Raw genomic sequence first — 144,179 nt, 5'->3', positions numbered from 1 at the left:
CCAGTTCTATTTGTTTATGCATGCCTGGAGTGCTGTGTTGAGAAAGTGTCTGAGGCCACGTGTTAGCCCAGGGGCAAGGTGTACTCTGACGGACAAGGTGACATCTGGCCTGGCCTCAAGAGAGGCAACTACAGGGAATATGATAAATATTTTGTAATATTTGATGTATTGAATGGGTGCCAAGTGTCTTAAAATGTAGGCTTAGACCTTGAATTTAGAGCTTATAATCATTGCCACTGAAAATTAAGTATCATAAAAATGGGCTCAGTAAAATGTGGTGTTATCTCATCAGCTCTCTGTGATGTGGGGGATGATGAAACATTACAATTGATTGGATTAGAATGGATGCAAGTATGCTTCATTCTAAGGAAACTTACACTCATAAAAATACAAATTATGAGATTCTCTACCTTACAAAAGGATTACTGGGCTGTCAGCGCTACCCCAAACACATCCAATGCATGCAGAGTCTTTCATGATCCCTTTCAAGAAGGAAGAAGGAGTCAGAAAAAGAAACTAAACTTCTTATTGTTGGCATATTGTTAAAATGTTAATAGTACCCAATGTGATCTACAGATGCACTGCAATCCTTATGACAATTCCAATGACATTTTTCAAAGAAATAGAAAAACAATTCCAAAGTTTGTACAAAACCACAAAAGACCCCAAATGGCCAAAGCAATAACGAGTAAAAAGAACAAAGCTGCAGACATCACGCTACCTGATTTCCAACTATACTACAAAGCTAAGTAATCAAAACAGTATTGTACTTGAATCTTAAATTCAGCTGATTTTTAAAAAGAGAGAGAGAGAAAAAAGAGAGTATGATACTGGCATAAAAACAGACACACAGACCAGTGTAACGGAACAGAGAGCCCAGAAATAAATCTTTGCATTTGTGGTCAATTGATTTTCAACAAAAGTGCCAAGAACACACAATGAAGGAAGGACAGTCTTTTCAGTAAATAGTACTGAGACAACTGGATATCCACTTGCAGAAGAATGAAATCAGACTCTTATCTCACACCATCTGCAAAAATATAACTCAAAATGGATTAAAGACTTAAATGTAAGACCTGGAATTGTAAAATTACTAGAAGAAAACAAAGAGGAAAAGCTCCATGACACTGGCCTGGGCAATTTTTTTTATATATGACACCAAAAGCACAAGCAACAAAAGGAAAATTAGACAAATGGAATTGATCAAACTAAAAAGGTTCTGCACAGCAAAGAAAACAGAGTAAGGAGACAACCTGTGAAATGGAAGAAAATATTTGCAGACCATACATCCAATAAGGGGTTAATATTCAACACATATAAGGAAAGCAAAGAACTCAACAGTAAGAAAACAAATAACCAGATTAAAAATGGGCAATGGATATGAATAGATATTCCTCAAAAGAAGATATACAGATGGCCAACAGGTATATGAAAAATGCTCACATCATTAATCATTAGAGAAATGCAAATTAAAACCATAATCAGATATCACCTCACACCTGTCGAAATGGCTATTCTCAAAAAGATGAAAGACAGCAAGCATTGGCAGGGATGTGGAGAAAGGAAACCCTTGTACGCTGCTGATAGGAATGCTGTTAATGGGGATGCAAATTAGTACAGTCATTATGGCAAACAATATGGAGGTTCCTCAAAAAATTAAAATAGAGCTACATATGACCCAGCAATCCCACTACTGGGTTCAAAGGAGGTGAAATCAGTATGGTAAAGAGATATCTGCATGCCCCTGTTTATTGCAGCACTAATCACGATAGCCAAGATATGGAATCAACCTAAGTGTCCATTGTTGGATGAATGGATAAAGAAAATGTGGTATCTATACACAATGGAATACTATTCACCATCAAAAGAAGGAAAGCGTGTCATTTGTGACAGCATAGATGAACTTGGAGGATGTTGTGTTAAGTGAAAGAAGTCAAGCACAGAAACAAATATCACATGATCTCACTTATATGTGAAATATGAAAAAGTCGGCCTCTGAAGTAGAGAGGAGAATGGTGGTTACCAAGTGCTGGGGAGTGAGGTTGCTGGGAAGATGTTGGTCAAAGAATACAAAATCTCAGTTAGGCAGGAGGAGTAAGTTCAAGAGATCTATTGTACAACACGCTGACTATAGTTAATAACAGTATGTTGTATTCTTGAAAATTGCTAAGAAAATGGACTGTAAGTGTTCTCACCACACAAAAAATGTAAAGTATATGAGGTAATGCATATGCTAATTCACTCAATTTAGCTGTTCCACACATGTATGCATATTTCAAAACAACATGTTGCACATGATAAACACACAAAATTTTTGTCAATTTAAAAATAAATAAAAGAAGCTAAGATGTTGGGAGACTGCTTATTGGAAAGCAATCAGGTATGAGCATCTATAAAACTGATGCTGGACTATTAGGCAAGAGGAACTATGACTCAATGTATAGAGCCCACCTACTTGGGATGCTGAGGCAGGAGAGTTGCTTCAGCCCAGGAGTTCGAGGCTACAGTGAGCTATGATTGTCCCTGTGAGCAGCTACTGCACTCCAACCTGGGCAATACAGCGAGATCCTGTCTCTAAAAACCAAAAGCAACATTTGTGTACATGACTTTTTAAGAATACATCTACTAAGGAAAGGCTTTGCTATTGATATTCTTGAGGTGAAAGAAAAGGTCAGTAGATGAGAAAGATATTTTTACCAAAGGTCTTCACAATCCATTCAGTTGAGCTGATTTTCACAACATGCCCTTGGACTTGGATGAGGTTGCATCCTCTGTGGGGTCTGACATCTCCAGCAAGGTTTGGCACACTGTGGATAGAGCAAACCTGCCTCTGGAATCAAATCATTATGCTAAGGCATCCAGGCTGAGGACAACCCAGGGTGAAATGTTTCCCAAGGTCACTGGGACCTCCCTGCCCAGATGAGGCCATCACCAGAGACTGGCTGTCTCCAGACCAGACTTGGAGGTTGATACTATCTATACAAGAGTGTGGAAATCAACAAGAGTTTTGTGTAACTTCGCTAAGGATACTTTGAAAAATTGTTTAATTTTCTATCAATTTCTGGTTATGCATATTTTGAACTATTAAAACCATGCAAGAATCACTGTTCACTAATTAAAGCAATAATTTCATATTGAGAACATCTTGTAAATTCAAAATAATTGGGGAGGTACTCTTTATATTTGATGTGCTTTCAAAGTACATCTGCAATGTACTTTACTACCAGAAGAAGAGGTGACCATATGGCACACAATCCGCGTTTTAAAGCATGCAAAGTTAATTTGACATTTCACTCATCATTGACAGTGACTTTACAGAGGCAGTTTTCTTTTGTGGAGCATGGTACTTCACAACATCCTGGATGTACCCAGTGGTCACTGAAGCAATCCTTTGAACCAGCCCCATTCATGGCCAGTAAACTCTCACAGAGGGAGTGGATGGGCCAGGATGAGTATAGAAAGCTGAGAACATCTATAGCTGTACAGCACAGTGTCCCCTACTCATTTGGAAGAATAACCTTACAGGAGGCAATATGTACTTACAGAAATTAACTTTCTCACTACTTCATACTGGTAGAGGAAGAAAAGAAGAAATTAATTTGTATTCTATGCAGTCTTGCACAAAATATTAGGTTTAGGCCAGACATGGTGGCTCAGGCCTGTAATCCCAGCACTTTGGGAGGCAGAGGCAGGCAGATCACCTGAGGTCAGGAGTTCAAGACCATCCTGCCTAACAAGGTGAAACTCCATCTCTACTAAAATACAAAAAAATTAGCTGGGTGTGGAGGCGGGCACCTGTAATCACAGCTACTTGGGAGGCTGAGGCAGAAGAATCACTTTTGGGTAACATGATACTTCACGTGTTACCCAATGTTACTCACAGGGTACTTCACATGAACCCGGGAGGTGGAGGTTGCAGTGAACCAAGGTTGCACCATTGCACTGCAGCCTGGGCAACAAGAGCAAAAATCCGTCTAAAAAAAAAAAAAAAAAACATTAGTTTTAAAAACATTAGGCTAAAACAAATCTTATTTGATCTATAAAAGACTTCCACTTCCCTCATAGTCTCCCATTCCCTGTTCTGCTGCTCTTCACGTCTCCAGCCAAAGATAACAAGAGCCCATCCCTGTAATCGCCGCTTACTATGCCACGTGGTAAAAAGCACGGGTTGACTACAACCGGGTGCATGCTTCCACACGTATGTTACTGAAACAAAGGACTCGTGAAACAACAGTTATCCTTATTCCTTATAATGCACTCTGGTATTTTCTATTTGATTTTGTTTTTTGAAGCTGCTGCAAGTCAGTTTGGCACATCGCTGTTTAAGAGAACATTCCGTGATGATGGAAACGTTCTATAGCTGCACTGTCCGTTACAGAATCCACCAGCCACGTGTGTCTACTGAGCACTTGAAATGTAACTGAAGAAATGAATTTTAATTTTACTTTAAATAAAGTTACATTTAAAGTTAAATAGCCATATTTAAATTTAAATAGTCATGAGGATAGGCCAGTGGCTACTGTACTGAACAAATCAGCTTTGAAAAGCTCTCTGGTAGTATTTAATAAAGCTAAACATGCCCCTACCCTAGAACCCAGCCATTCTACTCCTGGGGGAAAAAAGCACTCGGGTCACATAACACTGTTCTAGAAATGGAATTCTCTGCAAGTCTGGCTACTGATACTCTCTGTCGTAACCTGAAACGGGTTTTATCTGTAACTGCTGAAATAACGTATTCAACTCTAGGACCAATTTTGCCTGCTGCTGTTGCCCACAGATAAGAGCTTCCCAGCTCCCCAAAACCATCCTAGTGTCAACGAACTTTCTCAGAGAGCAATATGTAACATTTCTCTTTCTTATAAAACCTCCAACCTTCATTTGTTCTTCAGACCTACCAAAGACCACCCAGTCTTTGTGTATTCCCCGAATTGCAATTCTTTCTTCCCAAAGAAAGCATTACACAAAGAGATTCATCTCTACCTTTTGATTCTCACTGACAATCCCCAAGGAAAATAAGTGAATATGTCCATGAAAGAATATGCAATATAATAGCACAAAACTGGAAATAACTCATTGTTAGTCAGCAGTAGAATTAATTTTTTAAAAGTATAGTGTTTGTCATACAATAAAATACTGTACAGCTATTTTAAACAAGAATAAATTTGTACCGTAAGAACATAATGTTTGGGTAAAAGAAGCCAGACAGAAGAGTTTATACTTGGTGACTTCACTTATACGATGATTAAGAATAGGCAAGATAACCTATGGCGATAGAAGTCGCCTCTAGGGGTGAGTGAATATTGATTGGACAGTCACTTTCAGGAACCTTCTGGGGTTCTATCTCGTGATTTGGGTGTTGATTACATGGATATATACACATGTTTAAAAAATCAGAGTATACATTTGAGATTTATGTGCATTACTGTAAACTGTGTAACAGGGAAAAAAACTGCTTTTTCCTATTATATTCTTAACAGAACACTTCTGACACCAGATGTGTGGGTTTTTTTTTTTTTCCTTTGCACATAAAGCAATTCTCCAATGTCTCAAAATTTAATTCAATTTGGACACTACCTGGAGATAGTGTTAGATCTCCACTGGTTAAGAGCTCAGTTGCACAAAACTGTCCCCACTTCAGACACCAACCACAGGCCCCACGTTGTGACCTGTGCCTCTGACCAACCAGCTATAAATCAGAGTTCCCACGCCCTTCTCATTGAGTTCAATAATTTGCCAGAGGCCAGGTGCCACTATTGGCTCACACCTGTAATCCCAGCACTTTGGGAGGCTGAGTTGAGTGAATCACCTGAGATCAGGAGTTTAAGACCATCCTGGCTAACATGGTGAAACCTCATCCCTATTGAAAATACAAAAAATTAGCCAGACCTGGTGGCACATGCCTGTAGTTCTAGCTACTCAGGAGGCTAAGGCAGAAGAATCGCTTGAACCCAGGAGGTGGAGGTTGCAGCAAGCCAAGACTGCGCCATTGCACTCCAGCCTGGGTGACAGAGCGAGACCCCATCTCAAAATAATAACAATAATAATAATAATGATACTTTGCCAGGAGCGCTAACAGAACTCAGGGAAATACTTGTGTTGACCCATTTATTATAAAGAATATTATGAAGGCTACAGATGACAGCCAGATGGACCAGATGCATGGAGCAAGGTATGTGGGAAGGAGCTAGAAGCCATGATCTCTTGAGGTGCATCACCCTCCAGACACCTCCACAGGTTCAGCAACCCTGAACCCTGTCCTTTTGGGTTTTAATGAAGGTTTCATTATGTAGGCATGATTGATACGTCATTGGCCATTGGTGATCAATTTAACCTTCAGTTCTCCTCCCCAGAGGTCAGCGAATGGGGCTGAAAGTTCTAACCCTCAAATCACAAGGTTGGTTCCCCCAGCAGCCAGCTCTCATCCTGAGGCTATCCAGGAGCCCCCAGCCATCAGTCATTTATTAACATTCCAAAAGGCACTTATTACTCAGAGATTCCAGGGATTTTAGCAGCTCTGGGTCAGGAAACAGGACAAAAAACAGATCTCTATTTTGTATCATACATCATGATATCACAATTATACTTCAGTAAAAAATATTTTAAGCAGGGCATAGTGGCATGTGCCTATAGTCCCATCTAGGGAAGCCAAGGCAGGAAGATTGGTCAGGCCCAGGAGTTGGAAGCCACCCTGGGCAATAAAGCAAGACCCCACCTCTAAAAACTGTATGTCTTGTCTTGTCTTTTTGAGAGAGGGTCTTGCTCTGTGACCCAGGCTGGAGTGTAGTGGCATGATCAGGGCTCACTGCAGCCTTGACCTCCCAGGCTCAAGTGATTCGCCCACCTCAGCACCACCACCCCTCATGCCCCCCAACTCATACTGAGTAGCTGGGACTACAGGCATGCACCCCACTCACCACTAATTTTTTTACGTTTTAGTAGAGACAGGGTCTCTTCATGTTGCCCAGGCTGGTCTCAAACTCCTAGATTCAAGCAATCTGCCCACCTCGGCTTCCCAAAGTGCTGAGATTACAGGCGTGAGCCACCGCACTCAGCCTTGTATATATATATGTATTTTAAAGTAGTTGGTTCTTAGCCCCTAAATTGATTGCAAATCTGCTAATGGGTAGGGACCCAGTTTGAAGAACAGTGCTAAAACAGGATATACCCAGCATTCTACCCAAGGGCATGACTCCCTCATGAAAAGAAAGGGCAGAGTAGTAAAAGGTATTTTCTTATTCTAGCCTGGATTTCTCTGCATTTGCTCCCTGCCTCACATTGCTCCTGCATTCTCATGTTTTTCTGCCTTTGCCTAGAAAAGCTGCTGTGACTATATATGAAATAAAATCAATTGACCCATTGCCCCCAGACCTTTTCCTCTTTATTGCATACGGTTCTCTCTGTTATGCTTCTCCTGCCTCTACCCACTTTGCATGGTCCCAGTATGGTCTCACATGGTGAGAACTGAGGAGGTAAATGCAGGAATAAGCAAGGCACTCTGCAGTCATGAGCTTGAACTTTATTTCACCTTCTTCCCCTCTGCTGCCTCCTTACATGCAGAAAGTGGCTGGGCTGGCATGCTCCCTGCAGGCAGAGACCAAGCTAGTGGCAGGAAGTGCTGTCTTCCTCACCCAACCAAGAGGGCAATGGGTCTGTACCACACTTGCCTAACAGCTGACGTTATGCCTGGTGCTGCCCGCTTGCCCACTGAGGACCAACAAGGCCAGGTGTCCCAGCACTACAAGCAGCACACAGGCGGCCTGAAGGAAGCCAGGGCCAACAGTTGCCCATGACAACACTGGGATAGGAAGTGCCAGGCAAGAGAAAGCAACCAGCAGAGGAGCACCTTCAGGGACAAGGGAGAAAGAAGCAGGAATGTGGACACTAAGTGGGAAAGGCAAGATGCAGAGGCATGGGGTCCAGGGAGAATGCAAGTGACCAGTGAATGGGTGGGGGTGTGGCCATGTGCTCACAGGCAGAGAACACCTGGTTAGGGGGACAGCAAGGAGAACTGAGTAGTATTCCAGTCGCTTAAATTGAAACAAGTTGTGTTTTAATAAATTTTTCAACAGAGAATCAGGTAACATATATATATATATATATGTATATGTATATGTATACACACACACATACACACATATATATACTTGATCCCTGAGAAAGCTTTGAAAAATAATGAAACTCAAATTATTAAAGTATTAACTGAACTTCAGTGTTTTCATCTCAAGTTTTTTCTAGAGCATCCGGCAACCAGATGACAAAATTTTCCAGTTTTGTTCAAGTATGTATGGGGTAGATGATTAACCAATTAACAAATTTAATCTGCCTCAGCAACACTGTTATCTAGGTCACGTGGGGAAGCTTGACCATTCCTGAAGCATGTTGAGAGATGGTGAATGCCTCTTTTGTAAACTCTCACTGACTCTAACAGGCCCCGAGTTATCATATCCAGCTTATTGAGGATTGTGAGGCCAAACAGTTAACAAAATTTGAAGTAAATGCAAACATGATTCCCTCCTAACCAACAAAGAATTGTTCCATAAGGCTCAATGATTTCATTTAATTTATAACTCATTTAATTTATAACTAAATATATTAATCTATAAATAGATGTATTTAATATTGATTTAATATAAGTGTTTTAATATATAAATGCTTTTTATTATATATTACAAATATATCTGTTTTATATATAATCTATAATGTTTATATTATATCTAATTTTTATATATTATAGATATAAATGTGTTATATTTATGTTTTTATATCTTTAATATGTCATATATAATAGTGTCATGTTTTTATATAACATATAATATACATATGATATACGTATATAATATATAACATAATATACATATTATATACGTATATAATATATAACATATATCTTATGTATATACACATTATATATGATATGTATAAAATGCCAGCCCCTTAATGTGCACAGTGCATTATCATGGGAATTTCCAATAAGTTCGTGAAGACAAAAATAGTGGTCTATATACGGTAATGGCAGTTAATCTATGCAGAAGAAAGAAAACATATACTAATTTGAAATAGACCTAAAAGAGCGTTGTCTTTTAAAAATTCAATCAATAAAGACCTAACATAGAAAAGATTGGCAGTAGATAACTGTGGCGTTTGCCACCTAAATAGTAAGACTGATGTGGCTAAAAGCTTTTTTTTTTTTTTTCTTTTTTTTGAGATGGAGTTTCGCTCTTGTTACCCAGGCTGTAGTGCAATGGCGCGATCTCGGCTCACCGCAACCTCCGCCTCCTGGGTTCAGGCAATTCTTCCTGCCTCAGAGCCCCAAGTAGCTGGGACTACAGGTGTGTGCCACCACGCCCAGCTAATTTTTTTGTATTTTTAGTAGAGACGGGGTTTCACGATGTTGACCAGTATGGTCTCGATCTCTTGACCTCGTGATCCACCCGCCTCAGCCTCCCAAAGTGCTGGGATTATAGGCGTGAGCCACCACGCCTGACCCTAAAAGCTTTTTTAAAATGTAATCCAAAAAAGCTGTCACCTGATAGGGTAAAAGTTGTTGGTGTTCATCACTGGCACACTCCGGTGTTCAATTGCATTGTTGTTGCTGCCAGTTCAGAGTGATATTTGTGGCAGACCTGGGGAGTGAGAATGGGTGAAGACAACGGATAATGAGTTTAAACGAATTTGGCATCAGTGATAACTGCAGACCTTAGGAAAATGTTTTCCTTGCCAAGAGAAAGGAAGCTATTAAACTGTGAATAGAGCTCATATAGAGTGTTGAAAATCAACAGAGTGGGGCAGTACTGCTACAGTCACCTGGGAAACCGTGGCAGCTGCTAGGGCCTCCCATTGCTGCTAATGAGAATAGTGCAGTTCAGAGTCAGCGTGAGCAGCGTGCCATCACCCAGGGCCGAGGCCACGGTCACAGGCAGCATTTGGCTCTTTAGGCAAACAATGCACAATGGTGCCTATCTAGGCCTTGCATAACCCACATTCACCAGAGGGTCAGCATTGATTTCGAGCAATTGCTTCCATACTCCCCGGGCTTAGCAAAATCTGGAGCATCCTGTTCTGATCCAAACTCCCTTTTCTTCTGAATGAAGGGATACCTCTGCCTCATGATTTCCAATATTAATAAAGCAATGCTGGGAAGAGGCAAGCTGCAATTAATATTGCATCCCTTTTCATTGGTGTTCTGAAAGGTTCCGTGAAGCCTTTGTCTTTCAAGGATGGAAAACGAGCTTCTCAAAAATTAAAGATTTTTAAAAATTCATGTGAAAGGGAAGGGTGAACTGAAACAAGGAAGTTCTTATCATCCTGGCAAATGACACAGACTATGCCTATACTGGTTCAACCATGTGGGAGAAAAGAAGAAATTATCTTCCAGATGTTTTATCTGCATAACATGAAAAACTTCTTTGATTTAATTTTTCACCTTTCATTCAGATGTTTGATGTTATAGACAAAGTCACAGATATGAGAATATGAGAAGAAAATGAAAGGTGTGCAAAATACATCATCAAAAATGCTTTTTGATGATAATAAAGTTCCCCTTTAATATTTTAGAGTTTTCTCCCAAGCAAGATTTGATGGGTTTCATATTTATATAGGACATATATTAGCATGTTTTTGACCTTTAGAAGCTGCTGATCTCGACGTTTAAAAATCAAAGAGGAAAGAGCTGCAGACTGGAGTTTGGAATGTCCTCATCATGAAAAGCTTGTTCCTGGTGGTGGTTTTAGAAAATAAGTTGTTAAACAAAAGTAGAAGCTAATGCAAAAAAAAAACTAAGAATGGGGCAGGCAGGGGGAAATAATGAAGTCGAAGGAAAGGCACATACGAAAGACAGCACCAGTAGGAAACAGAGAAACAAATATGATAGCCTTGAAAGGCCTGTGGGTTTGAGACCTTCTTAGGGAGAAATTTGGGTACCAGGCTGGGGAAACATGCATTTATTTCACTAGGCACTGAGGAGCCATTCTGTGTTTATTTTTTTAATTTTTTGTTTATTAGCTGCCAACAACAGAATCTACTCTGCCTAGTCCCAAGCTGATAGAGAAGTTATCAAACAATATTAGGTAGCTTATGGAATCTTCAGGTGAGCTAAACAATCAGGATCTGAAGCTAGGTAAAAAGAGCTGCTATAGTGAAAACACATCTCACTAACACTCCTGAGGTTCCAGAAACCGCCCCCCACTGCAGTTGACAGAAGAATGGATCCCTATACACAGCACCCCCCTCATATTACTCACTGTTGGTCCCACATCTCTTGCAGGAGCCCAAGGTAACTGTGATTCATAGAACTGAAATGATGTATCTGAGCCTTAGCTGCAAGGGAGTCTGGGAATAGAGGCTTATACTTTAGGCAGGCATGACCCAGAATATTGAAGGATGTTCAAAGATCATCTGCAGATATGCAGAAATGAAAAATGTCCACTACAAGAATGATGCCACTGTAGCTGTGCTTTAGGAAAAGTAATTTTCAATGATTTGTATACAAAGGATTGGTGTAGGCCAGGTACTGTGGTTTATGCCTGTAATCCCAGCACTTTGGGAGTCCAAGTCAGGAAGCTCACTTGAGCCCCAGAATTCAAGACCAGCTTGGGCAACATGGCAAAATTCTGTCTCTGCAAAAAAAACACAAAAATTAACCTGGTGTGGTGGGGTGTGCCTTTAGTGCCAGCTACTCCAGAGGCTGAGGTGGGAGGATCAATTGCACATGGGGAAGTCAAGGCTGCAGTGAGCTGTGATCACATTACTGCACTCCAATGTAGGTGACAAAGTGAGACTCTGTCTCAAAAGAATAATAATAATAAAAATAAAGAACTACAGTAGAAAAAGGCTGGATGTGAAAAGACAAGTTAGAAGCCTATTGGAATTGTCAAGGGAAACAGTAATAAGGTCTCACCTTGTGTAGCGGAAACACAGGGAAAGAGAGGATTCTGGAATCACTAAAGAGACAAAACTGGAAACATTTAGCAATGATTCCATTCACAGGAATAGGGAAGTCAGGAGGAGGTGCCATTCTGAAGTGGAGGGCTGAGCCCAGTCTGGGCCACGTTCAATTTGGAGAGCAGGATACACAGCTGGACAAACCCAGCACAAATTGGGATGGCAGAGCTGGAGCTCTGGAGAGAAGCATCCAGAGATACAGATATTAGAGTCGCCCACAGAGAAACGGAACTTGAAAGGACAGGACTGGGAGGGTGTAGTTCAAAGTTTGTGTCTTCATTTCTCTTGAAAATTGGTTTCTTTGCATGTCAGTTCTTGTTGTCTGCTATCATGATTTGAGGACAGTTTAGCCCAGAGCCTTCTTTCCCTGCACCCCCAGCAAAAATAAACCAATGGAAATTTCATTCTTATCCAAGTAACACATTATTTGCTGTCTTGAGGAACCTGTCACCTGTCTTCAAATGATTCCCTATTCTGGTTTATTATTATCATTATTATTATTATTATTATTTTGAGACAGGATCTTACTCTGTTGCCCGGGCTGGATTGCAATGGCATAATCATAGCTCACTGAAGCCTCAAGCAATCCTCTTGCCTTAGCCTCCCAAATAGCTGGGAATATAGGCGTGTGCTACCATGCCCAGCCGTTTTTTATTTTTATTTTTGTAGAGACAGGGTCTCACTATGTTGCCCAGGCTAGTCTCAAACTCCTGGGCTCAAGTGATCCTCCCACCTCGGTCTCCCAAAGTGCTGAGATTGTAGGTGTGAGCTTCTGCCCCTGGCTTGACTCCCTATTCTTTATGCAACTCTGTCTTAGGGTTTTGAAGACTTAATTGCTTGTGTCCAGGTGTAAGGGAATACCATAAACAAAGGAAGCCAAGCCTTGTTTTTATTGCAGCATTTTTCACCGGGTGTGAGAAAACACTAATGACACAGTCTATAGTCAAGAGTCTACATCACAAAAGAAAAAAAAAGCCTCTGAATCTCAAACCTGAGCAAGTCTCTACTGGGGGAGGGAGAGGGGCTTGTTTCCAACTATTCAAGTGCCATGAGCGCTTGCAGCATGGGGCCTCACTGTCCCACATTGCCATTTTCTAGTCTTCTAACAATGAGGCCTTCTCTGAGGTCCCAGAGAAAAAGACCCTCTGGACAGTGAATGGGAGGCTTGTTACCCACAAAGAGTAAACTAAGGAGTTGGGACCAGCATTTTCTTTTAAATCAAGGGACACTTTTGTTTTGAGGGACAAAACTGTCTCAGAGCAGCCTGAGCTGCTCCACGGGGCTGGAACCTGAGCCTCCCCTCCTCGCTGATCAGAACGGCAGGGCTGCCCACCAGACTGACCAGGGCCAGGGTCACCAGCAACACGGGAAGGATCCCAAAGCCAGCCCCACCCTGGAAAATGCGGGCCAGTCAGCTAGCTGCTCCACGTCATCAATTTGGGCACGAAGTCAGAAGGGCCCTCCTTCCTTCTGATAACTCACCCCTAACATGGAATCGCTTAGAAGATGCTAGAGAGACCAGCCTACACATGCAGATGGATGGCCTGCTACAGAACCAACTCTTCCAACATGCTGTGCAGTCCTTGCTTTCTGAAAAGGTAGAGGATCTGCAGCTGCCCCGCAGGGAGGAAGTTACTGGCACCTGGTCGTTGAGACCAGAGGGGTGCTACTTCTATACGCCAAGCAATCTAATCCTCTCCACATGAAATAGTAAATAGTTGAGTCAGTTTCAGAATTCTGTCTTCCCAGAGAGCATCAGGGCATTATTATTTAATATCTTGGAGCACCACAAATGTGCATTATCCCCAACAGTAAGTAATATTGTTCCTGAGGCAGAGTCCTTCACCAAACTCGAAAAATAATAGAACAGGGCAGGACAAGGGTTTAGAGTCTCCTTCAGGAGACAGATGACTGTGACTAGGGATGGGGGTCAGGGCTGGCATCTCTGCTCTGGCTAAAACTCAAATTTTACGTGTATCTCTATGAGGTGGGCATTTTGCTGTCAAAGGTTTTATGAATGGTTCTAGATGTGGCAACAAATTATTAAAGGGAAAGCAAAGCCTTGCTTGGCAGAGCTTACACTTCTCAAGTGTTAACCTGAGTCTTAAATTTTGCAACTGTAATTTTAGAGGATGTGGGACACGCATCCTGTTTTGGAGGGTGTTTTGGAGGAGTGAGAAGACAAAACAAGGGATGCTGTGGACTCAGTGGTGGCAGAGCACCAGGAAGAAATGTTAGTGGGGTGAGAATCCACATGGGTCACTTTCCTTCCAGACGGAGGCATATTCTTAGGCAGATTTTCTCAGGGGCCTCTCGGGGCCTCCAGTAGTGGCTGCATTACGTGTTGGCCCTGCCAGGGCACTTAGGGCTGACTCAGAGTGCTTCTGTCCAGCACAACTGTGATAGACAAAAAGGTGATGTTTGCTGCAGAAACCTTCCAAGTCTTCCCCGCAGCAGCAGCAGCAGCAGTAAATCTAGGGTCAGTTTTTCTGCCCCTCAGGCACTAAACAAGCCACAGGGAGTGAGTGTCTCATGGCCCCGCAAATAATGAAATGTATCCCAGATATACTTGGTGGCACCCTCAGAGGAAAGTCAAGATTACAAAGGGACTGGATATGTCAGAAGAAGAGAGGAGTGAGACAAAAGAGCAAAAGAGAAGTCTTGGGGGGCTCTGATGCAAGTTGCGGGATAGCAAACCCTTGCTGCCCCTTGCTTCACACTGGTGGAATCCTGTAAAGTTGTTGTTTACCCAGCAACCACTAAGCAAATGTCCCTTCCTGGGAGGTCTAGTCCAGTCCCTAGGTGGAAGTGGAGAGAGTAAGACAAAGGACAGGGTGACATGAGCCCATTGACCTTTCACCTCACCACGTATTTGTGGGTGGTCTGATTTTCACTGAGCTTCAGAAAAACCTCAGTGGCCCAAGCACGGGTCAGGGCTTCCTCCCACCATCGGGAGATTTGCTTTCTTGCCAGGACTGGCTGCACGAGTCACCTTCACACCTGTCCTTCTTCCTCTGACAGGCTGCTGCTAACAGCATCATCATCTCTGTAGAAGTTTTACAGACCACACAGCACACATCTGTTAACCCTCCCCACAGGCCAGGGACTAGTTATCATCGTTCTTATGTTCTCAGTGCAGAAACTGAGGTCCAGAGAGGTTGAGAGTCTAGTCCAACGTCATACCATCTAAAGAAAAAATCACTAGCATCTAGCATTTATTGAGCACTTGCTACTTTAAAGATAAGTGCTTTATTTGGATTCATTATTTTATTCTCATAGCAACTCAGTGTTATAGGCATATTATTGTCTGCAGGGTACAGACGAGGAAGCTGAGAGCGTGCACACGTCTTGACCATAGGCTTGCATGTGTGGGGCACCAGAAGTATGTCAAGTGGGCAGCCTGACCTCACAGCCTTCCCTCTTCTGTGTCTCTGCCACAGCTAGAAACTAGAAACTGGCTAAGACAGAACTTGAATAAAGGTCCTAGACCGCCTTTCCCACCAGGCTGCTGCTTCTCAAACTTGAATGTGCACATTGTCATGAATCACCTGGGGACGTTGTTGAAATGTGGATTCTGACCCCACAGGTCTGAGACGTGGCCCAGGGTTCTGCATTTTTTAATAAGCTCCCAGGTAACACTGATACCAAGTGACCCCGCTGTGAATAGTGATGTTCTATACTATTGTCACAGGGCAAACCCCCGAATTAGGGCTCAGTCAGGGAGGCCACGTGGGTGTTTGGCTTCACATAGGAAAGAATTCAAGAGTGAGCCAACATCATAAAGTGAAAGTGAGTTTCTTAAAAAGTAAAGGAATAGGCCGGGTGAGGTGGCTCACGCCTGTAATCCCAGCACTTTGAGAGAACGAGGTGGATGGATCACGAGGTCAGGAGATCGAGACCATCCTAGCTAACATGGTGAAACCCTGTCTCAACTAAAAATACAAAAAATTATCATGGCTTGATGGTACGCGTCTGTAGTCCCAGCTACTCAGGAGGCTGAGGCAGGAGAATCGCTTGAACCCAGGAGGCAGAGGTTTCAGTGAGCCAAGATCGCGCCACTGCACTCCAGGCTGGGCAACAGAGAGAGACTCTGTCTCAAAAATAATAATAATAATAAAGTAAAGGAATAACAGGGTGGTTACCCCATAGGCAGAGTAGCATTGGGGGCTGCTTGATGACTCTACTTATGGTTATTTCTTGATTAGATGCTAAACAGGGAGTGGATTATTCATGTTTTCTGGGGAAAAGGTGGGGAGGTCCTGGAACTGAGGATCTGGGGAGATCCTCTTAGATCATGTAGGGTGACTTCCAGAAGTTGCCATGGCATTTGAAACTATCCTGGTGCCGGTGGGAGGTTCCTTTAGTATGCTAATGGATTATAATTAGTGTACAATGAGCAACGAGGATGACTCGCGGTTGCTTTCCTTGCCCTCTTGGTTTTGGTGGGTTTAGCTGGCTTCTTTACTGCATCCTGTTTTATCAGTGGGGCGTTGTCACCTGTGTCTGGGGAAACTAGTCCTACTGAACTCCTATCTCACTATAGCTACTTTTTTTTTGACAGAGTTTTGGTCTGTTGCCCAGGCTGGAGTGCAGTGGCAGGATCACCACTGGGCCTCCCCAGCTCAAATGATTCTCCTACCTCAGTCTCCCAAGTTGCTGGGACTATAGGGGCTCACCACCGTGCCCAGCTAGTTATTTTTTCTTTTTTTTTTATTTTTTTTATTTTTTAGAGATGGGGGTTTTAATATGTTGCCCAAGCTGCTGTTGAAATTCTGGCCTCAAGCGTTCCTTCCTTCTGGGCTTCCCAAAGTGTTGGGATTCCAGGCATGAGCCACTGCCCCTGCCGCTACTTTTTGTGATCTCTGACTGCCAAATCCCTTACCTCCCACCCCTATACACACTGTTGTCCTGCCTTCTCTTACACATACTTTTGAAGACCTATTTGAATCTGACTTATTCCATGGTTGCATCCAGTACGGCAATGGCCCTTTCCTGGGAAGTAGTATAATAATCCTTTGGGGAGCTCTTTCAGTGCAAAACAGCCTTGCCTCAATTACAGAGATTCTGATTCAATATACAGTATCGGGAGCAGGGCTGGGGATTAGCACAGAGTGAGTCTCTGCCCTTTGCAGTATATATAAATCAATCCATTCTTTCTCATGTGCTTTCAATTCATCCATTACCCAAGTGGTCTACATAGTAAGACCCAGAAAATAGGCCAGCAAAATCAGAGTTCTCCTCAATGGTAAATACTTACTCAATGGTTTTTCTCCACCGCTGCTGGATAGGCCGACTTCTCTGCCAATCACATTGTGCATGTACAGTATTGGCTCTCTTGCCTCCACTCCATCTCCAATGACATGATCGCTTATAATCAATCTTAGGCTTTCTTCTCTTGCCACGTGTGGACGTGGCCAATATGCATAAATATCAGCCTTTTGGGAAGGATAAAAACCACTTCTGATCTGACAAGTATAAGGCTGAAGTAGCATCAGTGTTTTTGTTTGTTTGTTTTTGCTTTTTTTTTTTTTTTTTTGAGACCGAGTCTCACTTTGTCGCCCAGGCTGGAGTGCAGTGACGTGATCTCGGCTCACTGCAACTTCCACCTCCCGGGTTCAAGTGATTTTCCTGCCTCAGCCTCCCGAGCAGCTGGGACTACAGGTGCGTGCCACCATGCCCAGCTAATGTTTTGTATTTTTAGTAGAAGCGAGATTTCACCACGTTGGTCAGGATGGTCTGCTGACCTCGTGATCCGCCTGCCTCCGCCCCACAAAGTGCTGGGATTACAGGCGTGAGCCACCGCGCCCAGCCTCGATGTTTTTTCGCTTCCCCAAGTCCTGATCCCCAGTAATGTAGCCGCTCTGAGCTTTGGCTGAGAAATAAGAATTCTTATAGAGGACGCCTTTCACTTTAAGGATTTTCAAAGACCAGCTCCCTATGTGGTTACATTTTCCCCTGATTTTTTTTTTTCTTTTCTACAATTCTAAAGAAAGCCTCACATTGAGAAAAACTAGAAAGGCATGATTCAGTGATGTCAAATGCTCTCAGGATTCCTCCTTCCAAAGTCTTTGTTAATTGTACCCAGTATCTATAGTGATAAATTTAAAGACACAGGAAACAGCGGGATCCCAAAGACACTAGACTATTGTATTGTCCCATTAAGTTGAAACAATGGAGCAGAGTCTTGAGCCTGTCTCCACGGCAACAGAAAATGCCAGTCACAGTCAGGTGGACTTTCTGATGATTTTTTTGAAAAATAGAGCTGCATATACTTTGTTATTTTAAAGATGGGAAAGTTAACTCATAAATATTTAGGTACAATTACAAATACTTTGAACCAAAATGTCTTTAATTCCAAGTTTTCTTTTTTGGTATTTTTTTTATTCCCATAGCCAAATAAAACTCTCATACCAGGGGAGAAAAGACCCCATAGAAAGACCAAAAATTGGCATATTAGCAAAAAGCTGAATTTTATTAAAATATGTGTGTTGGTATTTAAATATCAGCAGATGAATTAGCAATGTAATATAATCTGCTGGGCATTCTGACATGTGGCCTTATTATCTCTTTCTATTCCAGTCTAATTCACTTTGCTCTGGACTTAGGGCTAGATCTTTTAAAAAGCCTGAGGCAATCAAATATAAGTCAGGAGCGATGAAAAATCCACAGTGGTCCTGTGTGTCCCACTGGGGACTCTGCCCTCAGCTTCTCAGTTTGGCCTTGTCTCTCTCTGGTCCTAGCCAGCTCTCTGCGCTAAGCAAATTCCTTGCCATCACCTCTCATGTGTGACCACTCATGTTGGCAGCATTTTTCCTCGCTGACCTCAGCATTCTCCTTTGGATATGATTTTAAGCACTCACTCTCCAGAAGTGTTAATGATAGCTAGGAATAAAATAATTCTAGAGCTGTGCTATCCAATATGGTACTTATTAGTCATATGCAGCTCCTTATGTTATCTAAAATTAAATAGGCCAGGTGCAGTGGCTCATGCCTGTAATCTCAGCACTTTGGGAGGCTGAGGCGGGCAGATCACCTGAGGTCAGAAGTTTGAGACCAGGCTGGCCAACGTGGTGAAACTCCATCTCTACTAAAAATATGAAAATTAGCTGGGTGAGGTGGTGGGCGTCTGTGATTCCAGCTACTCGGGAGGCTGAGGCAGGAGAATTGCTTGAGCCCAGGATGCAAAGGTTGCAGTGAGCTGACATAGCACCATTGCACTCCTGCCTGGGTGACACAAGTGAGACTCCATCTCAAAACAAATAAATAAATAAAAATTAAATTAAGTTAAATTTAAAAAATTCAGTTCCTCAATTGCACTAGCCACATTTCAAGTACTCAGTAGCCATTTGCAATGGACAGCACAGATATAGAACATTCCCTTCATTGTAGAAAGTTCTGTTGAACAGTACTGACTTAGAGACACTCTTAGTCTCATCTCAACCCGGATGGACTGACCAATTTGATGTTAGCACGTTTCCCCAGTTCCCTCAATCCAAGTCAGTCATATGAAACTGAAATCCCTAAAGTCTGAAACAGTCTTGCTAGCATTCTCTTGAGATAGAACCAGAAGTGGTTCAGAGTTCCTTCTCTGACTCCTGAATGTCTATTAGGCCCACTCTGGCTATCTCCAGCTGCAAAGACACTAGGTAGTTGGATCATTAGTGAAGAAGATTTGGGTTTAGGAACTCACAGCAGCGTAGAAAAGACATTCTAGGAACAGTACAATACCAACTTTATTACTATCCATTTAGGCAGAGCCAGACTACATTAGTTTGCTACTTATGTGCCTTTTATTGATCAACATGCCTAACATTTCACCATTAGAGATTTATTCCTTTGAGCCTTACAGATATCTTCTTTATTCTCCATAGTGGGAGAGAGTACATGGACTATACTGGTTAGGGCAGCTTGAGAGAGAGAGATCCGTAAAGTATAGAGATGCACATTGTCAATGCTGGTGCATAGTTTACTCCCCACGTCCCCCACAACACGACCCCTTGAGTGTGGGAGCAGAAGTAAGGCTCTGCACCCTTTTGCCATATGTCAGATATCATAAAGGAGAAACTACTTTTAAATGTTACCCACTATATACTCAATATAGTGCTGGGCCCATAAGTGCTCACTACCATATCTGATGGGTTAAATTATAGGTAGTTTTAAGAATATATTAATACATTAGAATTAGGATCTAATATATTTGAATCACTCTGCAGTATGTTCATTCATCATGAATTCAAAATGAATTTTTAAATGCCCAAAGTGAGTTTTCTCATGCATTTTTGGCTTAATGAGCAAAAATCATTCCTTCCACACCTGCCACCCCAAACAAAACTTCTTCATTTTATTTACTCATTTGCTTATTTATTCACTCAACAGCAACTTTTGTGTACCTACTCAAGATTGTCCAGTCTCAACAAAGTTGAATAATACCCCTTGGTCTAGAAGCTTGGCAGATGACCATTGTTGAAGGGAAAACTTTAGACAAATTAAATTTAACACAGTTTAATTGAGCAAGAGACAACTCAAGAATCAGGCAACTCTTACAACCAGGAGAAGTTTAGTGACACTCTAGAACTGCCGAGTGGCTGGAAACCATTTATAGACAGGAAAAAGGAAATGATGTACAGAAAATAGAAGTGAGGTATAGAGAGAGCTGGGCTGGTTTCAGCTTGTCATTGGCCTTATTGGAACCCAGTTTCAACAGTTGGCCACAAGGAATTGACTGAAGCTTGGTTTCTGTGATTGGCTGAGACTTAGCTCTTTGTTATGAGAATATACTCCTAAGTTAGATTTTTAGTTTGTGTGTATGAGCTAAGCTAAGTTGCAGTTCTTTACACAGGACTCCCACAGAGGCCTCTAAAGCCCAAATTTAGTTTGATTTAACACTGTGTAATTCTCACGTGGACCTGCAGCTTCTAGAATAGAAGATGTCTGGCCCCTTGCTATGATTTGCATCCTCCATCCCAAGTTCCTGAATCCCACTCAATCAGTTAGAATTCATCCTGAAGGCCTAATTGAGGGAAGCCTAGATAATAGCCTCCACAAGATAGACAATTTCTCTCTCAGATGAAAGCCAGAGTTGGCCTTCAGGACTAATACAGACAGCTCCTGGTCTTCTAGAATCCAGGCTACTTCCACTTTGCTGTTTCACCAACCTTAGTGCCTTACTTCCTGACCTAAGATCTGCATTCCAGGTGACAGGAAGAAAGAAAAGGAAAGAAGAGCATTCCCTCCCTCATTTAGGAGGCTTCCTCTTAATCTCACTGGGCAGCATTTAGTCCTTGGCTGTACCTAGCTACAAAAGAGGCTGAGAAATTTCATCCTTTCCCCATCAGGCTTCTGATACAAAAGTAAGAGTCTAGAATGGACAATTGGGTAGATGCCTAGCAAACTCTGCAGCCTACCAATGCTGTGCCCAAGGCACTGTCCTACTAGAAATATACTACCTACAGCTGCAAAAGTAATAATCCATATCCTCTGATAATGGAAACAAAAGCCATTAAATGCAAATGGTGTTATTCACACCACCAACATTCTTTCAATCATGTATATTGTGAAGTGCTAATCTTATCTCTTGAATGCTTGCTTGTTACTGTAAAACAGGAGTAAAATTGATGTTGGTAGGCATGACTATTATAAACTCTCATATATATTAAGGCAAAATCCTTGCAAAGGCAATAACAAAGCTATAAAGAACTAAAAGCTACAGAATTAGGACATCTAAGTTTTTACATATTAAAAAATCCATTAAATTGGTCATATTGACCATGGTATTTTAAATTTCCAATTATCCTGCTAATTGCAAAATCTTAGAATAGGACATAGAAAATGGGGAAATAAATTATTGTTACCATGAGAACGCTAATTTTTTAGATCATAACTTTGAAATAACTCCATGTCTTTAGTTTTTATGCATGAAAAGAAGAAAGAGAGCATAGTGGAAAAGCCAGCATGTGGACCATAGTAACAAAGTCCAAGGAGGCTTTGATGTTAATACCTGGCAGAGTTAAAAGAGGACCAGTTCAAACCTCACCTGCTGCTAATATTCAATTGGGGATAATTAAAGCACCATCAAGTTTCCCAAGCAGAGAACAGACACGTTTTCTCATGAGATGGAAAGTGCTTCTCTACATCCTGCCCAAATAATACCTAAACACATGTAAAGAACTTCTCTTTAAATTGAGACTTGTTGAAGTTAGCTGTCTGGAACCAGCGTTTCACTTGTTTTTACCCTGAGGTCTGAGGTAGATCCTGATCTGTAGCAAAGTCCCCTTCCCGGTCCCAAGTTTCTGGGTTCCCAGGGTATCCCTGTCTAGGCAAACTCCAGGAGGTTCTGCAGTGTTGCTTCTTTTCTCAGTCTCCTAGAGATCCTGGCCCTCTCCCCACCACTGACTGCCACGTCCCTGTGTGTCCTGGCTCCCCTTGGCACCCTGCCACCTCTGCTAGTCACTAATAGGCTCCCTAGTTTTGCTCCCCAGTGACACAAATCCTAGACTTCTGGCCAACACTGGCTAACATCAGTAGAAATGATGAAGCATGGCAGTCCCCAACAGTGGGACCAGCTTAGATGGGAGCTGTAATTCCATGGCAGAGACTCATGGCTCCCAGTAGCCTTTCTCCCCCTTTCCATAGTAATGGAACCCATAAATTTAGCTGTGCACATGGCCATCCAAAATAAAGACCACATTTTCCAGTTTCTCCTGCAGCTAAATTTAAGACCACATGTGGAAGTTCTGGCCAGTAAGAACGTAAGTGGAAATGGAAGCGAGAAGTTGTGTTTCTGCTTCTTCTCTTCTGTTGGTGAGAATGTAAAGGCAATGCCCAGAGCTCCAGCAGCTATCTGGAGCCATGAAATAGCCTGGAGAATGAAAATTATGCATGAGTCAGAAAAATAAAGGTGACAAAGTTTGGCTTCTCCTGACACTATGGAGTACAAAACTAACTGCCTCTGAACTTACAGAACATAAGAGAGGAATAAAATTCTTTCCTGCTTATGGAAGAACTGTTACGTGTTGCTTCAGCCAAATTTAATCCTAACTATATGCTAAAAACATAGAGCTGGCCATAGTCAAAATAGTGACTGGATGAATTGGGTTTTGATCTTCCGGGCCCTCTTCTTTGATCCTTCTCCCAAGCCCCCCGACCCTCTGATGCCCTCTGTCCCCTCAACACCGGTACCCTTCCTTGCAGCTCGCTGCTTTACAATTTTCTAATCACTTGTCTTCTCTCTAGATTTACATATCTCGTATCCTGTTCTTTCGGGATCTGGCAGTGACTGGCTAGGTAATGTGATAATAAAATGTATACTAAGCTATTAATGGGAAATAATGGGTGTTCTTATTCCAACATAGCATTCTAACAGGGGCAATCATGGTAGGTATTTTTAAATAGGCAGTCTTATTGACATTTGATACAAGAAATACAGTTCTGCAGACAGGCAGCTCTAAGTTTACACACATAGCATGTCAGATTCAATTAGGATTTCCAGATACTTAGCTTTCTCCTTATATTGCTTACTAGTGCAAAACCATTCCTGTGATGTTCAAAATAAAATACATGGAGAGTGGTGAGAGGAGAAGTATGGAAATTGACAGTTTGAAACTTTCCAAATTTTCAGAAGTGATATACTTTTAAATTTTGCTTTTGATAGAAATTACTAGTTTTGCACCAAACTGTAGAAACAGGTGTTTTAAAAAGTCCCCCATATCTAACATAACAATGTGTGTTAAAATCGGGTTCCTCCTATAATCTGCATCAGCTAGCCCACAATCAGGCCAAGTAAGCATACAAGCTAAGTAAGAACGATGTGCTCCATATGAAAACACCACTTGTGGACATCCCCTGACTCATGGTCCTTCCAAGAAAATAGTGACCCTCCAGCCCCCAATGCCCTTCCATATGGAAATTACGGGGCTACCATTGACTGACACGATATCATGTTTCTTACTAATCCAAATCTACTAATTACTGGTGAAAAGGTAATGGTTTGTTGTTACTTCCACAGCACATTCTAGTGGGCTTTTCTTTAACATCTTATAACTTATATCCAGCTAACAGGTGGGAAATATACAATAAGGAAGTTCAGGAGACAGCCTGGGTCATCAAATACTGCCTGAATAAATATGCACTTTTGCCTAGCTTCCCATTGGTCTCACTTCCAGTTAGAAATACAGTAATTTGAGCCTACGTCCTGGACCCCAAAACAACAGCTTATGAAAGACATGTAATTGTAAACCAACTTCCTTCAAGATAGCAGTGCCTTGAAATGCAGGACTGGCCTTGGAAATCAGGGAAGCGAGTAACCTCATGCTGAACCCTTTATCTTTCCTTTCAGCGCCCCTTATCTTATCATCCTCTTCCTTCTCCCTCTCTCTCTCATGCCACTGCTATTCACAACAATAGACTCCTGGCAGGAAATGTGTTTACAAAAAAATTAAAATAAGTTAGCTGAGCACGGTGGCTCACTCCTGTAATCCCTGCACCTTGGGAGGCCAAGGTGGAGAGTTTGAAACCAGCCTGACCAACATGGAGAAACCTCATCTCTACTAAAAATACAAAATTAGCCGGGCATGGTGGTGCACGCCTGTTATCCCAGCTACTCAGGAGACTGAGGCAGGAGAATCTCTTGAACCCAGGTGGCGCAGGTTGTGGTGAGCCGAGATCAAGCCATTGCACTCCAGCCTGGGCAACAAGAGCAAAACTCCATCTCAAAAAAAAAAGTTAGGCCTGGCGTGGTGGCTCATGCCTGTAATCCCAGCACTTTGGGAGGCCGAGGCGGGCAGATCACGAGGTCAAGAGATTGAGACCATGGTGAAAACCTGTCTCTACTAAAAAAAAAAAAAAAAAAAAAAAAAATTAGCTGGGCATGGTGGTGCATGCCTGTGGTCCCAGCTACTCAAGAGGCTGAGGTAGGAGAGTTGCTTGAACCCAGGAGGTGGAGGTTGCCGTGAGGCGAGATCGGGCCACTGCACTCCAGCCTGGTGCCTGGTGACAGAGCAAGACTCTGTTTCGAAAAAAAAAAAAAAAAGTTAAGTTACCCACAATAAAAAACATATCTATCTATTGTTGTACCCAAGCGAGTCAAGGAATGCGCCACACTCTGAGGATGAATTATGAGTCCTTTATTAAGTCGGTGACCGAGAGTGGCTAACGCCCCAAATTCTCTCGGCCCCGAAGAAAAAGTTAGGTGGTCTTTTATCCACTGGTTTTAAGAGGAAGGGGGGAACCTAGCTGAAACAAAGTTTTCACAAAGGCAGAGTAAGCAAAAAGTTAAAAAGAAAAACTGATACATAAGAAATAAAACAGTGCCAGTGTGAGTACAGCTGTCATGAAAGACGTACAACTTACAGATAAGGCGGGCTCTGGGCGCTCACTGCAGCTGCATTTTCAGGCTCTGCTGATACCACTTTACTCGGCCTCTTATCAACAAAGGCATTTCTGGGTGCCCAGAGTCAGTCTGACCTTGCTTTATACTAAAGTTACATACTTAATGGGGAGAAGGTTACTTAAATGCAGAAGCCAAGATGGAGTCTGTTCAGCTCAAAAAGGCTAACATAAAGCCTGCACAGCTTTTAGTCAGGAAAAGGAGAGTTAGTTTTAGCTGGCAAAAAGCAGGGTATCACACTATCTCTCTATATATGTCTTAAGCTACTTTCCTCTCTTCTTATTTTCACTTTAATTATGGTTGTTGTTCTAAGCCCTTACCTAGTAAGCTCACCAAATTAGAATGAACCTTGAGCTGAGTCCCTGGACACACACACAGTTGAGAAATAGAACACTGGTTGGCTATCAGCCCTCTCCTAGGTGTTGTCAGGGAGGACAAGGCATCTCATGCCGTGACTGCCACAATTAACTGGTAGTCTTGTGGGAGACAAGGCAGAATGGATGAAACAATCACACACAATGCCAACGGAAGATAATTAACAGTGATGTCACGCTATAAATCAGTCCTTGAAATAATGACCTACATGTCTAAAAATAGAGCTCAGGTGAATAAGAAATTAGGTGGGTAAAGAGGTATAAAAGCAGGACAGGTTCAGTGGGGGATGCATGAGCCATGCCAACTTCAGAGTGTGCAGAACTGCTGAAGGCAGTTATTTAGGTCAGAACTTAATCCTGCTGTAGTTCTTTTGTGAATTCTTAGTTTCGAGGCATTCAGCACTGGTTAAAAGGAAAAGGACTCTGATGTGTGCCCCTTCTTGCTTCCCTACAAGTGGGAAAGCCACTCAGGTTACAGCATAGGGATGACCTGCAAATGTCTTCTTCTCCAGCCAAATCCAGGACGCACGGACGGGAAGGAAAGAGAGTTACGTCCACTAAAAAGCTATTAGAGGGAAATAAGTGAACATGAAATGAGGTTTTAATCTTACTTCCAAGCCATATTATGCATCTATAATGTCTAATTCTAATCTTTTCGTAAAATGAGCAATAATTTAGATGCACGAAAGTCAATATTTAATGATGCATGAGTTCAAAATAATTTATCCCTTTGCAAATGTAAAATTCTTGCCAGTAGGAAGAAAAATCCAGTCTAAAAGAAGTATGATTTTACTTCTAATTCTATATTTAAATAAGGGTTATCTTTAAACCTTGGTTTAAATTGTGCAGATCCATTAATTTATGATTTGAGTTCAATCAAATAGGGAGAAAATGCCCAGTACCCTGGGCATGCGGTAATAAAAAATGTTGATTCATTATTTTTAACAAAACTGTGTAATTAAGTTGTAATCTGCAGTGATACAGGTTTACTGAGTATCCTCAATTTTTCGTTAACTCACTCATCCTGTGTTTTCTCATTTAAATGAGTTTAAATGCACATTGGGGACTATTTGAAAACATTCAATTTTTAGATTCTACTGGACCCTCCCTATAACGCTTACCTATCTCAAGATTCTGCATTAGAATACCTTCTTATTTATATACTTTAGTAACCACATTATTTCGACCAAAATCTCATGTTTGCAATTTATAATTACCTTCCCATGTCAAACAGGTCTTCATTGACTGATAAACCATTCTGCGTCTCCAAAGTTGAGATGTTTGAGTGCATATGTAGTAGATGTCTGCTTTTCAATAATTCTCAAAGAAGCTGCTGCTCAGCCGATTGATCTCTGTAAAAGTTGCAACAGTATCTTTCAGGCTTTCTTTAGTAAGTGGTTAGAATCTTCTGCCATTTGCAGGGCATTGCTGGCTTTACAGTAGAAGGGCTCTTGGTATAAATTAAATGTAGGTAAGACAAGTTATTTTAAATGCAATAGAGCTTTCAAACAAATCCTCTAGTTGCTCCATTGCAAAGTAAAGGATTCTCTTACAAAGCCAATAATTACTTCCTAATGCATGGGTTTTGCAAATCTGGAATTTAATCCATCAGGTTTGTTCAAAGCAGATAGATCTTTATTTGCTAATCTGAAGGTTGGTCTTTTGGCTTAGTGTTAATTTTAAGAAAAAAAGAATCAAGAAAGATTGCTCTAATTGGACTCTTATTTTGGCAGCATTGATGATTAATGTGTAAAGAGTAATTTGGTGTCGGTGGAGGGGAATGTAAGGTATGGAGATGGACTGAACAGAACGTGCCTCAAAGCAATATGGTCGAGATTGGAGCATGGCCACAGTTTCAATACTCCTTTACACTTGATTTTCTCTTTAAATTTACCAGGATGTTTGGGAGTACACCCTAAGAAAACTAACAAACAGAAATCCAATATTCCACATTGCTGAAACAAGAAGAGCAAACCTGCCACTGCCTCTGTTCACAGAATGGTAGCAACAAGGGTGGATGAATCGAGCACAGAGATACATAGGCAGAGCAAGCAAGTATCCATGTTGATGTTGTAAATCAAAACCACCAGGATGGAAAAGGACAAAATCAGTAGGAGAAGCATGTTTTGCTAACCTGGAGAATATAAAACTAAAAATAAGACCTCCTTCCTCTTGAGAAAGGCTAAACTGTGTCCTTTAAATTTATCTTTTGTGCCCCTCACTCACATGCTTCTATCTTGTATTGCTGCCATCTGATCCTCCAGGGAGAAAAAGAATCCTGCTTTGTCCCTGCCAGACCTTCAAAGCAAGTGTAGCCCTTTGTTTCAGAGCTTTTTCTCCTTCACAAAACGCTGATACAGTTTCTACAAATCGAGGAAATCTGATGGTGGGAGTCGGGGCAGGTTTTGTAGGAAAAGTATTTTCCTTCCTGAAACCAAGACGGGATAAATTTAAAGTCAACTCCCCGGGGATGGGAACTGCGCTAATTTGGCGGCCTTAACCCTACGTGCTTTAAGAGTTCTTTCCTGGGACTCTATGCCAAGCTGTGTAAAAATTAGGGGGGGGAATCTATCCCACCTAAATGCTCTGGCCCTCTGGCTATCTCAATTTTTTTTCAAGATTTAGCTGAATGTTCTTCAAGGTGATGCATTTTCAAAAGGAAACCTCCAATTCTAACTGCTCAGCTCAATCAACCTCTTTGAACTTTCCTTTGGGTTCTCTAAATCCTTAGTGTGCTTTACTGCTTGAAATTGAGCGAGAGGGCATTTCAGGGGATCAATCAAAGATAACAGGAGGGTTCTGAGCTTTTAGAGTTTAAAAGAATGCTGTTTTCAGAAATTGTGAACAAGAGCACTATTATGAACATTCAATTATTTCTATGAATACATTACAAACTCCTCCATCACTAGAATGTAATAACTAAAAACTGCTTTATAATGACATTTAAATGGATTTCATGCCATGAAAATAGAGACTTTCAAATAAGACAGGCAAACAATGACATTTTCCCCTATTGGTTCCTCAAAACTGTTGCTCCATCAAAACAGAAGAGGAATGTTGTCCCTGACATGTAAAACATAATATAAACATCACTTTAACAAGAGTTTCAGGACCCTAGTTTGTAATATTCCAGGGTGCCTCCCGCTGCCTCAAAAATATTGTGAAATTCCTTCAACAAACAACCCTAAATCAAATTTAATACACTTCAACTGAAAAAAAAGATACATGGCATGAAGGATTTTTACAGGTAGAAGCATAAATCACCAATTATATAAATGTATTTGTTCTATTGTATATATATTCAAAATATACATTTGTGTCAATTGCCAAGAGCCCAAAGGCCTGGGGTCTAAATGATATTAGATTGAGCTGGAATTCTTAAAAGTATTTACTTTCTTAGTAAATACATTCAACTGTATTTAAGAATTATTTACATAATTTATGGGCTTTTTCTTTTTCTTCCTGAATATACCTGGACTTTGGACAATTGCTTTTATCAGTTTCCCAAGAAGCTGAGTTTGGTAAGAAAGGGGATTTGAAGGTCATATTCAAGTACCTATTCCAACTTGGGTAAAAATGTTAAATGGGTGGAGTGTTTTTTAAAAACATCTACATGTTGTGACATAGCCTTATAGTGGAAAAATACGCAGCCATTCACTATGATATTTACAAAGAATTGTGATGTTGGTGAAGTGTTTATGCTAGTGAAAAAAAAGTCAAGATTCCAAATTTTAAATATAGTATGAATTCTAGTATCTAAAACAAACGTAGAAAACAATACTGACAGGAGTGGGGATTGGTGGCAGGGGTTAGGGTTAGGGTTAGAGGTGGGATTTGTTTTTCTGGCTTTATGTCCTTTGACATTTTTCTAGTGAGGATGCATTACTTTTATATTTGTGATTTCTCACCCAGTCTTTTAAAAAATTCATTTCTATGCCTTCTCTAGGCCCAGTAATTTTATTAATCCTTTTGTTATTTTTGCAAAGGTTGGAGTTAAGCCCTCTAGGTGTTGTCAAAATAAACAGAGATCCCCAAGAATTACGGTGGTCGCAATTCAGTTGCACAGAAAGTATGGATCAAATGGCTTACTTAGGCAGGTTTTCATCTAGACACAGTACATGGTATATTATGTATGTCTATTAAATGACTGTCACTGATTATTAAGGGTTACATTTTAATGAGTAAACAAAAGATACTCTTTGTATTCCTTCAGTAAAAACCAGATGGCTTAGAATCTATTGAACAACAGCTTAAAAGGGAATACAAGCAGAGAACAGAGGACAGTTCCAAAAGGGAGACTTAATTTTTATTTCCGTGAAAGCTGAGCATCAGAAGAGACCTATTTTTTGGGTCAGAGACGTTTAACTGGGAGCTCTGCCAGAGCTGGGACTAGAATCAAGAGCCCAACAGAAACACTGCTCTGGTATTCAGGAAGAGTAGCTTGGCTTCAAATGGGAAGAAGAACAGTGGGACTCAAGAATATAGACTTTGCAGTTGTCCAGCAGAAATCAGTGGGTAAAAACAGACCTGAGTTGTGAGGCTGGACAGAATCCTCCACGCCTTGGGATCTGAGTCACTGGAACCAAACTAGACTCTCTTTTATTTCCTATAACCACCTGTCTGGACAGATTGCACCCTTGTCAGTTACCATTGGGGGAGAGTTGTTGTTACCGCAGTCACAAAGACTGGCCTGCATGTGTGTGCTATCATGGTGATGACTTACCAGGGAGGAAAGTACAGGGAGGATGAGAGACTTCTTTGGTGAAGGGAAACAGGAAGAATTTCAAGCTCTCCAGGAGATAAAAGCAAAAGCACAGGGCTCTTTGCTGCTGTAGCTTGCTTCTGGATATACCTGCCACAAGCGCAAAGCTAATTAAATTGGCATTCCTTATCACCACCGCAGTAGCTCCTCGGGAACGTTTATATTTTGACATACAAGTTTGTCTCTATAATATCATCACTGTGTTTTCTGTAATCCTTTCTCTTATGTGACCACCTGCAGTGGCTGCTGCAGGGGGGAGATTTGGCTGGTCCTGCCAACTCCATCTTGAAAGAACCCAGCATCCAACCTCTTGTCCTCCTCTGCTGCCTCCCACCCAAATAGTCCAGGTCGTCATCATTTCCTTTTATTAAAAATGTATTAAATTGGTGCAAAAGTAATTGCGGTTTTGGACCATGAATTTTAAATCATTATAACTAGGTTTAAACACATCTTTATGAATCAAAATAGGAACCATTACAATCAACACATTTTTGCCAATGAGAAATAAGTTTGTTTATTTCCTGTAGCATAAAAATCTGTGCTTTGGGATTTGACAAACTCTTGGAAAGCATGTTCTGCATCTTGCTGGTTGTGGAAGCGTTTTCCCTGCAAAAAGTTGTTGAGATGCTTGAGGAAGTGGTAGTCAGTTGACGAGAGGTCAGGTGAATACGCAGATGAGGCAAACCTTCGTAGGCCAATTTGTTCAACTTTTGAAATGCTGGTTGTGCAACATACGGTCGTGCGTTGTCATGGAGAATAACTGGGCAGTTTCTGCTGACCAGTGCCACAGGTGTTGCAATTTCAGCACATCGCATCGATTTGCTGAGCATATTTCTCAGATGTAATAGTTCCACCAGGATTCAGAAAGCTGCAGCGGATCAGAGCAGCAGCAGACCACCAGACAGTGACCATGACCTTTTTTCTGGTGCAAGTTTAGCTTGAAATGCTTTGGGGCTTCTACTTAGTCCAGCCACTGAGCTGGTTGTCACCTGTTGTCATATAAAATCTACATTTTGCCTCACGTCACAATTCAATCAAGAAATGGTTCGGTATTGGGTAGAATAAGACAACATTTCAAAACGACGATTTTTAAAATTTTCACTTAGCTCACGAGGAACCCACTTATAAGCTTTTTCACCTTTCCGATTTGCTTCAAATGCTGAATGACTGTAGAGTGGTCAACACGTAGGAGGCTCAGCTTCGACGACTGCTCTCTGTTGGTCATTGTCAACTTCCGCACTGGCCACTACACTCCTCATCTTCAAGGGTCTCATCTCCTTTGCAAAACTTCTTGAACCACCACTGCACGGTAAGTTTGTGAGCAGTTCCTGGGCCAAATGCGTTGTCAGTGTTGAGAGTTGTCTCCGCTGCTTTAAGACCCATTCTGAACTCGAATAAGAAAAATCTCTCAAATTTGCATTTTCTCTAACATTATTTTCATAGTCTAAAATAAACAGCAAATAAGTCATTAGCAAAAAGGCGAGAAATGCACATTAAAATCATATATAACATAACCACATTTATTTAAGAATGTATTTTAGTATCAAATGCCAAATTTTGACAATGCAAAAACTGCTATTACATTTGCACCAACCTAATACAAATAAAGATCAAATACATTTAAGGTGTACAACGTGATGATTTCATATGCATTTTCATTGTGTAATGATGACCATAATAGAATGAATGAACACATCCATCACTGCCCATGTTGCACCTTAAATCTTCAGAACTTGTTCATCTTAAAACTGAAAGTTTATACCCTTTGACCAACACCTCCAGCTCCCCCAGCCTTTGGCAACCACTGTTCTACTCTCTGCTTCTGTAAGTTCAAAAGTCATCACCATTTCTTACCTAAATGATGGTAAAAGTCTCCAGACGATCTCCCTGCCTCTCCTCACGTCCTTCTATAATCCATTCTCCATATAGCAGCGCGAGTGATTGATATAAAGTGTAAATCAGATGTTGATCCTGCCCTGCTTCAACCCTGCACATTTTCCCCATGCATTCCAGCAACATAAACTCTTTGCCAGATCTCCAGGGACCTGTATGAACGACATTAACTTTGACCTCTCTAAGGTCATGCCATGCCATTTTCTCCCTCACATAGCAAGCTCAAACCACACCAATCTTCTCCTGTTTCTTGAACCTATCAGGCCTGTTCCCATCTTGGGGTCTTAGCACTTGAGAGTCCCTTTGCTGGAAAAATTCTTTTTGGTTTTAATTTGATTTTTGTCATTTTTTTTAACTATAGGTTTTCAAATACGGTTATCATATATCATTACTTTGTCAAATCATAACATTTTGCTAAGCAAAGTGACCACGGTGTTTTGCAGCCACATTGAGATCTGGCATAGAAAGGCGGGGGCAGGAGGTCTTGCCAGGGAGGGACACAGCTGCCTGGCTCCCCTGCAGGCCTCTGGGGTGACATCTCCTGGGAAGTTTTACCGAAATCCAGTTTCTGGACCTCAATTCCCCTCCTGCTCCTGATGTGGCTTTTCTTCTTCCCTTCAGGACTCAGCACAAGCATCCCTCCTCAGAGATGCCTTTCTAATCACCCAATCTAAGTTAACCTGTCCCCTCATTCTTGTCTTCCTGGGTCATTTTCTTCACAGCACTTAGCACAATCTCAAGTGACAGTACCAATTTCAGCTATTCGTTTCCTTGTTTGCTTACCTGTTTATTTATTTATTTTTTTTGTCTTGCCATATCAGATTGCAGCTTCACAAGAGCAGGGGATTTGTGTCTTCTGTTTCCTGCTGTGGCCTGGATGTCCAACACTGTGGCTTTCCAAAGGCAGTGCTAAGGGTTTATACTAAAGCAATTAACAGGAGATTGTTATTACCTTTCTGCAATGTACCCCATTTTTCCAAAAGATTTCTATTTTTTGAACTACATTTATTCGGTTTTTACTAACAGATTTTCCCATGAGATATCAATGCTGTAGTATTCCAGCCCAAATCTAAGAAATCCTATATTTAAGTCTCCTAGGAAAGCTTCTCAGTCATAAATAACAATTTCTTTTACCTTTTAAAAAGTATTGGATTCCTCCCTACACTCTTTTCTTTCCTGTTTGGTTTGTTTGTTTGTTTGTTTTTGTTTGTTTGTGTCAGGGTTTTGCTCTGTCGCTCAAGCTGGAGTGCAGTGGCATGGTCACGGCTCACTGCAGCCTCAACCTCCCTGGCTCAAGCAATCTTCCCACCTCAGCCTCCTGAGTAGCTGGGACTACAGGCGTGCTTCACAATACCCAGCTAATTTTTAAATTTTCTGTGGAGATGGGGTCTTACTATGTTTCCCAGACTGGCCTACTCTCTTTCCCATCACCATCTCTTCAAATCCCTGGCATCAAGAAACCCAAGCTGGAAACTGAGTGGATTAACTCTCAAGGGCTTTGCCACTCTACAGTCCTGTGATTCTATGGGGCACTAGAATATGTCAGCTAATCAAAACCTGAAAATGTCACCCTGCCTCCAGGAACATGCTTTACCCTCAGTTGTCTGTGCAGATAAAGCGAATTCAAGATTCACAGCTAGTTGGGTTAGCTGAGCTAAAAACAAAGGCTAAAACCAACTAACAAACAATTTAAAAAAAAAAACTAAAACAAAGAAAGAGCTAAAAACAAAAGAGCCCGTCCACTTTAACTGAAGAGTCCATGGTGAATTGTCCCATAAAGAAGGATCTGTTCAAAAAATCAGAGGTCTCTGTCCTTGACAGGAAAGCACTGTCATATCTTGCAGTCAGAGAAAAAAGAAAAGTTTTTATAAGAATGAGAATAAACACGCTCATGGTGCTATAAATAAAAGGTGAATAGGAAACAAACCGAAAGGCACGCCAATGCCACCGAAGCATAGAGGATCATTACGCAGCTGTTCAGAGAATCCCAGCACGCCCCTGACAATGGAGATGCTGGTGGTTTATAATCAAGAATTTTAATTTCATCTTCAACCTCGTAAGAATCATCACTAATACAATTTGTTTGTAAACTTGAGCTTTCACACATTCTACTACCACAAGACCTGGATGGGACAAACTAGCACATGCCTGTGTGAAGAGCAGCCACATATTCAAATATCATTGGAGTTTACATTCGTGAAAAGATGAACAGCCCCAACAATAACAACAAAACACTCCCCAGAGTATCTTCATGGCCAGTATTTGGCATATTCCAAAGAAATAGCCTGATTTAGGGTAAACTATGTTAATTTAATTACCATGCAATGTAAAGTCCAGAAGAATCACCAGGTGGTGGGTGAAACCGACTCAGGCTTCCAACAAAATCATCCTTCATTTTCCTCAATAAGTAGCCTGAAAGAAAATTTGAATTTAAAATCTGACCAGCACATCTTTAATCTTTAGAACACTGTTTTTGTTGTTGTTGTAATTGTTGTTGTTTTGAGATGGGGTCTCACTCTAACACCCAGACTGGAGTGCGGTGGTGCAATCTTGGCTCACTGCAACTTCTGCCTCCTGGGCTTAAGCGATCTTCTTGCCTCAGCATCCCAAGTAGCTGGGTCTACAGGTGCACGCCACCACGTCTGACTAAGGTTTGTATTTTTTGTAGAGACAGGGTCTTGCCATGCATCCCAGGCTGGTCCCGGACTCCTGGACTCAAGCCATCCACCTGCCTCAGCCTCCCAAAGTGCTGGGATTGCAGACATGAGCCACCGTGCCCAGTCCTAAACACTTTTAAAAAGCAAAAGAGCTTTGGGCCACTTGCTTGTGTCCAAACGGGACACAGCTGGCAAGAAAAAGAAGGATAAAAAGTCAGTAGATCTGTTCCGGCCTCTAAGCATTTTACAGTGTCGGGAGGTATGTTTAAGCTTGCCATTGTTATATACTAATAAATGTTAAGGGTGTGGTTAGTTTTTAAATAAATGGTAACATTTGATTTCGCATTTTTTTTTACTGCTTCCCAATGCAAATCTGCCTGTAATCACATTTGTGCAGAAGTTAGGAAAACCCTTCCAGGAATAAGACAAACCAATAGTGGATTTGATGGATAAATTGTGTCTTTAAAAGAAAGCAAACCCAAAGGCCAGCATTTTATTAAACCAATCATTTACTTCTGGGCCCCTGAAGCTGCTGACTTTTTTTTTTTTCTGTTTATGGAAGAAAAGTGAATATGCATGAGCTAAGGAGAGTGAAGCTCACGTTCTTCTGAGGTCTTAACTCTGTATTAGTGCGTTAGTGCAAATTGCCACATGGTTCCTTTTCTAATCATCCCCTGCCCTTCTCTTTAATCCTTAGAGTGAAACAGGCATGAGTATGAATCCCAGTGACCACAAGAAAGTTATTTAGCTTCTGAGTCTCTTTTTTTCACATGTAAAAATGGGCATTGCGACGGGTTGTTGTAGTGATTAGGTGGACCAAAGTATTTATAGACCCAGATGCTGCCTGACACAAGGAGGTCACCTGGGGACCATCAGGGCCATCTAATTTCCCTTCTGCATCTGCTCCTTTTTCTTTCTATCCCCCTCTTGGTTTTTGTTTTGTTTTGTCTTGTCCTGTCCTCGCCTTCTACATCCTCAATACAGCAGATGTGTGGCAGAGCCCATGAAGGCTTGTGGGGACTATTCCATGTTCTTTCCCCTTCTGCCACCTGATGAAAACCCCGTGCAGTATGCAAAATTGCAAGGGAAAGAGCTCCACCAATCCATTCATTTCCATGCCCTAGTAATTGGTACAATTCCCCTTGAACAAGGTAACTAAATAGCTCGGGCATAATAAACAAATGTAAGAGTTGAGAGCTGTGAGGGTGGGGAAGTTCAACAACACCTGCCCTGGGCTCCTCCAAGGAGAAGCAGAACAGCCAGAGCTCGTGGGCACCCTCCCCTGCCTCTTGCCCAGGGCGTGGCCTCTGTGCCTGTTGCTGTTGCTTTGCAGTTAGCTCACCCTTTTGCAAACTTTATCTATGAGTATACTGCTTCCCTCTCTCCCACTTCCCTTCTGTTAATGTTCAACTTGTATTCTATGGAGCACCCAGATGTTTTTGGATTCAGGTGCTCTGAGCTCCCTAGGATTGAGAGAAACAACAACTTTCATGATCAATAATGGAGATTCCAACTGATCATGGAAATTACTGGAGTTAACAAATCTTCAGACCAGCATTGTCTACAACATGAGCATCACCCAGTACATCTTTGTTCAAATTGCTGAAATGTTTTCAAGTAGTTACAAAATGAAGTCTTTTAGGGAAAGCTCTCATATTGGATTTTTTATGAGTAGGAAGTAACTTTTTTCTCAACTGAAGCTGGCTTAGGACCTATGCATGTTTTAATTTTCAAAGTAAATCAGGTAGTTTATTGTTTCAGTTCTGTTTAAATATGTTAGGACACACATTCAACTAAATACAATTGAGAAATGTGTTCCTGGGGCTTTAAGGAAAATGAGAGGTCCTGAGCCTCACATGGACAACGACAGAGCTGGGCGAGGTGGTTGAAGCAGGGTGGCAGCACAGGTGCATCGCTTCCTGGAGCTACTCTGGGATAAATGTGTGGAGAGGCCAAGGAACTGCCTAGACTCTCACACTGAAAATTGCCTCTCTAGCTGTGCGGACTGCTTCATTGACACCATTTTACTGTCCCAGTCGGCTTGCCCAGGTTGTACAGAAAGAAGGGCAGTAGGCGATCCCCCGGGAAGATGAGAAGCAGCAAAGGACTTGTGATTTAGTAGATTGAACGGCCAGTGGGGGAAGGTCGTCAGCCCATTGTCAGGTCAGCAGCAGGCTGCTGTCAAGTCTGTTGGTGCTAAAAAGTAACAGAAAAAATGTTTAAAAAGTGAAATTTATTTATTTGGAATTCAGAAATTCCGTGTTGTAGCACATCAGTAATTCAATAAATGTGAATTCTCAAAAAAAATTATTAAAACTGCTGTGTCACTGTCTTTTCCATGAAATCCTAGACTCACTGAAGTATTTGTAGTCCCACTGTAATGTCACTTGGGTATAAGGTCAGGGATGGAATTGTGACAGTAGAGAAAATAACAACAGGAGATATACAGAGGAACATTTTGTGAAAAACCTACCCACAAAGACAAGATGATAAATTTCTCTCCAAATCGCTAGATAACTTTCAAAATGTCAGAACTGGGCATACTCAGGGGCCAGAGGCAGGCTGTGTTTGTAATTCAGAACATAGCAATTCCCGCCTGACTCTGTTTTCTTTGCTTACCCAAGACAAGCCAATGAATCTTGTAAAGTGGTAATATTTCCCCAACAGGGGGATGTTAGGAGAGTCCTAAGAGATAAAAAGCACAGCTACAGAGCTTTCCTAGTTTCTTTGGCTGAACAATCCAATTCACAGCATTTATTGGGCAACTATTATGAGTTGAACCCTGATGATGCGCCAGGTAAGGTTAGGATCTTAGATGTTTATGCATGACATTTCCTTTAAGTGAAGAATATCTGGAAACTTCTGCCCCTAGCACTGCACTTGGCTAGCTGCTTCTTTTCATTCAGATCTCTGCTAAAGTGCTGTCTTTTCCAAGGTCTTCTCTGACCATCCACCCTTGGGTTGATCACCCTCCTTGTCACTCTTCACCTAATTACCCCATTTTACTTTATTTATAGACCTATGGCTACCTAAAATTATCTTGTATACTCATATGTTTACTTGTTGGGTTTATTAGCCATCTACTTATAAAAACAGAGGCTGCCTAAGAGCGAGGCCTCACCTGTCCTGCTCCGTGCCCTCGCCTGGTGCCTGACACAGGTCTGTGAATGGATGCCAAAGCAGGACACACTTGCCAAAGTGCTATCAGTCAAGGGCTGCCACAGGCCACACTGGACTCCAGTGATATCCCTAATAATACTCTTGGTTCTTTAGAGGCTGAAACAGATTGGCTGAGGTGTAGGGGAGGTTGTAGACTACTTCCTGGAGGTCACTGAGTTTCAGAGAGTGAGTAGGAGTTAGCCACGTGATGGACCAGGGAAAAGGTATGCCAGGCAGAGGAAACAGCTAATGCCTGGGGTGCAGTGGCACATGCCTGTAGTCCAGCTACTCGGGAGGCTGAGGCTGGAGGATTGCTTGTGCCCAGAAATTCTGGGCTGTAGTGGCTATGCGGATTGGGTGTCTGCACTAAGTTTAGCAACAAGATACTGACCTTGCCAGGTGCGGTGGTTCATGCTTGTAACCCCAGCACTTTGGGAGGCCAAAGCGGGTGGATCACTTGAGGTCAGGAGCTTGAGGCCAGCCTGGCCAACATGGTGAAACCCTATCTCTCCTAAAAATACAAAAATTTGCTAGTGTGGCAGCACATGCCTGTAGTCCCAGCTAGAATCGCTTGAACCCGGGAGGCGGAGGTTGCAGTGAGCTCAGATCGTGCCACTGCACTCCAGCCTGGGTAACAGAGCAAGACTGTCTCTCAGAAAAAGAAAAAAAAAAATGGTGACCTCCCGGGAGCAGGGAAGCACCAGGTTGCCTAAGGAGGGGTGAACCAACACAGGTCAGAAACGGAAATAGCTCATACAAAGACATGGTTCCCTTGAAAGAAGATATCACATTCTTAGATTTGTAAGGCCTGAAGAGAGGTAAAAAAAATTAAATGGAGGGAGAGAAAAAGAGGGAGACAGAGAGAGAAGAGATCAGATACTGAGGGAGATAAACTAAGGTATTTGGAATGTAATTAAAAGATTTCTAAGTAAAGAGTCATTAAAACAGCAGTAAGATCAATCACAGCTTTTGAGTCAGTCAAACCTGGGTCCAAGTCCCAGTTCCACTGCTTATAAGCTGTGTGCCCTACTATCTAAGCCTGTTTCTTCATCTGTAAAATGGGGATAATGATAAAACCCCACCTCACACATTTGTTGTGAAGATCAGTGTATACAGTTATTTGGCCCTGTGATGGGCACATAAAAATGTGCAACTGCTTTAAGTTTGGAGGGTTATTATTGAGGATATCATGAAAAGTTTATATTTTAGAAAGCACCTTCTGACATAGGTACATAGCAGGCATTGACAGGTATACAGAGTTCATGATTGGAAATCTTTTTAAAAACGTTCATGATTATAGCTGATGCACAATAACCTGTAATTTTTTTTTTTTTTTTTGAGACAGGGTCTTGCTCTGTCGCCCAGGCTGGAGTGCAGTGGTACAATCTCAGTTCACTACAGCCTTGACCTCCTGGGTTCAAGCGATCCTCCCACCTCAGCCTCCCCAGTGGCTGAAACTACAGGTATGTCCCACTAATTAAAATTATTTTGTAAAGATGGGGTCTCTCTTTGTTGCCCAGGCTGGTTTTGAATTCCTGGGCTCAAGTGGTTCTCCTGCCTTGGCCTCCCAAAGTGTTGGGATTACTGGTGTGAGCCACTGTGCCCTAACAAACTGTACATTTTTTAGTATACTATTTGTAAAACATTTCTAAAAAACTTTAGTGACTAATGTAGGAAAGTCAACTTAAAATATGTATGTATAATAAAAATGACCTATTATCACCATTTCAAAATAAATTATTTTATCACCAAAACAGCTGAAAGAACATTCTCTCCAAACAAAGGATGAATGTTTATTTAAATTGAAAAAAGAAATTACCTTTTGAAAAACTCACTGCATTCTTCAACATTTTCCCCAAGACTAACAAAAATTTGATCCAGGATTGGTGTTTGGGAAGCTCTGATATTCAGACTGTATAGAGGGTGTGAACCTGGATGCAGGGAGGCACCATGGATGGCAATTGGTCCCAGAAAGAACTTGTGAACACATGAACTGAAATTGTCCAAATGGGTATGGAAGTGTGGGTGATCGACTCAAGAATTATTAAGAAGGTAGATTGAGCAGGACTTGGATGTTGGGGACGTGTGATGGGAAAAAGCCCAGGGTGGACAAGAAGAAGCTGGTGCCACACAGGAGGGGAGGAGGCTTGGTAAGCAGGCATGTGGTACTTTCATTTCTAATGTGTTAACTTGGGAGCTCCAGCAGGGCATCCTAGTAGAGCGGTCTCATGGGAAGTTGGGATTTATGAATCTGGAACAGTTGATGCCTGAGATGCGAAACTGAACATCACCAGCTTCAGTGAGGCATTGGAAGCCACCACTGTGGAGGCTGCTCAGAGAGCAGAGGGAAGGGAAGGAGGGAGATAGATGGAAGGGAAGGGAAGAGGGGAGGGGAAAGAGGCCAAAACTAACACTCTAGAGAATGTCAACATTTGAGAGTGGGATATAACACAGAAATTAGTGAAGGAGATGGAAAGAGAGCAAAGAGAGAGTCAGAAGACCTGGGAAGGGTGTTACTGTAGAAAACTACGTGCCATTTTTTAAAAGATAATGACAGTGAACATTTCCAGAATGCCTTCTATCTAGCAGGCGCTATGCTAAGTGCTTTACAAACTATTTCCACTGGCACTCCTAACAACCCTATGGAGTAGCTACCATTCTTAACCATTTCTACAGTTGAAATGCTCACATTTCACCCAGATGAAGTCAGCAATGCCCACATTGGTAGTGAGTGGTAGAGCTGGAATCCTGTCCTATGTCGTTTGAGTCCAGAGCTCATTCAAGGGCGAGGGAGTGGCCTCTCTTGTCAAGAAATCAGAGCATTGGTCAACAATGACAAGGCCTGAAATGTGTCTGTGGTATTTGGCAGTTAGAAATCCTAGCTTGAGGGCCTGAGTGAGGTATGAGGGAAGGTAAGAAAGAGGAATGCCACATGGAAATGAATAGAGCCACCATACGTGGTCTTGATATACATGCACTGTGTAACTCCAGTGGGTGCCATTCACATCGATCACAGTACGAGCCACTCCTGGGGTTATGTGGTGTGCAGTCTGCGTGGCCCTTTGTAGCAGCTCTGCCTGAGGGTTACGTGGAGTATAGAGGAGGTGCTCCCACATACTTGGAAGAAGTGTGGTGTTAAGGGAAAGAACAAAAGAGGTTAGAAGTTAGAGCAAGAGCACTCAGAAATGAGAAGGCCTCATTTTTCAAGATGGGAGAGGCTTAAGCCTATTTCCATTCTAAAGAGAAGACTGGTTTGCCTGGGGTAACCCCAACTTACCTGTTGTTGATAGGAATTATTAACAGTGCCCTTTTTCCTAGAATATTTCCTGGTTTGGACAATATATTATATGGCCCCCATAGGTAGGAGAACCCTGGGAGAAGGAGACAGAAGATATAAGAGATAGAAGCCTTGTTTGTTAGAATAAGATTCGGGAAACAGAGGGAGTGGCTATGGGGCAGGTGGAGGGTTTTAGAAGGGACGGGGATAGGGCTTCCCTGAAGCAGGAGGGTGATGAGGTCAGAGTAAGTATGGACGGCAAGGGGTAAGGAAATGGATATAAACGTGTGAAATGTTTTACTTGATTCCTTTTCTCTGTAAAGTAAGCGGCCCTAAGGTCACAGTTTGGAGTTCAAATTCCCGGGCCCAATTTGCTTTACTCTTAGTCATGAGGCCAACGTTTTCATAAATGTGGCTCCATTGGTCTCTGTATAAAAAGGTAGACGATGTGGATAGACCTGTGCTGAGCATGAACAAATAACTGAAAACACATGCTCTAAGAGAAGTTAATTTAGTAGTGTTTCCATCACATATGAAGAGCAGTATCCCATTTCATTATGATCATTCTAATAATAGCATATGCTGTGCCAGAAAGTATTCTGAGTTTCAAATTTATATGTTTTGATGTAAGATTCTAAATGTATGCACTCTTCTACTTTTAATTTTGTTATTCCTTTTTAAAATTTTATTTATTTATTTAAAAACATTTTTTAGAATCAGGGTCTTGCCCAAGCTGGAGTAGAGTGGCACGATCATAGCTCACTACAACCTCGAACTCCTGGGCTCAAGCGATCCTCCCACCTCAGCCTCCCAGATAGCTGGGACTACAGATGTGTACCATGTCCAGCTAATTTATATATATATTTTTTTTGTAGAGACAGGTTTTGACTATGTTACCCAGGCTGGTCTTAAGCTCCTGGGCTCAAGAGAACTTCCTGCCTTGGCCTCTCATTGTGCTGGGATTACAAGCATAAGCCATTGCGGCCACTGCATCCAGGCCCCTCTTTTTTTTAAATAGATGAGAAACTTAGTCAAGCTTCCACATCTAATAAATGGCAGAGCAAGGATTTGAATTTAGAGCCCACACTCAACTAATATGTCATTTTTCTCTCTCTCTTTCCAATCTATTTAAGTTCATTTCAGGTCTTCTTTTATCTGTGGTATTAAGTCAAAGGTTGTCATTGTGGTAAATTAATCATGTCTGAATCCTCTAAAAAAGATGAGCCAGTAATCTGATATGAAGGCTCCTGGCATGCTAGGCCAGATGCCAAGAGAAACAGGGTCATCAGTTCTCTACGTTGTTGCTACCCCTGTAAGAGAGTTAGGCCCCTGGCTCTTCCGTGAGGTCTCTCATGGGCATACTGGAGGAGGTGCATGCTAACTAGATTGTTCAGTTTAGGAAACACAGTCGTGAAATTCAACCGCGTTGCCCAATAGGCCTGACTCAGGAACTGAATCAGTGATGACAGAGGCCACTCTCTGGCTGCAGCCATTCTCCAGCTGTGGTGACCACTCTGTTACTGTGGATGCTTTCAAGAGCAAATGTGAGGCTTGTGAGAACCCTCTCCTTGATTCTTTATTTTGCCCTATCAAATACTAATATGATGTATAGTACATTTGTTGATAAACTGTGCCACTATCTCCCTTGGTGAATATAAAACAACATAATTTGAATGCGTGGAATAATCAATCAATCAAATAATCAATAAAAAACTGGTGTCAAAACTTTATGGCATGACTATGCTAGAGGTTATTGGGGTACAAGAGAAATAGGATTTACAGTTCATGACACAAGATTAATGTTAAGAAGAGTACATTTGCCTACACTGAGGAAAATATAATTCTTATTTGGGATTGAAAAAAGATTGGGGGTCGGGTATGGTGGACTGGCTCAAAAGATTCTGGAGGCTGAGGGCAGGAGGATCACTTGAATCCAGGAGTTTGAGGTCAGCCTGAGCAAAATGGTGAGACCTCCACTTTAAGGAAAAAAATTTTTTGATAGAGTTTTATTACTTTTGGCATTAAAAATTTTTTGTTGGCTCGTTGTGGTGGCTCACCCCATAATGCCAGCACTTTGGGAGGCTGAGGTGGGTGGATCACTTAAGGTCAGGAGTTCAAGACCAGCCTGGCCAACATGGCGAGACCCCATCTCTGCTAAAAATACAAAAATTAGCTGAGCGTGGAAGTGCATGCCTGTAATCCCAGCTACTCAGGAAGCTGAGGCAGGAGAATCGCTTGAACCTGGGAGGTAGAGGTTGCGGTGAACTGAAATCGCACCACTGCACTCCAGTCTTGGCAACAGAGCAAGACTCTGTCTCAAAAAAAAAAAAAATTGTTGTTGTTGAATAACCCTATGATAATGGGTTGATCTCCATGACAATGAAAACCAGTAACAATGATTATGTTTTATGATATCAGTTTGATGATAAATTCTATATTTATTTGAGATGATTTAACATAAAATTATATAATAATTCACGATTACATAATATCACTAGGATTTGTTTTGCCTTTATTTCTTGGAACAATTTAGAGGAAATGCATTCTCATGTACATTTGAAAATTACAAAGAAATTGTGGCTGCTTCTTAAGAAGTTTCTATTTCCTCATTTGTGGGGGGAAATCAAAGTGGAGATGATATCATCACAAAGCATTTTTCAATCCCAGCACTGGATGATTCAATGACCCCATAGTGTCAGCAAAGTGAGGTTAGGTCAACAAGAAAGGCGTTGGGGATCGTCAGCATGACACAAAATTCGAGGATTCCTTTTCTGTTAGCCTATGAATTCTTAGATTATCTCACTCACACCGTTGTTTGCAAAATAGCAAAAAACATGTTGCCATTAAAAAATGTAACTCTTGTTTTTTCAAAAGTGAACTTCTTCAACCTTAACATGAAAATCATTCCTCTTGCCATTGGCTATTCTTTTAGTCATGGGAAAGCCATAGAATTAAGCCTTGGATATCATTTCTGTGGAAACCAGACACAGCTCTAGGTCTGAAGATAACATTAAGAAGGTAATCCCTGAGTTTACAGAATCACAGAACTGGGAAAGGATTTTAAGACATCACATGTTCATCTCTGTAATGCACTTAGAAGATTTTTTTGAGTGCTATTCACTAGATTAAGCCCTGGGGATACAAAGATGACTAAAACCCAGCTCCAGCCCTTAAGGAGTGTACACATAGTTGGAGACACCAGGAACAAACTGAGGGAAAGATGAATGATGGTGTAAGAGACAAATATCATTCTATTGCTGCTATAACTAGTGATTTAAAAAGAGAGAGAGAGAGAGAGAGAGAGAGAGAGAAATGTCAAAGCTGCCAATCGGTAGCTTTGGGTGTTGCCTCTTCCAACATTCATGATGGACGGCCCAGGAGCCATATTACGGCAGTAAATGGTCTATGAATAAGAATACGATTTCCAAAGTTTAACAGATTGGTATTTGTACTAAAGCGATTCTAAAACCAAGGGTTTACTCCAGAGCCAAGACAATGAGTCTAGAGTCCTCCAGCAACCTCTCAAACCTCTTTTAGGGGGAACAGTTGGAGAATAAGGAGTGGTTGGTCTGCTGTTGGTCTCCATCCCTCAAGAGAGCAACACCTGGGCTGCAACATGGGCTTCCTGGGCCGAGGTGCACTCAAGCCCCAAACCTAACTAACTGTGCCTGCTGCCCTGTTTCTGCTTGCTTAGCATCAACCGTTCAAAAATCTTTGTTTCCTATGCATAGAAAAAGGCTCAGTCCGATAGAAATCATCAAAATATAAAACAGACAACCACAAAATACATTTTTTAACCTAATAAATCAGCATGCATAGGCAGGAACGGTTCCAAATTTTCTAAATAGGAGAGTTTTCCTATCCAGTTGGAATGTGTGTTTGTGTGTGGCTTTGTGGGTGTGGGAGGCTGTGAAGTGGGGGCTGTGAGGGTGTTGCTGAAGCTGTGCTTGTAGAGCAAACACTCATTTTTACTTGGATTGTATCTTTACTTGGAGTATAGTAGTTAGTTGACTTTGGAAAATACCAATGTCAGTCCCAGCCCTGGAGAGTCGATGATATTGAGAAGCTAAGACCTCCCTGCAGTCACCACTGTGCACTGCCACTGCATCAAGGTTATACGTGTATATTATACACATGCTGATACAGCTGTAGACACGTATAAGGGCTGGAGGCAGTAGTGGGAAAGCTGGGTTCTCATGCACAGGTAGCATTCTAAGCAGGTAAAACCCTTTTGGAAAGTATTTTGGCTATGCAATTCAAGCACTAAGGGAATGCTCAGAGACTTCGTGGCCAGTAGTAGCAGTTTCTGAACTCTCACCTAAACAGGTAATTCAAAATGCAGATTTATATGCACAAACAGTGAACAACTGCAAGCAATCTTATGCCTGCCAAACAGAAAATGATTACATATGTACCAATTAATATACAGTGGGAGAGTGTGTAGCTCTTAAAAATGAACATGAGGAATTGAAAGATGACATAGTCATTTGTAAAAATGCACATTTTTATTTAAAAGAAAAACACTTTGCTTTTAATATTTGAAAGAAAAACTTATGTATACTATAAATGTGTGATATGTATACACACACACACACACACACACACACACACAATCCTGGAAGGAAATATACCAAAAACCAAAAATAGATCCTCTAATTTTCAGAATTGCTACGATATTGATATTACTCTTTATTTTAAAAACACAAGGGAAACACACTTCTATTGGGTTAAATGTATATTATGTAGCAGAATGACTAAAAGTCCTTCTTGTTTTTATAGTGTTGGCGGGAGGTGGGTAGTGAAAAAAACACTGCACTGGGAGTCAGCCCTGACAGCCCATGAAACTGGTATGTTTCCTAATCTGCAAAACAAGGAGATGGCATTTGATGATCTCTGAGAGCCCTTAAGAGTTTTAAAATTATGTGAGTCTAAGAGGTCACACCACATGACAACTGAGCCAAAACATACAGACAAAAAGTATTGTTGAGTTCAGAGGCCTTTTCTTTTTATCCCATTATAAAAACAAATCTTATCATGACACTCTCCAGCTTAAAACCTTTCAATGGCTTCCTTTTGCTATCAGAGTAAATCCAAACTGCTCAGGCTTAGTTACAAAGCCTTTGTGATTTGCCTCTGGTTTCTCTCTCCTGACCTTCTCTAACCCCAGTCCTGCCTCCATTCCCAAGCAGCCATCTGAGCTTCAGCCACTTCCCTTCTCTGCCCCACTCTAGCCTGAGTCTAGACTCACGTGTTTTCTTCCTGATTACCCTGCTTGTTCACCCGGGCTTCACCTGGTTAAACTCCACACACCTCAAGGCTGAGTTAGTTTGCTTTATTTCCTCTGTGCTTTCAAAGTGCCTAGTGCATATTCCTGTGGTAGCATTTAACAACTCATCACATGGCATTTTAATTTTCACCTTACTTGTCTGTGTCTCCTACTGGACTCTGAGCGAAGCAGGAAGCATCTTGAGACAGAGACTAGGGCTGCATCAGGGAAAGGTCAATGTCTATGTCTTAGTTATTAGGTTGGTGCATGAATACAGCGGTATGGGGAATGGGAGGAGAGAGCTGTGTGCTACGATTGCTCCTCAAAACGCTCAAGACTGTGGCCAGGGTCACTTTTACAAATTGCAGTACCTTCAGGTGAGCACTCTTATAAGAGAAACTAACTGGGAAAAGGAGGGGAGCTGGGCAGAAGGAATCTGGCATATGCAGTGTTTCTCCACTGCACGTTAGAATTTCTTCAGAGCTTTGGAAAATACCAGTGTCAGGCCCAGCCTTGTATTGTCTGATTTGGTTGGTCTGGAGGAGGGCTCAGGTATTTGCCTTTTTAAATGACTCCCAGTAATTCTTCTTGAAAAAAATAATAATTTAAATTGACAAATCATGATGTATACATTCATGGGGTACAATGTGATGTTTTGATGTGTGTATACAACCCGGAATGAATACATCAAGCTGATTAGTGTAGCTATCACTTCCTTTACATAACCTCCCTTGATATTTTTTGTGGTAAGATATCCGAAACTTACTCAATGATTTGAGACATACACTACATTATTGTTGACTATAGTCCTCCTACTATGCAACAGTTCTCAAAACTTATTCCTCCTGTCTAACTGGAACTTAGTAACCTTTGATCGATAACGCTCCATTCCTCCCCACCCCCACTCCCTCAACTTCTGGTAACTATTATCCTTAAGATATGGAATCAACCTTAGTGTCTACGAACAGGTGAATGGATAAAGAAAATGTATATATACACAATGAAATACTATTCAACCTTAAAAGGAGGAAATCCTGTCATTTGCAATAGCATGGCTGAACCTGGAGGCCATTATATTAAGTGAAATAAGCCAGGCACTGAAAGATAAATACTGCATGATTTCACTTATATGTGAAATCCCCGCGATTCTTATGAAAGCAAGTTGAGAATCTCTGGTTAGGAAAGTATGGGGTTAAAGAGCTGGCGGTATCTGCCATATGTGTATAGAAGTGAAAAGAGGTTACCCAGCCTGTCTTATCTATTCCCTTGCTTTACACGATTTAATTTTATTCTTTATATTGCAAACTCCTTCAGAGAACAATTCTCAAACCTACGCACACATTCATTCTGCTCCAGCAAGAGCAAAGACTAAGGGAGAAAAATCCATTACAAAACCAGCCAGCAAATTATCTCTGGTTTCAGAGGAAAGCCCTTGGCCAATTGCGATAGGGAATCAACGTTTCTTTTTTAATTTTCATTTTTTTTGGAGACAGAGTCTTGATCTTTTTGCCCAGGCCAAAGTGCAGTGGCACAATCTTGGCTTACTGCAACCTCTGCCTCCCAGGTTCAAGCGATTCTCCTGCCTCAGCCTCCAGATTAGCTGAGATTACAGGCATCTGCCACCACTCCCGGCTAATTTTTTTTTTTTTTTTGTATGTTTAGTAGAGACAGGGTTTCATTATGTTAGCCAGACTGGTATCAAACTCCTGACCTCAGGTGATCCACCCATCTCAGCCTCCCAAAGTGCTGGGATTACAGGCGTGAGCCTCCGCACCCGGTGGGAATCAACATTTCTTGAGACCCCTTCTATGTTAGAGGGCTTCACATGGGTTTCTCATGGGAAGTATAGTAGCATTTTACTAAATCTTTGAAGTGACTCTTACATTGGCTGGAACCAAAGAAAAGACTTAAAGAAGAACTTTAGGCATGCTAGAGTTGTGATCACCCTCATAACTAGGCCCCTGCCCCTGGGCCATGACCAGGAAACGTAGGGTTCCAGCTGCTCTTTGATGGGAAACTCCAGACTGTGTCTGGGGTTCTGGGTACCTGCAGATCAGGCCAGCCTTAGGCAAAACTGAATGGAGATGGCAAAGGCTGTCTGTGCTTCTTATGGCATTTTCCTACCTGCTGGTCCTTTGTAAATGACAGTGGATGGCAAGAACCACATGATAAAAGCTTACTGGTCTCATAGAAAGTAATCCTTCCATTTAGTTAATTTACCTTGATGAGGTTCCTTGAGAGGATCCTTCAGGAATGATCTTAAAATGAGGGTCATTTTAGACCCCTTACATGGTAGATGGTGGAGATATATTTGTTAACAAATGTATGAGATACAATTTACATATTACAAAATCCACTAATTTCTCAATAGCCCAATAGTAGAAACAATTCAAGTGTCTATCCAGGGATAAATGAATAATTTCAGCCATAAGAAAGAAGGAAATACTGACATATGTTACAACAGGGATGAATTTTGAAGACATTTTGCTAACTGAAATAAGCTAGTCACAAAAAGACAAATACCATATGATTCTATTCATATGAAGTATTCAGAGTAGTAAAAAAAAACATAGAAACAAAGTAGAATAGTGGTTGGGAGAGAGAGAAAGGGGAGTTAGTGCCTAATGGGTTCAGAGAGCAAGATGAAGAGTTCTGTGAATGGATGCTGGTGGTGGTTGCACAGTGTGAATGTACTTAATGCCACTGAACTGAAAATGTAAAAAAGACTAAGATGTTAAATTTTATGTGCATTTTGCTGCAATTTAAAAAATAAAAATTACCCATTTAAAGTGTACAATCCAGTGGTTTCTAGTATATTTACAGAGTTCTACAACCATCGCCAAAATCTAATTTTAGGTTGTCATTATTCCACCTTCCCTGTTCCCCCCAAATCCCTCCTACCCATAAGCAGTCACTTAGGGAAGATATTTTTAACAGGACATGGGTGTCATGCCCTATTTTTCCAGGACTTGACACTCAGACTCTTAGAAGGGACCTTAGAGATTTAGTTCAAGCTTCTCAGATGAAGAAATTGAAACTCAGAGAGGCAAAAGGTCATATAACTAATTCGTGGCAGAACCAGGTCTTTTGAGTTCCTGCGAAGTTATTTTTCCCTCACAGAAATGCTGTGTCATTCACTCTCTTCCAGCTGATGCTGACAATAGATTCATAGTGTCGAGAAGATGCTACCCTTTCCTGCTGGACACAGCTGAACTCCTTTCTACAGCCTTCCATGTCACCCGCCTGAGCTGGGAAGCAGAGAGAAAAGACAGAGTGGAAAAATCTGCAACTGTGTCCAATAATGTTCCCTCATGCCTTAACAATGTTAGGGATGAGTTATAATGAGTTTTATTGAGAATAATGTCTCAGCCTTTCTTAGAAGAGTAATTGGAAACACAGCGATTTTTGAAAGACATGGCCTTTTGTAGAGGTGGCAGTGGTAACCTGTAGCAAATAGCAACATCATGTGGCAGAAATGCCAAGGCCTTGGGTTGGCAATGGGGGTCATCACATGCCTGTCCATAGGGCTGTGGAAAAGGGGCAGAGGAAGTGTGAGTTGGTGCTTCAATACATCCTGTCATCTTATGCTTCTTGCCTTTCTACTTACAGTAGCACTTAGGCCTGTCAGTGCCATGGCCAGGGAGGTCATTGGATAAAAGTTGGAGTCAAGGGTGTGGTGGAGGGACTAACTCTGTGAGTTAGAGCTTTCAAAATGTGCACCAATATTCTTTCTGAGCTCATTGGTCAATGGAAGCATTTTCACCTGGCCTTATTTCTTGGAAAGCTGGTGGAGGGCTAGGGGACTCTGGTTGCTAAACATGGCAAATCGGCAACCAAATAACAAAGTCCATGGAAAATCATGTAACTATGGACTCGGAAATATCCAGACAAAGTCCTGAAGCCTAATCAAGGTGAGATTTGGGCCTCTCTTCTCTTCTGCCCTTTGGTTTTTTGGAGAATTTGATCTATCTTCTTCAGGGTGGTGTTGGTCCTTAGGAGTGTTTGGAATTTCTCCAGCCAGGCTACTCAACAGGCAGGTACTCTAAATGTCCTGTGAGTTTCTGTCTGATGAGAAACCCAACTGGAGAGATTGCTGTGGGGAATGACATAGGCTTCTAGACAATGAGCTCCCCAAGGACAGTAACCGGATTCTGCCCCTTCCAACAGCCCTATGGACAGGGATGTAATGACCCCCATTGCCAACCCAAGGCCTTGGCATTTCTGCCACATGGTGTTGCTATTTGCTACAGTGACTCACTTTTAAACTCCTAGTGCCTAGCAGAGTGCCTGGCTCACTTGTTTGCTGAATGAGAGAATGAGTAGTGACATTTCCTATCAAATGATGCATTATTATTTACAAAGTGATTTATTTCCCATGCATGACCTCATCCTCACAACTACCCCTACTTTACCCCTGAAGGTAGGCAAGACCATTTTACAGATGAGGTCACATAGCTGTAGGTTGGAGAGGTGGCTTTCAGACTCTAAATCCATTAGGATTTATATATAGGCGTCATATTGAGACTGCCGTTTCTCAAGTACTCTGTCAAAGGACTAAGAGAGATATGAATAGGGATTCAGTAGTCGACCTCAGATTTAGGAACAAAATGCAGAAATCACAAATGCCCATCTGAATGGTCTCTCAAGAATGGCATTATTTTCTCCTATTTGCTAATCACTGCAAGGCATATAGGTTTTCAATTACATTATGAGTTACATAAAATAGAATTTAGGGTCCAGATGGGTAAACTGGTGAATCTCCATGTAGTTTGTAGTAGCTATTTCCTGATACAGTTTTGATATGATAACACTGTTGTATGTAATAGAGTTTTGGTAATTTCAATTAAATAGATTGTAGCTTTATGGCCCTGGGTCTTCAAGGAAACACATGTTCAAACATTCTCATCGCTTAATGAGATCCTTGTTCCTGTTGAACTTCAGTGACCTTATCGGAAATCAATGATTCCTTTTGTTCTTCAAAATGTAATGTTGAAGAGACCTAGATGAAATCACTCTACAAAATGCACTGAGATTGCAGGATGTGGGGAGTGTGCTGTAATTAAAATGAATGATTCTGCTTGAAGGTACAGCATATTTTAGCTCCGTGTGCATATTGTGCATAAGGGAATTTCTCTATGCAGAATTATTTTCTCCCAACAGTTCTCATGATCACAGCACTCCTGGTAGCAGGTATCACCTAACTCCCGGGCAGCAGCTTGTTCAAAGCAAGGGAAGGGAGCTTTCCTTTCCTCACAACTGTTGCTATGGGGGGCGTGGCTTCGGAGCCGGGCGAGACGCGTTCGGTGGCTCCCTCCCCCTACCTTCGTAGACTACACTTCCCGTGATGCTCGAGGGTGGTCTCCGTGGTGACGCACTTGGTGTCCGTGGAGGGAGGACGGGGACGGGGGCGGCGGCTGCACGGGGCGGGGGGAGTTCGTGCTCTCCCCGTTTCCCCTACTCGCGCTGTGGCAGCCGCCGCCGCCATGTTGGTTTGAGAGGCGATGACAGGAGGCGGCTGCGGCGTGTGGGACGGAAAAGTGGAGAATTAGGAGGAGCAGAAACAAAGCTCTGAGAGGAAACCCTTGCCGGGCTGAGGAGAGGGAGGACCCGGCCTCTTCCGGGGACCAGCCGAAGTCGGCGTCGCCCGGAGCTCGCGAGGCCGGGGAGGGGAGGGAAGGCGGAGACCTGGGAGGCGGCGGCGGGGGAGGCGGAGGCAGAAGAGGATCGCTGAGGAGCCGGAGGCTATGCGCCCCGACCCCCGTTGCTGCCCGGAGGCGCCCGCGGCCTGAGCCCCGAGGGGCTGTGGAGTGTTCCGATCGGCCCCAAGCACCCCCGCGCTCTCGGTCCTTCCCGCTCCGGGCTTTCGCTTTGGTTCCCAACTAGTTAAATGCCCTTGAGCGCGGGTTTCCGCGGCCCGGCTCTCCGCCCCGGCGGTGCGAGTTGAGCCGTTTCCCCGCGCCGTCCGCCCGGCGCCCGGAGAGCGGCTCCGCAGGGTCCGCGGCCGGCGTCCGGCCACCGCTCGGCCGCCACTCAAGGGTCACGCGTCGATGTGTAGCTACATAGTTATCTATGTACATCCACGCTGGGGCATTTTTCTCCTGCTTAATGAGGACTTGACTCGGGAGCGAGTGTGAATCATTGCCGGGGCTGGGAAAGAGGAAGGCGGATTTAACCCCCTCCCACCCCGCTCCATGTCCGTGTGTCACTCGGCTCGGTCCACCTGGCGCGGTCGGTCCTGGGGCTGCTGCTGCTGCTGCTGACGACGACGACGACGACGGGGGCTGCCGCTGCTGTCCCAGGAGTTTCCTCCTGCTCCGGCCACACAGCTCCTGGGGATTGTTTCTCTTCGCACCAGAACCTCGGCCTGGCCGGCACTTTGGCCCCGAAATAACTTATTTTGGGGGGAGAAAGCACATCACGAACCAGTCAGAATCTTGAAGGTTTATTTCTGTAGCTTGAAGACTTCTGCTCTTTTTTGTTTGTTGTGTTTTTTTTTTTTTCCTAAACATCTGGGTATATGTCCAACAGCAAGATGTCCAGTAATGTCCCAGCGGATATGGTAAGTGACGGATAAGTTATGACACTCTGATTTAATTGTGGTTTCCAATCTTGTTTAATCGGAAAGACGGCAGGTGTGGGGCAAAGGTTTGCTGGGGACTGTCGAAAAGCCACCGTGCTGAACGATTTGGAGAAGTTGCAGCTTCTGGTTTCCTCCTTTTAGAAAGTACTGCTTTTAATATGGGTTCTCTCATTTGGTCGTGTTTTCTAAGTCATTGAAGACAGTGGAGAAGTAGGGAAATGGAACATGGTAGCTTGAGGGGACAAAACATCTCCCTCTTTGCTAGAAGCCTCCCAACAGTAGTATTTTAACGTTTCTGAAAACGTCAGTGACAGTGGGCAGAGCTGAGGACGGGTGTCCCTACGAGAGAATTGGTAGGGAAACGGGAATCTTGCTTTATGACACAGACGAGATCATCAATGCAGTGGGGACGAACTTGATATTATTCAAGAACAGTGATGCACATCTCTTCAAGAAAAAGTAGATTAGAATTTGCTGCGAGCTTTTTGAAATGTCGAAACACGGACGGCAACAGAAATATTAAGATATTCTGGGATTTTCACAAACGTAGGCTGACCCTGTATTGGTACTTATTATGAGTATTCCAGGGCTTTTTAATGCCAAATATTTATTAATAGTAGATTCCATATTAGACAAAAAGCCAAGGAAACATAGTATGGAGCCTCGATCACTGAGTGTTGAGAACTTGAAACAAAAAGTACTGTTGTTTATTGACGCTTTTTGTTTTGTTTATAAAGGTTAAGGTTGTGAGTATTGACTAACAGTAACCGTGTAACCTTACAGTGCTGGGGGCTTGGTTTGTATGAGTGTGAAATTACACTTTGCAGTCCTAAGGACAAACATAATGCAGTTAATTAACAGGAAGAGGAATAATCCTGTTTATGATAGAATTGAAGTTAATGTAGTTGTGCTCACATATGTTAACATTTGAGTGTTTGTGTATTCAGTGGAAAAAAATTGAACTTTGCTGATGATTAAATTTTATTTTACTTAAAAAATAAAAAATAAAAAAAATTTTTTTTTTTGAGACGAAATTTCACTCTTGTTGCCCAGGCTGGAGTGCAGTGGTGCCATCTCGGCTCACTGCAACCTCTGCCTCCCGGGTTCAAGCGATTCTCCTGCCTCAGCCTCCCAAGTAGCTGGGATTACAGGCTCCCACCACCACGCCCGGCTAAAAAAAAAATTTTTTTTTTTTTTTGTATTTTTAGTAGAGACAGGGTTTCACCATGTTGGCCAGGCTGGTCTCAAACTCCTAACCTCAGATGATCCACCCATCTCGGCCTCCCAAAGTGCTGGGATTACAGACGTGAGCCACCGCGCCCAGCCTGCTGATGATTAAATTTTAAAACGCCAGATGTTTCTATAGGAGCAAACCTCATATACAGATTTTATAGCAAAAATTAAATGATTCTAAATAGCTTACTTTGACCTTGATTTAAAAGACATTTTGCTCTTGTTTAATTTCCCATTTAATGCAAAGTGAAACACAGGGTTCTGTCTCTTAACAACACTGTTCTTTTATGTCTTCGTAACAGCCTTACACTCTCCTTCCTGAGTCCTAAAACTCGTGCATTGTCCTTTTAGTTTTCGCGTCTCTCCTGGTGTGCACACATGAAATAGCCTCCTGCCTGGTTAGGTACGGTTGGACCAGGTTTCCTCCACACCGCCCTTGAAGTTGCCGGGAGCGGTCTCTAGACAGAGCTGGGAAATGCTATTTCCCTTGTTTGATGAGTGATCTGTGGGTTCATTGCCTCGAGCAAAGATGTGCTCTCCCGAAAGCCTCCATTTTATATCATCAAGCACAGTGCAAGATAGGTTAACCCTAAGTACCATCTATTCTCTCTTGGAGGTTGGAATGAAATAGATGTGTGTTATTAAAACAGTGCCACTACTTCCTTTAGGTCCAATGAAGAAAAGCTGGAATGTGCGTAGCATCAGTCACAGATTGAGATGATTTGGGGAATACTGTTTCCAAGTCAAAGAGAGGATTTGGAGGCTGATGTTAAGATCAGAAGACTGGGAAGTAGGCGCAGGGTTTTGTTAATATGAGCAATTATAAAATACAACAATTTGTTTGTTTTAGGCTGTATGTTAAGGCCTTGATGATTCTGTGGTGCTTTGAGATCCCTTGATTAAAGGTGATATGCAAGGGCAAAGCAATATTATGTAATAAACATACAATACCTTGATGATGCTATTTCAGAGTGGGTTCTAAGGTACAGCACAGCTTTGATTGTTCTGAGTATGTTTTATGTCTTGTTTTCTAGCTGTTCAGTTGGTTAGAGATTAAGATTTTTTCTTTGTGAAAGTCTTATAAATGTTCATTTTCTCATTAACTTTGCATTTTTACTTAAGAAGTGTCATCGTTTGCTATATGCCTAGAATTCTCAACTTTTTGAAATATAACATGACAAATATTGGTTAGAAGTTGTTGATTAAATGCTTCAGAATTATTAAACTCTATATACCATTAATAATTGACAATTGATTTAAGTTTACATTCATGATGGAACAAATTCACCAATCTAAATCTTTAAGAGCTCTCACCACTAGCATGGCAAGGCAAAGCTAAGGATATATCCCTTGCAGCATAACCCTAAATTGATCAGGATATGTACTGTTACAATCCACTAAACTTGCCTTTATGAATAAATACATTTTTGCTAGATGCAGTAAAATGTTAAGCTTTCTCTTTGTTGACAGTATGTGCTATTTAGAAACAAATGTTACACTCTTACTTTTTGTTGGAGGTGTCATTTCTATTGAAGTCAATCTTTTATGTGTTAATTGTGCTTGTCAGATGTATAGGAAAATCCTGTTGGGGAGATGGGATGGGGTGGTGAAAGTACAATTTCTGTCATATTTTCAATAGAGATAATTTATTCTCAAATTACAATAATTGCTAAATCAATTGATGTTTTTGGCAAAGTCTTTTTATGGCCATGATTATGACTTACTTTAAAAATTGATTTTTTAGCATTGGTTTTTGTTTTGCTTAAACTCACATTTAATATTTATTTTTAAACATCCAGTAAATTTTTGTGTTTAGCATAAGGAGTCTCATTTTTAATAATCCAAATGTCAATATTTTGGATGAGGGAGTGGCACCCCTAGTGAATGGATTTGCTGTACCCTTTAAAACATAATTTGTAGTTGGTACTTTTACTACATTCTGTAATATATATGTTCTATAAATATTACAAGTGTATGTATTTGAAATATTGTTTGCTAAGAGTAATTGAGTTTGAACTAGATTTAATAACATCCTAGTGTAGTAGCTTATTTGTGAAAAAATCTGAAAATATCTAAACGGAATATCATAATATGTTATATTTAAATGATTATTTTTCAGCCAAGATCATAGTTCATGATGTGGCAATATTCGTCATTTATAGTTGCAGTGTGACTTACGTTAACCACTGTAGGTTTTCTTCAAGAAAATATTTACTGCCTATGTTAATAATAAGATGTAAAACTGGGCAGCAATGGTAATTTTGTTTTCTGGATTGATAAAGTTATCAGGAAGTACATTCTTGTTTTTATAAGAGTATTGTATGCAACATTTAGGCTACTATTTAGAGCTTTGGACTAAAATTATACTTTATAGTATCTATTACATTGAAAACTTCAAGAGAGAAATTGACATTGTGAGAATAATGGCAAAGCAATTTTGTAATTCGAAACATTTTAGTTGATACAGCAGTTAAAGAAAAGCCCTGTATCTTTAACAACTGTTAACGTAGAAATTATAACAGAAAACAATTTGTAATAGGAGTTAAATGAGATAATGACAATTCAAGTTTTTTCCAGTATATTTTAGGTGCTTAATGAATATTTTTATTGTAGTTTTTGTTATATCACTTCCATTCATGGAAGAATTATTGGAGCCCTCTTGTGGACAGGAAATTATTACTAAAATGTATTTCCTTTCAAAGTGAACTTGTATCACTTTTCCAAGTTAAAGTAAAATGACATGTTGAATACACTAGGAGAAAATGCCATAAAAGTAAAAGGCCCAGAAAATAGAAAATTTTTAACATTGAAAGAAGTATACTGAGATTTAATGCCGAAGGACTTTTTCCTCTTTACTTACAGCTCCTTTTTATTTTTCTTTCTTTTCCTAGATTCTTTTTTCAGGTTTAAGTTGAAGGGTATAAAGCCACAGGTTAGATAAGTACTGTTTATATATATGTGTAACTTGAATAGCTTAATAACTAATATATTAAGCATTGAATGTTTTCTCTAAATTTTTACTTGAATGTATCTCATATTTGGTATTTTAAATTAGACATTTTTATTAAGAAAAAATATGACATTGCTTCCCTCAGCTTTGAATTCCTTCTTTCTATCCCTGAATCCTACCCCAGCTTGTATCTGAAATGGTCTTTAGTTCGTTTTAGGGCCACAGTGATCTTTCCTTCCTGGAAACCATTTTCCTTTAGTGCTTTTGACATTCCTCTTACACAGGTAACAAATTTGTATGGATATAGTATCACATTTATTTCACCTCTGATAGTTCTTAGACATTCAGAAATCGTTGAGTGACTTTCTTGACTCAAAAAGTATTACTGTCTTTTTTACTTATGGAAAAAGTAAATATCGTTCCATACTAATAGTCGTGTTAAATATGAAATCTGTAATGTCTGCTTTTATTATCACTTGGAATATGAAAACTATATTTGTAGTATTAAAGCTTAAAGTTATTTTAAATTAGGGGATAAAATACTGATGGGACTCATAGTTTTCATAATATAGAACAGTAAATGTATTCTAGGAGACTGAAACATATACTTAGTAAGTGTGCTCTTTGATTTTCTAAGTCTTATTCTGGGAGGGAAAAATGGAGTGAGACTGTAGAATTCATGGTAACCTGGAAACCTTGATAATAAGTTGTTCTGAACTAGTAAATTTTCTGAATACTTGGAGGTTGAGTTTTAAAATAGCCCAGTCTGACAATTTTGGATTACCATTGTATTTGCTTAAATGAAATATACTATGTATAATTTAACTTATTTTTGGTGGCTTAGAGCTACAATTTGAGTAATATTGATTGCATTCAATCAGTGTTTATTGGGTACCTGTCTCTGTAATATAGTAGAAGTATTCACAGGTATAAGCTGCAACTATAACACCCTGAGCATCTAATATAGATTGTGAAGCTTTATGCCCCTGTACTAGATCAGTAATTTACAAAGTAAGGTGAAGCAAGTAAATTTTGAGGTGTGAGAAGTAAATGTGAGAACTTTTATTTGTTTATTTTGTGCCCCAAAAGGGAGAAGAATTGAGCTTCTGTATTCATACTACATGAATTGGCTGTGAGGTTTTCCTATGTCCACCCACATTCAGGTGCTCATGGAGAGTGTGGTTTGCTGAGGGAAGATGTGTGAATTCTGTAATGTAGATGCCAACAACAGCACCATGAGTTTCTCAGAATTTTTCCAGTTTTTTTGTTATATAGTCCTTTTAAAAATACTTTTTAAAAGAAGAATCTATGATACTTTGTATTGAGATGGAGACGGGAACAGAGGTTTGCTGTCAAAGCATTTAAAAGAATTGTAGAACTCAAAGATGAATCACATATTTTTATTACAAAAGATGAGAGTTCTGTATGCTCTTCTTATCCATGACGACAAGAGGCTACCAAAAATAAAAATCAGCAGATATTTTTGAGAAAACAATCTAGTTGCCACTTCAAGGCAAAATCGACATTTTAAACAGTAAGTGAGAAAAAACCTGATTTACAGAAGAAATAAAAATTATGGAGAGAACATTTTGAAAGCCTGTTGAGGTATTTCCAATCTGTTGAAAATCTTCCTTACGATGAATTTTAATTGACTTTGGACAATTTACTGGAAAGCCAAACATTTTAGTTTGTAAAGATATCTTATTGCAGTCAGGAAAAAGAAAATTTTAATAACATTGATATCAGGTAGCTGACTTTGAGTAAAAACATTTACATATTTGGTGATAGAATGGAAAAGTAATATGATTTAGTAAGTTAGTAAGTGACGTGTTCTTCTATATAGATCTCATCTTTGTAAGATAAGCTTTTTAGTTATGACTTATAACAGCTGTTAAAACCAAGTGTCAAAATACATTGAACTTCACAAATGGAGAAAGTAAGATTTTAAAAAATAGAGACATATTTAGTAATAATGCTCTCAATATGTTAATAGTAATAATGTTTTTAGTGATTGGAAGATTAATACAAATTAATATTTAAAATAGTTGGTAGTTAAAATAGTAAAAACAAAATTTTAATCTTTTAATTTGTTTTATACTATATGTGTGTTTATAAATGAATACACATATACTCTAGGTATGTGCCTCAAGTATTTTATATTTGGGATTTTCAGTCAAAAAAATTTAGAAGCCACTGCATTAGGTAAAGATATTATGTCTTGTGCTTGATAGTTACGAGTTTTCTGTTTCCTGCCTTGTTGAGCAGCTGTTTATTCTATGATCAGTGTGTCTTCTTATTCTATTTACAGTTGCTGGTTTTAATTTGGTATGGGTATGGAAACCATATTTCCCAAGTTTATTAAAAATAGTATATGTTTAAAATGAACAAATGGTGTCTGAGTAGGATTTTTAGGAGTAACCCCACAGTAAAGTGCTTGATCTTTTATTTCATGGACTTGATTGTATCTGTTTTGGTTGCTTAGAATTCTCTTTATTTGGGGGCTAATTTTCTGGTTGCTAGCTATGTTTTGCAGAGATGTAGATTCTTGATAGTAAAGAATTGGTTAGGTGATTAAAAAATAAAATTACGTATGTAACTTTACTTTGAGCTCATAGAGGAGAGAGAACTAATATTTGTTGTGTACTTGCTAATACCAGGCAGATGCTTGGCATTTTGCATTATAGCATTTAATTTAATCCTTACAGTGACCCTGGGTAAATATAGTTGGTATATAGATAAAGAAACTCTTAATGCCCACCAGGTGAAGACCACCAGGAATGTATCTGTAGGGAAACAAGTTAGGTTGACTGGTTTGCAGCTAGGAAGAGCACATGCTAGAGGAATCCTGCCAAGTGTCAGTAAAAGAGAGTAAGAGGGCTGGACCTGTAATCTCAGCATTTTGGGAGGCTAAGGTCGGTGGATCAGTTGAGGTTAGGAGTTCAACAGCAGCCTGACCAACATGGTGAAACCCCCATCTCTACTGAAAATACAAAATTTAGCTGGATATGGTGGCAGGTGCCTGTAATCGCAGCTACTCTGGAGGCTGAGGCAGGAGAATAGCCTGAACCCGCGATGTGGAGGTTGCAGTGAGCAGAGACTGCGGTGAGCTGAGATAGTACCACTGCACTCCATCCTGGGTGACAGTGAGACTTTCTCAAAAGAGAGAATGGGAGGAGTTTTCAGTAGGGTTTGTTTGGGCTGTGCTGGAAGAGGGGGTACTCCTGGATTGAATGCTATCATACATCAAGTGGATGTGGGTTAGTAATTGGGTCTCTCAGCCATCTTTGTTTAGGAGACAGGATAAATGAAGGGGACTTGGGAAGTCATTGATGAGAAAGCACTAATCCCAGAAAGGGAGATTGTTAGTCATTTTGGAGCTGTAGTGTTGCTGAGGGAAAAACTTTGTTACCTGTTGGTCTCCTCTGTATCTTTCAGATACCACAGTCTGATTATCAACCAAGCTCATTTTTACTTTCTTACAGCCTAGGTTCAGAGAGGGTAAGGAACTTGTTTGAAGTCACATAGCGAGGAAGAAGTTGAGCTAGAATAGGAATTTGGGTCTGGTGGCAATAGTGATAAACATTTACACCCCTCCCCACAACCATAACTGACCTAACATCACTGAATCCCTCAGGCACATTATCCTAAGAAGAATGCCTTAGATTGCTTGATACCTTGATACCTTGCTCCAGGGAGTCCCTGCTAATTGGTCTGAGCTAGCTTGGTAGAAATAAAACCTATTTTATGCATCTTTGTAATATACTGTGTAACCTTTGGATTGGAATTATTTTAATTAAATTTGGTTGTCTTACTAATTGGTCAAATAAGAGAGTTCCCTTTAAACTTGTTGGAACTTTGAGTCTTCTTGTGTATATACTTGTTACACTGTGGATTTTTCTTATAAAGTACCACTTTGAATACTTTGTATATGTAACAAATAGATTGACTTGTAAAAGATTTAGTGCTTTCAGGGCATTTTGTTTTTGTCTCCATACTTTTAACTGTACATATATATAGAGAGAGAGGGAGAGAGAGGGAGAGATTCTCTATTGATGTATATGTAAATATATATATATTTAGAGAGAGAGAGAGAGAGATTGATTCTCTATTGATTGGTCAAATCTAATAGCATTTTTGGTCTCACTAAATACATATTTGGACAATTTTCTGACTAGATTTTGAGAAGAAAACGTTCTTTCTGCTGAAGAAAATTGTTGAAGTTTGACATTAACTCTTTTGTTTATGTACTTAAGATGGCAATTTATTGTGTCTAGACAAAATGTTCTTATGATATATGTTTTTCTTTACTTTCATATAAAACCAGTGTTTTTCTTTGACTTAGAAATAGTCTTGCTTTTGTATCCTGCTATTTTCATTTAGTCATGTTAAATCAAGTTTAGCCTTAAGTTGCCTCCTTACGTATTTTAAGTTCAGCCTATATTATGAACATCTATCTATACAAATAAGTATAGAACCATATTATAATTTTGAACTGATTCTGATAGATGTATATAAATTATTTAGCTAATTCCATATTCATGAGTATTTAGAAACTGTTATAAACAATGACATAATAGATATTCTTAAACATATGTCTGTGCCTTGTCTGATTATTCCCTTGGGACAAAACTCTTAGTAATATAGTTGCTCTCTCAAAAATATGTGTTAATTTTGGTATGAGTGGGAAAGAGAAGGATATCTGTTTCCTAATTTTAAAGCATCTTTGAATTTCTGGATAAACCTAACTTTTTCATTATACATTACTCAAATGTTATATGCTAGATAATACTTTATTTCGAATTTTTTTTCTTCACGAAAATATTGGCTAGCAATTTTAATTTCTTGTAAAGTCTTTGACAGATTTATATATCAAGGTTATGCTGACCTTATAAAATGAGCTGGGAAATATTTTTTAATTCTCTGGAAGAGTTCGTGAAGATTGATTTTATTTCATCCATAAATGTTTGAAAGAATTCACTGGTGAAGCCATCTGGAGTTTTCTTGTAAAGATTATTGATTCTGTTTCTTCAGTACATAAAAAGCTATTTACATTTTCTATTTCTTTGTCAATTTTGACAAGTTTTGCTTTTTAAGGGATTTGTCCATTTTGTCTGAATTTTCCAGTTCAGTTTAAGGGTTTTTTTGTGTATCCTTTTATAATTGTTTTGATATTTGTAGTATCTGTGATCTCTCCTTTTTAAAATCTGCTTATTGGCAATTTGTGTCTCTTTGTACTCAATCTTTTCAGAGTCCATTTTCAGATTTAATGTTGTTTTAAACTTGTTACTGATTTCTGCCTTTACCTTTATTTCTTCAATTTAAAAAATGTTAATTTTCTGTTCTTTTTTAAGTTTTTTGAGATGGGTCCGTCAGTCATTAATTGTCAGCTTATCTATTTTTTTTTTTAATCCTTTTAAGAGATGGGGGGATTCTCACTGTGTTGCACAAGCTGGTTTCTGAACTCCTGGGCTCAACTGCTCCTTCCTCCTCAGCCTCCCAAGTAGCTGGGAGTACGATGTGCAGACCACTGTGCCTGGCTGCTTTGTGGGTTTTTTTTTTTTAATATTTTTTTGCAATTTAAAAAATGTATAAAATTCCCCTCTAAATGTAACTTAGATGGATCTTACAAGTTTGATGTATATTATTTTTATTATCATTCAATGAAGCATATTTTAAAATTTCCCTTGTGGTCTAAGCATTTGGGGATTTTGTAGCTGTATTTTTGTTATTGATACCTAGTTTGTATCTATTGTGGTCTGGAACTATTCTATTATTTCACTTGTAGGTAATTTGTTGACACTTGCTTTATGGTCAGTTTTAGAAAATTGAGGACAGTGTGCCATTATATAGCAATTAAGTCAAGTTTATTAATCATGTTCAATCTATTGCTACTCACTTTTTTTGTCTTTTTTAAAATCACTCAATTGAGAAATTTGTGTTAAAATTGCCAAATGTGAGGATTTGTCTATATGTTTTTAGTTCTCTCAAATTGTGCCTCACATTTGGAGGCTAAATTATTAGCTACAAATAAATTTATGATTGTTGTATCTTCCTGTTGGATTGATCCTTTTATCATCTTGATGTCTAGTAACATTTTTTGCTTTAAAGTTTTTTTGGGGGGGATGTTAATATAGCATTCTTTTTGTTTTCCTTTTCATTCATTTTCTTTAAACCTCTCTTTGTCCTTATACATAAGATGAATCTCTTTAAGCATCATATAGTTAGGTTTTTGTTTTTTTTACTAAGTTTGGTAATCTCTGTTTTACCTCTACTGTAATTACTGTACCACATTATTTGAGTTTAAATTTATCATTTTGCAATTGGTATTTTACTTCCATCATCAGTTCTTTATAACTTTCCCTTCCATTTCTTGTTTTCTTTTGGATTAATCAAATAGTTTTCCATATCCCTTTCTCTTAGCTTCTCTGTTATAAGTTGTTTTACTATCTTTACTGATTAGCTTAGAGATTACAGTGTACATCTTTAACTTTTTTGTCAATCATAAATTTTTGCCTTTACCACTTCAGGGTAATGGAATGGCCTTTTAATTTAATTCCATTTACCCCTCTTCCAGTCTTTGCTTTGTTTTCAACCCCAAAGATGTCATTATTATTATTGTTGTTAAAACAATAGTAACGGTGGTAATAAGAGTAATATTGTTAAAATAGTGATTACTCATTTAACTTTGTCCTCACATTTACCCTTCTGGAAGTCTTCATTTCTTTCTTTTTGATAGTATGTGCGTCTGGGTAATTTTCCTTTTATCCAAGGAACTTTTAGTGCAGGTCTTCTGGTAATAAATTCTCTGTTTTTGTTTGCCTGAAAATGTATTCATTTTACCTTCACTTTTAAAAGATCTGTACTTTATGCACCTTCAAGATGTTGTTTTATCATCTTCTGGCTGCCACTGTTTATGTCAACTCAAGCTTTTGGTTTTATTGTTATTCCTTTGAAGTTAATGTGTTCTCCTTTGGCTGTTTTAAAGATTGTATCTTGTCTTTGGTTTTCACTAATTTTACTATTGATGTGCTCTTGTGTAGCTTCTCTTTTTCTTTTTGTAATCTGCATAAAGTTTGTAGAGTATCTTGAGGTATTGAGTCAATCTTTGACTTACTATCTTTTGTCAGTTGGGAATTAGCTAAAATTTTTTTTTTTTTTCCTTTGAGACAGTCTTGCTGAAGTGCAGTGGCTCGATTTCAGTTCCCTGCAACCTCCACCTCCTGGGTTCAAGTGATTCTAGTGCCTCAGCCTCTCTAGTAGGTGGGATTACAGGCGGGTATCACCACGCCTGGCTAATTTTTAAATTTTTAGTAGAGATGGGGTTTTGTCATGTTGGCCAGGCTGGTCTCTAAACTCCTGGCCTCAAATAATCCACCCCCCTCAGTCTCCCAAAGTGCTAGGATTACAGGATGAACCACCACACCTGGCGCAGGAATTAGCTAATATTCTTTAAGTATTATCTCTGTTCAACTGTCTTCTTTCCTTATGGGACTACAGTTACATGTAGGTCATGTCACTGTTTCCATTCTTTTTTCCCCTTCTTCTAAGCCTAGAGATTTTCTAGTAAGTTATCTTTATATTCACTTATATCTTTGCTGTCTAGTATCCAGTTATTTCTAATTATTGAGTTTTTAATTTTAGTTTTTGTATTTTTCATCCTATAATTTACATAGAATCAAGTTCTTATGTTTTGATATGTTTTCTTGAGTATATTAATTATTGTTGCAAAATTCCTGTCTGATGACTATCATATCTAGATTGCCTGTGAGCCTTTTTCTGTTGTTTTGTTTTTGATCATTTGATCCTTTTTCCTTGGGTGCCTGGCAATGTTTTATTAACACTGTGATGAAAAATTATAGAGGATCTGAATTATGGTTATCTTTCTCCAGATAGGATTTAATATCTTCTGGTGAGTAGTTAGAAAAACATTGATCACTTTGATTCGTACGTGACTGATACGACATGAGCCTGAATTCAGGGCAGTCAGGAAATTCTGATAACCTCACTACTGGTGTATAGCCCTTAGCTAAGATCTCAGTTGAAAGTTTGGCATATTTACCAAGATACCTTTTCCTTGGCAAGTCCTGAATTTCAAGTATCATGAGGCTGATGAAAGCTGTTTTTAAACCTCTTTTCAACATCTTTTTGCTGGGATTTCCTGAATTTCAATCCATGCTGTTTATGATTCAGCACATAACTGGAGAGGAAAAGTTGAACAGAATATTGGGCTCCTTTCTTTGAGGTTCCTTTTTCCTGAGATCCTCAATTCCTGACTCCTTGGTGGTGTGACATTCACTTTTTATCATCCTAGCCCAGTGAGACTCATACAAGTTCTGGGATGCTGCTTTCTGCTTGGCCTATTGCTCTGTGCTGTTTGGCAAATACCTTGGGGGAATTGAAGTGACATCTTCAAAGTGTTTTCCTTCTCTAAGGGATCTTGGCTCCTCAAGTCCTGGCTCTTGGTTCTTCTCCCTAAGCCTTCAAATAGCTGGGGATTTAGGGACATTTCGTATCGCTTTTATAGTTGTTTTCAGTGTGAAATTTGCTCTGGTATTGCTATTCTCTCATAGGTAGCCTAATTGGCTTTTCTTTTTGTACCCTGGTTTTATTTTATTTATTTATTTATTTTTGCTGTTTTGTGCTGTAGAATCAGCAGTCCTCTCTCTCTTCTCTCTTTCTAGTTGCTAAGAACTAATCCTTCTACTTTCCTTTACATTCTTTGTAGTACCTTTTCCAAAAATACCTTGAATGTTTTCCATTGAAGAATAAATTCCATAGAATAGAATTACAGATCCTTACCATGGGACTTCAGGGTTCTCCTGCATGATCTAGCTCCTGCCTAACATGATTATCTCATCTCATTTGATTTCCTATGCTTTAATTATACTGGCTCCTCCCAGTTCCTCAAACATGCTGCAAGCCCTATCCCACAGGTAGACTGAGTCTTTGCCTAGGATATTCATCAAAATACTTTTTTTTTTTTTTTTTTTTTTGAGACTGAGTCTCACTCTGTTGCCAGACTGGAGTGCAGTGGTGTGTGATCTTGCCTCACTGCAATCTCTGCCTCTGGGTTCAAGAGATTCTCCCACCTCAGCATCCCAAGTAGCTGGGACTACAGGCATGCGCCACCACGCTCTGCTGATTTTTTTATTTTTAATAGAGATGGAGTTTCACCATGTTGGCCAGGATGGTCTTGATCTATTGACCTCGTGATCCACCCACCTTGGCCTCCCAAAGTGTTGGGATTACAGGCATGAGCCACCACGCCTGGCCTGGATATTCAATGTACTTCTATACCCTCTCTGCATCATTGAGTCTTTGCTTAGGATACTCATCAGTATACTTCTGTACCCTCTGCACATCTGCATGGGTAGTTTTTCTTTCTTCAGAGAAACTTTTCCTGTCATCTAAAGTTGAGAGCCCTTACTCCCTTGGTTTCCATTGTAAAACCCTATTGATTTCTTCTGGAGCACATATCACACTTTGTAATTTAGTTATTTGTCCTCCCCCGTAGGCCATAGATTCCAGGAGGGTGGATATATATTTTTTTATTTGCTGCCATAACCTGTACTTACGATGGTGCCTTTTGTATAGTAGAGTTTTCTTAAATGTTTTTGAATTAAAGGAGTAAAATGATTGCTTACAGACAGTGTGCCAAACTTATTACTTGAAACAAATTTAATCCATCAAAAAACTTTGAAAACAATCCTATCAGGTAAGTAGGTGCTACTGTTAACTGCATTTCACTGTTAGAGAAAGTGAAGCTTAGTAATGTTTGATTGTTTTCCTGAAGCCAGCTAGCTAGGTAGCCTTTTTTATGTTCTTGGATTTTTTAGTTTTCTAACTTTTTGACCATTCTTCACTTTGTCATATTCTTTTTACTGTATTTTAAAGCCAATGGTTATGGTTATACTAATACTCTGATATTTCAACCTCAGCTTCTTGCCTTTGCTTAACATTTAATTTTTAACATTTTAACTTAGCTTGTAATTTAATAATTTAAATGTGAATTTTAACATTTGTTTAAGTCAAAATGTCAGAAAATAAATTTGAAATTTGAATTGAAGTTTTGAGAAAACATTAACCGAAGTTTGGTGTCTTTAATAGGACTTAAGTACTTTAAGTGGTGAATTTGCTATGTGGCTATCAAGTATTGTGAGTGATTTTTCCAGCTGTAAAATCTTTCTCATTACTTTGTGACTGTGAGTGATTTTTCCAGCTGTAAAATCTTTCTCGTTACTTTGTGACTGTAAATAGAAAGACTGTAATATATATATTTGAATATGTTACATCATACTTAAAGAAAACATTTTTGAGCCTTTTATATTTAAAGGACTATTTAGTTATCCATATTTTTTCATTTTAGTATCCAAAAAGATCAAAAGAATTTTCCTAAGTATCAGTTTTATGCTTACTTACTAGTCTACATGTAATCATTCTGTTCTTTTTATTTCTTTTTTTTTTTTTTTCAAGACAGAGTCTTTCTCTGTCGCCCAGGTTGGAGTACAGTGGTTCAATCTCGGCTCAGTGCAGCCTCCTCCTCCTGGGTTCAAGTGATTCTCCTGCCTCAGCCTCCTGAGTAGCTGGGATTACAGGTACACGCCACCATGCCCGGCCGGTTTTTTTATTCTTTTTTTTTTTTTTGAGACAGAGTCTCACTCTGTCACCAGGTGCCAGGCTGGAGTGCAGTGGTGTGACCTCAGCTTACTGCAACCTCCGCCTCCCAGGTTCAAGCAATTCTTCTGCCTCAGCCTCCCTAGTAGCTGGGACTACAGGCGTGCGCCACCACACCCAGCTAATTTTTTTGTATTTTTAGTAGAGACGGGGTTTCACTATGTTGACCAGGATGGTCTCGATCTCTTGACCTCGTGATCCGCCCGCCTCGGCCTCCCAAAGTGCTGGGATTAACAGGCATGAGCAACTGTGTTATTTATTCAGACAATCAGTAAGTATTTGTTGAGTACCTCCTATGTGGCAGACGCTCTTTTAGGTGCTGGTGTATAGTGGTCAGTGAAGCAAACAAATTATTCTCCCAATGGAGTTTGCGTTATGTTTAAATAGTAAAGATACAGATTTTTTTTTTTAAGATACAGATATTGAACAAAATAAGTGAAGTATATTGTATATTAGATAGTGATAAGTATTACAGAGAAAAATAAAGCAGAAAAGGGGGTTGGGAAGTGCTAAGAATATGTCTGTGTTGTTCAGTTTTAAATAGTGGGATTGGGGAAGGGCTCACAAAGATGTTGACATTTATGCAAGCGTATAAAGGAGGTGGCGGAACAAGCCATGCAGCTATCTTGGGGAACTGTATTCTAGGCAGAGGGAATATTGCCTCATTGAAGTCTTTGTTCTTTTTAAATCTCTCAGTGTGTCTTCTGCCAGTTCCTCAAATTTTTATGTTTCTTGCGATATTTGTTTTCTGTCCTGTATGATCTAAGTGGTCTCATTATTTTCCTCACTAATTTGGGCAGCAAACATTTTTGGGTGCCAGTGCCCTAGATAGATCCTGTCAATAGTCAGAGCCAATCATTTTTCTCTAATGTGTTTCAAATTAGTTTCTTCTTTTATCTCCACTACTTTTTAACCAGATCTCATCCAGATGTCTTTTTACTTTAGTTATCTGCTACTATCCGCCTTCCACCCTTCTCCTAGATTTGTCTTTGGAAAATACAGATCTGAGTGTCTGACTATACTACCTACTAATGGCTGGCTGTCACTGATATGCTAATCCAGGCCAACCTCCTTACCATGACAGCATTAAGGTTCTTGGCTTGGCAGTTGGGTCACATTCCAGCCTCATCTCCTGCAATTGGCCCCTTGTATGTACCCTGTGTTTGAGTTGTAATGAACCTCTGTTTGTCCATAATCTTTCCTTTAACTCCTATGCTTCTCTCATCCTTGCAGAGCCTTTCCTTTCTGCTTAAAGTGGACCTTGACTTCTCTTTATCTTGCTGCATTTGTACCTGAGACTTGTCCTCAACCACCGTGCTAATTCTTTGGTAATGTTTTATAACTTTGTCAGGCAGCTAGACACTGTAAGTATAGAACATGCTGGGAACTCCAAATTAAAAATGACAGTTGGCACAAAGTTGACTTCTGGGAGGGACCAAGAAAAAGTAGCCAGAGTGGCAGGATAGCTTTTTCCTTCAGGGGTTGCCAGCAGTGTAAAACATAGACTCCAGAGGAACAGTGCTAACTTAAATCCCATGCAGGTGTCCGTGCCTCTGGTTCTGATGGCCCAGGGATTTCTAGGTTGTAGTGAGTCTCAGCATTATTTGTCATATAATCATACTGCTAGATGAACAAGGCGAAGTCTACATAAAAGATAGATTATAGAAGTTAGGTGAAAGGATTGGAATCCTAGCTAATTCGTATGAAATTCAGAGCTGGGCCACAGAGTTAGTTGCTTTTTCATAAATTTCATTACTGTGCTTTAGCAATTGTAAGTATTTTTATGTGTTTCTCCCACTGAACAGACTATGTACTCTTTGAGGGCAGAGAGAGGCCTTATCTTTCTAAATCCCTGTGTCTAGCACAGTGCCTATGAAATAAGGAAAACTCAGTGAATGTTGAGTTAGCACTGCAGCTGTCTGATATAACTTTGCACAGTGATAGAAATGTTCTTTATTGTATTGTCTAATAAGGTAGCCACTTGCTGGCTACATGTGGCTATTGAGTACTTTCATCGTGCTGGTGTGACTGAAGAACTGACTTTTTACTTCTATTTTATCTTAATGAAAATATCTATCTGTATCTAGTGGCTACTGTTATTGGACAGTGCAGTTGTATGGTTTATATAATTCTTTCAGTGGACTAAAAAGATCTTTGACTTTTTTTGTTTTTTGTTTTGGGCTTGTATTCCAAGTGGTCCCAGATTGCTAAGCTTTTTGTTTTACTTTTTGTGATTTTCAGATTTTTTTTTTCTCTTCATGTCAATATTATTTTTATTTTCTTTCTATCATTATGTAAGCTGTCATCAGCCTTTCTTTTAACTTTTCTGATTTTAGTCAACTGTGATATAGAAAGACATATAATCAAGCTCGTAGAATTACCTTTTTAAAAAGAGCAAGTAGTATAGGAATCCGGGAGTCATTTTGAACTCTTCTCAGCTGAAATTTGTCCTCAGGAAAGAAGAGAAGGTTAAAAAATAGAAATTTGTGTGACCATTCAGTTGAAGAAAAAGTATCAATATGAGATTAGATGAGTCACCAAGGGAGGGAGAGAGGATACCCTGAAGCCACAACACCTCTTTTTGAGAACAAGGGAATTAAAAAAGTGAGAAAAAGAACAGAGTTACAGAAAAAAAGGAAAAAGCTGGATTATTCACATAAGGCATCTAGGGAGAAACCCAAGGAGGAAGAGTGGTCAGCAACAATAGATACAGCAGGGAGGTGAGGAATACGGACTAAAGTCCATTTTGTATAATTGGCGAAAGCTATATGAGTCTTAATATATTATCAGGTATTTCAATGTGGTCAAGACTGTTTTTAATGTAATTCTTGTAGGTTTCTTCCATATTGATATGCTAGGCATAGAAAGATTTAGTATGTCCTTTTCTGTGTAAGTAATTTTTCCATTCTTGTGCCTGTATCTATATTTTCCCAACACTTTCTAATTGTCAAAATATTTTGCTTTCACTACTGCATATAATCAGGACAGGCATTAATAGTACTTGCTTTTTGCTCTGAAATTATTCCTTTTTAATCCTACACAGGTGAATTTTTCTATTACAGAATAGTAGGGTTGTTGGTTCAGTAGCAGTCATCTAGTTCATGCTTTGATGCAGGGTTTGCTAAGAGATGTTGTTTCTTGTTAAATTATTTGTACCCAGAGAAAGACAGTTTTACTAAAAAATTGGGACATCAGATTCCCAGTTGGCATAGGAAGAAAGCAAATGGCTTTTTCATTTCCCAAAGTACTGTCTACCTTACTCCTTTGGGACTTAGAACAGGCAGCCAAGAAAAATCAAAAGCTGAGAAAACATTTTCCCTAAATATCTCTCTTCTGGGTTCATTGATAAGTTGTATGTACTGCAGACTGCAGATGTAAGCTTGTTATTATATTTCTGCTTTTCATATTATCCCAACACATGAGTTATTTTTGAAAGAAATGCTTATATATCTCATTTCTCAATTAGAACCACTAGATGGACAGCTGAAGTCTTCCTCAAATAGTTCAAGTGGCTATCTGGCTAGGTGTGATGGCTCACGCCAGCATTTTGGGAGGCTGAGGCGGGCGGATCATGAGGTCAGGAGTTTGAGACCAGCCTGGCCAACATAGTGAAACCCTGTCTCTACTAAAAATGCAAAAATGAGCTGGGCATGGTGGTGTGTGCCTGTAGTCCCAACTACTCAGGAGGCTGAGGCAGGAGAATCGCTTAAACCTGGGAGACGGAGGTTGTGGTGAGCTGAGTTCGTGCCCCTGCACTCCAGCCTGGGTAACAGAGCAAGACTCTGTCTCAGAAAAAAAAAAAAAAATTCAAGTGGCCATCCCAGGATGGACGAAAGGGCCTACTCTGAAACTGTAAAACCCTTTTTTTATTTCCCAGGTGACTTTAATAACTTATATAACTTATAATTACCTGAGAAACTTGCCAAAAATAATCACAAGTGCAAAAGGGAGGTTTTCCAGAATAGGCACATCAGATTATTACAAAGATAGGAACAATGGTTTACCCACTTAGAGTCTATTTGGAAACATAGTATATATGTGGTCACATTAGATGATTAGTTTAAGCTAGAAGAATAACTTTCCCAATTGATCATTATTGTCTTAACATTTTAAGAAAATAATTTAATTAAAAATAATGAGTAATTTCTTATAAATGTATAATAATTGATAGAAATATTTTAATAAAATAAAAATAATACTAAAAAAATTAACTTTTGTGGGAAGTAAAAAAGTTCCTCTTTAAAGTTTCCTTTCTTGTTAAAGAATAACTCATAAGTGTGCTAATAATTCTTCGTTAAGCCTTATTCTATGTAGCTGTTAAACATGCTATGCTTGTTTAACAGCTTGTAGTACATTCTGTGTCCTTGTACTTTAACTAAAATATCTGTGCTGGACATGCTCACAGGCATGTCCTAGCTCTCCATTGCTTTCACCTGTTTATCAGAGTTTTAACTTATTAGCCAATTGGGTTTTCATTTAGATTATAAGGTCTGGCTCCAGCCAACAAAAATCAAACACAGCAGTAAGGACAACCCCAAATGCGTAAGATATAAATTTGTCTGCTTTTCCTTTGTTCATTGTATTCTCGTAGCAGAATGGTTGGTGAAAGTACCCTTCCTGCGGTCCAGGAAGTAAAAATCGCATTGCTAAAAAATCCTTTGTCTCAGTGCTAATTTTTCTTTGAGCACCAAGCTTCTATTTCCAACAACTTTTCAGAAGGAAAGCTAATTATCATTATGCAGTGTCAGCTAGGTTAATGTGGTTGCCACTCAGCCATAGATAAAATGAACTTATCCTTCATAGTAAAATTAATGACATTTATCCTCTCTGTGATTTCTCAATGTACTTGACCAGTGGTTCCTAAAGAGAAGTACTTATGTGGCTTGTCCCGTTTTGCCTTTTCTTGGCCATACTCTCTTTATCTGTCTGCACTTAAAAATCCAAATTTACTGTTTTGTTTATTGTTCTTTCATTCTAATTTTTAACTAATTAGAAAAGCAATAAGCTTATTGTGAAACTTGTAAAATAGAAAGCATTTTAAGGAAAATAATGCCATTTATAAAATTCTGCTTCTTACATATGAATACTATTAATGTTTTTTCTCTCCACACTCCAGATTTATTCTCATGATGTGATGTGTGTGTATGCGTGTGTGTGTGTGTGTGTGTGTATACAGTTGATAATTCATTTTGAAATGTTCTAATTTGGGGAGGTCTTAAAGATCAAATTTAATTACGTGCCCTTTTATGTGCCCTTTTTTGTAGGCAATTTACACTCACTCAAAAGAAAACCTTTAGTTCTTTGAGTTTTTCCGAAGGATAGAACAGGCTTCTTTTTAACACATCATAGCTGTACCATTTTTCCTTTTTAAAATGCAGTCTTTGGCTAGGTGTGGTGGTTTGGGCCTGTAATCCCAGCTACCACTTGAATCAGGAGTTTGAGACTGCAGTGAGCTGTGATTGCACCACTGCACTTCAGCCCAGGTGATTCTGTAGATTAATATGGTTGTGCCAGTAACTAGAAACACTTTTCTAATTTTAATTCAGTAATTTCACTAAGATTAAAGCAAATTAAAACTCACCTAAACCAGACTATTTCAGTAGAATCAAAAGGAGCGGAGGTTTGAGTTTATATTTGAGATTTATGGGATGCTTATTGTAAAATCTTTGGGGTCTCACAGAAGGACTTGTTTTCAACTGTTCTCTTCTCCAGCCAGTACTTTATCCTATTGCTAGGTTTGTAAATACATATATGGTGTCTGTATATATCTCTGTAGTACACAAGACTTTTGAAAATAATCTTTAGATTTTAATTATATTTTATTTACTCCCCCTTTCACCTGCTAAAAGTAAATAAAAACAAATCTCTAAATGTGTGGTTTACAAAGTTTATACATACATTAACTTTTGAGAAATCACATTTGCATAAAGTTCATTAATTGAGTTCAGTGTCTGCTAATTTATAAGATATTTTCCCGGCCGGGTGTGGTGGCTCAGCCTGTAATCTCAGCACTTTGGGAGGCTGAGGTGGGCGGATCACAAGGTCAGGAGTTCATGACCAGCCTGACCAACATGGTGAAACCCCATCTCTACTAAAAAATTACAAAAATTAGCCGGATGTCATGGCGCATGCCTATAATCCTAGCTACTCAGGAGGCTGAGGCAGGAGAATCGCTTGAACCCTTGAACCCGGGAGGCAGAGGTTGCGGTGAGCCGAGATCACGCCATTGCACTCCAGCCCTGGCAACAAGAGCAAAACTCTGTCTCAAAAAAACCCAAAAAACAAAGATATTTTCTCTGCCATATATATTCAACCAAGGCAACATATTCCAGTGGTGGTATTGTTAATTATATCAGAATTAAGAACATCAACACTTTATCAAAAGTCCTGAATGAGAGCAAGTTTCTAGATCTTCTAATTTAGATAATTTAACAAAGATCTTTAGGACTAGTTGCAATCACCTAGCAATTACTCATAAAATTGTTCTTAATTTCATCTACGTTCCTTGAGAGGCACTGTATGTTGATGATTCTGTTTTGGGGATCTGTGTACAGTCAGATAATTCATATTTTGTATTTCTGTATGAGATCAATAGAACAAGGCAAAAGTAAACTTACAGAAAATTAGCAAAAAAAAAAATTTGTATGGTCTTGTACTAGAGAATATAAAGCAAATAAAAGATTTTTATTGGCTAAAAACTAAACTTTGCTACCTATGGAATACATATGTTATGAATAAGTGATACACATACAAAGTATTAGAAAGCTCAACCAAAGAAGTTAGCATGTTCTTTTGGAAATGACAGTGTCTTTATGTTCCAGTGACATTTAGTATCTGGAAAGCAATAGTAGCCCAATCTTACTTTAGAGGTTTTAAAGTTAGATCTACCAATAAATGGCTGCAAAAGGTATTATATCTGGCTTCCTGAGCAATTTGATTAGTTACCCAAGAACTGTGAGTACTATGACATGACGTAGTACAACTGTAAACAATAAACACAAGTTTAGTCCTGTTATGTATATACAGCTTTGTTATATTACAAGGAAGGTATTTTCTTTGTGATGAGTTTAGTGTAATAAAGGCATATATAACCTATAAATAGTAGGTTAAACAAGTATAAATATATTGAAAAACTGCTCAGATTTTATTGTCTTTTTTTAACAAAGTTCTTTTGGTACTTAAGTCAGTAAGCTTTCTTCTTGTTTGTGTTTTTTGTTTTTTTTAAATAATGAAATACCAGTTGCTAGCATGTATTGAGTGCCCAGGTAGGCACTATTCTATGTTTCACACATGTTAACTCTCTAAAATTTCCCTACAATGCTATTAGGTAGGTATTCCTATTATCCGCATTTTACAGATAAGGAAGCTGAAACATGGAGATTTTAAAGCAGTTTTCTGGTAACTGGTGGAGCCAGGATTCAAACCCTGGCATTCCATTTTCAGAGCCTATTATGTGACAACTTATTATTCCCAGATACCTGGGAAGGTATACTGTGCTATTAAATACTATATATACTAGAAATAAGGCAGTTCATTTTATATATGCATGTGGTAAGATTATAGAACAAAAAGACAACAGTCATTTAACAATAGCAAGTAAACTGAAGGGTTGACTTCAGTAACTTTAGCATGTAGTTATGTTTACTGCTTTTATCATGGCCAGAACCTAATATGTTTATTTGAGCAATGTCTGTAGTTAATTCATTAGAATGAAAGGACAGAAATAAAGTGGATGATAACTCAAGGGGAAAAAAAGCTGCTTGATATAACAGTTTTAAATGTTTAATACTATTTCAAATATAGGAACCATGAGTGAAAAATAAACTCCAGGATCACAAGGAATCTTAGAAGTATCCAAAACTCAGAATTCATTCTGTGTTACTATAAAAAGAATGAGGACTTCTCAGTGGGATCTTAATCTCTGATACCTCTCTCTTTTCAGGGTGATTGGCATACTAATATTACTAAGGACTTCATTAGAGAAGCTTTCCAGAAAAGAAAGAAAAACACATGCATTGGTGTTGGAATGAGTTAAGAGACATTGTTAGGCTTATCTGAGCACCATAAGTCTTCCTATAAAGTTTACTTATAGAACCTTTTATATTTTTGAAATGGTTGACATTTTATCCTTACAATTGTCTATAGAAAAGTTTTGAGAGTAAAGAGTGGGGAAAAAGGGTTATTGTTCTTCAGTTATCTCCTGTGATAGAGGTCTCGGGTCTTTAAATCAGCCCCTTGCCATTAATGAATGTTGCTCGTTCTTGGGGGTGGAGGTCCTTGGATTCTTTCTAAGTCGTTTCTCTTCAACTTGGAAATATAGTTCTCTTCTGACTTTTCCTTCTTTTAAAAAAAGTGATGTCTTTTCTGGTAGAAGAGAGATTTTATTTTTGAAAAACGCTCATAAGAAGAAATCTTCATAATTTGCAGTATCTAGTATTTTAATTCATTATTATAAGTAACCAGTAATTATATGGGTTCAATTACAGAAAGTATAGCTGCTTTATTATATTCAATCTTCTAGTCCCATGATTGGTAGGTTAATTTCTTTCCAGGTTTGTAGAAGTACCATTGTAACCTCCTTAGTTTATGGACTTGGCCAAATGTTATAATCACAGGTAACTGTTTCTTTTGAACTCTGAGCATCTTTGTTTGTCCCAGGATTTCTGATATGGATACCCTTGATGTGGTTAAGAATAAATGCAACAAAATCATCTTACTTGGCCTTTCACTTTCGCTTTACACTTCATAGTTCTCATTTTCTGTCCCAAAGCTAAACATGGGGTTTAACCCAACTCTTTCTGATAATAAAACATTTAGAGAGTCACTTAGGTGGGATTTTAACTGTCATGAAAAATTTCAAACATACAGAAGTAGAGGGAATATTACAATAAAACTTCCATGTATCCGTATCACCTCATAGATAGTAGTGTTGTATCTGTATTTGTACTTGCCCTACTTGCTCCTTCTAGATTATTTTGAATCAAATTCCACGTCATTCATAAATATTCCCAGATATATCATATAGATTGATTATTTTTAAAACAACCATAATACTCTATCACATACTAATTAAAAATTAGCAGCAATTACCTAATATTATCAAATATGCAGATATAAAGCGCGTAAAGATGCTATCTTTTGGCAGTTGAAGACACTGAAAAATTAACATTTCAGAACATGATTAGTGTTAAAGTGGTTTTTGTCTTGTGAACATTGAGAAGGGGAGAAAGCTCTTTTTAAATTCTGTCTGAGACAGTATTCTTAGAGTTCTGGGTTTTTCAGTCTTAAACTAAAATAAATTAAGTCCCATTTTGTAATCAAAATGTACAAGCTATTATTATACATTGGCCACTAATGTGAAGTGCAAGCACACTTGTGATATGCATGTTATGTGAAGTCAGAATTTTAAAAATAAGGAAACAAACTCTTTTTTGAAAGCCTAGAAAAACTGCCTTAACATTTAAAAATAGTTCTTAAACAGAGAAAAATCCGTCAGGTAAATTGGCCCTAATTTGAGAAATCATTAAGTTTCCATTTTCCTTTTTTGTTGGAAGAAAATAGTTATTTGTGTACCTCTGATCAAGTGACCTAAACAGTTTTCTTTTCCTTTGCTCTGTAAAAGATTAGTAGTTGTTTAAATAATTGATGTTAAGTGTCTCTGAATTCCTGTGGTTTCAAGGCTTTGCAGATACTAACTTTCTCTTCCTGACTGAAAAGGATGTGTATGATAGTATCTTTTTTCCTTAGTCTAAATTTAGATTTCTTGATCATGAATTAGAAAGCCTATGAGTATATGTGAACGTAGAATATGACTGTTTTCTTATTTTTAGCTTCTTTTGCTGCTGAACTTCCTTTTTTCACTGCTTGATGCAGTTAAGGGTGAATGCAGAGTTGATACTGCTGTAATGCAGCTTCTAGGCCAGAACATTTACATGTAATATGTTCCATACCAGGGACTTGAAATAGGTACTAAATGCAGTTTGTGAATGAAGCACATTAAATTGCTAAACTAGCAGCTGTGTCAAATTTTAAAAATAAATTTTTACTATCAGTTCAAGCTAGCATGTTATTTTCTGTAGCTTAAATGAATAAAAGCAAAAGTTTAAAACATTCTTTGGATCAAATCTAATTTGGAATTCCTGGCTTACAGAGAAAGCACTTGTTTATGTCTGGTTGCCATTTACCCAAGCTCCCTGCTCTCCCATCTGTCAGAATGCTGACCCAGTTTGGGATTAGAGTAGGGATTTGCCACACGCACAAGTTTATACATGCATGCACACATGTACATGTGAATTTGTACCTAAGTATTTCACTGAACAAACTGGATTTTAGCATTGATCATCTGCTAAATGGAATTAAAAAAAATTATCTCCGATTACTTTCTCCTTTTAGAGTTGGATTACAGATTACATTGAAAAAAATAGAAAACCTCCAGAAACCCTTTCCTTTCTAATACATTTCAGCTATTTTGCTTATGGCCCCTTTCCTATTCCTCCCCTGACCCATTCTTATTTCCGTCACCTCAGTCAACTTTATCATCATAACCCTGTACCCCTCCCCTACCGAGTAAAGAGGGGGGACTAAGCAGTGATTAAAACATTGTAGCAAATCTGTATGGCTTAATTCATTTAAAAAATTTGAAGGTTCTGCTGTCCATTTATCTGTCAAATAAGAGGCAAAATAAACAGAAAAACTGTGATTTAGTTATTACAGTTTATGTTTTCATCTTAAATGCGTAGCATACCGAGCTATGGTAACTGTAGACTTCCCAAAAGGACATTCAGATTCTAAACTAGAAAATGCTTTATTTACTTATTCCAGAATAAATAAAATGTAGCAGACAAGAAGTTAATGTATTTACCTGCTATACATGACTTTAAAGATTGAGGAGTTTAGTATTTAGCACTCTGAAACTTGGAATGTGACAGTTCTTGGTACAAAATGTTCAGGAATAATGAGGAAACAGCATGGCAGTACTGCCGTGGTTTTTTTCTTTGGGGGATTGTTGCATGCAGCCAGGATAACTTTTGTATTCCCCATCTTGAATCAAGATATGATAGATAACCCTATTTTACCTAGCAGTTACGGGTAACAGCAGTCTGCTCCCTAGAGTTTATCCAAGAACATGGAAATAACAAATATCTCCAAGCAATAAAAATATTACACAGATTCTTGTAACCAAATTAATAAACTTTACTCCTAGAAGATTTCCAGAGTTGAACATTGTTTTTTTTTTTGTTTGTTTGTTTTGTTTTTTTTGACAGGGTCTTGCTCTGTCACCCAGCCTGGAGTGCAGTGGCACAAACACATTTTACTGCAGCCGTGAACTCATGGGCTCAAGCAATCCTCCCACCACCACAGGCATGTGCCACCATGTCCAACAGTATTTTTGTTGTTGTTGTTGTTGATTCACCATGTTGCCCTGGCTGGTCTCAAACTTCTGGGATTATTCAATCTTCCTACCTCATCCTCCCAAAGTGCTTGGATTACTGGCGTGAGCCAAAGTGCCGGCTCATTTACTTCTATTTTAGACACATTTGCTATTATGTAAACAGTTTAAAACTGATTATTTCAGCACATAGCAAGAGATTTGCTTTAGATAGTCAAAACAGTCAACTTTTATGGTAAAAATTCCTAATTGTTATTTGGTTTTAAAAGTAAACTCCCTAAACTCTGTGGTTATATTCCATGATTTAGCCAATTTCTTCAATACCGTATTGCTTTAATTGAGGAGAAGAAGGGACTCTACACAAAGGAACAATAATATTAATATTATTCAATAATAAAATTGTAATATGTTTACAGAGTGCTTTTTGCTTTTCAGTTAAAATACTTTCATTCATATTGTCTTATTTAAAAACGGATTATTTCTTCTTAGTCAGATCCTGGTGACAGTGGGAAAAAAAAAATCCTACAAAGCTGACAGAATTCCTAGCATAGCATTCTGAAAGTTTAGGGGAAAATAGCCCTGAGCACCTACCTAATATGTCCTAAAAGCATTATTATGTGATGAATGATATTTATGTTGACTCCATGCAGAAGCTGATTATTTGATAGATATTGAAAGGTGATAAATTTACCTACATCAGAAATGTATAGATTATTCAGCTGTTCATAAGTTGAGGTAGCCCTCAAAGATAAAGCTAAGATAGCCTGTATGATTTCAGTTTCTTCATTGAAGTAGGTAAGTTATCTAGACATCTTTCATTGAGTGCTCTTCTGTTTGAACTGGCTTCTGTTTAATCACTTGGTGAATGACATAGGTATGGAAACCCACTCGTCTGGTAACTTTTAGATAGATTTTTAGGCAATTCGGAAAGCATACTGAGAATTTCCATAAAATGTCAATAACATTGCCTGATGTTTTATTTTGTGGTTCTGGATTGGAAAGTTAGTACATATTTGGAAATAAAGTGGCATTGAGAAGAGCAAGAATAAAATGGGGTTTTGTTTGTTTAGTTTAGCTGTGGGTTATACATATTCCTCGCCTTCTAGACCTCACAAATTTATTTGTTCAGGAAGTTAACACATTTCTAACTTGGATAAAATGACTTTAATGTTAATATCTTTGATCTATGTAGGTGGGTAATTTATGGTCATTTCCCAAGGTGTGTATTTATCATTTTTTGGTATCCAGACTAGAGGATCTCAAAAGTTTGAAGCAGATTTATTATATGAGATATTTCCCTTCAATACACAGACCCATTGCCCACTCATCTAACTCCTATTTGAAATCTCAGCCAAGTCTCTTTCTCTGGGATGCTGTTTCAGACTCTTGTAAATCTGTATTGGTGCTCACTCTTTGTGCCCCAGTGACAAAGGATTTCTGTTGTAGTACACACTGGATTGACATTTCAATTGCTACCGTGTTTTGCCCAGAGTTAGGACAATTCATAGGGGTTGGGAACTAATAGTTGCAAACTAACGCAGTAGTAATAATCTTTAAATATTTGCCCAACATATATTTAATAGAAGAGGAATAAAACGATTTTCTTTTTGTAACATTTCTATATAGAAACAAATACCTACTAATTCGTTTTCTGCTGGCCAATGCAGGGTCAGTTTTCTAAAAATGGTTAGACAAAACATTGCTGAAGGTTTGATAGTTTTAATCCCTTAGTTTTTATTGCATGATTTTTCTGAACCAGACAGCTTTCTAAAGGGCATTTAAAATTACACAATAAAATTTAATTAATACTGGTAAAAATCTCTTTTTTTCAGTTTTGGAACTTCAGCTGACTGCAACACATGGCCATCATATTCCAGTGGTGTACTTCTAGACAGCAGCCCACCTAGGTCATTCTTTAATAAAAAAACTCTGGTCTATCTCACTAGCTCATGTGCTAGGACAGCATGACACATGGGCATCTTATTCAACTTTATAATAGGCCCTTATATCTTGGGCCTATTACAGAGCTTGGAAAAGAGTGGGTGTTAATATTTACTTGATGACTTGTTGAAAGAGTATTAAAGTTTTTCTCTTTACTCATGTACAAAATTTGGCTTGGCGTCTCAAATAAAATTTTTATTACATAGTTGTTATGTATCTCTATATATTAAATGATTATTTGTGATAACAGTAGAAGCTCTTAGCAGGTTTTCATGTTGTTGCCATTAATTTGTTCTAGATTTTCTGTTTGGTAGAATATAAATTTGTTTTCCTGGAGAACATCTGTAAGCTAGAAGGCAGGCTCAGTTTTAGATAAGGACTCATTAGTAAAATTTGTAACTGCTGAAAGACCTTGTGTGGCTTTTGATATTTGAGGTAAAAACAACAACCTGTATTTATTCCTATTGGCTGTGCAATATAACTTCACAAAACATACAGCAAAATAACATTACATACTCTTTAAAAAAAATGAAAGATTCTAAATTGGACCTAAAACTATTGTTTCTTCTTAGATTATGCCTAATCACTCAGAATAGAAATTAACCGTCTTGAATAAATTGAAGAAGCCTGATTTGCATTCCTTCTTTTGTAACTCTGAACGTTATCTCATTAGATAACCAGAACAGTGTCACTAATATTCATTAATGACATCTTTTTCTTCTAAGGATTTTCATCTTATTTCAAAAGTGGCTCTGGTTCTTCTTCCCCAAAGCACATGAGAGAGAATATTGTGGTGGTGTTTAAAGATTATTTCTTGAAAATAAGGATGCAAAGTGAATTTTAAAAGTAGCAGTATGAGGAACTGAATACAGTCATTTCTCAGTATGAGGGAAGGATTTGTTCAGAACCCTACCATCACCCAATACCAAAATCCACAGATGCTTCAAGTCCCTGATATAAAATGGTGCTGTATTTGCATATAACCTATGCATATCCTTTCCTATATGTTAAATTATCTCTAGATTACTTATCACTAATACAATGCAAATGTTGTTGTATTGTATTGCTTTTTATTTGCATTATTTTTAATTGTTGTGTTTTCTGTTTTTTCCAAATATTTTCAACTCGGGGTTGGTTGAACCTGCGAATGCGGAGCCTTGAGGATACAGCCAACTTTACAACTTTTTGTATTTTACTTAAATAAGTTTGCCTTTGCCTTAAGTTGTTTTGGTGTTTGTCCAGACTTTGGTTCTTATTGAAAATAATTTCTTTTCTCATTGTAAAAAAAGATTTATGACTTTTAAGAAGAAAACTAATTTCTGAGCAAAGAGAAAATAAAGGAGAATACTATAATTGGGCTAGCTGGAGAAGTGTTTCCTGAAGCTCTATGCAATTACTGAAGTTTGGCTGTAATTTGGCTTTCAGCAAGGCAAAGAGAGATACCTGACTGATAATAAGATTTTTAATATTCATAAATTAAAACTATACCAATTGCTTAGGTAAAGGAATTTTTTCTGTGATGCTGAAGTCTGAGAGAAATGTCTTACATAGGCCCTTATAAAGGAGACATTGACTGGCTTTCTTCAAGTAAATGTAATAGGTATTTTGAGTGACATAACTCTTAGTCACAATTGGGTAAAAATGACTTTTTAGAAAACAGCACTGTCCAATAAAAATATAACACAACATGTGTAATTTTAAATTTTCTAGTAGCCACATTAAAGTTAAAAGACACGGGTGAGATTAATTTTAGTAACATTTTCACCTGATACATTCAAAATATTATAATCTCAACATGTAATTGATAAAAAATTATTGATGGTGTTTTACCTTTTTTTCATACTAAGTCTTCAGAATCTAAGGTGCATTATACTTGGAGGAGCACATCTGAATTCAGATCTTAGATTTTCATTGGAAATAGTCTATATATTTCATAAAATTTACAGTTGAAAAAATAAATTCATATACCCAAGTTCCAAATACACTTAAGGTTTTCTGGTAACTGAATCTCACGTATCAATTTTTCAATTTAAATTAATTTCAAGTGCTCAATAGCTGTATATGGCCAATAGCAACTATATGGAATAGTGCAGTTCTAGAATATTTAGAGTTAGAAAAATCTTACCCAGGAGTACACATCAGAATCACTTGATACCTTCAACATATATGACCATGGAAATGATTCAGTACGTCTGGGGTGGTGCCTTGAAATATGTATTTTGGAAAGTTTCCCAGATACATTCTGATTTATACACTTGACTAAGAAGAATTTAGTACTCCAGAAGAGAAAATGAGCTGCATATACTTAATGTAACCACGAGTAGTGGTTCTTGCAGCCAGGCTTTGTACAAGAGTTCAGCATTAAGAGCCCAAAGTGCAGGTATTCAACATTCCCAACTTGAAAACTCTTAGAATTGAATTTTGAATTGGCTAAACCCTGTGCTGATTTGAAAGGGAAGGTTTACATGGGGAATAAATAATGGTGAGACTGTCAGTAAATGCAGAGAATTGTGGACTTCAAGATGTAAACCCTGTGGTCCCTTTGGAGAGGCTTCTTGAAGGATACAGGAATTAAGCTAGGCCTTTTACAAATTAATAAGATTTAGATGGGGGAGCATTCCAAGTATAGGAACCTATTAGTACAGGTTCAACCTGTATTGGAGAGGAAATTTTGAAGTGAGATGGAAAGCCAGAGTAAAGGAGAAAATTTTGAATTTTGTTTAAAGGGCAGCATGAAGATACTTGGATATTTGAGAGAAGATAGAATTTATTAATTAGGAATGCTTTTAGCTACAAAAACAACCAACCAAAAAACAGAAAACAAACAAACAAAAACACACACACAACCCCAAACAATCCCAACTAACAGTGACTTTATCACTAAAGATATTTAATTACATAACAAGAAATTGGGAAAAAGGCATTCTGGCTAGTCTAGCAGCTTAGTGATGTTATCAAGCAGCCAGGTCTTTTTCATTATTGGAGATAGGCTTTTTATCTTTGTGCTTGTTGCTCTGTAGTTTCAAGATAGCTGTTTGTGTGACTCTAGGTATCACAACCAATTCAAAGACAGGAAGGGCAAGGGATGAGGACTGGCATGGAGGGCATGGCAGGGACAGCCCATCTACCAGTTTCTTTCCACAGCTCTCTCATTTTCAGCATAGGATTAAATTTCCTAGAAGCCCCCATCAGTCTTCCATATACCTCTTTGTCCAGAACTAGGTCACATGGCTAGTACTAGTTGCAGTGGAGTTTACTGTAGCTCTACTGTCCTCCTAAGTGTGTTAAACTTTGCTTCATTTTAAAATACTCTTAGGAAGGAATGAAATGAACATGGCATGTATCAGTTAACATTGAGTTTAGCTATTAGTAACTGCAAAATCACACTTAGTAGATCAAAATAAATAAAGAGTTGATATGATTCTGCAACAGGAAATTTGGAAAGTGGAAGTCCAGGGCCAGTACAGTGGCCTGAGAAATGCCTTCAAAGGACCAGTATCCTCCTGTCTACTTGCTCTACCTAGTTTATGGATTTCCTCCCCATGGTCCAAAGATTATTGTATAATAATTCCAAAGATCACATTGTGTTCTGGGTTGTGAAAAAGTGGATGGGCAAAAAGGTTTTCCATAGCAGTGCTTTGAGAAAGGACCCTTCCTCCCCAGGTACTTTAACCTATACCACCATTGACTTGAACTATGTCAAGGGTCTGTGCATAGCTATATAAGTTGAGTATGTTTTCCAGGTGTTTATTGTAAAGGCCCAGAATTCATAATTATTAACAGTGAGCAAAAGAACACATTCCCACCTTGTAGCCAGCCTTTCAAACAAAGTCATTTTGTGTCCCTCTGTTGTGTGTGCAGCTACTTCTTCCTAAGCAGAGTGCTGGGTTCCAATCATAGCTTGCATTATAAACAACATTGCTTCAAATAAGGCAAATCATGTTCCTTAATTTAAAACATCTAATTCACATGTAGAAAACCTACTGTTACACTAAAAATACCTGTATTTTCACTCAGTAGGATATTAACTAGTTATTAAATATTTACAAAGGCTATGCACAAAATGTCCTATATACCACTGATCTTCAGATTACAAATCCAAAAGATTCTTTGTCTTCATCTTACTTGGCCTCTCAGCAGCGCTTAAAACAGTACAGCAACTGGCCTTCTTTTAAACACTTTCTTCTTTTGGTTTCTGTGCCCCATATACATGATTTTCTTGCTATATCATTAGCTATACCCTCTCAGTTTCTTTTGCCAACTCTTTATTTGCTTTTTAAATATTAACCTCCTTCTTAGCTCAGTCTGTGCTCTCTTCTATCTCTTGTCTCTTTTCTAGAATTGGATCAGTTCCCAGGCTAAATACCACTTAAATGCTGATGAGCCCCAAATTTGTATTTCTAGCCCAGACTATCTCCTCTGAATTCCTTAATCACTTGGCCAGTTATTTTTACATCTCCACTTAAAAAAAAAAAAAACTCATGGATATGTCAAATTTAGGATTGATCCTATTGATGCCATCATCATTCTCCCAGTTGCTTAGTTGGATATGTGGAATAACCTTAATTCCTCAGTTTTTCCATCATTCACATCACATACCTCAGCAAGTTGTATTTTTTACCTCTAAAATATACAGTTGGTCTTTCATATTTGTAGGTTCTGTGTCTGTGGATTAACCGTGAATTGAAAATATTCAGGAAAAAATTTCACAAAGTTTCAAAAAGCAAAACTTGAATTTTCTGTAGTCTGAGTACTATGTTGGATCCATACAAATGAAGTAATATGTAGTCATTTGTATTAGGTATTAAAAGTAATTAGAGGCGATTTAAAGTATATATAGGAGGATGCACTAGGTTATATGGAAATACTGTGCTATTTTAGATCAGGAAATAGAGCATCCTTGTTTCTGTTATCTGTGGGCAAGGGTCAGAGGGCAGGGTCCTGGAGCGTAGCCACCACTAATACCTAGGGATAACTATATTTAATGGAAACATACTTTCTTCACTGCCTCCACCCCTGTCTAGGCTTTTGTCATCTCAACTGAACTATTGCAAAGTCTTCTAACTGGTCTGTCAGCTTCTGTTCCCAAAGAAAAAATGCTTTATCCATACAACAGCCATGATGACCTTCAGTGTAAACTGGATTGTGCCCCACTGCTGAAAACTTTTCAGTGGTTTCACAGAACACTTAAGTATTTAAAATCCTCCCCAGGCTGTGTGAGATCTGACTCTTGCTTGCTCTTCAACCTCATTGGTGGCTCTCTTCCTCAGTTTCCATTCTGTTGCGGTTTATTTTTTCCTCAGATGTGCCAAGGCTTTTTCTTTTCTGCTTTGGAGTCTTTATGCATGAAGTTCCTACTGCCTAAACTGTTCTACCACCTTCTCTTTGCATTTCTGGCTCCTTCTTCAGGTCTTAGTGCAAGTATCACTTTCTCCAGTTCCTTCTCCCCAGGTTTCCTATTCTAGGACCCTGTTGACTCTGTTATTTCTTTATAGCACTGTCCCACAAATTGTCTTTTGTTTGCTTGTTTACCTGTCTTCATCTCTGTACTGTTAGCTCCATGTTGTCAGAGATCCATCTGTGTTTTACATTGTGTGTGCCCAGTAGGTGTCTAGGGTAGGTGCTCAAAAATTTTTTTGAATTCATGATTAATACCTTGGAGAAATGCTTATATTATTTGGAGAAAAATAAAGATTTCTATTCTAACACAGCATGATCATACTGTGTTGAAAATATTAATACTCTTTAGGTAATAGGAATCCAATTTTTTTAAATTAAAGAAAACTTAAAAACTCTTCTAACTCACAGTATTATACCTGGGCACAACCAGAGATCATTGAATGCAACCACTACTTCCCTAATAAGGGAACATAGAAAATAATAATGCTACTTTATATTTTTACAAAAAGTTTTAGTGTTTACAAAATACATACATATTGTCTCATTTGAGCTTTACAATAGTCTTCTGAGTAGTTAGGGTATTTAACTTTATGTAAGCACTGGTCTTCTAGGCATGTGACTTTGGGGGCAAGTCATTTGCAAAATGAGACAACGATGGTGGTGTGGGTATCCATTGAATTAATATATATGAAAATATTTTGGAAACTACACAAAACAAGAGATGTTGGTGGTAATGATATTACAATGAAGAAACTTAGCTTCCAGAACAGTTAAGTGGCATGTCTAGGATGTTGCAGCTATTAAGTGTTAGGGTTGATAACCAAACCCAGGCTGTATAGTGAAATGGAAAAATCAAAGGGTTGACTAGTAACATATTAGAATGTCTTCATAAATAATAAATAGCATGATGGGAGTGGGAGCTTGGGTTTTGAAATTTTGTAATTTAAAATAGTAATGTCATGCTTTTTTTTTTTCTCTCTTTTTTTTTTTTTTTTTTTTAAAGAGAAAGAGAGAGAGAGAGAATAGGAAGGAGGAAAAAGGAAGAGAAAGAGAGAGAGAGAATGGGGAGGAGGGAGAAGGAAAAGAAAGAGGGAGAGAGAATGGGAGTATTGCTTTCTTGCCCAGGCTAGAATGCAATTTAGTAATGGGTATTGAAAACCTCTTTTATACTGATAATTATACTTAATGATGTAGTCAGGAAGGAATAAGGGAAGAAGATAACAAACAAACAGCCAACCAATATTTAATTTAAACCTAAATGCTATGCGATTACTGAGGAGTGATTTACTTCCAATTATATAGTCACCTTTGGAATAGGTGTGAGGTGGTAATGTATGTTTTGTGTATTTGAAGTGGAGAGTTCTATAAATGTTTATTAAGTTTACTTGTTCCGGGTCTGAGTTCAAGTTCTGAATATCCTTGTTAATTTTCTATCTCGTTGATCTATAGAATCGTTAGCTCTTCTTGTTGCATTGATCCTTTTGCCATTATGTAATGTCATTCCTCGCCTCTTTTGATCTTTGTTGCTTTAAAGTCTACTTTATCAGAGGCGAGAATTGCATCTCCTGCTTTTTGTTTATTAGTTTATTTTTACTCTCTGTTTGATTGGTAAATCTTCCTCCTTCTCTCTGAGTCTTTGTATATTGTTGCATGTAAGATGGGCCCAGATGCAGCATACCGATGGGTTTTGGCTTTTTATCCAATTAAAATATATATAAGTTTAATACCGGCGTTTGATGCTAGCTGGCTGTTTTGCCCATTAGTTGATGTAAATTTTTTATTGTGTTAAAGTTCTTTGCTTTTTGATATATTTTTGGAAAGGCTGATATTGGTTGTTCCTTTATATGTATAGTGCTTCTTTCAGAAGCTCTTGTAAAGCAGGCCTGGCGGTGGTGAAGTCTCTAAGTACTTGTTTGTTCGCAAAAGATTTAATTTTTCCTTCGCTCATAAAGCTTAGTTTGGCTGGATAGGAAATTCTGGGTTGAAAGTTCTTTTCTTTAAGGATGTTAAATATTGGTCCCCACTCTTTTCTGGCTTGTAGGGTTTCTGCTGAGAGATCTGCTGTAAGTCTGATAGGTTTCCCTTTATGGGTAACCTGACCTTTCTCTCTGGCTGCCCTTAGCATTTTCTCCTTCATTTCAACCCTAATAAATCTGGCGATTATGTGCCTTGGGGTTGGTCTTCTTGAAGAATATCTTTGTGGTGTTCTCTGTATTACCTGGAGTTGAATATTACCCTGCCTTGCCAGGTTGGGAAAATTTTCCTGAATGATATCCTGAAGAGTATTTTCCAACTTGGATTCATTCTCTTCATCACATTCAGGTACACCTATCAAACGTAAATTAGGTCTTTTCACATAGTCCCATATTTCCTGGAGACTTTGCTCATTCCTTTTCATCCTTTTTTCTGCATTCTTGTCTTCTCGTTTCATTTCACTGAGCTGGTCCTCGACTTCTGATATCCTTCCTTCTGCTTGATCAATTCGACTGTTTAAGCTTGTGCATGCTTCGTGAAGTTCTCGTGTTGTGTTTTTCAGCTCCATCAATTCACTTATATTCTTCTCTAAATTGTCCATTCTCGTTAACATTTCGTCAAACCTTTTTTCAAGGTTCTTAGTTTCTTTGCATTGGGTTAGAACAAGTTCTTTTAATTCACAGAAGTTTCTTATCACCCACGTTTTGAAACCTGCTTCTGTTATTGGAACACAGGTGTAATCTATTAAGCCTTGTTCCATTACTGATGAGGAATTGCAATCCCCTGTAGAGGGAGAGGCATTCTGATTTTGAGTATTCTCTGCCTTTTTACGCTGGTTTCTTCCCTTCATTATATATTTGTCCGCCTGTCGTCTTTATAATTACCGACTTTCTAACTGGGTCTCTGACGTCCAACTTGTTGATTCCCTGCGCCGGAATCTGAGCAATCCACTGAGCCGGCCAAAACAGCGGTGTTAAGATTGATGGTGCTTTTCTTCCCGGGAATCTCCGGACTCTGCACCAAGAACTGGCATGCTAAGGCACCAGCAAAACCGCCACGCCGGCCACAAGAGTCGCCCTGGCGACCCGTGGAGCTCCTCCACTGGGAATCTCCTGGTCCGTGAGCAACTAATATTCGTCTGAAAGTGTGGCGTCCTCTCGTTCTTTGCGCTTTCACTGGGAGGTACGTGCCCGAGCTGCTAATCGTCAGCCATCTTGGATCTCTGTCATGCTTTATTAAATGGTCATATATACACTGTATGCATTAAGTATACACTGAACAAGTAAGAATGTCATGACACCTTTTTATAAATTTGATACAGAATTAACTTTCTAGCTATACATTAAATATTTAACTATTTTTTCCATCTCAAGAGTTGGAAGAAAAATGGAAGGTGATTTTAATGGTCTAGAATAAATTGTAATAAAAGGTGCTTAAGCAGCTTCTTTTTCTTCATTTTTCCCTTCCTTTAGCAAACAGAGGCTTTGAGAATTTCCTCATATACACCTGATTCTTCTTAGAAGCACTATAAAAGCTGTTTTAATGCATGTTTGTTAATCATTGTGGTTTTTACCCACTACAAAGAATTTATAAAATAGACTATTATTATATAATAATACATTTAACCATTAAGTAGCAATAGACATTTCTTTTCATGTAGGAAATATTGAAAAGTAGCAAAAAGTCATCCATACCTCCCAAAGATAGCCTGTGTAAACATTTTGGTTTCTGTCTTGCCAATCTTGCAGTTAATTGTTAGAGATAAGTCTTGAATCAACTTTTTCCTTCTCTTCTTCAGAATTCCTTTTTTTTTCTTTTTCAGAAAGAAAATCAGCAGTCCTAGCTGATTGCTTCCTTGAGGGCTATATTTGATCTAACAATGATGCTATTAAGACTATACTAGATACTATACTTAGAGTTATAAGTCATACTTCATTGAACAGCAATGTAAACAGTTACCAAATGATATTAACTGCTGAATAAAAAGGAGCTTTAAAAATTCATAGAATTAGGCTGAGCATGGTGGCTCACGCCTGTAATCCCAGCACTTTGGGAGGCTGAGGCAGATGGATCATGAGGTCAGGAGATCGAGACCATCCTGGCCAACATGGTGAAAACCCGTCTTTACTAAAAATAGAAAAATTGACTGGGCATGGTGGCGTGCACCTGTAGGCCCAACTACCCAAGAGGCTGAGGCAGAAGAATCACTTGAACCCAGGAGGTGGAGGTTGCAGTGAGCTGAGATTGCACCACTGCACTGCAGCCTGGCAATAGAGCGAGACTCCGTCTCAAAAAAAAAAAAAATTAGCCTGGCATGATGTCAAGTGCCTATAGTCCCAGCTACTCAGGAGGCTGAGGCAGGAGAATCGCTTGAACCCAGGAGGCAGAGGTTACAGTGAGCCAAGATCGTGCCACTGCACCTCCAGCCTGGGTGACAGAGTAAGACTCCGTCTCAAAAAAAAAAAAATTCTTAGAATTAATAGGAAAATCTGGATGTAGAATTGTGGTTGAAGTCAGTAATTTTGTGGAGACCAGAAAACAAAGGAATAAAAAGCAATGAGAATTGAAGTCTGAGGTACTAGAATCACAGAACTCAGGAGCAGTAAGGGAGCTGGACTGGCAGTCTGGATTCTTATGTATCTCCCCAGTTTATGGGCTAGGGAATTGAGCCTTCAGCAGTGAAGTGACTTACCCAAGATTATATAGTCAGCTAGTGTAAAAGCCAGGGCTAGGAGAGTCCACAGTTCCTGACTTACAGTTTAATCTTTGTTTCCTCTACAAGAAGTAGCAAGAACTGGGCTTGACATTATAGAAAATGTATTCTACAAATATTAACTTTATATGAAGTTTGTGGCACCTAGATTCTCTTTAACAATAGTTGGGTCTCTGTGGAAAAGGAAAGAAAATATAGTAAACTTTCCTTCAAATGCCCAAATTCGTATTCTGACCAATTCCTTTTTGGTATCATTACTCTTTCTTTGTGATTTCATCATTCTGAAGTGTACTACATATTAGAATAACTGATAATTATAATTGAAATGATATAATATGGTATATATTAAATATTAGTTTGGAAATACAATCTCACAGTAGGAAAGAACAAGATAGAAGTTATTGTTATAAAACCTAAAAATTGCACCATAGACACAAAAGCTACTGAAGAAAGCATTACAGATCACAAAAGACAGTAAAGTGAATTATGAGCTGGCATGGGTATCACTGGGTCAGGAGAGATGACAAAGCCATGGCCAATATATCCTTTCAGGTAGTGGCCATGGGAAGCCAATTTTGGAGTGAGGAAAATGCTTTTTAATATTTCTGTGTTTAATCCAAAGAACACCTCAGTATTTATAATGAAGCAAAGGTCTTGGTTCAATTTAAGAAGGTGTTAGATCGAGGTCAGTAAATATATGGCACCCTTGTACCTCATCACTGCGCCCACCATACTCCCTGCCCCCCAGCCCTACCTTTACTCATGACAGACATGGATAATTAATAACAACTCATTTTACACTGAACCTGGAGTTTAAGATCCTTCTTAATGGAGCCTATTTTCGCTAGCTGCTATAAATTATTGGCAAGAGTGATAAACTTTGTTTTCCAGGCTGGCATTAGATATTTTCTGGATATTTTTCTTTTTAAAGTAGACTAATGTAAATATTAGTAAGTCAATCAGTAACCATACAAGAAGAGCTAACTACTCAATTGCTAGTAAGAAAGGTATTTTTCTCTATGGCACAGTTTTATCTAATTGGATGCTAGTATCTAATTTTACTAATATAGAAATACAAGATACTACTTTGTGGGGTTTTGTTGTTTGTTTGTTTTTGTTTTTGTTTTTGAGACAGAGTCTTGGTCTGTCTCCCAGGCTGGAGTGCAGTGGTGCAATCGGTTCACTGCACCCTCTGCCTCCTGGGCTCTAGCTATTCTCCTACCTCAGCCTCCCAAGTAGCTGGGACTACAGGCACACACCACCATGCCCAGCTAATTTTTTGTATTTTTATTAGAGATAGTGTTTTACTATGCTGGCCAGGCTGGTCTCGAACTTCTGACTTCAGGTGATCTGCCCACTTTGGCCTCCAAAGTGCTAGGATTACAAGCGTAAGCCACCGTATCCAGCCACAAGGTACTACTTTGGATGCATACCACTTTATTCCAGAATCACGTTTGTAATGCGCTAGTTTTCTGGAAATCCCTAGGAGTTTTAGAAAACAGTAGAATTGTTAAGAATTTATTTTTAAGTCTAGCCTGTATATAATTTAATGTTGGATAATTGCATGGAAATTGTATATAATAAAAATGTGAAATCATGTTCTATCATTTCAACTTCTTGAATGTTGTGATATTTCAACCATTCATTCAATAAAATATATGGGAGGGCAAGTTATAACTAAGCCAAGCCAGTTGTTCTAGGTAGTGATTTCCCCCCAAAGGTTAAGGAGACTATTTTTTATTTAAAAATATATAGCATATATAGTCATGTTTCTCAAAGAGAAGGCAGTATTGGGGGTATAAGAACCATTTTCTAAGTAGAGATATCCATGCTTTCATCCCAGAGGACAGACATATCAGACTCTTGGAAGAGGAGTCCCAGGCCAATAAACAGAATTTGAAAAAGCTCCCTGGATGATTTTGAATCTACCTTGCCCTCAAGGACTGCTGAGATCTGGGAACTTTAAGAATTTAGATTCTAAAATTGAGTTTGTTTTCCAGACAGAATTCTCAAGAGAGAATTACTGTGGAAAGCTACTATAAAACATTTAATCCATTCATTGTGATAAAATGGCAGACATTCTTAGTTTGCTATAGGAGTATGTTTTACATAAATCTTGGCATTTCAGAGGTTTTAAATACCTTTTAATTATTGAGTAGCCTTTTTAGAGAGTTGTTTTTTATTTAAATCATTGGCTTAGCTTAATTACATGGTCCCATATTTCTGAATCAGATGGCTGTTTTGATATTTAATAATCTGGCTCTTTCAAGTTAGTACTGTTACCGCAAATATAGAATTATATGTTACCAAGTTGTATATATATGTGCACGTGTATTTCAGGCAACATGCACATGTGTTGTGTATGATCAGATCCTTAGAAGGTGGGAATGATCGAATACATTATAAGCTGTTTCTATAATCTCTGTTGTTTATAGCTATAAATCATGTTCATTGTGGAAATTTGGAAAAATGTGAAAAAGATAAAGGAGAAATTTGAAATCAGTCATTATACTATCACCCAGAAATAATAGCTGTTGTGTTACTTAGTTTCTTCCTGGTTCAGTCTTTGGAGGTTCTATGTTTCCAGGAGTTTATTCATTTCTTCTAGGTTTTTTAGACTGTGTGCATAGAAATATTCATAGTAGTCTCTCAGGGTTTTTTTGTGTGTGTATTACTCTGGGGTTGGTGGTAATGCCACCTTTGTCATTTCTTGTTGTGTTTATTTGGATCGTCTCCCTTTTTTCTAGTTAGTGTTCTATCTTCAAATAACTTAATCTTAATCTTCAAATAACCAACTCCTTGATTTGTTGATCTTTTGTATGGTTTTTTTCACATCTCAGTTTCCTACAGTTCAGCTCTAATTTTTGTTATTTTTTGTCTTCTGCTAGCTTTGGGGTTAATTTGCTCTTTATAATTCTAGGTATAATGTTAAGTTGTTAATCTGAGATCTTTTGGACTTTTTCATATGGTTATTTAGTGGTATAAAGTTCCCTCTTTATAAACTTCCCCCTTAGCCGTGTTCTAGGGATTTTGCTATGTTATATCTTTGTTTTCATTAGTTTCAAAGCATTTCTTGATTTCTGCCTTAATTTTATTGTTTACCCAAAGGTAATTCAGGAGTAGGTTGTTCAATTTACATGTAATTGTATAGTTTTGAGTGATTTTCTTAGTATTAATTTCTATTTTTATTGTGCTATGGTCCAAGAGTATAGTGGTATAATTTCAGGATTTAGCTGAGGATTGTTTTATGGCTGATTGTGTGGTCTATTTTAAAGGATGTGCCATGTGCAGATGAGAAGAATGTATATTCTGTTGTTTTTGAGCAGAGAGTTCTGTAGATGTCTGTTAGGTCTATTTGGTCAAGTATCAAGTTCAGGTCTTGAAAGTCTTTGTTTTCTGTCTTGATTATCTGCCTAATATTGTCAGTGGGATGTTGAAGTCCCACACTGTTATCCTGTGGAAATCAAAGTCTCTTTGTAGGTCTTTAAGAACTTCTTTTGTCAGTCTAAGTGCTCCTGTGTTGGGTGCATATATGTTTAGGATCGTTAGATCTTGTTGAATTGATCCCTCTACCATTATGTAATGTCCCATCTTTATCTTTTTTGATCTTTGTTGGTTTATAGTCTGTTTTGTCTGAAATTAGGATAGAAACCCCTTCTCTCTCTCTTTTTTTTTTTCCCCATTTCCCATTTGCTTGGTAGATTTTTCTCCATCCTTTACTTTGAGCCTCTGGGTGTCACTGTATGTGAGATGGATCTCTTGAAGACAGCATACCAATGGGTCTTACTTCCTTATCCAGCTTGCCACTCTGTGCCTTTTAATTGGGGCATTTAACCCATTTACATTCAAGGTTAATATTGATATGTGTGGATTTGATCCTGTCATTGTATTGTTAGCTGGTTATTATGTAGACTTGTTTGCATCATTCTTTTATAGTGTCAGTGACTTATGTACTTTTGTTTTTGTAGTATGTACTTCTGTGTGTTTTTGTAGTGGCTAGTAATGGTCTTCTTTCCTTTCCATGTTTAGTACTCCTTTAAGGACCTCTGGTAAGGTAAGTCTGGTGGTAACAAATTTTCTTAGTGTTTTCCTATCTCAAAAGGATCTTATTTCTCCTTTGCTTATGAAACTTAGTTTGGCTGGATGTGAAATTCTTGGTTAGAAATTGTTTTCTTTAAGAATGCTGAATATAGGTCCCTATTCTCTTCTGCCTTGTAGTATTTCTGCTGAAAGGTCTGCTTTTAGCCTGAAGGAGTTCCCTTTGTAAGTGACCTGCCTCTTCTCTCTAGCTGCTTTTAACATTTTTTTTATTTCATTCTGACCTTGGAGAATCTGAGGACTGTGTGTCTTGGGGATGATATTCTTATATAGTATCTTGCAGGGGTTCTCTGCATTTCCTGAATTTGAATGTTGGTCTCTTTAGTGAGGCTGGGGAAATTTTCATGGACAATATCCTGAAATAGGTTTTCCAAGTTGCTTACTTCCCCTCTTTCAGGAATGCCAGTTAGTCGTAGATTTAGTCTCTTTACATAACCCTACATTTCTCAGAGGTTTTGTTCATTCTTTCTTTTTTTGTTTGTTTTTGTCTGACTGAGTTCAGCAAACCAGTCTTCAAGCTCTGAGAGTCTTGCCTCAGCTTGGTCCATTCTGCTGTTAGTACTTGCAATTGCATTATGAAATTCTTTTAGTGTTTTTTTCGGCTCTATCAGATCAGTTTGGTTCTTTCTTATAATGACCATTTAATCGATCAGCTCCTGCATCATTTTGTAGTATTCCTTAGATTTCTTAGATTAGGTTTCAGCTTTCTCCTGAACCTTGGTGATCTTCATTTGTAGCCATATTCCGAATTCTATTTCTGTGATTTCAGCCTGGTTGGAGATCCCTGCTGGGGAACTAGTGTAGTCATTTGGAAGAAAGAAAACACTCTGGCATTTTGGGTTGCCGAAGTTCGTGCACGGGTTCTTTCTCATCTGTATGGGCTGATGTTCCTTTAACTGTGATATAATTCGAGTACAGTCAGTCGACTTCTTTTCTGGATGTTGGCCTTTTATTTGTGCAAGGTCTTTGTTACTGAGTTCTTGTCCTTGGTTTCACAGCGGGGTATTTTAGCAAAGTATTTTTGGTGTTGAAGTTTAAGCTGTGATCCAGTAGATGGTGCTTAAGGGTAATGGCTAGAAAGTAGGCTCTTACTCTACTGCGTGGCCCCTCTGTGTTTCCTCACCATTATAGCTGTGCTTCTTCTTTATGCTCTGAAAATAGGGGGTCCTCTCCCACTTAAGTGCTGGCTACACATCTGGCCTTGGCACTCCCAGACTGTACACTGCTGCCCTTGGATGAGCTCAGGTTTTATGTTCCTTTTCCAGCTTGGAGGCAGCAGGGGAAAAGGGACCTTGGCAGTGGCTGTGGCAGAGGGCCTTTCACTTGCCTCTTGGAGTTCCACCCAGAGAAATGCAGACCGTCTACCAATCAGTGTGATTGGCTGGGGCGGGGGCGGGTTGGGGGTGATGGCAGTATAGTGGGCTTAAGCCAGGAAACCCTGCCTGGTGACAGCAGTGGAGAAAGAGGACTTTGAGTGGAGACAGTCTGGCCTCTTCTCCTTAGGGCGGCTGTGGCTTGCTAAAGGTATAGGTAAAGCACTCAGGGTCTTTGCTCCTTCCCTAGTCTGAAGGCAGCAAGGGCAGTACAGCTGAAGTGGCAGAGGGGCTTTCAGTTGTCTCCTCACCTGAGAGAAATGCAGGGTCACTGCTACTGAGAATGTTCAGCCAAGGACTGGGGAGGCTGCGCTGCTGGCTCGAGCTTGGGGCTCTGTTTGCTGGAAAATCCGGGGATTGAGGGTCCATAGTGAGAAGAAGCTGAGCTCCTCTGTACAATGACTGTCATGCTCTAAGTACCAGTAAAGCTCTTAGGCTCTTTGTTTCTTCTCCAGTCCAAGAGCAGCAGGGGCAGAACCACTGCTCTTGGTTGCCTCTGGGAGCCCCTCCCCAGGGAAACACAGAATCACTAGCAGTGGGAATGCCCAGCTGCGGGTAGGATGGCTATTCTATGGTCCCGAGTGTAGGTGTGCCTGGTAAAGAGTGGGGAGTGGGGTCTCACAGAGAAGAGAGACTGGGCTCCTCTTCGTATGGTGGCTGTGGTATGCTGGAGTTGCGATCAGGCCCTCTGTTCGTTCCTCAGCTTGAGGGTAGCAAGGGCAGTACCACTGCGTCTGCAATGATAGAGGGGCTGTGGTTCTGGGATTTTCCCCTCAAGAGAAATGCAGAGCCACCAAGTGTTCGGGTAGGGGCAGGGTGGATGTGCTGGGAGCCCAGGTTGAGAGGCACCCTGCTTCTACCCAGAGGTGAAAACCCATGTGGAAAACAGTCTGGCCCTTTTTTCATAAGGCTGCTGAGCCTTGCCAGGGTCCCTGTCAGTTCCCAGCCACTAAGCTACCTTCTGAGCCTTAGGGCAACAGGAAAGAGGACTGCTGAGCAGCAAAAATGGCAGCCTGTCTGCTCCCTCTGAGAGATCCATCCCAGGGAGGTGCAAAGCTGCTGCCAGCCTGAGTGTTTGTTCATTAGGACAATGTTGCTCCAACGATTTGACAGACTGGCAGGTAACTATCATGCCAAAAGGTTGGCTTGACTTACTCCATCTATATTTTATAAAATTTTATGGCTGTATAATGTTCTTTCAAGTTAGTCTGCCATATTTTTTCTTTTATCTTCTGTTTTTCTACATGTATTAAAACATTCACATTTTCTTTATCATGGTTAGGATTTTAGAAGAGAACGTTTTTATATGTCATAGCTTTTTTTCTTCTGCCTTTTTTGAATTATTTACATTGAATCAATTTCTAGGAATGGAATCTGTCAGTTAAAAAGAGGGAACATTTTTTACAGTTTATGGTATTAATTGCCAAATGACTTTTCAAAAGGTTTTACACTGTTCAAGTGCTCCTCTCTCCTCAAATCTGTCTACTCATTGGCCATCAGAACTTATTCATTCAGTCAGGGTTAGGAGGCGAAATAAGAGGCTGAAATTTAAATCCATCAGTCTTCTTACTTTGTTGGTGTCTTTTGTCATATTTTCAGCAGAACAAGATGTTAACACTAGCATTTCAAAAGATATTTTAAAAATTCAATGATTTATTGATTTGAATTACCTGCAGGGTATTTGTGGAAGTAAAACTTAAATAATCATGAATATAAGCTTGAAAAGAAATTACTGTTCAGGAATTGAATTTTATTTTATTTTATTTTTTCTTGAGATGGAGTTTTGCTCTTGTTACCCAGGCTGGAGTGCAATGGCACGATCTCGGCTCACCGCAACCTCCGCCTCCTGGGTTCAAGCAATTCTCCTGCCTCAGCCTCCCAAGTAGCTGGGACTACAGGCGCGCGCCACCATGCCCAGCTAATTTTTGTATTTTTAGTAGAGACGAGGTTTCACGTTGTTGACCAGGATGATCTCGATCTCTTGACTTCATGATCCACCCGCCTCGGCCTCCCAAAGTGCTGAAATTACAGGCATGAGCCACCGCGCCCGGGAGGAATTGGATTTTAAAATAAACTTTTGAAACCTTTGGATGTTAGTATAGTCTACCCCCTACTCTCTGCCCTACTCATCTTAGGAAATTTTATTCTCAGTCCATTGGTTCTATCATTGCATAAAATACTTTGACTTTTTTTTTTTGCCCTTTTTTTTTTTAATACCCAAAATGTGACAAATTTTGTCCCTTGATGTTTGGACTCATTTTGAAAATAAGCAAAAATCATTCAAAGCAAAGTCTAAAATAAAATGATGATAAACTGCATAATATTATTCTGGGCTTTAAAGAAAAAGCCAAATGTGATTTGTAAAATAATAAGGCAAGGTTAGTAAATAAATAACGTGTAGAAATGAGGTGATAGAGAACAATAAAGGGAAATACTCCTAAACTAGGTTTCAAAATACTTCCAAAATACAGGATTTGACTCTTTTTTTTTCCCTTCAATGGCAGCAATTGTGCACATCCAGACCAAAGGGACCACTTTGAAGAACCACTCATATGCATGTAAAAAAGTTCTCTTTTTGTTATAGACTCATAATTTTATAGTCTTTGTGTATGGAAGCAAAGAAAATAATATATGATCATCTAATTTATTGCATTTAGATATCTTTTAGAGATTTTTAACCACATAACATCTTCAGTTAGTCGTGTTTTCAAATGATTCGAAATATCCTATTTGCTGAGTAGTTTAAACTGTGTGAAGTTATTCTGTTGTCTTAGATTTCTCCAAGAATGTGCTTTTGATGGTTCCTCACAGTAAAAGGCTTAGCAAGGATTCTCAACCAAGGCAATTTTGCCCCCTAGGAGACATTTGGCAGTATCTGCATATGTTTTTTTATTGCCACAACATTATGGGGGGCGGGGGGCGCATGGCAAGGGGAGAATGCCACTGATATCTAGTGGATAGAAGCAAGAGATGATATACATCCTGCAATGCAGAAAACAGCTCCCCGGCCCCCTGCCCAAATGAAGAATTATCTCGTCTAAAATATCAGTTGTGCTGAGGTTGAGAAACTCTTATCTTAGTGTAAGATCTTGGGTTCAGAAACAGAGCTGTATTCAGTTTCCCACTTACCTTTGGCAAGATGTTTAACCTTGAAGCTATGACATATAAACTAAGGCTTGAACCACATTCAAGCCTTAGTTTCCTTATCTGGAAAATAAAGATAGTAATATCTACTTTATATATTTATAGTTGGCACAGTTTCTGAGACCATGGTAAGCAGTTAACCCATATTGTTCTTATTGTTATCACCACCAATAATATCAAGCACATCAAAAATTACTAAAATTATAAAGTTTGATGGGTACTTAAAAGCATTTGTAGTTTTTGGATTTCTCTACTAATTTTGCTCATTTAAGAATTCACATATCCTTTGTGAAATAGCTGTGTTGTTAAGTATGACTAGAAGTTTTTTTTTCCCACATATTTTCTATTTACATGTGATTCAGACTATTTATACTTGTATTCTCAAAATAATAATGGTTTAAATGCTGTGAAAAATTTGTAGAATGATTGGACATATTTGGAGGACCCTGAGTCTTTGGAATAAGGACTGTTAGTAAGCTTATGTGATCTTGTCTGTGATCATGGTAATTATGGTATTTTTCTTTTTCTTTCTAATGGCCCCCTGATGATTTTATTGACGTACTTTAGGGAGCATGAACAGTATTTGTACCATGCCTTCATTAAAGACGTTTAATATGCCATAAAAAAAATTGTGAAAAACTGGCTAATGGTGGAAAAGAAAAAGTAGAAGGAAGCAAAGACAGAGGAATAGAGGGCATCATGATACATGCCCTTGAGGAGTTTACAATCTAGTTGATAGGATACTTAAGTAATACTCATGGATTTACAGACCTAAATGTGTGGCAGATTTTCATGTATTAATATGAGGAAGGAAGTATTAATAATTGAGCAAGGTTAGGAAAAGGACAAATCAGGGACAGCCATTTTCTTTAATTGAATCTAATTACCCCTTACATATAAACATAGAACTAACAACAGTTTTAAGACTTAGAACATACATGGTCATATTTATTTTATTTGATTTTTGCAGTGGTCATAAAAGGTAAATGAACAGTTATGTAATGTGCCTCCCAAATGCATGTAGGTAATGTATATAATGGCAAATTATGAATTTAAAAATGTATTGGTAAAAATGTATTGGGGAATGTCAGTGTAGAATTTGAAGGGTTCTGTCTCCAGCACTATCTTGGCCAGTGTAGGTAAGTGTTATTTGGAGACCTTAAAGAGGATTAGAGGGATTCACCAGAGAACCACATTTTGAGTAAAATATTCTATAGAGACATTAAATTCCTGTACTTCTAAGATTCTGTCTGTACTCTGTAAATCACATTTTACTCACTAAGCCTGTTTCTTTACCATGAACATCACATCTCTTTCACAAGGAAGCGAAGTACCCCCTAGCATGTAATTTTGTTTCTCTTTTAACTTTTCTGACCTGAAGAAATGTACAGTTTCAATGGGGAGACAAAGACCAACCAGCCAACAGAAAGCTGGTACTAAAATGTGAGTTAGAATATATTAATAATTTTTTTCTTTAGAGCCTGTTTGATAATGTTTTCAATAAAGCATTTCTACTGATTAATTTGTAAATAATTAATTTCTAAATACATTAACTGCTTATTCCATGGCAGTTTATAGAATTATTTGAAATGTCAGTGGATAAAGAGACCTTAGACAACATTCTCTTTATGTGATCCATGCTTCCTGCCCTTAAATTTTTTTCTAAAATCTTCCTGTTATTTTTCTAAATCTAGAATATGAACCCCATGAGGAACAGCAGCTGAGTTTAAACAGTACCTAGTGAAAGACTGAAAGAATCTCCAAATAATACCTTTTAGAAGAATGACCTTAACTGTTGTGATCAGAAATCAGACCAAGTCATGGGAGAGATCTGAGATTAAATCATTTATCACCTAAAAGATTGTCAGTGTTTTTGATTATAGCCATCTTAGTGGGTTGGAGATAGTGTCTCACTGTGGTTTTGATTTTCATTTTCCTAATGACTAAATGATCCTGAGCATCTTTGCATGTGCTTATTGGGCAGTGTCACTTCCAATTTAAAATGTGTAATTGAGTAATGATTTTGCTTGTGATTTTTAGGAGAAAGGCTTATAAGTTTATTTATAGTACTGTAACATTTATGAGAATTAAAGGTTGACCATTTTTATCACTTTATTAGATTTATAAGAATTATAGATAATTGGGAAGACTCACCAGTACTTAGTAGAAATTGAATCTGTTCAATTTATAATTGCAGTTTAAAATCTAAATTAAGCCAGTGGTAAGTGATACATTTTGACAGATTTGTAAGTTAAGTAAACACTTAAAGCTAACTTTAAAACTTGGGACTAATTTTTTGAACTTGTAGTTTGATAAATAAAATATTAATTAAAAAATTAAATTTTTAGATACTATTTTTTGTGCACAAAAACTACTCTGGCACAAAAGCCACCTCCAAGGGCTCCAAAAACAGCTCACATCTTCAACCTTCTAGCAAATGGCTTAATTTTTATCATCTAATTATTTATATTAGGCCAGCTCTAACATGCCTTTTCCTTTGCAGTAGATCTTTCAAGTTTTATCTTCTGTTCTCTTTTCAGGCTTTCTAGTTATAAGAACTGAACAATAGAACTAAGTATTTTAAAATGCTACTATGAAGAAAAACTTAAAAGTCTTCTTCTTTTTTTTTTAAAAAAAAAAAGACCAAGGTCTTGTTCTGCCACCCAGGATACAATGCAATGGCGTAGTCATAGCTCATTGTAGCCTCAACCTTCTAAGCTCCAGTGATCCTCTTACCTCAGCCTCCTGAGTAACTGGGACTGCTGGTACATGCCACCACACATGGCGCTTTTTTTTTTTTTTTTTTTTTTTTGAGATGAGGCCTTGCTATGTTGCCCAGGCTGGTCTTGAACTCCTGGCCTCAAATGATCCTCCTGCCTCAGCCTCCCTAGTAGCTGGGGATACAGACATAAGCTGCCACCTCTCCTTAGGGTTGTTGTGAGAATTAAATAAGTCAATATATAAACACCTGAAAGAGGATCTGGCAAGAGTTATATGGATTAGCAATTATTAATAGTGTTATTACTTATTAATGTTACTTACAATATTAATACTAAAATAATGTTACTGTTGCTAATTAATAATATAACTAATGTTAGTAACTAATAATGTTACTAACATTGTTAATAATATTACTAGATCCTTACTAGATGATCAAGTTATATGTTGTATTAGCAGTTATTAATAATGTTACTACTTTGCACTGCATATTAGGTATATGTTATTCATATTATTAGATTAAATTCTGAGGAGTTCCCTAGGATACTTGCTGCCATATACAGCCCACTTTTTCCCCTTCGAAAAATGTAATCCAGATTGCAAACAACAGATTTACAAGTTAAGCCTTTGGGACATAAAAGTTTATAAATCAGCATTGGTTAAGCTCCAGATTATTCAGTATTTGCTAGATCAAAGCCACTGGTAGTAGAGTTATTCCTTGAAGGTGTTAGCTCTTAACGCACCTGAAAGTTTATGTATGAATGTATGTGATCAAAATCAGTAACCGCATTCATGAGCGAATAGCCTGAGTACTTGAATTTGAAATCAGTGTTTGCTATCTTATTTAAGAGTGTCAAGATAAGAATGTTTTGGCTACAATTCATAATAATTGTAAATCACTTTGAGTACAATTCTGCCTTTGTTATTTTATAGTATTGATGCATGCATTTAATTTTTTCATGTACCTGCTGCAAGAAAATGTAATCAAATACATGGCTAATTTCATGATCTCAGAAGCACATATTGAAGTGTACCTGCTAATTTCTGTTGCTTTTGCAGTTCTTGACTATTTAAGCATTTATGGTAGGTGCTTGATAAATACATTTTGCATGGATAAGTTAATACACAAGATTAACTAGAGCAAGATACATTGGTGAAAGGGCACCCAGTGCCCAGGAGCACCCATTAGTAGATGACTTACCTAGTGATAAGAGTCTAAATGAATATGCTGATAGGTGAATGGAAGAAAAAAGAAAGGATAAACCTGGGTAAGACCAGTCTGGGCAGAAGAAAAATTAATAAAACCTAGTGACTGTGTAGCTATATAAAAATAGTTGTGATTAAAATGTGATTTAAAATCTTATCTGCTACCAGCCATGTTCTTTCTATCTTCTTCTAACTTCTAGGATCATTATTATTGTCTAAATTCAATTAACCTATACCTGGGTACTTAGTTTTCACCTAACAAACATAACTAAAGCAGACCAGAAAAGGTCAGCATGCATATAGGTAGGGGTTTGTGTGTGTGAGTGTGTGTGTGTGTGTGTGTGTATGTGTATGTGTGTGTGTAGTGTTAGTAAAGATTCCCTCTTAATAATGTTGAATTGCTATTGAAGAAAACTGAGAAAAAAATAATTTTACCATATTTCCTAAAAGAGCAGCTTTTATGGCATATTCATACTTTGTAAAACTTAAGGACAATATCTTCAGTATTGGTAAGTGTTCAAACATTAACATCTTTACTATTCTGAAAATAAAAGAAAATCTAATAAGCCAGGTGCAGTGGCTCACACTTGTAATCCCAGCACTTTGGGAGGCTGAAGGGGGTGGATCTCTTTAGGTCAGGAATTCAAGACCAGCCTGGCCAACATGGTGAAACCTTATCAGTACTAAAAATATAAAAAATTAACTAGGCGTGGTGTCACACATCTGTGATCCCAGCTACTTGGGAGGCTGAGGCAGGAAAATCTCTTGAACCTGGGATGTGGAGGTTGCAGTGAGCCGAGATTGTGCCACCGTACCCTAACCTGGGCAACAGAGCAAGACTGTCTCAAAAACAAAAACAAAAACAAAAAAAAAGGAGGGGGGAAGAAACATCTAATAGAAGAAATGAAAGCGACAGTAACACTGTCATTCTTGTAATGAGAGGTCCAGAGACTAATTTAAATCTTTTCCAGACTTTGTATCTGTTTTGTGGTGTTACTCTGCGTTATCATTGATCTGTGGTAGCAGCTTCTGGAATCCCTCACATATTCTTGAGGATTGTAGAAGCAGATAATTGTAAGTAATAGATGTGAGTATAGGCTGTATCATTGATTAAAAGTAGAACATTTTAGTAATCTACAAAGAGGAAGACATTTGGTGTATTAAAATAATAAAGAAGAAAATAGATAGATAGATAGAGAGATAGAACATTGCTGAGAAATAGTTGAAGTCAGAGGGTTGCCATACCTATACTAATTTATTTAGAATTCTGTCTTCTCATTTCCTTATAACCTTAGACAATTCTTTAAAAACTCTGAACCTGATTCTAAATTTGCAAAAAATGTAATGTGATCTTTTCTAGCTCAGTGCCAGGGATCCATTAGTTCTTGAATTGTTTCTCTAACAATGATGCATTCTGCTGTTTCCATGCCCATGGCTGTGGATAATTGTCTAATCTGCACTTACCAATCTTTCCTATTTATGAATATTATTTCTACTGTCTATTAGTCGTTGACTTTTCCCCAGGAGTTTATCTGTTCTTTTCCTTAGCTGTTTCTTTTTAAAATTTTTTATTTCAATTTTAATTTGTGCTTTACTATTCTGTAGTTCTCTTATTTCCCCTCTTTGGAGCCATCCGCTGCCATTTGTTTTGCTTTCTGTATTGTAATATGAAGTGTTTTGATGCTGCTAGATTTATATTCACTAACAAGAGTTTATGAGCATTCTGTTTTTTTTTTTTTAAAAAGCATAAATACTATGATGCCTTCCCCTTTAATAAATAGCACTTAATATTATGTTAATTAGCATTCTTAGCTCAGAAAGTATGCATAGATGCAGAATTTTGTGCTATATTTTATATAGTGACCGCAATGCATGTCACTTTTGCTTGCCTTTTTCCCTACTTGTTATGCAAAGCTGTCCTGCTGAATAATTTGTCATACCAATTCTAAGTAAATTGATGAATTATGTATTAGGATTTTAAAATTTAATTAATAACTATTAATAAAACACCATTGTATTCAAGTAAGAATTCATGAGTATTCCAGAGACATCAATTTATAAATAAGAACCTCGATATTAAGAGCACATGAGATCATGGCTCTCTGGGGCACCACTAAGTGACAGTATCACTAGTCACAGGTTGATGCAAATTGTCTGTACGAGCTGAATAGGACTGCAAAGCAGAGGCAGTGTGAAACAATCGTTTTCTTCATAGACAGACAGAGTGTATTCTTTTTAAACAGGAGAGCTTGCTATCATTTTTGAATAATGAGTTGACTTACAACATACTATAAATAATAGGATTTTTTTTAAAAACTTTTTCTTTTCTTTTTTCCCTCTTCAGGGCAACTGGTTTTTATTATCACTGTGGTGTGTTTCAGAGCTTGTATTCCAAAATAGTTGTGGAAAATAGTCTGTTGTCACTTAACTGTGTATAACGGTAAAAAAATATTAGAAAACATTTTTTCTTGGTGACTATTGGTAGACCTACTTCCTGGTTATGCATGAAGTGTCCAGTTACAGGTATATCTTTGACGTATTTTAGTAATGTTGGCTATAGTTTGGCATACATACTCTCATATGTTATTCATTCATCCTTTCAAAGTATTGAATACCTACTTTTTACAAGCACTGTTACTGAGATTAACTATATGAATTAACTTAAAATGAATTATTTTTACTTTTTTTATTTAAAAGCAGGATTTAATTGAGAAAAAAAAATACAACCAAAGGAACCTCATCTCCACAATTGTTCTGTAGCCACATACACATAATAAATGTGCCTGGTGTAAGAGAAATAAGACCAGTTTAAGTTTTAAGATTGATGTTCTGCCTTCAAGGACCATGATTTAATTGGAGAGTTGGTAAGACATGGACATAAATGGTATCTTGCTATAGTAACTGATGTGATATATGTGATTATATACTTTATTGTCTAAATTGAGGTACTTTTGAGAGTGAAAGGGGGTACAGTTCATGGTAATAGTGAGACAACAAACATGGATCAGAATTGTCCTAGGCAAGCATGGACCCGATGGTGACAGTGATCAGATATGCCAGTGATTGGATGGAAACAGGAAAGAATGAGTAGTGTAGGTTTGAGTGGTCACTTAGGCTTCAAAGGTGACCTCAGAACTGAACAAGAACAATCAGAAAGTCATTCTGGTGATTCTTGCCAGGATAGGATGTATAATGAATATATTGCTTTGGCTGAAATAGAAATTTGGATAGGGAATTAGTAGTAGTTGGACTGAAGAGTGTGGATTTCAAATATGTGATCCTAAGAATTACTTAACCTCAGTGTCCCAGTTTACCATCTATAAAATGGAGATAACAGTACCTGTCTTATAGGGTCCTATGATGTTTAACTGTGTGCCTCATAGAAAGTAATGTGCAGCACTTATAAGTGATCGGTAAATGTTAGCTCTCTACAGAAGTTTAAACTTTTGAGAAGGTCTTTGAGAGTGCAGGATGTATTGAGCTGAGAAACTGGCAGAGAGAATTTGAAAGAATTAGTAATTGGGCAAGGGTAAGTGAGAAAAAAGGTCAGGAGTAAATGATGATTGAGCTTTCAAGCCTAAAGGACTGGGATACCAGGAGAATTCAGCAGAAATAAATAAGTCAGGTAAGATATCTGTTGTTAAGAAATAAGTTCAGTTTTAAACATACCAATTTTGAGGGGACAGGAGGCTATTTACCCAATCAGAAAGGGACAGCTGGCAGTTGGAGAAATGAATTGGCACTTCATGGATAATTAGTTTGGGAATGTTCCAAATGGGTGGCAGTTGAAGCCATGGGAGTGAATGAGATTTCTCAATGGTGGAGCAGGGGCCAGGATAGAGACTGATGAGGGAACCTCAGAAAAGCCCATATTTGAAGTATAAAAGGAAGAAAACCCAACTAAAAGAGAGGATCAAAGGATTAAATAAGCAAGAATAGGCTTCCTGAAGGATGTTTTACCAAATGCTAGTTCTGTGAGGTGATAACAGGTAATATGGGAGATAAAATTGGTTCTGTGGTTAAATACTCATTGACTGCAAGAATTCTGTGCCCTTTTAATATGTTAATATGTTACGTGACACATCTCCAAGAAGGAAACATGAAGTAGTGTTTTGTAGATTTATCTGACATCAGAATCCCTTTCTCTAGCAAAATACCTCTTAGGGGTTGGTGTTCCAGAAAACACATTTTGGGAATTATAGGAACCTAATGAGGAAAGATGTTTAAGAAGTAAGGAGTTGAATTGTGTGGAATGTTGCAGAAACACTTTGAGAAATGAGAAGGTTTTTGGTGTTTTCATTAGATAGTCATAAGTGATTGTTAAGAGCACAGTTCAGTAGCATGGCTTCAACAGACACAGGTTTAAAAGGAACGAAATATAAAGAGTTAATGATAAAGAAATGAAGGCACTGGATTTATGTAATTTTACCTCTATTAATTCAAGTATAACATGTGACTGATGGGAATGAATTGGTCATTATTAAATGTTTGTGTGTCCTATGTAGATTATTATATTCCTAAATAGCATTCTTTTTTACTTAATGATTTTCATATATTAGTGAGAAACTTTAACAGTTATCTGGAACAATACCTCTGAGAACCATTAGTTTCCCTTTCATAGGGTAAAGTCATACATTAAAATTATCTTATTTTCTAGCCATGGCATCAAGCATTAAACCATTTCCCCATGTTTTCTTAAAAGTATGGGGAAAGATGCACCTTTTTAAAATCTGTGTTTTAACAGTGTCCATCTTATGTGAATTTTATTCTAATATTAAAGACCATCTCTGGGTATATTCTGCTCTTTCATGCAAAAATGATACAAATATTTAATTCATAGTTATGCTATAAAAGGGGGTAATTATTTTTACATTCCCGAATAATAAGTAGATTATCTTAATTACAGCTATTTGACATTTTAAAAAGATAACAATGCTATGTCATAGGACTTCTGGCTGATTTTCCATTACAAGTGAAATTTTGTTTCTACATCAATACATCATGCCCAACAAATTTAAAATCAGCAAATAAACTTGAATTGTGTTGGCCCCACACTGCCTGCTGAGGTGGCTGAATGCTTTATAGCAAACCCAAAGTACTGTAAAGTTAGCAACTGTGTTTGATCATCTATGTGATCAAAGTACCTACTGTTTTCTAGTGCATCTAGCCTAGTACCTTTTTAACACACATTCATGTGTTCAGTCTTTTGAAGAATCAGCTGAAAGTAGAACAATCTTGAACATACTAATACAGGTATAGCTCTCCTTCCCTTTTAGAGATTTTGGCATATGAAAGATTCTGAATTTTGCAGTGAAGAAACTTACTTGAATTGAAATTTTTTTTTTTTTTAGTTGTGATAAAATACATATAACAAAGTGTACCATCTTAACCATTTTAAAATGGTTTCAGTGCATTTTAAAATACAATTCAGTGGTATTGTACATTTCTGATGTTTTGCTACCATCACCACCATCAATCTCTAGAACACTTCATCTTGCAAGACTGAAACTCTATGCCCATTAAACAATTATTCCCACCAGGCATGGTGGCTTAAGCCTGTAATCCCAGCACTTTGGGAGGCCGAGGTGGGTGGATCACCTGAGTTGAAAAGTTCAAGACCAGCCTGACCAACATGGTGAAATCCCACCTCTACTAAAAATACAAAATTAGCTGGGCTTGGTGGTGTATAGCTTGTAATCCCAGCCACTTGGGAGGCTGAGGCAGAAGAATTGTTGAACCTGGGAGGTGGAGGTTGCAGTGAGCCGAAATTTCGTCATTGCACTCCAGCCTGGGCAACAAAAGCGAGACTATCTCGGGGAAAAAAGAAACAACACACACACAAAATAAATAATTCCTCATTAAGCTCCACCTCCATCCCCTGGCAGCTTCGTTGCTTGAATTTTTTAACCCATTTCCAAACTTATTTCACAGTAATTAAGAATTCTTTTTCTCTTAGCATCTACTTACATTCCCTAGAAATTCCATGGATCAGAGAAATGCAGGATTAGTTTTCAGTTAGTATGTAGCAGATTAATGAAGGAATATTTTGTCTCAAAAGTTGTGTAAATCCTAAGAGAAAATAAGCTTTTTTGGAGAGGCTATTTGAATAACATAGAAACTGAATATTTAGAAAGAAATAGGAGGAGTTTTGAGAGGGTGTTTTGGGGTGGCATCAAACAAACTATGCTGGAACAAGCCCTGACCTAGGAGGGAAGAAATCCAGGTTCTAGCTAGCCTCTGAGGGCCTCTCTGCCCTGATCTTTTCCTTATCTATTAACTGGATGAATTCTGAGACTCCTAGTTTTAAAAATTGTTCTGTGTTGAATGATTGAGGAATACTGTGAAAGGCATAGAATGTAAAGTAGTACTGAGAATTTGATAATAGCATAGAATAAGTAGGAGGGAGGGAATCTGGGAATTGACACAACAAAGGAGCAGACATCTCAACGCGGGGCGGGGGATATTGTGGAAGGCTCAAATAATGGCAAAGCCAAGACAAATAAGTGTAGACATAAAAGATTTATCCTGTACCATACCTGGATTTATTGGCGTAACTAGATGGTTAAGAGAGAAGAAAAAGTACTATATAGTAGGTGCTGGAAATGTGCTGTGCACTTCTAGAACTATTCAAAGGAAAACTGGTGCTTAGTTGGTCTTCGATAATTACAAGTTCTCTTCCCTATAATTTCGTGCTGTCTTAGCCAAAAAACTTTCACCATCATGCCCCCACTAATGGAAGGTGGACAGAGGAAATAGAATTGTCATTTTCCTGAAGTATATGAAGCTGTATCATGAATATAGGGAAAAACATCTACTCTTCCCCTCCCTGCTGTCCTCTCTAGTGTTGTGCCTTTACCATTTCCCTTTCTTCTGTCTTAGTTTAATATCTTCAGTGTATGGGTGACAGAGACAGTTGTACTGACTTAATTTATTGAGCCATGTGACCTAAAGTTATCTTCCCCAAAACAAAGGTTTCTCTAGAAACCAATCCAGTGCCCTAGAGAGAATACTTTTGAATTCATTCAAATGTATTACTTAGTTGATAGTATGTATAGAAAACTAAAGGGCTACCTTTGCACACTGAAATCAAGTTAAAGCAGTTACCTTGTATCCCAGATGCAAGACTTAAAGGGATATCCTATAGTCAGGTTTTAAAGTGATACAGACCATAATTTAGTTTCAGAATCAATATGTTCTGTAAGCTTACAAGATTTTGAACTTGCAAAAAAAAGAAGTAATTTTAAGAATAATTTGCAAGAATTCTCAAGAAAAATATACTGTTGGTCTTCTCATGAAATTTTAAATTTATCAAAGTTTCCCAAACTGAAAGTAAATGTACATTTTAAAGTACTAAAGGAAAGAACATTATATAGTTAGCGTTTACTAAACTGATGATGGATATGATGATTATAATAGATAATTTGTGATAATATCTATTAGGGACTTATGTGCTAGGTACTAAATGCTTTATTAATTGTGAGTTTTATATTTTTATTCCAAAATGTGTTTATAAGAACCCAAAGTCTTCTTTGTTTCTTCACCGATGAGGAAAAAAAAAAAACCAGTTTACATAGAAAGCAAGTAGGCTAATTCACTATTACTGTTCATTTATCTCTATAACCCAACAGCTTTTTGTTCTCATTGAGTGTTCTCCCAAAAATATTTTAACTAATAAGTAGTTGAATGGTTTCTATAATTCAAAAATTATTAAATGTTGCTTTGGAATGTAGTTTTCCACCTACATTTTAAAATGAGTTAAAATGTTCTGGAAGTTCACATTGTAAGTACATGAGATGTTGTAAAAGTTTTATTTGGGAACTTAAGCTAGAGGACTCTCTGACCTCTCTTATCTACCTCATGGGGTAGGTAAATGTTTCCACAAGTAAAAGCAAGGAATCACACTGAGTGTTCTACCTTTAAGGATTTAATTTTAATATTTAATAAATATTAGAATCTACATCATACTAAATGCTAAACAGAATATAGGAAAAGATCCCATAGCTTCTTCCATCCATTTAGCAAATCTAAATAAATGTACCTTAGTTGACGACTTCTTGCCTTTAGTCTACTGAATATACAAGTAAATTCATAGTTAGGAATTCAGATGCATTTTCTTTTCTTTCTTTCTTTTTTTTTTTTTTTTAACCAATTGAACACTTTACTAGTAAAATATGAAAATCCAGGTCTCTAAATCCACATAATTTCTCCAAATACTTGGCAAGATTGATCCCAAGTCCGTACAGGTGAGTAACAAGAAGAAAGAGGTCTCTGCTCAGAAAGATTTATTGTTGGTTAAGAGTTCTGCCCTGCTTCCCTCTAAATGCTCACCAACCTGGGCTCTTCTAAAGTGGACAGACAGGCCCTATTCTAAGCGTGGGACTGGTCCCATTTGTGTGTGACACTAAGTTCTTCCAATGGTCCAAACTGAGCATGGATGACTATGCAACATCACACACAAATGCACATCCCCTCTCTTTACAAGACATGCAGAATCTCAAGATATCTCAAGATATGCAGCAAGTTTAATACCTGAAGGTTAACAGAAATGACAATAAGACACAGATGCAGTGCTATAGTAAAATGGGGTTGGGGGTGGAATCAGGCAAAGGGACACTGAGTATCATCACAGCAACCAGTGAGTGACTCCTCTGGTGCCCTGAGGAGGTTGTGAGACACTTGACTTGTGTCACAAAGAATGGAATAAACTAACAACTCTGAAAGACAAGCAGGTGGCGGCACTGCTGAGATGAGACTCAGGGCAGGGGCCTGGAGCTCTGCCACAGAGTGTTAATGCTCAAGGATGTCTGGGCTCAAGAGTGTTCTGGTCAGCATTTTAACAGAAGAAGGACTTCTTCAGGACACACTCCCTTCTATTAACATGAGGTGAAGAAACCCATCCCATTCTGGGTAACCAGGCCCCATAATACCTTGGTGTTTTGATACACAGCAGCACTACACACAACTGTACCCACAAGCCAGCTTCACTCTGCTAAGCACCCACTCTGCAAACGGATCTCAAACAGAGTGAACAAATCCAGAGGAGGCGGGAGGAGCCACGGTGGTGGGATGTGAGAGACAGGAGTTGGCTGGAGGAGTAGATGTGTCCCATGTTGGGTCCCTCCTAGGCATCGTGAAGATTGCTATCGCTTAGAAGCACCTTTTCCCCAGGTTTGAAGGCTGGCACCCCAAGGTAGGGGCAGCTGGCACAGCGGAAGGCATCACCCAGGTAGCAGTTTCCACAAGCCAACTTTGGTTGGGAGCTCATCTATTCCCTTGACTTCTCTTTCCAATTCTTCAGCAAGGCCACAGGGGCAGTTCTTGCAGGCCTTCCTCTTTTTCCCTTTCCCACAAGCAGCAGCCCGCAGGGAAGCCAGATCTGGCTTCTTCAAATCTTCTAGATCCAGCAGCTCACCTGAGTCAGTGAGATCCATGCTGTCGTCCTCCGTATCATTGGCTGAGAATGTCCGCAGCTTGGCAGCAGGGTCCACAGCAGGCTTCACTGAAGGAGATGACTTCTTGGTGATGGAAAGCTTAAGCTGACTAGGAGAACCCACTTCAAAGTTTGGTTTTTTGCCTGTGATCTGAACAAACAGTAGACTGTCACTTTCATGACCCAGGTGTTCTCAAACAGACTGTACTTCCTCGGGGCTTAAGGGCTCCTGCTGCACCTCTTTCACTTCTGCAAGACCAGAAAGAGTCAGGGCTGAACACAGCTTAGATGCTGTCTTCACTTTGCTATTGTTATCTACAGCTGTCTCTACTGGCTCTTTCAGAAAAAGACATCCACCAGGCCGAAGGATCTGGGTGATTTCAGCCAAAATCTCAGCACTGTGCAGATTGGTGCTTCCCGGGACTAAACCCGACAGAATAATGTCAAAGCTGGATTCCTTGTGGGCAGACTGTAACAGCTGGTTGATGTTTTCCACAGACACGCAGCCTTCATTGCCAGTTAACACTTGAAGCTTATCCACCAGATCTTTCAGAGCTTCCACTGGGGATGACTTATCCCAGATCACTGCCACAAACTGGCCAGCAAAAATCCCCAAATCTGCCATTCCTGCAGTGCAGTACTGATAGACCCGAAAACTGCTGCCGCCTGGGCTCACTCCTAGTTTCTCCTCAGCAGTCGACCCCACGCCTTGCCCAGATGCATTTTCTTATAGGTTAAAATCTGTTTTCACGGATGGCTGAAATTACTTCTTAGCAAATATGATTGCTGCCCCATTTCAATGGGAGAGAGAAATGGTTTCTTGACGTCTCCAATTCTATTTTGAAATTCTTTTTCTACTCTTTTTTTCAAAAATTGGGTTATTATTTCATCCAGGATAATTAGACTCCAAAACATTTATGAATGTCATTCCCTCTCAAACATCTGTAAGCAAGAGTGTGTGATTTGAAGTAGAGAGTGAGGGGTGCAAAGCACTCTAGGCAGAAGGAACAACCTGTGTAAAGGCCTTGGGGCAAGTAAGAACTTAGCAGTTTTGACCAAAAGACCCCTGTGGTTGGAGCCTAGTGAGGGCAAGAGTGGTGGAGATGATGTTGGAGAATAAGCAGGCCCATATAGAGACCATGGTAAGGAATTGTTGGGTCAGCTGGTCTTTAGCAGAGTGATAAGGTAGCCAGGTGCTGTAAGCTCAGATGTACCTGGACTCAGGTATCAGCTTATCTATTTACTAGACTCTCTAACCTCTGTCCCACAACTCTAGAATGGGATAGTAATACCTTTTTCAGAGATGGGCTAGGTAGAGTAACCAAGTGCAGTAGCTGAAATATACTAAGCCACTCAATAAATGGCAAGCTATTATTTTTACTTTTTATAACTCACTGTTCCATAGCCTACTTTGGAATCTCAGACCCATAGCTGCTTCCTTTTTATTATTTTTAAAATTCATCCAGCAAATATTTATCAAGCACTTGAAATTATATATCCTAACTATTTCTCCCTCACATAGTTACCTGTTTGTATTTCTCTCATAGCTTCAAGGTTATGACATTTTCAGGGAATTTCACATTAACCTTTTGCAATCCAGGTACTAAGCAGTGTCTGTTTTAGAAAATGTTTGAATAAATGAATAAATAAAAGAAAGTTTATGAAATACATAATCACCATATTTTAGCATTGCAATTGTTTGAATAATTTTTATTCCAAATCAGTCTTTCATAGGAAAATGAACACATCTCTTACTCCTTCTTTGTTTCTTTTACAGTACAGTTAACAAAAATTCAAAATATGCCCTTTATGAATTCATAACTCTTGAAAACGTTTACTTTAAAATTTACATATTAAAATAAGTTAACTGATAGGTTTATATCTTTTTTCTAGATCAAGTAGCTGTTTTAATACATTAGTTTTTTTTTTTTTTTTTTTTTTTTTTTTTTTTTTGAGACGGAGTCTCGCTCTTGTTACCCAGGCTGGAGTGCAATGGCGCGATCTCGGCTCACCGCAACCTCCGCCTCCTGGGTTCAGGCAATTCTCCTGCCTCAGCCTCCTGAGTAGCTGGGATTACAGGCACGCGCCACCGTGCCCAGCTAATTTTTTTGTATTAGTAGAGACGGGGTTTCACAATGTTGACCAGGATGGTCTCGATCTCTTGACCTCGTGATCCACCCGCCTCGGCCTCCCAAAGTGCTGGGATTACAGGCTTGAGAATACATTAGTTTTTTAAAACACTATTCATTTTCAAATGCAAATAAGAAAAATAACCAGAGAACGACATAAACACAATTAGAAAGTTGAGCACTTTAAAAAAAATCTTTTTGTTTTGAGATAATTATAAATTAACATGCAGTTTTCAGAAATAATACAGTGAAATCCCAAATACTGTTCACCCAGTTTTTCGTAATTGTAACATCTTACATAATCACTGTGCAGTATCACAAGAAATTGGTAATGATAAAATTCACAGACTTTATTCATATTTGTCCAGTGTTATATAAATTTATGTTTGTGTATATATATTTAGTTTTATCACAGATAGATTCTTGTCCCAACTACCACAGCCAAAATACAGGACAGTTCCATCACAAGCATTCTTTGTGCTACCCTTTTATAGGCACAGATAGTAACCCTTCCTGTCTCCCCACTTCCAGCCTGGCCATCACTAATTCATTCTCCATCTCTATAATTTTGTAATTTTAAGAATATTATATAAGTGGAATCATGTAGTATGTTACCTTTTTGCAATTGACTTTTTTCACTAAGCATAATTCCCTTGATATAAGTTGGGATTGAAAAAAAAAAAAAGATTTGCAAAAAGCGTCTAATACCTTTCCTACTGGCCACCTGCTTGTTGCTGCCAATTAGCAAAGGAGGGAGAAATGAGCAGTAGAAAGGCAAAGGATGTTTCTGTTGATGGTTTTCCCTAAGGAAGACTGGCATGTGAAGTAGAGTATCCCAGTACTCATTTTATTCTTAAGAGATTCTCAGAGCAGAAGTGGGAATTCTTTTTCTGATCAACCTATTTGTCTTTTGGTAGAAAACAGTCTTTTTAAAGGACATGGTCCATCTCCATAATTATCTTTTATATCCAAAGACCGTTCTGGTCAGTTCCATCTTCCATCCTCCCTCTTTCTTTCATTTTTTTCATCCTGACCAATTCAAAACATATTATTGTATAAACTAAATTCTATATGAGATTTCCCCAAATTGATATATAACAAATAGAAATGGCAGTTTAACTAAAAATGATTCTAACTTGAAATTACACGCATTGAAGAGTTCTTGTTGTATATATCAGCCTTACAGGAAATCATCATGGTAGTTCTGCCTAATAGTCTTTTTTTGATTTGTTTTGCCTCAGAAGTAATTATAAAAAATATATAATTCATTTGGATGATCTAAATGCCATCTCTCAGGAATTTTACTACATAATAGCTCCATCTCATACCAAGTCAGAGTCCTTAGTACCAGTTTCCTTTTAGAAAAGTACGTACACAAAGTATATGTATACTACATTTTAAGCTGTAAATAATTCTTCTTATTATTTTTTTTTGAGATGGAGTTTCACTCTTGTTACCCAGGCTGGAGTGCAATGGCGCGATCTCGGCTCACTGCAATCTCCACCTCCTAGGTTCAAGCAATTCTCCTGCCTCAGCCTCCTGACTAGCTGGGACTACAGGCGCATGCCACCATGCCCAGCTAATTTTTGTATTTTTAGTAGAGATGGGGTTTCACCATATTGACCAGGATGGTCTCGATCTCTTGACCTCGTGATCCTCCCGCCTCAGCCTCCCAAAGTGCTGGGACTATAGGCATGAGCCACTGCAACCAGGTGGCAGTAATTTTTATTTTTAACCCATTGTTGATGTGTCAAGGATCCCACTACCCTACAAGCAGAGGTTTTTAAGTGTATTTTATACTTAGACTTAGCTTGGCTTCAAAGAAGTAAAAAGGTCTTTCATTAATAAATATTTAAATAATAAGTACTTAATATTTTAAAGGAAATTAGCTCACATTTGTAGAAATTGTCATACATTTACTGACAGGAGCTACAATTGACACTATTTATCTGAATAAGCCCTGGAAGATTCTTACCATAATACAAGAACAATTAACTAATAACCAGCTGGGATTTCCAGTTTATCTGCATCATTGCTTTCAAGAGTTCTTCTAAAGGAAATTACGGGAATCTAGTGTCTTCCTCCATCTGTCTTACGGTCCTAACATATACTTGACAACATACTGAGGCAGATTCATGGCTCTAGTCTAGCAGCAAGTTTGTCTTATAGATATAAGCATAGGCCCAAGTTAAGACCTATCTGTTAATCTTCCATATCTGTTAACCTAGTCTTTATCTTTATTTGATAAGTAGGCCCAAATGTAGATGTTAATATGGTAGCTTACAATTAATTTTACTTTTCAAAATACCTTACTAAATGACAGCACTTATGTTAACTGTGGTATGTTGCTGACAGTAAAGATCCAGAGCCCAAAACAAATGAAAGATTGAGGTGTTTACACATTTTATCTATCTGTATGACCGTAGCACTACCAAGAAAAAATTATTATCCATTCCTTTTCTACATACTACACCACCCATTTGATACAGTGCCCCCAGAATGCTGAAACCTAAGTTTGAATCGTCTCTGACCTTTCTAGTCGGCACTTTCACTTGCATCTTGAAACTGAAAAAAAACAGAAATATTAGTTAGCACTTACTGACTGAGTACCTACTACATGCCAGACACTGATCCAGGCACTGGATGTTTCAGGCAAGAGTTACTTTACTCAACAATGTAGTGTGGGTTTATTGCTGCTTTTTTCAATTTTGGATGTAAGCTTCTTTCCTGAAGCAGTTTTACTGTAAAACTTGATAAATTTTTAGACTTACGTATTTACGCAGTTGTCATTTTCTCCCCCTTCTCCACCTAGAAAGGTGATTAGGTTTCCTCTGAGTAGGAGATTTTGAAATCTTACCCTGTTTTTTGTTCTCATTTTGTAACCCCAAACCACTTTCAAACTCTACCGTGAGTTAAACTCAAATGTTATCTGGAACTAGGCAGTTTCCTGAGTGTCTGAAGCAGACCAGGGTGGATAAGGAGGGAGTAGTAGGGTCTGTGTCAAACCGAAGATTCATAACTACCTATAAACATTGAAATAATATTTTTTAAACTTGGTTCAACACATTTAGAGGCTACAAGTTTCCAACATTCTGAACATCTAGATAAATATGAACTCTTTAGACCATTGATTTTTGAAATATGAAAGTGTAATATCAGTTTATTGGCAACTGTGATGTGTGTTAGTTTTAAAATAGGAAATACTGAGAATTTTGTGGCATGAACCCAGACAGTTAAATTTATGGAGTGTGGTATGTGTGTATTGTTTTGTTTTGTCTTGTTTTGGTTTTTAAGCTTGTAAGAGGAAAAAAGAAATTGGGAATGTTCAAAGATAATTTCTTCAGCCAGACGTCTACAACAGAAGGTCTTAGGTTCAATAACTAGTCTTCAGAGGATCCATGAATATCTTGTAACTTCATTTTTAAATGTTGTATTTCTATATTTCTGTGCTTAATGTTTTCTATAAAAAGTAGACTTTGTTGATTTATTTTTATTTTATATTTTTAGAGATAGGGTTTCATTCTGTCACCCAGGCTGGAGTGCAATGGCATAATCATTGCTCACTGTATCCCCACAGCCTCAAACTCCTGGATTCAAGCAATCCTCCTGCCTCAGACTGCAGAGTAGCTAGGACTGTAGGCGTGTGCCTCACCTGGCTTATTTTTTTAAATTTTTTGTAGAGACAGGGTCTCACTTTGTTGCCCAGGCTGGTCTTGAACTCCTGGCCTCAAGCTGTCCTCCTGCTTCAGTCCCCCAAAGTGCTGGGATTACAGCCATGAGCCAATGCACCTGGCCAACTTTATTTTTAGAGCAGTTCTAGTTTCACAGCAAAATTGAAAAGGTGGCAGTTTCCCATTTACTTCACCCCTGCCCCCATGCATACATGGCCTCCCCTATTATTAGCATTCCCCCACCAGATCGGTATATTTTTTACAATTGATATGCTTATTAACTTTTTATTTTATAGTCTCGAATGTCTATTTAAGAAAATCATTTCTGTTTCTTTGAGAGCCCATACCAATACAGTACTAATAGCTTTAATGTTTTTAAAATATTAAGTTTATTACAAATATCCTGAATTGATTGAATACTCTTTGAATTAAATGTTATTCTATTTTAAAAGTAATATAGACTTAATGTAAAAATTAGAAAATTCACACAAAGAAGAAACTAAAGACAGAATGTGTACTGTTATATTTGATACATATCCTTCAAGACTTTAGTTTGTACATATATATGTGTCAGATATACACATCAGTGCTATTGATGTATAAACAAAGTTCTGCTTTGTATTTTAGGTTTTTAAACTGTCAGAAGCGCTATGTATGTATGTGTGTATGTATTTATGTATATGTGTAGAGACAGTTTCACTCTTGTTGCCCCAGTTTTTAAACTGTCAGAAGCACTATTTATTTATTTATTTTAGAGAGTTTTGCTCTTGTTGCCCAGGCTGGAGTGCAATGGTGCGATCTCAGCTCACTACAACCTCCGCCTCCTGGATTCAAGAGATTTTCCTGCCTCAGCCTCCCAAGTAGCTGGGATTACAAGTGCACACCACCACTCTCGGCTAATGTTTTGTATTTTTATTAGAGACAGGGTTTCACCAGGTTGGCCAGACTGGTCTCGAACTCCTGACCTCAGGTGATCCATCTGCCTCGACCTCCCAAAGTGCTGAGATTACAGGCATGAGCCACCATGCGTGACTAGCACTTTTATTTAATTCAAAGTTATAAACTTATAGATTGCTGAACCAGAGAGGCAAGAAACCAAGTTGCTGTAATAAAACATTTTGGCAAGAGGGTCCTGATTTCTATATGGAATGACAGAAAAACAAGGTAGAAAAATTTGTCACTGAAGATAGAAAATATAGGATAGTTAAATGTAATCTTAGTTACACCTTTTCTCAACCTTATTAGTAAACAGTTTACTTGTTTAGCAACCCATGAATATATTCTATATTTTCTAGCCTCTTACAGCACAGCAAAGGAATTTATAACACAAAAGTTGAATGAACAAGATGTTTTTACATTGAAGTAATTTAGTTTTTATGTTGATTTTTTTTTTGTCAGTCTTCTCACCATAGTTTCTATTTTATCAAAAGCTGCTTCCCATTTTAAAGGCAGCTTCACATGTCTCATTTTATATTTGTCTTTGTTAGAGTAGTGTATTTTCAACTCAGGCTGCCACAGCAAAATACAATAGACAGGCAAAATACCATTGCCTTCCTGCTGTCCCCACTTGGAGGGGAGGAAGAGAGAGGGAGAGAGAGCACAGGAGCTGAGCTATTTCTCTTCTTATAAGGCCGCAGTTATACAGACAAGGATCCCACCCTTACAATCTTGCTTTAACCTTAATGAACTATGCAAGACCCTATCCTCCAGCTACAGTCACTTTGGGAGTATTCAATATAGAGATTTTGGGGAGACATGAGTCAGTCCATAGCAAATAGGCATGTGTTCTTTTGTTCCCACAATATGGTTTTTTACCTGGCTGCTTTCTCTCATTTAATATATTGTGGCTGTCTTTTCATGTCAGATCATACAGATCTTTATCTCATGTCATTTAACAGTTGCATGGATTTCCATGGTAAGGATATACCATCATTTATTTTCCTATTTCCATATTGATAAACATCAGGGAAAATCAAAAGTAGGCTTTGGTGTCACCTTTACAGTCCTAAAGACTAAATCTATTTCCTTTTGTTGTTTTAAAATACTGTAATTTGAGTAAAAGCCCAATGGAAATTAATTTTAAGCTTAAAAAATTTTAAGAAGTAGTAAGTTCACATGATTTGCATAACTTTTAATTAGGAAGCTTGAATTTAATTATATTTTTTCTAGTTAAACACAAGCGGCTGAACTATTAGGGATAGAATTTCTTGGCCATTAATGACTGAATAACCTTAAAGATTGCATGTAAGTTCACAGGGTAATGTGTATTTATTATTCATACTTAAAGAGAAAGCCATGAGTAGTAATGTATCTGTGTTGCATACATGTTAGGTTCCTTGCTTGAAGAATTGCTGACTACTTACTTGCTATAGGAAATAAATAAGGTGGTTCTTTTGTAGAATGTAATCATTCTTGCAAACTACTACTTGAATTTGTTGAAGTGGAGCTCAACAAGGTTTTTTGGATCACTTTTTTACTGTAACATGATTTTATTAGATCTCTTCTTGTATTTAGCTATTTGGTATAATTTCATTCTAATTAGGAAAAGCAGCAAGAAATTCTTAATGGACATATTTGAAAGGGCTTTTCACCTGGAATGTAGATTTTTTTCTTTTATCTTTTAAAAAACCTTTAATTGAAATATGTAGCTAGAATACAAGTTCTAATATGAAATCTACTTCCATTCCATATAATATGAAATTCAGTTACTACTGAATCCAGAATTGTGTTTACAACTTTTTATAGGGGAGATATTTTATAGCTTTCAACAAAATTTTCAAACAACAAATTTTCAAATTGATGAGGTGCTGGGAGTGACATTGGCCATGGTGGTAGTGAAGATAGTAAATCAGTGAGTGACTGCTGTAATAGGCACCAATTTATTCATTGTAGACTCTAACATCTTAAAGATCTTCTGGTATTTTTAATTAAAAAAAAATTAGTAACTGAAAAGGAGAGCTTGGGTAACCTGGGACCTGGCACAATTCAAACTGGTACAATGAGATTCTCTGTTCTTTATATATAAAGAAAGTAGGCTAGATTGCCTTATCCCAGGGCTCGGCTCTGGACTGGACCCAACTCTTAGTAAGATCTTACTCTTTTAACAAAAGCCAGGAGTAATAGAAACAATACTTGTATTTCTGTGACTTACAGGGCAATACATAGATATGGTGTTTTTAAAAAATAATTATAACAGATAAAAATTAAACATTTGAGAAATATATTAACAATGTTATAAGCAAATATATGTTGACTTGGAAATGTGAAGCCAGTAGATCTCAAATACTTTAATTCTACTATCCCCCATATGGTTTTCACTGAGGATGAATTTATATCCTTTGTCCCATGTGTCCCACCCTACTCCCCCTAAAAAAATATATGGTCATGCAGTTGGGACTAAAATAGCTACTATTATTGATTCCTCCTTTAACCATGATAAAAGTCTTTAAAATTAAAGTTTCTTGGCCAGGCTCGGTGGCTTACACCTGTAATCCCAACACTTTGGGAGGCTGAGGTGGGCAGATCACTTGAGATCAGGAGTTCAAGACCAGCCTGGCCAACATGGCGAAACCTCATCTCTACTAAAAACACAAAACTTAGCAGGGCGTGGTGGTGGGCACCTGTAATCCCAGCTACTTGGGAGGCTGAGGCAGGAGAATCGATTGAGCTCGGGAGGCAGAGGTTGCAGTGAGCCAAGATTGTACCACTACACTCCAGCCTAGGTGACAGAGCAGAGACTCTGTCTCAAAAAAAAAAAAAAAATATATATATATATATATACACACACACACACACACACACACATATATATACATATATATATACACATATATATAGTGTTAATTTGTTTAGGTTTTAATTTTCATAGGATAAAAAGTTGTATATAGTTTATTTTTTTTTAATTTTTTTAAGAAGTAGAGTATCAGGTGGGACGCGGTGGCTCATGCCTGTAATCTCAGCACTTTGAGAGGCCGAGGTAGATTGATCACCTGAGGTCAGGAGTTCAAAACCAGCCTGACCAACATGGAGAAACCCCATCTCTACTAAAAATACAAAATTAACTGAGTGTGATGGTGCATACCTGTAATCCCAGCTACTCGGGAGGAGAATCACTTGAACCCAGGAGGCAGAGGTTGTGGTGAGCCGAGATCCGTTGCATTCCAGCCTGGGCAACAAGAGTGAAACTCTGTCTCAAAAAAAAAAAAAAAAAAAGTAGAGTATCAACTAAATTTTTTCTGTTAGTGATGAGATCTGCAGTGCCAACATTTTTATTAATTTTGAGTAAAAATGTACGTTCTATAATAACAGTGATAACTTGTAAAAGTTCCATTCTGAACATTGTTGGAGTAATTAAAAGCATAATGAATTTTGGTTTTCCTAAGTTCATTTATTATGGCAAATACGTTACACACATACACACACACACACACACACACACACACACACACACACCCCTTAAATAATAGGAAATAAAATCAAATATCAAGTTCTCATTCTTTTAAAAAAAGTTTTATAGAATTTAATCAAATAAAAATCACGATATGGTATTGGTAATAATTTAGAATGTGACTGAAATGAAAAGCCAGTGGGTCTTCTTTTTAACTTAAAAAATTTTTAGATGTATACTAAAATAATCATTGTCTTATTTCAGATAAATTTGCGCCTCATTTTGGTAAGCGGAAAAACAAAAGAGTTCCTGTTTTCTCCTAACGATTCTGCTTCTGACATTGCAAAGCATGTATATGACAATTGGCCAATGGGTGAGTGATATTTTTCTCTTGAGCATGAATAATGTTGATTCTTTATGCCCTACCTTGTCTCACAAACATTTTGAAACTGTTATAAATATGTAACTTTTAAAAGAACAACCAAAACTTGAGAGTATAAGGCTCAGATTTAGAGGATCATTGTATTCTTCCTTATCTTGCTCTTCAGCTGTCTCATTCCCAAATGGTAAAGGAGCCCAGGATGCAATGGCTCTGCTTCTGTCTTAGAACTGTTTAAATGTAAGTGAACACACTTAAAAAAAACTATTTTTGTTTTTGAGATGGAATCTCACTCTGTTGCCAGGCTGCAGTGCAGTGGCGCCATTTTGGCTCACTACCACCTCTGGCTCACTGCAACCTCCACCTCCCAGGGTCAAGTGATTCTCCTGCCTCAGCTTCTGGAGTAGCTGGAACTACAGGCACACGCCACCACACCCAGCTAATTTTTGTATTTTTAGTAGAGACGGGGTTTCACCATGTTGGCCAGGATGGTCTCGATCTCTTGACCTTGTGATCTGCTCGCCTCGGCCTCCCAAAGTGCTGGGATTACAGACATGAGCCACCACCCTGGCCAGCTAAAAAATATTTTTAATAAAGAAAAATGCAGCCAGGGATGGTGGCTCATACCTGTAATCCCAGCACTTTGGGAGACCAAGGCAGGAGGATTGCTTGAAGCTAGGAGTTTGCGACCAGCCTGTGCAACATAGCAAGACATCATCTCTACTAAAAATTTAAAAATTAGCCAGGCATGGCAGCACATGCCTGTAGTCCCAGCTACTTGGGAGGCTGAAGCAGGAGGATCACTTGAGGCTAGGAGTTTGAGGCTGCCATGAGCAATTATCACACCACTACACTCCTGCCTGGGCAACAGAGCAAGACCTTGTCTCAAAAAAAAAAGAAAAGAAAAGAAAAGAAAAAACACGAAATAGTGAATATACACACACCTTCATATCAATAAACACATCTTTACCAAAACACAAAGTAAGAGGAAAGAACCACTATTTTTAACAGATAATAATACATTCTCTATGATCTTCTTTAGTCTATTTAAAATTGAGTTTGAAACAAAGTTAACTTCTAATTCATGTCAGTTCTTATGTTCTCTGAACTTCTACAAGGTCATGATTAATGTCCGTCTGTGCTTTGCATTTTTAAGCCAGTAACCATAATAGTCTTGTAAAATGTGTGTGTTATTTCTTCCTTTCTCTGATTTTTTATATAATGCTAAGACTGTTGGCTGGGTGTGGTGGCTTAATGTCTATAATCCCAGCACTTTAGGAGGCCGAGGCAGGCAGATCACTTGAGGTCAAAGAGTTCAAGACCAGCCTGGCCAACATGGTGAAACGCTGTCTCTACTAAAAATAGAAAATTTAGCAGGGTGTGGTGGTGTGCCCCTGTAATCCCAGCTGCTCAGCGGGGTAAGGCAGGAGAATCTCTTGAACCCAAGAGGCAGAGGTTGCAGTGAACCAAGATCACACCTCTGCACACTCCAACCTGGGTGACGACAGAGCAAGACTCTGTCAGGAAGAAGGGAAAAAAAAAAAATCCTTGCCTTCCTCAAATGAATCTGTGGTTTATTTTCTTCCTTTGAACTTCCCTAAATGTCATCTTGATCCTATGTCATGTATCATAGTGATAGGATTTTTTTCAGCTGATTTCACTTAATTTTATTAGCAGAAGCAATTTGAACTTTTAAAGGACAAGACTCGTTTTGGCAACATAGTATATATACACAATGAATCAATTAGGTCAGTGTTTCTCAACCTTAAATAATATATTGAACTTTTCTAGAGGAAGACAATTCTTGTAGATCTCTAGTGCTGACTTACATTATTTTTATTATAATGTGTATTTTAAAATGTGGAAATGTAAACCCAAACTCTTTATTCTTGTTAACTCATGTACACAATCATAAAAATAAAGATCGATTCAGAAAATGCAAATATAACTCTGAAACTCATATAATATATATATATAAATATAATTTGAAACTCATGTTCAAATTAACAACATTAATGTGCTAGATGAAGTATGTTTGCCAAAGCCTACTCACTGCTTACCCCATGAATACTGTTGAGTTTGTCATGCCTGTGTTCCTACATAGTGTTTGATGACCAAGTTACCTGTAGAGTCACCATAAAACCTTTATTTATACAGTATAACATTGTCATTCAGTTTTCTCTTAGATAGAATGCATCATTTGCCTGTTAAGGGAACCTCTGTTCTTATCTCTTTAGCCTCTTAATTAAAGGATTACTGAGTGCTTGGCACCAGTATAATCATAAATTTAATACACACGTGAGTACTAAAATCCCAAGGCTGCACTTGGTTATAAAGTGACTATTTAAATCATCTACATAATCTCTTCCAGATTTCATAAACATTACAGATTTTACAGATTTTAATTAAAATGAAAATAGAATTTAAAACTTATTGAAAAGGACTTTTAGACCCTAATAACATGTCTTTGTGGATTCATAGGCCTAAATTTAAGAAATACTAATTTACACAAATACTTTCAACTACTGGATCTTTCCTCCCATTAGTAACCAGGGCTAGTTTCTAAATCAGGGAGATAGTGAAGCTATAAAGGTTATAGCTAAGAAGGAATTTTACAAAAGCTAAAGAAGACTAAATTTGGGCTCTAAGAATATTGGCTATTCTTTATAGCCAGGCAGGAATAGATAACTATCAGTATGAAAAGCATTTTAAAATATCTGAGAGTAATGTTGTTCTAAGTGAGATACAAAAGATAACACAAGGCAAAAAAGGGTAGTCACTCTGAAATATATTTTATCTGGGCAATATTTTAATGAGGTAAAATAAATACTTTTACTTTCATAATTACTTAGATATTAAAATTAATTTAAATTTTTAAAAAAGATCCCAATTAAAGGTAAGCAAAAATCAAGTATAAGTCTTTGCCATAAATAGAATCCCAAATGAACAAACCATCTACCAGTACTGAAAATTGATTCTATCAGTGGATTTTCCCTTATTTAAAAAAAAAAAAAAAAATTCTGATTCCCAGTATTTCCACAGGTTGCCACATCTATTCGGCAGTTTTAGATACTGCAAGGAATAAAGAGAAATACTTTAATTTTTATTTTATATAAAGTATTTAAATTAAAAATCTAAGTATATTGTATCACATAACATTATAAAGATCAGCAAACGTAAATACTTATTGATTCTAATAACAAATGTGTGGCAAATATTAAATCAATAAAAGAAAATACTTTGTGCAATTTACTTGTTGAAAGAATTAGTTTTTCTTAGTATACCCTTATGTTATTTAGTGGAAATATTACTGACAGGTGGAATAGTTAGACACATAGCTGTTACTGGATCAAAGGTTCAAAAAAATCTGTTACACTTAGGATATGTTAATAACACCTGAAATTCTTCATTTAAGCTATATTCTAAGGTTTCTCTAAATTTCAGATCCTTGGAGAGGGGAGAGAGATAGCATATTATACTGGTGGGTGTGTACCTGGAAATCATGACACTCTGTATAAGATAATGAAACATGCATGTGGCTTCAGGTTTCTGCATCTCAAAAAAATTTTTCAAGTATTTTTAGAATATTAGTCTTTGTTTCCTGTGAATTAAACAATTACTGTTATTTACCTTTTTATCTATGGAGCACTTCCATCTTGACCAGAAGTACTCTATTAAACAATAATTTAGGAAGTGATGAATTCAAATCAATTCATACTATAGTGTTAGAGACATTTGATCTTTCTTCCAGAATAGGAGGGACCTGGGAGCAATGGGATCAGAAGGCAACAAAGGCTTGCTGAAGAGAGAAGGGGAAACAGACTAAAGGCGTGGGGCGGGGGCAGGAAATGATTGGGATTCATTTCTCCTCTAACGATTTCTGCTGTGCCTAAGTCACCTAGAGGCAATGGTTTTATCAAATTCATATTCATCATTTTGAACAGTCAAAAAATAAAAGTTAAAAAAAAAATCTGTAATTACTTCCTTTCTCTTCTATCACTCTCTCTTTTCAGAATACTTTTTGTGTTGACCATTATCCCTTTCTATAGGAAACAAACATATTAGAATTATTGATAAAAAAGACAAAGGAATTCTCATATCATTAATAAAATCAAAGGTTAAATTGTTACATCTACAAGCTCATGAAAATTACTAACCCTTACCCTCTCATAACACCAGTGTCCTTAAATCTTTATTTCAATGGAGTGGTTTCCATATTTTACTATAATATAAATTACAGGCTGAAGTTAAATATTCTGTTACCTATTCTGCCTGCTAATTTGTCTTTTGATTTTCTTTGTACACTTTTCTGGCTTTCATATTTGTACAGTACCTCCTAATACATATTATTTTTTGGGTTTCTTCTAAGTCTTCATTTTGGGTGAGGTGAACTAAAGTTGTATCTTCTCTAATGTTTACTAACTTACTTCAAAAAGACAGTAAGATAATAAATCAACATTATCCAAAAGTAAATACTTAATTTTTTTGTTATTCTCAGTATCAATATATTAATTGTTTTTTACATCTTTGTTAAGCCTGCTGTTTTTTACTACTCGGTAGGTCTTTCCCAACTCATTTGTGTTAACTTTGTAAACTTGGGGACTACAATTTGGTACATTTTAGTATTCTTTAAGAAGCAAAAACAAGTCTTTTTGTAGCTCTTGCTACTTAACAAGAAGAGTAAGCAAGAACCAAGGTTGTGGTGAATATATGAATAGTTACTGTTTTGAATAGTTGGAAGCTCCAAGAGTCTTCTTTGTATTCTAACTGATTTGGGCCTGAATTTTTAAAACAATGGGTATTGGTACCCTAATTATTTTGTTAGAATATACCTAACCAGTTCACTGGATTCTTTTCAGACTGGGAAGAAGAACAGGTCAGCAGTCCAAATATTCTACGACTTATTTATCAAGGACGATTTCTGCATGGAAATGTCACTTTAGGAGGTAACAGCCACCTTTGTAATGGGATTTAATGTCTGTCTCTTGGTAGCATGATTCGTTTTAAATGCTAATGTCTTTGAATTTACTAAAAAAAGGATAAATTCAAACTGAATTCTTCCTATTTCTGGTATGCCTACTCCTTCATATTGTATATTCTGTTAAATTTAATTTGAGGACTGTAATAAGTGTTTACTACCTTGTGAAATAAACTCTATCCCAGTATACGTAGGATTCTGGACCTACTATTTTATAAATGTAATGTTATTATATTTCTGAATAATGTAATTCAGATATAGTATTTTAAACCTAAGACTGGACATACAAACTAGGAAAAATTTATGATAGTTTTCAGATATATGAAGGAATGTTTTCAGATGTTTCTATCTGACACAATTACTAATCATGTGAGAATAAAAGTAAGTGGCTGACATTAGGGCAACATTTTAGTGTAGTAGCTGAAGGAACAGATTTTGGAATTAGATTGTTTAAGTTATGTGTTAGCTTCATTACTTTCTGGCTGTGTAAACCTTGGGCAAGTGACTTAACCAACCTGTGTTCCAGTTTCCTCATCAGTAAAATGGGATTACAGTAGTGCCTACCTCATAGGTTAAGAAAGGGTAAATTAGTTTATATAATCAAAGTGCTTGAGTGCATAAATTGTGCTTGGCACATAGTAAACACCTTAATTGTTAGCTATTATTGTTCTTTATCTATGATTGCAGGAATGTAGCTCAATAGTGCCCCCTTATGGGGTACATTTTCTACCATCAACAGGATTTGTTTTATTTTGCATATAGGTATTTCAAATATATTCAGATAAGTGGAAATTTATAGGCAAATGAAATGATCTATTTAAATATATATTTATTCCACTAAATGTAGTCTGAATTTTCCCCTCTAAAGCTAATATTTAATCTATTTTTCCTTAAAGGTCTAATATTTACATTTATTCATTCAGCTATATTTATTAAATTCTTATGTGCCAACACTGTGCTCAGCACTTGGGAATACAGGATTGAATAAGACAGAAGCTCTCCCTTGAGGATGTTCTAGTATTACACAGGACAAACAGATAAAATCCACTGGTAAAAATACTGGGCGATAAGGGCTAAAGTAGATGAATGGAAATGATTTTATGGCAGTATCACGGAAGTAAAAAATTTCGGGATATAATCTCACACTGAGTTTCACTAGTAGAAGTATAACTGGTCTAAAAAAAATGCTGCTGTCTACCAAGAGATATCTGGTACTTTAAAATACAGCTTTTTTTATTTATAGCTCTTTTTATAGCTTTTGTGTAAATAGACAAGACCAACTCTTAATGCTCTTAATATAAGAAATGACTATAAGCTCCCTGGCTATATCGTACATTCATTAAGGATGGGGCCATGTTGTAGTCTTTGTAAAATTCTCTATGGCTCATACAAGATCTTATGTGAATTAAAAATTGGTAAACGATGGTTGAATTTAATCTATTGATTATATGAGTGAACCTTGAAATGCTTCATTTCCTTTTGAGTATTGATCTATGTGAGCAATTTCCCACCAACTGCATTCCTTAATTGTCTTTTCTGTTGTGACCTCAAAGTTTGAACTTCACATTAAAAATCATAGAATTTGTTAAAAATCTAAATTATTGATTCATTTCCACTAAAGTATAAATTTTTACCAGTATTTTTTTTGAAATTTGTTTTAGAATAATTAACAGTTTTACTTATGTAATTATTATTGTCATTCTGTGTTGCTGTCCTTCTTTTCAAAAACAATAAATTATCTCTGGCCTTAGTGATTTAGACAGCTTAGAAGCATGGCCTGGACCTCCACGTTAATCATTGTAGCTGTGTGTTTGAGCAAGTTTGGATAACAACATTAAACTATTTGTCTTTTGGGTCTCAGATTTTCTTTTTAGCCTCCCTGTGTCCTTCAATGTGAATAATAAAGAAGATAGCACACAGGGAAATGCAACCGTCTTTAAATATTTGAGTGGCTGGTGTGGAAGAAGGCTTTGCGTGGCCCTAGAACTTGCTCTATATAGCCCTGTGAATTAGACTTAGAATCAATAACTGGAAATCAAAGACAGTTTTCTATTCAATATAGGAAAGAATATGTGAACACATTGAACTACCTAAAGAAAGAATAGACTGCCAGAGAAAGTTAGTGAGATCCTTGTTATAGGTGGTGGTCAAGCAGTGAGTTACCCCTATGTAATGGGTATACAGCCATGAGTGGAATTCAGCCATTATGCGGACAGTTAAAGCAGGAAGCCTGGGCCTTCTCTGCCATTCTTGAATTGAATCCCCCTTTTGAGATGAACCTTTATAGTCAGAGAGAGTTTCAGTTCATTAAAGGAAATGTGTGACAGCAGCCTTGTTAATTGGAGGGTGAAGAAGATGATCAGCTAGAGCTTTGGCATTCAATATGTCCCAGATTAGCATTTCCAAAAACGTGGTTCTGAAATAGTGGGCATGAGACTCATCTAGGATACTTATTTTAAAATGCAGATTTCTGCATGCCCTCTGTCTCCAACCCCCATCTCCTAATTTTACTACTGAATTGAATTCCTGGGTGATTTTTATATATGCTAAAGGTTGAAAACCTCTATTCTGGATATTGTACGAGTGTCATAGGAGAAAGCAGAAGCACCCACAGTGAAAAGAAGAGAATGCATTTTAGATTCTGGTATTCCTCTTCTTTCACATTTTTAAATATTATTAACATCAATACCTACTATTTCTAGTTAAAATTCAGATGGAGAAGAAAGATAACAGCTCCCATGCATTACATTTGTAACTTCAAATGGTAAGCCTCTCAGGAGCTCTCTAGGCCTGTCTGACATTTTTTTACATTTATATCTCAGTTCACCCACCTTTTTTCTCAGATTCATTTTCCTTGGTATCTCAAAATGCTGATGGTAGTATACACTGAATGCTTTCTTTGTGCCAAGCTCTGGGCAAAGCACTTTGCTTGGATTGTTTCATTTAATGGACACAGCTGTAAAGGGCAGGTAATAGAATTAGTATCTCCAGTTCAGTTGAGGAAACAGAAGCTTAGAGAGGGTAAGTAATTATCTGAGAGTTACACAGTTGGAAGTAGCAGAATTGAAAATTTTGAATCCAGGTCGGTCTATTATTAGAGTCAAGAGGATGGGTATCAGAATGATACACAGCTTGGTATGTGCGCATTTTAAGTTCAGTTCAAGGTTTAAACTGTTGATCAGGCTTCCCCAAGTATTTAATGAAAATTTTAGTAACATAAAGTCTTATTTACATTTTAATTTAAGTCAGGCCTAGGAAGTTATTCTAAAAGCCTCCCTTTTTTCATTATGTATTTGTGGGCCATGGTGCTTCATTTGAATATCAGAGGTTTAAAGTGTAGACCAGATAATGGCTGGCTAACTTTTAAATAAGATGAGAACTCACCTTGAACATATGAAATAGTAGTAGTATTGAAGATAATTATGATTCTCTTAAAAATCTGCATGTTAACCATCATCCTATAGAGCAAGTTTTAAAAAGCAGGCAGCTGGAGGATCATTCTTGCTAAATAATAATCACAAGCGTTACATCAGTTTGTAGTTTTTGAAGAGGAGGTAGTTTGAGATGTCAGAACTAAAATATCACAACTATAGAAACAGTTCTAGAAGTTAAATACACCAGCTGCTTCTGATTTTATACACAGAGTAACAAAGGGATTTACCATGAAACTCGGTGTTTGTATTTGCCTTAGTGGACATGGGTGTGTATTATATGTCTGAAATATTTCATAATAAAATTTATTAAATTTATGAGTGAAAAAAATGTCAAAAGACTTGATTAGGAAACAATGATTATTGATAATGCCAAGACAGTGATTATTTTAACCTAATCTTTTTAAGAAAATTCTAATGGACAAACACAGGAGTGAGAATAAATGTTTAAAATCAAGTTAGTTTCTTGCATTTCTACATGATAGTAGCCTGTTTAGTGCAGTAATTTTATTAGGCAATTGACAAGTAATTAGATTTAGAAATGAATATCTATTAATTAAACTTTTCCCTAATCTAGAAAAGAATTCTTTTAAAAAAATTTTTAATTTTTTCTCCTCTAAAGGTAGTCTCTGATATTAGCCAATTGCATACTTTTTCTTTTGTCATTTCTTAAATAATAGAGATAAATGTGTCAAGCAAATGGCTATAACTCTGAAGAATAATTTTTAAATTTTAAATGTTTTTTTCTGATAATATTAATCTAATTTTGTAAAGGTACTCTGAATTGAGAAGTTCAATCTGTTGAGGAAGTCATAAAAAGGCAATCAATTTTTAAAATGGGTTTAAATCTGGTTAGTGATTTTAATAGGTCGATATACGTGTAACTAATCGTCTTCTGCTTTTCACATAGCATTAAAACTTCCTTTTGGCAAAACAACAGTGATGCATTTGGTGGCCAGAGAGACGTTGCCAGAGCCAAACTCTCAAGGTAAGCCATGCAGTGGAAAAGTGTCTCAGTTGATGCACAAAGATAGGCATTCAAAAACTCTGGGTTTTTCTTGGACATTCTGAGGGAAGGGAAGTTTGCATGAATAGAGATTGTCAAGCAAGTAACCAGACATTTTTGAAACATGCTAAAATTAAAAGAACATTTATTACAGCTTCCTAATTTTGAAAAATGCAAACATTTTTAAAAACCCAAAACTACTTCCTACACTTGATTGCCTAGCCCCTTTCCCCTCCAGTTCTAGAATTTTTATAAATGAGGCTCTTCTTGGTTTTCTCTAGGTCAGAGGAATCGTGAAAAGACTGGAGAGAGTAATTGTTGTGTAATCCTGTAAACACTGTCTGCCTAGTGTGATGTGATATAGTCTTTGTCTTTCATGCTGCTGGGACAGAAAAGACCCGACATTGCTTCAGAAACCGTTCAGAACAGTCTGCCTGTAAATCCATGGAACTGAGTTATCACATGAACACTGTCAGCTTTTCTCATGAAAGTAAAAAGAACCCAAGAACATTTTTCACTATGATTTTTTATTTCTTATATTTTTATGTTGAGCCGTTTTAAAACACATTGGTTTTTGAATGCAGTCAGTCTCCAGGGGAAAAACTAACAAGTTATCTTTCGTAGCAGAAACCATTTTGCTGCCACAAAATTTTCATCATCAGAACTAATAAATCAAGTGTTCCAAATACAATTTGCACTAAAAAAGATTGACATTATTTTCCTCATCAGCTGAATTTATAACAGTTTATGGTACCTAGAAATATATATATATAATTCCACACTAGAAGACACTCAGCAATTAATGAAGTTAATTACTGGGCAAACTTGAGAGGAAAAAATGGAAAAGAAACTAAAATGTTGGGTGAATTCTACCAAAGTCAGCCGTGGTGGCTGCACCGGCACAGAATACTAAACTGAGTGTGACTATTTTCACTGCAACAAATGAAAAAATGTGCCTGTTTAAAGCACTCAGTAGAGGGCTGATTTTTTCCTTTAAGACATGCACTCTTGAATCCTACAGTAACTGAGTGCTTGTTTAGACAGCACAAGAAGAGGTGAGAGTGCGACTCCTAGCCTTAATGTGGGAGGGTAGTTCCAGTTACTCATCGGCTTTCATTATTGTGCAGAAATACTAGAAAACCTCATTGATCAATTTTATGTATTTGAGTATCAGCGAATTGAAATTTTCCATAATTATCGTTAATTTGTAACCACATCCAGTGTCATGCTTACTCCTTAGAGAGTTCAGATGAATTCTTAAAATTAAAAAAAAAAAACTCCATAGTTCTAATTTTGTTTCTTTATATAGTTTGCATTTGATATTAGTGCTTGCAATTGTATTAAAATCAAAAGCTGATTTTTATGGCATACACAAATAGGAATGCCACTTTTTCTTTTACTTTGTACCAATAATTTAAACATTGATATGCTAAAAACAATTTGCACAGCACTAAAGCATGAGCTAGTTTCATCTAAACCTGTAAAAATATGAAAGATTTTATATTTTTTCACTGGGAAGAAATTCTTCCTGGATGAAATTACAAATATGTGTAGAATATATTTAATAAAAAACTTATAAAATACCTAACTATAGGACTTAAATATAGATTGGCGTGTAGTATATAGAACAATATTCCATATAAATAACTTTAGCCTCTATAAAAATGAAGTTGCAGGCTGACATTACATTCTGTACTTACTAAGTGTCAACAGCCCTTACAAACATTAAATGTAAATGGTTTCAAATGGTCAACATTGTTTAAATGTAATCGGGTTATTTTATTCATTGTTAATGCTTTGATGAAAAGGCTTTATATGCAGTAGATCTACAGAAATATTGTTCATACTGATCAGAATTAAATTTGTATAGAGCAGAGTTTTAAAACAAATGTAAATAGCACTAAACATTTTCTTTCTGCAACCTGTACTTATAGATTCTTCCTGTAAACTAAATAAAAACAAAAAATCATAGTGTATTTTGGTGGTAATTTTAAAGGTCTTGATTAGGTCAATAATTGTTTAAGCACTGTCTCATTCTTTTATTTCTTAAGCTTTTAAAATTCATTTAATTAATATTCTGTTTTTGGTTTGGGGAGTATTCCCAATGTATTTTTGATATTTAACCTGGTTAATTTGTACACAGTCACAACAATGGATAGAATTATGTAGTTTCTGTTATCACTAAAATGTTATATTCAAGAGATGTTAAATATTTATATGCTTTGTTGACTAGCTGAAATGTGAATTCTGTTAGTGTTGACTAAAGAATCTGGTAGTTGCTTAATTGGGCAATTAAACAATTTATGGCTCTATTCTTTTGTAAAACAAACTAGTAATTTTAATACCTATTTTCATTCTAATTACTTTTTTTTTAAGTTGAAGACTATCAGTTAATTAAGATTTTGTTTTTATGATGGTTAAAAATAATTCTCTCTTGATTTTTCAACATATTTTTCTGTGTTCTCTCAGATTATATATTTCCCTCAATTTAGAGATTTTGATGTGGGATAAACTGTTTCACTAGTAGAGAAAGAATTGTGTTGCTTAATACCTAATATCATAGTTGTACAAAATGAAAAAAGAATAAAAGTAGCAGTAAAATTATATACTGAAAACACCAAAAATTTAGATGCCTTAATAGTATATATGTGAAAATACTCAGCTGTCCCTTTAAAAATAATTCCTTGGACTGCCTGATGGTTAGAATATGATTACTCATATCCAAGGCTACTTTTGAATATCCCTCTGCCAAAAATACAACTCACTTGTCTAAAGGTGAGAGCTGCACAGATCCAGTGATGTACATAAAGCCTGAAGGATGAGCCTGTGTCCCTGCCTGACACTGGTGTCTCACTCATCTCTTTTACCTAAATTGTCCTAAACGTTGTCAGGTGTTCTGGACAAGGCAAAGCTTTTCTTCTTTATTAAAACCTCAGCATGTGTCCCTGATCTGAACTATTTGCTTTCTCTTCAAGATAAATTGTATTTTACCATGAAAAATACAGTATCTAACATTACCATTCACATTAAATGAAGTTTCCTCGTAACATTTATCTTAAGTTTTATGAAGTCATCTTGACCAATGTTACAGTAATTTCTGTTAGCTGATTGTGGTAAACAATGTTTAATGTGCAAAGAAATTAAAACTTTCTTCATCTGTTGTAGAATATTTCTCTTCTTTAAAACAACTTCTATTCCTAATTCTGGTGTATTTGCCTATTCTTTATTTCTCTACTATTTTTGTCTTTTTTCTTTGTCAGTTTATGATACTCTTCAGTAAAATTCAACATTGGGCTAGCCTTTACTCTGCTATGGTTTAGCAAAATCAAAGAGAAGTATCAGCCAAAATTCAATGTCTTCATACCATCTTTATTTGTAACTTTTGCGAGCATTCCAGTTTTGTTTTGTTTTTTTCATCTGTGTGTTGTAATGTGGTCACTTGTTAGCCAAACGGAATGATTGGGGTAGGAGGTGGGCTTGAGAGAAGGCACATGACCTATAATTACAAACACAGCTACAACTGAAACACAGCTGCAGGCTGTGCTGGAGCCTAGGCACAGCTTTTATGGCCATGGAAGGGTGGGGTTCTTGGGCATGAGCAGTTGGTGGTTGGCTGTAACTCCTGGCTTACCCTGACCCCTACCACTCGGTGTGCTTTCTTCAGAAGGCAGCAGCTTCTATGAAGCCCTTGACACAGGAGGTGGTAGGTTGACTTCTGAACGAGATCATGGATAGAACTAAGTGAGAGACATCTAATTCTTAAATATCAGAGTTTAATCCAGTACTAAACTGAAAATTAATTTCATTTATTACATTATTTTGTAGTCTTCAACAGTGATGTCAGATGTTTGTCTTTTAATTTTTCCTGTTCTGCCTCTTTTTTAAAATAAAAGCTTTCAAGAAATATGGAGTGGGCATAGTAAATTCCCATTTGGGGAAAGGAAATGCCCATCTCTTTCATATGAGTCAACCAATAAAAAAGGAGTTGGGTAGACACATTTTCTCAAATGGCTCTGGAAGTGGTTTGTTGTTAGAAGTCTTAGGCCAAGAGTCTGGCTGGTTTTAGAATGTAATTATACATTCAAACATTATTTGGTATCTTTTATTTTCTACACATGTTCTTGAAACTTATTTGATGTAAGGGAAGTCTTATAATGGTAGTGGGAGAAACTTAGCTATAGTTAAATAATACAAGGAGGCAGCAGAACTTAGAGGGGAGCCAGGACAAACCGTAGCAGAGCAAGACCCTCAGAATTCTTGTAGGAACATACAGAAGATAGCTGGGAGTTGGCCAGTTCTGTTTTCTGCCAGATGAGATGGTTTTTCTTTTTCTCTGCATGCTGAAGCCTGGTTCCCCTTATATCCTTCCTTATCACATGGTTTTTCCTGGGCATCGCTTACCTGGATTCCATTAGTTAGGGTGCCACTCTCCCCCAGTGTTTCTCAGAAGCATTTTTTTAAAGTCTGATAATTTTAACACATCTGCATTTTGACTGATACTGTTCTTCAGTCCTCAGAGTTCAGAAAACTTCAAGAATAGCTGGGCTTTCGAGTCAGCCTGGCTTTGCTCTGGGTGACTTTGAAAAAGTTACTTAATATTTGAGCTTCAGCTTTTTCATATATAAAATAAAAATAACACCTAGTTTAGAGGGTTGTTGTAAGGATTATTTTTAAATAAATATTTAAGGCACTGCTTTGCCCAAGAATTCATGACAAACTAGCAAACCTGTCCAAAGGCTTTATGTTGGAAATAAAGTGCTGGGCACCAACATATACTCTAAACTTTGAGAAAGTAACTTATGAAAAGGCCAGAGAAAATGTGGATGATACTGTGTTCATTTAAAAGGAAGATGAGTGGGAGATCTCAAAAATAAGCTCTTGGAATAGAAGGAAAATAGGGACCCAGTAGTGACTCAGCTTCAGATGTAGATATGTGACGACGTACCAGATCATAGAGCTTGGACGTGCTAACGTAAAGACATAAACATGACCGTCAAAATCTGAGATGCTGTTTGTTACTAGGGTACAAAAATACATTACTGTTAAAAAGAAATGGTTCTAATAAAGCTGGAAAACTACAATATATCAAGAATACACAAAAGGAACTTAGACCTGAGAGGGTAATTAAATGGGGAGTATGTGGATAATGATGAAAAAAGACAAAAATATGATTGTTGGGTTATATTGTACTTCATCAGATTAAGGCTGTGAATTTCTGTTCTGAATCTGCAACAGGGAAACACTGAGACAAGACACGGTAGTGATGCAGTAGTTTGGCTATACCGGACCTTGCTGGCCTTGTTTTCTAAGAGTCTGATTAACTCTTGACTTGCGATAATGCCATCCCATTAGGTTACCAGAAGTAACAAAAGAAAACTTCTCTGGGATTCATTTTGGCCCAGTGGGAAAGAATGATTCTAGAGAAAATGTTTGGAGCCTACAGTGAAAATAGGTGTGCAGTCAAATGTTAGTAATGATGAAACTAAGGCGGACACTGGTGATTGCTTCTCCAGCATCCCTGCTTCTTTCTTGCTGGGATATTGAGGGGTCACTTTGCTTTCCTTTCTTGTGGCTTAGGGAAGTAGGATGTTCCCAGCTCTGTTACCTTTGGTGTAATTGCTTTAGAAGTGGCCATGGGACTCCATCCTGGCAAAGGAGACACGAGGGAACTCTGCTGAGGGTGTTTGTGGTGAAAGTCCCTTCGCTCCCAAGGAGACCTTTCCAGAGACTCTTTTTGCCTGTGGACATTATTTTGCCTGGACGTGATGATTGAAACTGCTACAGCCACATTGGGACTCAGAGGGGAGCTAGCCTTAGGGCAAAGCCAGCACATTGAAGGTGTAGAGGAGAAAGAAAAAAACCTGCCCTTGCAGAGCTTCTGATTTTTTTTTAGCTTTTAAGTTCAGGTGTACATGTACAGGTTTGCTATAATAGGTAAACTCGTGTCACAGGGGTTTGTTATACAGATTATTCTATCACCCAGGTATTAAGCCTAGTACCCATTAGTTACTTTTCCTGATCCTCTCCCTCCCACCTTCTACCCCTCTGGTAGACCCCAGTGTCTGTTGTTCCCCTCTATGTGTCCATGTGTTCTCATCAATTCGCTCCTACTTATAAGTAAGAACATGCAGTATTTGGTTTTCTGTTTCTGCATTAGGTTCCTAAGGATAATTACCTCCAGCTCCATCCATGTCCCTGCAAAGGACATGATCTCATTCTTTTTCATGCTGTATAGTATTCCATGGTGCATATGTACCACATTTTCTTTATCCAGTCTACCACTGATGGGCATTTAGTTTGATTCCATGTCATTTTTATTGGGAATAGTGCTGTACTGAACATATGCATGCATGTATCTTTATGATAGAATGATTTATATTCCTTTGTGCGTGTGTGTACCCAGTAATGGGATTGCTAGGTTGAATAACATTTCTGTGTTTAGTTGTTTGAGGAAACGTCACACTATTTTCCACAATGGTTCAACTAATAAACACCTCACCAACAGTGTATAAGTGTTCCCTTCTACACAGCCTCTCCAGCATTTATTATTTTTTGACTTTTATTTAGTTACTTACTATTTTTGAGACAGGGTCTCTGTGGCCCAGGCTGGAGTGCAATGGCGTGATCTCGGCTCACTGCAACCTCTGCCTCCTGGGCTCAAGTGATCTTCCCACTTTAGCCTTGTGAGTAGCTGGGACTACAGGCTTGTGCCTGGCTAACTTTTTATATTTTTTGTAGGGATGAGATTTCTCTGTGTTGCCTAGGCTGGTCTCAAACTCCTGTGCTCAAGCAGTCCACCTAGGATTACAGGCAAGAGCCACCACACCCAGCCTATTTTTTGACTTTTAAGAATAGCCATTCTGATGGGTGTGAGATAGTGTCTCCTTGTGGTTTTGATTTGCATTTCTCTAATGATCAGTGATGAGCTTTTTTTATATGCTTGTTGGCCACATGTAGGTTCTGTTTTAAAAAGTGTTCATGTCATTTGCCCATTTTTTAATGGGGTTGTTTACTCTTGTAAATTTGTTTAAGTTCCTTTTAGATTGCTAGATATGAGACTTTTGTTAGATGCATAGTTTGCAAATTTTTTTTTTTTTTTTTTAGACGGAGTTTCGCTCTTGTTACCCAGGCTGGAGTGCAATGGCGCGATCTCGGCTCACCGCAACCTCCGCCTCCTGGGTTCAGGCAATTCTCCTGCCTCAGCCTCCTGAGTAGCTGGGATTACAGGCACGCGCCACCGTGCCCAGCTAATTTTTTGTATTTTTAGTAGAGACGAGGTTTCACCATGTTGACGGATGGTCTCCATCTCTTGACCTCGTGATCCACCCGCCTTGGCCTCCCAAAGTGCTGGGATTACAGGCGTGAGCCACCGCGCCCAGCCCATATTTCCAAGTTCTAAAGGAACTGTTGCACTCCGAGTAACCTGTTCCTCACCCAGTTTCATTGTCAGAAGTGGAGGGTGAGACCCAGGCACTTTCTGACAACCTTACCACCATCGTCTGCTCTGAGACAAGAAACTGCAGACAGCCACGTCACCTCTCAGTGTCCTCACTGGAGTTTTTCCCTGTGGCTCCAGGACATCCTGTATTTTGTATTTTAAGGCTGTCATTTAATAACTGTTTACTTAGTGGTAAGCACTGTTCTGTGTTCATGACATAGGCCCATTTTACAGATGATAAAACAAGCCCAGAGAAGTACCGTTTATTCTTTGAACATTGAAGGTTCATTTTTCCCAGGCAAAGACTATTCCTAAAAATATGCCTTATGACTTTTTTGTGTTTTTTAAAATTGGTATTTTCCCATTGTAGGACTGTAATCTCATGATTACAGAGAAGTATGAGGGAAAGAAAATGAATCCTACTATCCAAAATCAGCTCTTAATTATCTTGGTGAATTTCCACTAGTCCTCTTTATTAATATGTATACATTAAAATAAAAATAAAAGAGTACTATATACAGAGTTTGCATGTGACTGTCATCTTTACATATCACAAGCATATTCTCAGAATATTAAATCTTTGAAAACACATTTGCTTATAGCTCTATAATACTCCATTTTATAGGCATGCCATTTTCATCACTTAATGTTAAAACCAAATGAAATAGCACTACAGCCCTGTCAGAACGGCTAAAATAAAAAGGACTGACGATACCAAGTGTCAGGGTTCAGAGCAACTAATATACTCAGATGTTCTTAGCTGGAATGTAAGTTGAAATATCATTTCACAGAACTTCTGTAGTATCTACAAAAGCTAAATATATATTTATACAGTCCGATGCAACAGTTGTACCCCAGAATAAACATCCAACAGGAAGAATTTGTCTCTCCGTTGGAGACATGCACAAGAGAGCCAATTCATTAAGAAACTACAAGCAACACATCGTCCATCAATAACAGAATGGATTTTTAAATGGTAGTGTGTATTCAGACAATGAAATACCACAAAGCAACATAAAACAACACACAACTGCTACGTGAAAAAACAGTATCAAGGGAAGAAGCCAGCCATAGAATACATACTGTAAGAGCTCATTAAATAAAGTTCGTAAACAGGCAAATCTAGTCTATGATGATAGAAGTCAGAAAAACGGCCACTTTTTGTGGGGGATGCTATTCACCAGCAGAGAGAATGAGAGGACTCCCTGGGGTGCTGAAAATATCCTGTATCTTGAAATGGATGGTGATTCCATGGGCATTAATGCCCCCACATAAAACTAATCAAACGAATTCGGCCATTCTTGCATAGCTATAAAGAAATACCTGAGACTGAGTAATTTATAAAGAGGTTTAATTGGCTTATGGTTCTGCAGGCTGTCTAGGAAGCATGGTACCAGCATCTGGTCAGCTTCTGGGGAGGCCTCAAGGAGCTTTTATTCATACTGGAGGGTGAAGTGGTAGCAAGAGAGAGACCAGGTGGATGGGGGAGGTGCCACACACTTCAACCGCCAGCTCTCATGTGGACTCACTTACCTCGAGGACAGCACTGAGCCATGAGGGATCTGCCCCCATGAGCCAAACACCTCCCACGAGGCCCACCTCGCCCACCTCCAACACTGGGGATCACAATTCAATACGAGATTTGGGCAGGGACAAATATTCAGACTATATCAAAGCTGTACCAGTAATATTTGTACAGTTTATTGTATGTAATTTCTGGATGTATAAAGTTAAATCTCAGCAAAACAAAGCAAAAAGAAAGACATTTAATGAGCACCTACCATGTGCCAGGAAATATACAAGGCAGTAGGAATATACTGGCAGCAGTCCAGGCCGCCTCTGATCTTTCGGTACTTTAGCCATTAGCTTAATTTTGAACATCTAGACTATTTCAAATATTTCTGCACATAAATTAATAGAAATTGTAAAGGAACGTGTCAAATGCTTGACTCTACGAAGGATGTAAAATGTAAAAATCTCTACAAGTTTGTATTTGAAAAATTCTAAACCTATAGAAAAGTTATCAAAATAGCTTAATAAAAACTTATTAAAAGGTGAAGGGCATCCTTCATCTGTATATTTGGCATTGGTTAACATTTGCCACATTTCTTTCACATAGCTAAGGAGAGACAGAGAAAGATGTAATAGAGACAGAATTTGGGGGCAAGAGCTGTCTTTTCAAAGTGCAGATCTCATGACACTTGAACCCTAAATACTGTAGCATATATTTCCTAAGACTAAGGACATTCCTTTTCACTTCACATTCAGAAAATGTAACATCGATTCAAAGTGCATTCTCTGCAATACAGCCAATATTAAATTTTCTCCAAATGTTCAATTAATGCTCTTTAAGCTGTTTCTGTTTTTCCCCAATCAGGTATCATGCACTTCATTTGTTATGTTTCCTCAGTCTTTTATCACTGGGAGAATGCCCTGGAGTTTTCTTTCAAAGTCTGTTGAGAGGATTTGAGTCTTTTAATTCCACATCCCTGTGCTTCTTGAGCCAATTTGCTCCAGAGGGGCCACTCCCCCACCCCCTGGATCTGAATTGCATGTCATCAGACAGGGTATCTGTCACTCCCCCTGGTAGTCAGCCACTGATCCCTGCCACTCCTCACTCCTGCTGCTGTAGCTCTTGGTTCACTGTCACTGTCTCTCTCCAACCCTGTTTCTTTTAAATCAATTCTTCTTTTCAATCCTTGGTGATTTCAAAACCTGCATAGATGATCCTCCCATTACCGTGTCCTTCTGTCCTCCCCACTGCTCAACCATTCACTTCCATTTTGATTCTCTAGATCTTTTCGTTGCCAATAAGAGCAACTGCTCCATAAGCTCAACGTCAAACCTCCTGCTCTCCAACCACCATCTCCCACTTGTCCAGCTCACTCCACCCAGCACCCCAATGCCTGTATTGATAAGGACTTCACAGGGGTTTGTGCTACATAATTGTGTGACTGCCTGTGTGGCATAAAAACACTCTGTGACCGTGAAAACCACTCTATAAAGGGAACAAAGGACTGGAGACCACTTCAAACCAGCAGGATCCCAGATGGCCAACAACATCTGGATGAAAGCAGATCTTGAAGGACATCATTTGCCCACCGTTAGGCATTTCCATAGTAAAAACATACCCCGTTGCCCATGACAGTGTATATTTGCAATGGGAACCACCAGAAAAAGCCCTACATGGTGACAGAAGAGGCTGTCTTGGGTTCCCAGAAATAC

General features: G+C 38.3%; 1 protein-coding gene and 1 pseudogene across 1 annotated transcript; one reads left to right on the top strand and one right to left on the bottom strand.

The window, feature by feature from the left end:
• The first annotated feature begins 52,172 nt into the window (after positions 1-52,172).
• UBL3 (ubiquitin like 3) lies at positions 52,173-135,828 on the top strand. The gene is made up of 5 exons (XM_012474131.3): positions 52,173-53,271; positions 123,987-124,095; positions 128,961-129,047; positions 133,421-133,498; positions 133,798-135,828. Exons 1-5 carry the CDS (start codon positions 53,230-53,232, stop codon positions 133,848-133,850), a joined length of 369 nt encoding a protein of 122 aa, XP_012329554.1. The 5' UTR covers positions 52,173-53,229; the 3' UTR covers positions 133,851-135,828.
• On the bottom strand, positions 113,227-114,179 carry LOC105732117 (anamorsin-like; annotated as a pseudogene).
• Positions 135,829-144,179: the final 8,351 nt, after the last annotated feature.

Source organism: Aotus nancymaae, unplaced genomic scaffold, assembly GCF_030222135.1.
Source record: "Aotus nancymaae isolate 86718 unplaced genomic scaffold, 86718_ANA_hifiasm-v0.15.2.pri h1tg000043l, whole genome shotgun sequence".
Taxonomy (NCBI): Eukaryota; Metazoa; Chordata; class Mammalia; order Primates; family Aotidae; genus Aotus; species Aotus nancymaae.
Note: the sequence above shows the minus strand (reverse complement) of the source record. Positions and strands in the feature narration are given on the sequence as shown.

Excerpts from the sequence above, each read along its gene's own strand:
- UBL3 (XM_012474131.3), top strand. The coding sequence starts at position 53,230 with ATGTCCAACAGCAAGATGTCCAGTAATGTCCCAGCGGATATG. Across the intron at positions 53,272-123,986 it reads GTAATGTCCCAGCGGATATG|ATAAATTTGCGCCTCATTTT; the intron begins GTAAGTGACGGA and ends GTCTTATTTCAG. Across the intron at positions 124,096-128,960 it reads ATATGACAATTGGCCAATGG|ACTGGGAAGAAGAACAGGTC; the intron begins GTGAGTGATATT and ends GATTCTTTTCAG.